Source organism: Dermacentor albipictus, chromosome 2, assembly GCF_038994185.2.
Source record: "Dermacentor albipictus isolate Rhodes 1998 colony chromosome 2, USDA_Dalb.pri_finalv2, whole genome shotgun sequence".
Classification (NCBI taxonomy): Eukaryota; Metazoa; Arthropoda; class Arachnida; order Ixodida; family Ixodidae; genus Dermacentor; species Dermacentor albipictus.
The window spans coordinates 121,508,320-121,652,498 of NC_091822.1; the positions used below are offsets into that span (position 1 = coordinate 121,508,320).

General features: G+C 45.2%; 3 long non-coding RNA genes across 5 annotated transcripts; 1 reads left to right on the top strand and 2 right to left on the bottom strand.

Moving 5' to 3' along the window:
* The first annotated feature begins 19,138 nt into the window (after positions 1-19,138).
* LOC139056079 (uncharacterized) lies at positions 19,139-109,765 on the top strand. Of its 3 annotated transcripts, none has more exons than XR_011512141.1 (3): positions 19,139-19,460; positions 107,426-107,558; positions 109,341-109,765. It is a non-coding gene; the product is annotated as an uncharacterized lncRNA (long non-coding RNA). The 3 variants fall into 3 exon arrangements; XR_011512143.1 differs by lacking the exon at positions 19,139-19,460 and adding an exon at positions 55,203-55,297; XR_011512142.1 differs by lacking the exon at positions 19,139-19,460 and adding an exon at positions 93,246-93,378.
* On the bottom strand, positions 84,551-88,579 carry LOC139055532 (uncharacterized). Its single transcript, XR_011511836.1, has 3 exons — positions 88,259-88,579; positions 87,401-87,487; positions 84,551-84,745 (listed from the first exon to the last, which is right to left on the bottom strand). It is a non-coding gene; the product is annotated as an uncharacterized lncRNA (long non-coding RNA).
* Positions 97,337-101,309, bottom strand: LOC139055533 (uncharacterized). Its single transcript, XR_011511837.1, has 4 exons — positions 101,174-101,309; positions 99,518-99,652; positions 98,893-99,045; positions 97,337-98,636 (listed from the first exon to the last, which is right to left on the bottom strand). It is a non-coding gene; the product is annotated as an uncharacterized lncRNA (long non-coding RNA).
* Positions 109,766-144,179: the final 34,414 nt, after the last annotated feature.

Below are 144,179 nucleotides of genomic sequence, written 5' to 3' on the forward strand. Positions count from 1 at the left end.
CAGCTGCGTTGCAAGTAGTAGTATGTTCAGCGTGCTTGGGTTCATAACATCGATAGCCAGGATATGCCAAGTGTTTATCCTGACATCCTTGATCACGGTCGGCATGGTGTTTTCTACATTCACGGAGAGTGCTTGCCTATTTAGGATGCGTAGGGTGTCAGTAGCGTTCTGTGGCACAAAGAGGATGGATTGAGGCTATCGTTGAGGTGCAGTTCTCACGGTGTTCGAGCTGGACGCCGAAGAACTGTTGAGAATTCTTCGTTTGGCCTTGCGGTACTTGACAAGTCGAAAGCTGTCTTCCGAGGACTTGTCACCTGATGCGGGGTACAGCTCTGTGTCCTCGCTATCACTCAATGTATTTCCTCGCTTCCTCGAACTGATGTCCGCGGGTTAACGGGCACCGTGAGAGTCCTCGTGGTGCTGTACATCCATCACCGTGATGTAGGGGGCGGTAGAGCCCACAAGTGCAGTGAGAAGTCCAGAAAAGCACAGAGACGGGCGAGATGTGTTCCACAAGAGAAGCGCTTCGTCTTCCTCCCTGAGTAGGCATAATTAGTATGCAGTTCTACTCTGGCAAAGGCGCTAAAGAAAATTTTTAATTATATGCGTGAGAAGCGAGAAATTCCTGACCAATGGGCAGCCCTTCACTCACTCACTCACTCACTCACTCACTCACTCACTCACTCACTCACTCACTCACTCACTCACTCACTCACTCACTCACTCACTCACTCACTCACTCACTCACTCACTCACTCATTCACTCACTCACTCACTCACTCACTCACTCACTCACTCACTCACTCACTCACTCACTCACTCACTCACTCACTCACTCACTCAGTCTCTAGCTCATTGACTTTTTCAGGCAATATGGTCAGAGGAGTGATTTGGCAAAGGTAAATATGCGAGCTAATTAGGCTGCAGTGTCGAAAGGTGTAGCACTGCATAGAACCTTGGGTTCTTGCATCCGAAAGACACCATTTGGGAGTTCGTTGAAAGCACCGACTCACGAGTAGTTTGCCGGCGAAATCCTTTGCGGAACACAGCTGCTTTGGTACAGTCAGCACTTGCTAAATCGCTCCCAATGGAGGGCTTGTCCGCTAAGTCGTGTGGTTGCGGACAGTCTCCCGCGGTGACTAATCCGTGCTGCAATGTGAGGGCAAGGCTGCAAGAGCTTGTCTAGCGCGAAATCCGGATAATGGAGTTCCTCATTACGTAGCTCAGATGTTGGCGCATGGGATTAAGCTTAATTACAGGGCATTCGCTGTTATGCGTATTCCGCTTCCCCCTGCTACCGATGCCGAAAATGCCGGCGCGAAATTGGGCACTATCTCAGATTATCTGTAGGGAAAATAGCTATATTGGGATTCTCGCAAGACAAACAAAAATACTTGAATTTATTTATTTATTTATACATTTTAAATATCCTTACAGGCCTCATGTGAGCCATTGGGTTAGGGGGGCGTTACAGAAGGACTAAAAGAGTATATATATTGGGCATATAACAAAGCGTAAGGTACATACATTATAAATAGACAGTATAAAAATACACTTCTTATATAAACATTAAAGCATTGAACAAAAATTGTCGAACTAAAAAGACACACAATGTGCCGTTTTTTACTGCGAGTAAATTTCAAAGTAATCCTTTCATTTTTTATAAATTGAGTGAAATGCTTCTATGGCATCCTGCTCAAGCTACGCAATCTGTTATATGAGTGTTCAGTTAGGGATCAATACACTAAAACTGCTACGAACGGTTTGAAGCAATCCGCAAAAAAAGGAGCTGTTAGATTTATTTTGAAGAAATTCTGAAAATCTGATTCTCCCTCCGAAATATGCAAATAAACGATATCGCACAGCCAGAGCTTAGAATACACAAAGAGTCTTCAATTCCTTAACCTACTTTAAAACAGTTTTACTCTAGACTGTTCTTCATATTAACTTAGTTATCGACCAGTCCAGCGTTTGTCAAAATATTGCAGTATGTGAGCCCTGCTCCTAGTAGCAAGACTACCATGGCCTGCCATTTTTATCAGCGTCCTGAAAGTTTTCTTTTTTTCAATGACACAGATACATTTATATTTTCATTTATTTAAGATATATTCAAACAGCAGTAAGTGTTACCGAAAATACTTAGTGATGTTTTTAACGAGCACGGATTTATTGGCATATTTTATTGCAAAGGATGTATTTACTCTCCTGATTCAAGCAAATCAATACATTTCAAAGAGATCAATTTGTCCCTACAGCCAGCATTTCGGCAACTGACAATGAACGTAAAATTACTGCGCTTGAAACAGAACTTCCATGCCGTACCACCGTCACTCATGCTCAACCATATCAGCTTCAACTCATTAGTGCCATTTCGGGGAGACCACTTTGGCCGTGGTTGGGACGCTGTGTTCGCTGGAGATTTCTGTGCAGTGACCAAAATGCTAGATCGCCGTTTCTGTCACACTTTCGCGGTCCATCTTGTGTCCTAAACTCATATTACACTCTGCATAATAAGTACCGTTCAGCAGTGAAACACACAAAAGTATGTATGCTTATGTTACTCTGAAGAAAACAGTATTGAAAGAGAATTGGGCACCGAGACTGAAAGTCTGTCTGTGTTCCAGCGAGCGGAATGTTCGCACAGCTGGAGCCTCCGTGGCCACCTGGAAAAGGCTCATCACCCATTGAAGGGTCATGATTAGCAGTTTGCGAAACACTATACTAAACTAACTTATCACTGCAGGCGGCACGCGTTAACACAGTGTTTTGAACGAACTAACTCACCAAGGAACTTTTGTTCTGGTACTATAATAGAATGAAAACTGCCTAATTGAATTCCGCACCTAATATTATAGTAAGAACTGCCTATTCTTCATTGTTGTAATATGCTTCTTGGTCTCGTTGTTCGCCATTGTATGTAGTGTTGCCCTTGCTGCTGGGATCGTGTGTCTGAAATAAACAATTTTCATAAGAGGGCAAGGCTAACTTTTGCTAACTTTCATTCAAATATGCAATTCCTTATCAGTATGCAAATAAGCCACTTCACCTTCAATATAGTAGCGGAGCTGGTGTAATATTAAGACCGATATTCCGTCGTTGCTATTTTATTCTTGTTATCAGCCGTCAATGGTCGATCGATCTCGGTCATCAAGTGCGCAGACCACCAATCGCTTCACTGGTGAAGCACGAAGAATGACACAATTGGAATGGACTCGTTACATCATCCCTCCAAACACAAGTTATAATGAGTGCTACATCAATGCGCGAAGGTCGAATAATTTATTTTCAAGGCATCGGAGCCTGAGTTTAAAGAATGTGAAGCTGGCATAGATGATCCTGTCTGTATATTTTAATGAGTAGTCGTAACTACAGCAAATAATTAAATCTACTCAGTAGTGACACGTGTTGCTTTCTTCATGGAAATATTTTAACCACCGGCTTGTGATGGATGCAGTACTGGCTGTAGGCACCATGACGCAGCTGAAAGCAATCCATCGGCAATTGCTGACAGCAAGCGGAAGATACAAGATTGTATTAAACGTGGTAGTGCCTTGAGTAAGGTACTTGTAAATAGTAATATACCGGCACATTGAGATCAAATGAAATCAGAGTAAGTAAACATAGGGCTCAATTAACCTGCGGAGCGAAGTCTGTGATTTCGTGCTTTGCTGAACACAAGTGGAACCGTGTAACGTACAATCCCATTCTGGTTTTGTTCCAACCTCCTCACGTCAAATTTACGTAACCACCAGTGAAAGCATCGGATGCTGAACTGCGGATTCATTTCATTTGCCCAACCAAGCGCTCTACTCGTTTGTAAGAGGTCAGTTTTTTTTGCTTCGGAAGTAAATACCATTGCGAACCATCACAGGTCATTCCTATCTAATTGGCTGACAAGTGGCGAGGAGCGTGCTGAAGTGGAGAGAGCTAGCGTAGTAAAAGTAGATATCCGGACGAGGAGAGTGGTGGCAGCGTTCGCGATTGGTCCACTTTCCCTTTGCTAGTTGGCTGTAACTGTCGAGGCGGCATGCAGCTGAAGGTTAGATATACCGCTCAAACGGATCCTCAGAGAAGAACACTTGTTAAGCGATGTCGCATACTTGCCGGAAAGGCTCGACAACGTTACACTGCAATACAAAAATATTTATTATACGCATATAAATTCATTCTCCTCTGAAGATCCGAGTAGCCAGGACCAGAGCGATTGGCAGGCAGTCATCGTTTGTTTCTTTCTAAACGGGGCAGACTCCGGCTGAAAAAAAAATCTGTTTTGTTTCGCATATTCATTCATATTTAGTACGTGCACGACACATTGAGGTGGCGAGTTTTCTTAGTTTTTTGACCTGATGTGGCCGACGGGCGAAGTGGGCACAACTCCGGAAATTCTGGCCAGTAGCTAAGGGCAAGTGGCGAGAAAAGTGTAGAGTCAAAATTTTTGAATATTTTATTAACGGCCTAATCATGCATTATATGTAAGTGCACGTCATGTCAGATTTTTGCGGTCTTCATTACTTCACGCGGATGAAAGGCGAAATGGAGCTGGCCCCCAAAGGCTTGACCAAACGTGGAGAAATGAAATAGACACATACTGCAATTGTAGTGCCTCTGGCAAAAACAAGTCGTATGTTCGAATGGAAACACACCTAATGAGAATGTTAAACCGGTCATGGGCCAGCTGATCTTGCTCATTTCTTTTCTCGGTGACTATCTGGTTCTCAAAGTTCTTTTTCGACATTAAAACGGGCTGTATGACCGCTGATCCTCCTTTTAAACACCCCGGTTTTATTAAATACGCTGAATCACCAAGTTTTAGACAAGCGTTCTAAAACAAGGCAGGAATTAGGCGAATGCAGTTGATACGCCAGCCCAAACATAATGACGCTTTCTTCAACATGATGCTCATAGGAGTTTTCGAATACACACACGCACACACACACACACACACACACACACACACACACGCACATATATATATATATATATATATATATATATATATATATATATATATGTATATATATATTGTGATGTTATTGGGCCGGATCACTCCAGAAAAAGGGAGAAGCAGCACGCCAAAGCAAAAACACACATCAGACATGTATTGACGTACACAACACAGATAACGGCACACACACGTGACAATGTCCCAAAATGCCTCATAGGCGACATGCACTATATCTATGGAACGGTGGATTATGTTTGGCCTACAGTTCCGGCGTAAGCGTGTGTCGCCGTGTCTGAGTCCTCGTTGAACTGGTACCGGCCAGCGGGGTCGGACAACAGTGTCGGCCGGCGGGTCGGACAACCGTGACCAGCGGGGTCGGACAACAGTGCCGGCCGGCGGGTCGGACAGCCGTGACCAGCGGGGTCGGGCAGCTGGGTCGGACGGCCGGGACGGTCGGCTGGGTCGGACAGCCGGGTTGGACGGCCGGGTCGGACCACCTCGCGGCGCTCAGGTAGCCGGCCGCAGTCACCGGGTCGCGTCCACAGCTGGCGGGGTAGCCCTGTGGCCGCTCACCCGAACGCTCGAGCGCCCCGGTTCCGGACCGCCAGCCCTCCTGGACCAGTGCCCAGCGGAAGAGCGGGGCGAGGGGACCTCCCAGCGGGCGACAGTGTTGTTTCGGGTGTGGCGTATTGGCGCGGTCGGCGATAGCTCCTATGGGCCAGACGCCCATCGAGGAAGCTGTTTTCCGTCGACCGCCGAACCTCGCGCACCGCTCACGCCACGGGCCTCACTCTCGCGCCACGCTTTTTGAGGCGCCACTGCCGACGCTTCCAAGCCGGCGTCGATGATGATGATGATGACTCTCTTGCGGGTATTTGCCAAGATTCACTGTCCTCTTCGCCCCCGCACGGCGCACTGTCTTCGTATGTTTATGTTTTCACTTCCGCGTACCATATATTATGACAATACCCCCCTTTTCGAGAAAGTTGTTTACAACTATTCTAACTCATGGACGTGGGATGAAAAAAAAGAAAAAGGAAAATTGTCATGCACGTTTGTCCGATTTCTCATATGAGCACATTACACACTGTTCACAGGGCGTTGGGCCCAGTTAAAGTACTAACACACAAGTCTGAACGTTTTCACATAAACACTAAGCGCTTCAGTGGTCGCATTGTCTAATCACATTTTCATATACGAACAGGTGACCACGTGTGACTCTACTCAAGTAGTCAGCTCCGGCATTGTTACAGTCTTTTATATAGTTAATAGTAAAAGAAGACTCCTGCAAAAGGAGACTCCAACGCAACACTCTGTTGCTGACGTTCTTGGCGTGCTCCTCTGTGGGCTTGGTTTCGCTGGCCTGGTCTCCGGTGCTTTTTCAACTTCGGCGGCCTTTGTGTCGGCGTTTTTAAAACTTCAGGACCGAACGAACTTGTCGCATTCTTGCACGCACACGCAAGCACACATTGACGAGGAAGTGGAGCGGCCTGTACTTTCCCTTTAGCTGTTGTCCTTTGGCACTTGTCGCACGACTTCACAAAGCGTTTTACGTCTCTGTGTAAATCTGGCCAATAATATTCTTGTAGGATACGATTGGTTGTTCTCCTGATACCTTTATGCCCTTCTATGATGTTTTCATGTGCCCCTTCTAATATGCCAGATCTAAATGCTTTTGGTATGACCACCTGCTTAAAGGTTCTGCCAGTGGCCCGGTGGTAAAGGCGATACAACAATCCTTTTTCTTCCACGAACTCGTAGCTGTGGCCCTTTCCTAAGTTAAACGACTTGCTTACTTTCGCAAAAATATGTTTCAGCGTCCGGTCTTTCCGCTGTTCTTCAGTGAGTTGTCCTTTTGTCACGTCACGTAAGACGATTGACGGAACGCACAAGGGACGAACCTTGCCTTGTTCTTCAGTTCTGGCTTCAGCCACGCTCGATACATGCTGCGGCTTCCTAGGCGCCTTATTCAGCTTCATTTCTATCGGCGACGACTCAGCGTTGGGAGCAGTGGGATGCTTCCAGTCAGAGTCCGGATCGTATGGTCCTCTGACGCCTGGAAGATTTCCCAGAACAAGGTCGTAGAGGGGCTCGTCCATACATGCCACTGTTAACTTGCCTGTAAAATACGGCGTGTTCACTGGCACGACAGCTTCAGGCAGGTAGCTTGTTGAGCCGTCCAGAAGAACAACGTTCCTCTTTCTTCCCGTCATATACACCTCTGGAACAAGTTCCCGTCTGACAATTGCTGTATTACAACCGGTGTCTCGCAATACACGAACACTTCTTCCCAGCAGCCGGCCTTCAACCACTGGCATCCCGTCGAAGGGGAAAGTTACAGCAGTCCCAGGGTTCTTGCTGTCGCTGTCACTTGATCGGCGAGTCTTCTTGCCTGGACGCTTTGATTCGTTCACTGGACGAGTCCGGACTGGTTGAGATTCGGTGAATGCACATGCAGAACTTGGTTTGTTGTCCCCGTACCGAGTTCGGCAATTTTCAGCTGTGTGTCCCGTTCTGTCGCATAACTCACACTTCAGCATACGCTTAGGTGGGGCACGGCAGTCAGGAGCCAAATGTCCAAACCGATGACAAAGGGTGCACATCAGTTGCGGTTTCCTGGGAGCTTCAATGTTTTTTCCACCAGAATCCTTTGTGTTATCGGGACCCTTTCCTAGGTTTGTCCAGTTCTGCGCTTCAAGAAAGCGATCCGTCAAGCTAGCAAGTTCGTCAAGGGATTTGCACTCTCGCTCCTTCAAGAAAATGACTAGCTTTGGCTCACAACAACGCAGAAACTGTTCAGAGATCATGTGATCTCGTAGATCTTCATATGTTTTAGGCACATTAGCCATCTCAATCCAATGGTCAAAATAGGCTGAAATTCTTGCTGCTAACTGTCTTCCAGTTTCGCCTTCTACTGCTCGTGCTTTACGAAACTTCTCTTGGTAGCCTTGAGCCGTGAATTGAAACCTTTGTAGCAAAGCTTTCTTTACCTTTGGGTAATCTAATGAATCGGTGGCAGTCATCCGACCGATCACAGTTAACGCTTCCCCAGACAGACACATGCTCAAAGCAAGAGCCCATTTTTCTTGTGTCCAGTCCTGCCCTGTTGCTACGCGCTCAAATCGCTGTATATACGCGTGTAAGTCATCGCGTTTCTCGTCGAACAAAGGAAGTAACTTCTGTGGATTGAGGGATGATGAGGAGGTGCTGGGAGCAGTCAAAAGTTCAGAAGCCGCTGCCGGCACATTCCGAGCTCCTTCCTGAAGCTGCAGCTTTAGCTGGAGGATCTCACGCTGCCTCTCGTCAGCTAAGCGCGCTAATTCAGCAGCTTCCTTCGCTGCCTCTCGCTCCGCGGCTCTCTCGGCCCTTTGTTTAGCCTGTTCGGCCTCAATCCATCTGCGAAGTTCTGCGCCTGACAATCCTATTTGGAGTCCTATAGCCGTGATTTTCTCTAAATCCATGGTGCCGTCTACTAATGTGTGTCTGCGCTCAAGCGAAACTGCCCCCTTTCACTGTATTTACGAGTGAATCCTGGCAAGCTCGCCAGTTTGTGATGTTATTGGGCCGGATCACTCCAGAAAAAGGGAGAAGCAGCACGCCAAAGCAAAAACACACATCAGACATGTATTGACGTACACAACACAGATAACGGCACACACACGTGACAATGTCCCAAAATGCCTCATAGGCGACATGCACTATATCTATGGAACGGTGGATTATGTTTGGCCTACAGTTCCGGCGTAAGCGTGTGTCGCCGTGTCTGAGTCCTCGTTGAACTGGTACCGGCCAGCGGGGTCGGACAACAGTGTCGGCCGGCGGGTCGGACAACCGTGACCAGCGGGGTCGGACAACAGTGCCGGCCGGCGGGTCGGACAGCCGTGACCAGCGGGGTCGGGCAGCTGGGTCGGACGGCCGGGACGGTCGGCTGGGTCGGACAGCCGGGTTGGACGGCCGGGTCGGACCACCTCGCGGCGCTCAGGTAGCCGGCCGCAGTCACCGGGTCGCGTCCACAGCTGGCGGGGTAGCCCTGTGGCCGCTCACCCGAACGCTCGAGCGCCCCGGTTCCGGACCGCCAGCCCTCCTGGACCAGTGCCCAGCGGAAGAGCGGGGCGAGGGGACCTCCCAGCGGGCGACAGTGTTGTTTCGGGTGTGGCGTATTGGCGCGGTCGGCGATAGCTCCTATGGGCCAGACGCCCAGCGAGGAAGCTGTTTTCCGTCGACCGCCGAACCTCGCGCACCGCTCACGCCACGGGCCTCACTCTCGCGCCACGCTTTTTGAGGCGCCACTGCCGACGCTTCCAAGCCGGCGTCGATGATGATGATGATGACTCTCTTGCGGGTATTTGCCAAGATTCACTGTCCTCTTCGCCCCCGCACGGCGCACTGTCTTCGTATGTTTATGTTTTCACTTCCGCGTACCATATATTATGACATATATATATATATATATATATATATATATATATATATATATATCATAGGAAGGCAACAAACACACCAAGGCCATCATAGTGGAAATTACTCGTACTTGCTAACTGAATTAAAGAAACGATAAATAATGGCAATGGAAGTGGATGCCAAATCAACTTGCCTCAGGTGTGAAACGATCCCACGTCTTCACATGAAGACCCGCGGTGTTAGCTTAGTGGCTATGGTTTTGGGCTTCTGAGCACGAGGTAGCGGGATCGAATCTCGGCCACGGCGGCACATATCGATGTGGGCGAAATGCGAAAACACCTGTGTACTTATATTTAGGAGCACGTCAAAGAACCCCAGGTGGTCCAAATTTCCTAAGTCCTCCATTACGGCGTGCATCATAATTAGAAAGTGGTTTTGGCATGTAAAACCCCATATTATAATTTAATATTTTTTTTGCATGATGCGTGCGAAACTCTAACCAATTGAACTACCGCGGCGACGTTTTCCCGTCCACTTTCTTGGGTATATATGTTTTACTACTAGAACGAATCTTGGGCGTGTTAGCCAGCGCGACAACTCACAAACCTTGGCGGCGGATGTGGATCCTCTCGGCTGAGGCGTCACGAGTACGTGGATGGGAAAGAACCACCGTGGTAGCCCAATTGCTTATAGCAGCGCACGCGTAATGTGACGACGTGGGGTCGTTCCACACCTGAGACAAGTTGATTCTTCGTCCACTTCTATAGCCATTAATTTGTCATCTGATATATATATATATATATATATATATATATATATATATATATATATATATATATATATATTGCTACACAATACAAGGAAACAAGGCAGATAAGTCCATGTGTTATCACCAATGAACTTGTTCAGTTCGAACAAGGGCCCCCTAATTAATCTCTCTGCCCCCTCACGCGCTAGTCTGCTCGTTCCCCACTTCTACAACTGTTCAATATGCGCCCTTTCGTTACACGACACACGTCCAGACGATAATCGTGCTCATTTCGTAAATATTGTAGCATAGTCCAGTCAATTGTCCGCATTGCAGGACTGACGCGTTCTTTGAACTCGACTAAGGAATGCTGTAGTGGGGACGCATTAAGGACCTTGTATAGTACGTGCCCCCACCCCCGCAATCCTTAGTCGAGCTCAAAGAACGCATCAGTGCTGCCGTGCAGACAATTGACAGGACTATGCTACAAGAAGTATGGAACGAGATCGATTATCGCCTGAACGTGTGTTGTGTCACGAAAGGGGCACATATTGAACATTTTCAGTAGATGTGTAAACTTGGTAGGTTTGTGGTTCTTTTCGTATATTTTTCATGTGTGCACGTGTAATACTTTTGAAAATATAGCTTTTTCAAAACGAATGAATCATTTATGCTAGCTCTTAGAATGGAAGATAGCGAAAAGTGAGATAAAAGTACTGAGAGGGTAACGAAACCCAACGCTCAATGGACAAAGGGGGTTAGAAACAGCAACGGCTACCGTTACTGCCTGAAGCGGGTATGCAGGTCAGACGCCTCCATGTCGATCTACGGCCTTCTTTGAACACTTCGTAATCATAGGCGCGCATTCTTGGAAGCAAGGATAGATTAGCACGCACTGAAGCACAAAAGGTTGCTCGCGCTTACTGACAAAGATACAATTTAGTTTTTCTTAATTAACGAGGTTTGATGCATACTACATTCGTAGCAGCGTAATTCTTTGTACCAGCTGCGGGTACCTTGCTGCTATGGCTGGCCGTTCACTGTGATCTACCTCATCACTTTATGCTCTCCTTCTGTAGTCACTATGAGGCTTTTACAATGCTTAAACACATACAGAGACACAGTTAAGCCAGCAGTGATTTAGGCAGACAGTGCTGCCTAAATTGTATGTCACAGTATGGGTGTAGTGAGTCCTATCGTGGTAGTTGGCACGCATCTTCCGACAGTTCATTTGACAGCTTCTGAACCGACTGCAACAGCTTTTGCCTGACATAACATCCCTCCATGATAATGCGATAATATTCTGAAGGCGTCGTCTTAAAGAAAGAACAGAAAATGCAGGTAAATGTCCCAAGCCAGTAGCAGTAGGTTTATGCCCACAGTGGCAGTGCCGGCTCGGTGAATTATTACCTACTTTAAAAACGAGCTCAAAACAATACGACCTAATACTGCTCAAATACGGAAAAGCGAAGAAGCTATTTTCCCAGCCTAAAATGGCTACCTTGTGGCTAGAAGTTAACGCTAGCAACGAGAAAGCTTCGTAGCACTGCAGAATCATTTATTCAGAGTAAAACAAAGCATGTGGCGTACAAACAACGAGTGTTACAATAGCGTCAAAAATACTTTGTTATAAAAGGTAGACCACCCTTCAAGTCGCAATTCCATTTTTTAGCAAATCAGTCAATTACACGCACGCAGATTACATTTCGTGGTAAACGGTCGAGTTACAGGGCGTGCCGTAAGCTGCATCTCTTCTTTCCTGTCACTCTGCATGCGATGCTTGAGCTGGCTGCTTCAATGCCGTAAAGTGTACTTAAACGCTTCTATATGCCCTCCTCCAGGCTAAAGTGTGAAGGAGACGCATATTCTCTCCGCTGAAAAACACGACCATCTTACACACGCGCCGAACATAACGTCATATTCTGATGCCGCAAATTCTACACACGGTTTCAGACGCCAGACAGATAGAGAGATTCCGTTTGCAAGAAAGGCAGAGCGCTCGACCTGAGCTGGTGCGCTCTAGCCTGCTATTCAGTTAACGCGCAGATGGAAGCTAATATGCCTCCAGCCACAGTTCTCTACAGTAAGCTAGAGGCGACCAGAGACACACCGAGAACCCACCGAACCATGCCGACGTGCTCGTATTCTCCGACATATATATTACACTGTACTACAAAAGAATAATCAATATTCCAATTGCAGCTATATTTAACTATATTTACCGTGTCGGTTAAATACAATCTCAGAAAAATGACCCTTGCAGTTATAGAGTGCTCTAGACAAAAGCGTCAAAAGGTTTGCATATACGCAGCCACATATTTCTATAATACGTACCAAGCGTACGACATTAATTGAGGTTGGCTTGACGCGTGGTACCAATAAAGCATGTCATAAACAGGTAAGAATACAAATGTGCTACATTGGAAGGAGTGTAAAGCAAATAGTCTGTTGGGCCAGTCACGTGGAGAACGCAATATCACGCGGGCGCTTGTTGTACGTTGTTCGCGAATACGCAACGAGAACACTAAGAGAAATGTTGTCGGTGGAATTCAAGCTGGAGCTGTGGCGTGAAGTACGAAATGAGTGTGGGAAGATGACTACGGAAGTGCAGTACCACAAAATAACTTGTCATCACAGCCGGCACACGTGCGACATATAATACCTCGACATATCCCGCCAGAGTACACTAATAACGACGGCTAGCGAGACGTTCAGGCGTGATGTCAAGGCTTGAGGAGAGTGGAAGAAAGGCAAAGCATTATGAGCAAGCGACATCGTCAGGGTAATATTGCACCGTCTTTCAGTTTTATTGCTCACTGCAACAGGTGCGCACTCAATTTTCGTAATATATTTTTATTTTGCCGCATGAGCGCGCAAGAAGGCACCAAGCTTAGTACTCTTACTATTTGCAACATTTCCTATGGTCTCGATAGATTTCTCCCTGGGGATAAGCAAAGCTCTGTGCTCTTTTTCCTATGTTTTGTCGTACTTGAATTCGATACGCCAGCCATAGGAGGTTGTCTCTACCAACGCACATGGGAACAAAAGAAAAAGCGAGACGGTAACAATATTCAAGTCACTCGTGCGAAGCAATGCTTCCGTATAAAGCAGGCGTGGTGCGAAAACTGTCTGCACGTGCATGTGAGTGACGTTAGCGTAACGAAGTAGTAAGTCAGTGAGCTATAGAATAACTACTGCCGACGACATCTGCAACCGCTTTCTGCGCATAGGATTTGTTTGCGAATTGGAGCATAGGGCAGATGTGCTGCGTTAGTAAGGTATCGCGGCACAAGTTAGTGTGTCTGTCAGGTTGAGGCACCTGCACAACGTTCGAGAATGCGCCGCTGTGTAGGCCAAACATTACAATATATATATATATATATATATATATATATATATATATATATATATATATATATATATATATATATATATATATATAGAGAGAGAGAGAGAGAGAGAGAGAGAAATTGTCGCAGGGCTTGTTAGTGGGCCCCTTGGTGCTCATTGTCGCGGTTGTGGCTTTCTGTGGGCCTTTTACCTCACGTGCGTAGTCGCGAAGATAAAACACACACTTACCTAAGTAACTATATCAATCCTCAATAAATTTTCAAGGGGGTTGCAGGTGTCTATGGCCTAAGTGATCTTATGAAATGGGGAGTGCAATTTTTTTTATTGAATCAGGGACAGTTGCGACGGCACGCACCTGCAGATTGCATTTTCGCGGTTTCACCCAGTTCCCATCATTTTTTTTCTATTTTTAATGTGGTTACCCCTCTTCGCCTACTTCAAGCGTTTTCAGCCTGCCTGCCCGTTTGCCTGCCCGCCCGCACGCCCGCCCGCCCGCCCGCTTGCCAGTCTGCCAGCCGCCTGCCTGCTTGCCCGCCCGCCCGCCCGCTTGTCTTCTTAAAGGGATACTGAACGAATGTTTGTCGCCGATAGTGAAATCTGCTTGGATGCTGAAAGTGCTTGACGAAACCATGTTTTCAGGCAGAAACTAACGCAAAATAATGAATGGAACGCATTTTCGGCAAGAAACCGCGTCTATCAGTCGCGCCATGTACTAGAAGATGTGACGTGTCTGTGACGTTTTCTGTGCCGGAAACCAGCTTGCCAATCATCACGCGCGTCTGTCCACTCGCATAGACGGGGACGGATGGCAGTGAACGACGTCTCAACTACGCAGTTACTCGCGGCCGCATAATTGCTTCGGCAACCGAAGCTTGTGCCGACGTCTTCAATATAGCCGTTTGTATTGTGTGCTGCTTTGTATCATAGTTAGGGAAGCACCAGACACAACGCAGGAGAATGCCACTATGTTGCTGTGCGCAAGGGTGTGAAAAAAGTGTCGTCGGGCGAGACAAGCCCTGTCATACCTTCCCGGCAGAGCCGAAGTTTCAAACGATATGGCATAATAGTTCTGCGAAAATCCGCAAGGTGGAGAGAAGTAATTATTGAAGGGAAAAATCAGGCATCCACCTTGCGGGTCAAACTCTTGCCTTTACTTCGTGTTGTCGACAAATTCGACTTCGCCCTGCCATCTCCTAGCCGCCTAGTTAGCTGAGATGGTAGAGCGGCTGCCCCGGAAAGGCGGTGGTCCTTGGTTCGAGTCCCGGACCAGGACGAATTTTTCTTCAACTGTGAGGCTTTTCTTTCGAAGAACCCGTATGGGTTTCCTTTGTAGAAATGGTTACAAATGGGTGGGTGTCTGAATTTTCCCTTCAATAATTACTTCTCTCCACCTTCTGGGTTTCCGCAGAACTATTACGTAAAACTCTTGTCTTTGCTTCGTGTTGTCTACAAATTCGACTTCGCCCTGCCATATCCTAGCCGCCTGGTTGGCTGAGATGGTAGAGCGGCTGCCCCGGAAAGGCGGTGGTCCTTGGTTCGAGTCCCGGACCAGGACGAATTTTTCTTCAACTGTGAGGCTTTTCTTTCGAGGAACCCGTATGGGTTTCCTTTGTAGAAATTGCTACGAATGGGTGGGTGTCTGACTTTTCCCTTCAATAATTACTTCTCTCCACCTTGTGGGTTTCTGTAGAACTATTACGTGAAACTCTTGTCTTTGCTTCGTGTTGTCTACAAATTCGACTTCGCCCTGCCATCTCCTAGCCGCCTGGTTAGCTCAGATGGTAGAGCCGGCTGCCCCGGAAAGGCGGTAGCCCTGGGTTAGAGTCGCGGACGAATTTTTCTTCAACTATGAGGCTTTTCTTTCGAGGAGCTCGTATGGGTTTCCTTTGTAGCAATGGCTACGAAGGGGTGGATGTCTGATTTTTTCTTTCAATAAAGGATATGGGTTCACGCGGCGCGCCCATCGCAGCCAACATGGGTACCATCGAAGCGTGGCTTTCTATGCGCCGAAAACTTTGAGGCCAGTGGCTATCAGACTATCCCTGCTTTGCTGCAGAGCTGCGGCGTGTCAGCGAAAGGACGTTGCGGTATCGCAGTATAGCTTTGTCTTTCAATACTTTTCATCTGGTCAGATAGTTGGTGATATAAAGAAGGGAAAGACGCTTGATTCTGCAGCCCCTAAAAGAGCGCAGCCATCTGGTCATAGCGGAAAGCTACGGGAGAGCTTCATATATCGTCCGCAGAGAACGCACCATAGCGCTGGCACAAGTAGAAGGTAGACTAGAACAGACGACAAACGGACGCCGCAGGCGTTCTGTGCGTACGCTCCCGGTGGTGCAATGGTCGTGTGCCAGTATCGGCGTGTGAATGTTGTCGACACAATGTGCAAAGCACCGCCCTGGTACTGTATAGTGTTCAGAAACTTAAGGGCGAACAATTTCGAAACAGCTTCAACGCTTTGTTACAACAACGCCTGCTGCTGCTGCTGTTGCTGCAAGCCAGCACAAATGGCGTCACGATGGTCGGCGCGCAGCCCCGAGCGTACCAGAATGCAGCCGCCGGGTGCTCGCAATCCTCCAAAAATAAGGCCATGCGCTGAAAAAAATTTGAAAACGCACTGCGTATCGGAACATTGCCGCCTTCCGAGTAGAATTTAGATGCTTCGTTCATTTTTTCACCATTTTTGTTCAGTATCTTTCACCCTTTAACTGACAGCGTAACGATATTGTTGACCTTACAAAATTATCTCCAAACACTACACAAAACACATATTTTAGTCTGTGCCTTTCAATTTACCTTAATTCATGTATCTGTTCAACACTGGTAGTCACAAAAATGTTGACCGTGCTAAGCAGCAGATGTTTTGGTGAAGAAACTCGAAAACTTCGTCAGTATCGTCTTAGCGGACGTGGTGGTCATATTATCGCTAATGCGAAATGTTTTAAAGCGAAAGCTTTACTGGCGGCAAACTTGCGATTTCGCCGTGGTCGAGCTCCGAGGAGGCACATGACGTCACAGCACGTTCCTCGTTGTTGCGTTCGCCTCCACTCCCTTTGCTAACTGCGTCGCATGCCTGATAACATGTCGGATGATTGAAAAGGAGAGCTCGCGTGTGCCGCAACCACTGTTGAGGCGGCAGTATGGATGGCGACAATTCTGGTAAGCAGGAGGAGGCCTGGAATCGACATCGGAACAAGATGTAGACAAAACGAATTGCCCAGGAAACAGACGAACAGCGCACCGAACGACTGGCTAAACGCCGCAACATACCTAGACAACCAGACCAACCTGGACTTGCAACCAAGATTAACCAAGGCTAACCATCCTATGCCTTAGCTTTCGCTACGTATATCCTCGCATAGCCGAGCTAAGCCACTGCCATTTTTTTCCATTGTATAGGAAAGCTACTATTCTTTGTTATTCATCGAGGTGCATACCAAACACACACTTACCCTGTCAAACCGAGTACCAAACACGAGTTCTGGACCATACATTTGCGCCTAACCAGCTGGTCAACAATATTTTCGACCCACTGTATCTCACTTTTCAGACAAACCCTTTCATATTTTATTTGGTTTGTATTTGAAGAATATCAAGAAGAAATAGAGCAATGAAAACATTCAAGGTCAGGTCTTTCTTATCATGCCAGTTAAAAGGCTAAGCTAACAGACAGATCAAACCTGTCTCTCCGCTAAGGTGACTGGGCAAGTGATCATGCACAGGATGCCATCGTAGTCGTTCTATAGCCATCATTCCAGATTTGTCATCTGACTGTCGTCATGCCCACCGTCGTCACGCCTACAGCGCCGAAGTGACCTAGGTTTCGTAATGGCTCAGGTCCCTACGTATGTCCTCGTGGGCGGGGTGTCGCCATGGTCGTTATATGGTCATCATTGCAGATTTTTTATCCGGCTATCGTCCTGCCATCGTCATCATACCATCGCTGCCATTGCGTTGTCGTCATTCGTTCGTTGTCATACCATCTTCGTAATGCTATTCTGGTCATTTCATCATCGCCATTCTAGCTTCGTCATCCGTCTCTCGTCAAGCTGTCGTCATTAGGCCATCATCGTCGTCATACCGTTCTCATCATAATAATAGTTCGGATACCGCCGTAGCCATTCCATCATCGTCGTAACAGCTTTTTAATTCCAATCTTGTCATGCCGCCGTCATCACACCTTCCACCCCTACACAATTGTCTAAGACGCCTAATAGCTTGGGCCACAGGCACTGTGCTCATGGTCGTGATTGCGTCGTAGTCGACGCATGTCATCTTCATTCCAGCTTTGTCATTTGTCTATTTGACTCGCGTCGTGCCGTCGTTGTCATACAGTGTACATGTATTTGTTGGCATAACATGATCGGGATGCGATTGTGGTCGTTCGATCGTCACCCCTCCAGCTTCTTCATTCGACTCTCGTCATTCGGTCATAATGACGCCATCGTTGTCAGCCCATGGTCGTCATACAGTCATACACTCTAAACACAGTAACCTATAATGTAACTTTTGGGCGCGAGTAACTTATGAAAAAAAGGTTACAAGTAGTTTGTTTTCTTGTTTTTTATACTTTTGTGTCTTCTAAAGGTTACAACATCCAACATGCAAGCAATCTATAGGTTACCATCACGAACCTTTGCGCCCTAACCTATGAGTAGCGCGGTAACTTATGTTTCTAGAAGCAAGCAGCTGCGCATACTGTAGAGAGGACGTTCCTTGCTTGAAGTGCGCAAATATATTTATTTCAGAGGCAGCGTGGGTGTGGTTTTGGCCACAACATAAGTGTTATTACTACAAACTACATACACTTACAATAAAAACACTACAAACACTTTGTGAAAGCCTGCCGCATGAACTCAGTACTGTCGTTTTGGATGGCAGTTACAAGCAGACTTGCGCGTGATTAAAAGTCTGGCTTCTGCGTCGAAAGAAGCTGTCACATTCAACGAAATGGTAGTATTTTGCGGCTCAGTATGCTACAGCACAGCTTGATTATTCGGTCCATAAGTGAGTTACAAAACGAGGTCCATGTGATATTTATTCTAAGCCCGCTCTTACGGCGGGTCGAGATGATTTACCTCTCAAATAAATTTCATTTTTGCAGGAAGAAAAACTAGCGCAGAGGGCAGACACTAGATACATAGGACTACGAGAAAAACCGTCGTTCTCTGTTTTGCTATACTGTGTCTCCATCCTCTGCGCTGGTTTATATTCCTACAAATATGCACCAACTCGTACAGCTCTCCACTTTAAGTGACGTAACATCGCAATTCGTTCAATACACACGTAATATCTAGGCATGATACAATACAGCTTTTGTGTCTTCTTCGCCATGTAAGCCAAAATGCGTTAAACACCGTCGCAGTTAATGTTCTAATAGCACAGACAGAGAAGGGCAGCACCTGAGAGGGCGGCAGAAAATGTAACCGGATGTGCGAGGCCGAGTGCGCAACTCGACGAGCTGTTTTGTTACATTCCGCCGGGCCTTCGAATATTTCAGTCGACAAAGCGAGTCGGAATTAAACTAAAATGAGAACAACAAGCATGCGAGAAGCGGGTAACTGTAAGGAGAGGTGCTCAAAATATCGCACGACGGTCGCTCCGATACGCGCTAGACGCGCATGCGCAAAGAAACCACGGAAGTCTAGACTGCGGGAAGGCGCCACGGCGCAGGCGCCGCCCGGGCTGCTTCGTACGCGTCGTTTGAACCGTTCAAACCGCTCGGCTGTGCCGTCTTCATTCTATGGCGGAGCCGAGCCGCTTTCTGGCGGCGTTTCTTCTCTGCTTTGTTCGGCATTTTGAAGTCTTTTGCTTTGTGTGTGCGCGCGACAAAATCTGTAATGGCGCTAAGCAGCAGGGACTTGTGGAATGTACTGCCCGGCAGCTGCAACGAACCTTTTTGCGACTGTCGGCGGCACATCGTTGTGTGTTCGTCGGAGGACACAGCAGAGAACGCAAGCCGTTCCGACTATTGAAATCACTGTCCACGTGCCCATGGCAGATATACAGAGTTGGGTAAGTGCCCTTTGTTTCAGAGCCGCATTTACGGCGTGCAAGGTCTTCGTTGGCTTAATGCTTCTCAAATCGAGTGCATGCGTTGCTTTCCAAAGCGGGCTTGTTTGCAGAGCTCTTTTCGCACTGCAAATCGTTATATAATATGAGCTCAGACTTATAGTGCATTATGTGCAGCACTTATTGTGATAGATATTTGCTCTATAGTACATGTACACTAAATAAAAAAAACTACTTTACAAATATAGTGCCTTGACCATATAGCCATACACATCACCTGTATAACGTAAGTTTTTTTTAGTATTGCCTAGACTCAGGAAGTCAGGCTACATTGTCTAATGGTAAGCGTCGTTGTGGGAGGTATGCGTTGGTATTGTGGTTAAGGTAAATTATGTATTTATGTCTCTTGTCAGTGATATTAAAGGCGGCGAGCATTTTTGTATATCTTTGTTTGTCTTGTCTGTTGACCTCTCTTTTCGATGGGTATTATTCGTGCACGTCAAATGCGGAGTCCACGCGAGTCCTGTATTTCGTGACCCTGAACAAAAACCAAGGACATTTTTAATAAGGGATTTTACCAAAAGCATTGCGCGCCGTCCAAAGGTTACAGGTGCTCTAGCAAGTAACCTATGTTTTTCTGAAGGTTTTATTCCTTCGTAAAGGTTACATTAAAAAAAAAGCATGTAACCTATATAAAAAAGTAACCTTTTCATTTGTAACCTTTCCAAAGGTTAAAAACTTAAAGGTTACATTGTTGTAACTTTTATGTTAAAGGTGCACAAGAATGTGAAAATGTGCACCTTTGCAAAGCTTACTACTGTGTTTAGAGTGTAGTCACGCATTCATTCTCACAGAGTCGTCGTGAAGCAGTAATGGTCTTTGCATCAGTGTCATTGTAGCGTCGTAATCGAACTCTCGTCGAGTCGTCGTTTCACTCAAGCATCGTCACAGAGTCGTTGTCATGCCATTGTCTTCATGCTTCGTCATTAACCCATTGCCACCATGCTGTCGTCATTATACTGCCTGCTTCGTTTGATTGACGTCATAACACCTTCGCAATTCTATCGTAATCATGCTTTAGTCACTTAATCGTGACTAGGTGGAAGTTTTCATGTCATCGACATCATTGCGTCATCACCAGACAGCCGCTTTCATGCACCCGTTGTCGTGCAGTTATCATATCATTCCGCCATGCTTGTGCCGCCGTCGCTGTAACAACTTTTTTATACGGTTGTCATCATACCGTCGCCGTCACGCTCTTGTCGTCATAAATTCGTCATTATACCATTGTCTTTATGCCGGTGTTGTCAAGCTGTCCTCTTTGCACCATTGGGATCATTTAATTGTCTTTGTTTTGTTGTCATCACGTCGTCATTGAATACCACATTTGGGTTTCCATCGACGTCATTCCATTTTCGTTATTCCGTCGTCAGAACTGCGCAGTCGTCATGAAATTTTCCTCTCTTGGTCACGCTCATTGGCGCCTCTCGTAAAACGAATGTCACTGTAGGCTGGACTGATAACGGATCAAGTGTTTATAGTATACAGCTGAACAAATACCTGGGCACTGCAATATTCCTGGCAATACTGCAGCGGACGCAGCTGCGAATCGAGCGCACAATATCGCAGAGACCACCAATCTTCCCCTGTTGCGTAGTGAAGTCCGTCTGATCCTGCGACAGATTTCTTGTCGTCTCAGCAAAACTACCTGGTTTGACCAGCAAACTAAAAACTCATACTCATTAGACCCATGTATAAACTTATCAATGCCGGAAACTCTAAGAAACAACAGAAAATTTGAAACTTTGGTACACCGGCTGCGTCTTGGTACTGCATTTACGAGACACTTCTTGTACAGAATAAAACGTGTCTCTAGTCCGCAGTGTTCTTGTGGCCATCCAGACGAAGATGTGCACCATCTTCTTCTCGAGTGCTCGAAATACGATACACAAAGAACGGTACTGCAAGCTAATTTGTTTATATTAGACAGAAGACCATTCACTCTAAAAAAGATACTTGGCCCATGGCCAACTGCGGGCCTTCAAAAAAGAGCGCTTCTTGCTCTGAAAAAGTTTTTAGAGGACACCAACATTTTGGGTAAATATTAAGTATTGGATAATCCGAATACGCTAAATGAGTTTCATAAACGTTGTTCGTGGTGCATAGTTGGTTTACGTGGTGATCGCAACTTTTACGCAATACGTATAATTCTGTCCTGTGCTTGGAGTGTATTACAAGTGTTGTTTTGTGTTTTGGCTGTTCAAAACATCGGACTTCATATATGCGTACGTGGACTGAACTCATGCACAGAACTTTGGGACTCATGTACTGTAATTTGCGACTCATGGACTGTATATTTTTTATTGATCCGGTGTTCTACTGAGTGTTATATTCAGTGTCGCTATTCTCCCTTTTTGCTTAAATTTGTTTCGTCAGCCAAGTGACAAGTAGTAGCCGGTGCCACCACATAAAGGCGCCAACCTCTCCTAACATTCACTTCAATAAAAAAAAAAGTGGGTCTCAGAATGACTATTACTAGAAAACCAGAAATACATAAGCATTACTTAGAGGCCGACTTCGATAACCGAAGGCATTTGCTATGGATCCCGGCACACACTGGATCGAGCACCCCCAACGAAGCGGCTCACCGCGTTGCTCGAGGCCTCACTCACCGAGCATCATTGGAGGAAGATCCCCCGCAGGGTACTGCGAACGTCTGGGCGTGGGAAGATCGTATGAACAGGTTCCACGACATCACGACACACTATCAGTTACAAAGATGCGTATACCTATTCCGTCACGCTAGTTTAGACAGGACGCAAGCAGTACACTTCAGATAATTACGAACGGATTCCTACAGAAACCCCAGACTCATGCACGCCATGTATCCAGACATGTACACTACAAACATATGCACATCATGTGGCGAGGTTGCCACACTTAATCACATGTTATGGGATTGTCAGCACTTAACAAACGAGTCGGGTAGTGCCGACCCATTCGTCTCTTCTACCGCCAGCCACCGCTCGGGCTGGAAGGCCGCACTGCTCAGCTCGAACCTGACAGCACAACTCTGGGCCGTCCAGCAAGCCGAGGGAGCCGCTTCGAGACAGGTCTTGGAATCGCGTACGCGGCGGGTGCCCAGACCCACCAAAAGGATGCCGGACTCAAATCTTACTGATTTGAAAATAAAGTTTACGCGCTCTCTCTCTCTATCTCTCTCTCAACAATATCGTGTGCTAGAATGATTGAATGTAAATCGCATTACCTTCGATAGTCATCGTGAGAGGGGTACTGCCGAATTTTTTTCCTAATGCGAAATGTTTTTATTGTGCAGAAATATTCTGCAGATCCAAGTCACGCGTTGGAATTGACAGGAAACGAAGCTTTCGTGAAAAGGTTAATAAAACACCCGAAATTTGCCCTTTTGGTTCCTTTGATTTTGGCACAAAGACACCCAGACGTGTCCAAAACCTTCCGAGAGGTCGGACGCTGCCAGGGCACATCGCCTACTTGCACGCAAAACGTCACAAGATCTCTGGAGTTCAGGTGCCTTCAATTGCCGGTTGCATAAACTGCACCCCAAGATACGGCTACAACTGCCACTCTAGCCTTTTTCGGGCGAAACAGCCTTGCTTGGGCCGCTTGTGGCCAGGCGTGGCGTTCACGAATGCCTACTCTAATCGTACGCAAATGGCCGAGAGCCCGGTGTGTGACTGGTGTGGGTGCGAGGAAACCATTGAACACCTTTTGTGTACCTGCCCTCGCTACGATTTACAACGCTTCTCTCTGCGGGCAGCATTTAACCAACTGGACTCAAGACCGTTGTCCGAGTCAAAGATACTCGCACCGTGGCCACACGCGTCACTGGCACGAAAAGCGATTCGTGCACTAGTACAATACTTGAAGTGCACCGGCTTAAAAGACCGCTCGTAATGTCGCTGTGCACCCACCCACACGCACTCAGTGCTTACTCTCTCCCTTGTTTCCTCTTTTTTTTTATCTTCTCATTTCCCCCACCCCCAGTGTAGGGTAGGTAACCGGGTGCTGGTCTGGTTGACCTCCCTGCCTTCCCTGTCCTTTCTCTCTCTCTCTCTTGGCGTAAAGGAATCTGCCGCGCAATTAGCTATTTCTCACCGGTGCAATGCAATGTAATAAATCTTATGTTACCTTGAATTACTTCCCTTCTTCCCATTTATATTATATTTACGGGGTGCTTCTTGGTCGACTGTTCGTTGCGGGTATCTGGCATATAGTATGAAAATTATAATCTATCAACAAGCGGCGATCATATCAACGTGAGTGCTAATTCGCTATGGGAGAAATTGTTCATCGGACATGATATACTTTTGGTGAGTGGAAATGGCGGCTCTTTTTTTTCCAATCGTGCTGTTAAAAACGGCTATTGTTACAAGCCGCTCGTATTTCGAATGTGTAGTTTCGCATGAAAGCTCTTTTGTATCCACATTAAATTGAATAGGCTTCTTCAGAATTATGTATATGTTTCAAGTACCTTGAACTTTTCCAAACGGAACCAGAGAGAGAGAGGAGTATAGGAAGGCAGAGATTTTAACCATTCAAGAGTCTAGTTGGCTACCCTACTCTAGGGGAAAGGAGCAAGGGAAGAGAGATCAGGGAAAGAGAAGGTGTGGAGACGTGTACGGACAGTACTTCAGTTAAAGCCACTCGCCCAAACTAGACGTTCTGAGAAAGCACAAAAGTGCCTTCGCTGCCTTCTGAGCCGACGATCGGTGGGGAGGCAGAAAGGGCGGGACGGCGGGACGAAGAGCCACTAACTACACCTTTAATCAACTACATCAAACCTGTTCTATGCGAGAAAGAAGAAATTCACACATGGCGTCCTCAGTAAGCATTTGCGGTCGCGTGGAACTCGGTCTGGTCGCTTTCACCGGATCCTAGCACCTACCAGTCTCACATGTAGTGCAATTTGCACTAAATTACAGCGCCTAAGAGAGAGAGAAAATGATAAAAGAAAGGCAGGGAGGTTAACCAGGACTGAGCCCGGTTGGCTACCCTACACTGGGGAAAGGGAAAGGGGGACGGAAAGATAAAAGAAGAGAAAGTCCACTGGAGATATCAGTCGGTCACTCAGTCCAAATCACAGGCGCTCACTCAATCCGGTCGCTTTCAAATATCGCAGCAGCGCTTTTGTGGCCTTTTGTAGCTGCGATATGCGAGGCCATGGTCCCAGGATCTTCTTCAAGGTGAACGGCTTCCCATCTAGCTGATTGAGAGCTGTGCAGAGGTCTTGCCTTGCGTTTTCATAAGATGGGCAGTAGCACAGTAGGTGTTCTATGGTTTCCTCGACACCGCAGGCATTGCACTCGGCGCTATCAGCCATTCCAATCAGAAATGCATAAGCATTTGTGAATGCGACTCCCAAACGTAAGCGGCACAGCACTGTTTCCTCATTTCGCCGAAGACCTGGTAACAGCCGCAGTTGCATAGAGGGATCGAGGGAATGCAAGCGATGGTGAGTGAATTCAGATGTGTGCCACTTCTCCATTGTCAAAGAGTGCGCTAACTTGCCTAAGTGTTGGGCTGCGTCGGTCCGCGATAAAGGTATTGAAACAAGGGTTGCTGCCTCGTGTGCTTTTCTAGCAGCTTCGTCAGCGAGGTCGTTGCCGGAGATACCGCAATGACCAGGCAGCCACTGAAACACGACGTCGCGTCCTTTCGCGATCATGAGATGGTGCATTTCTCGTATCTCCGACACGAGTTGTTCACATGACCCGCGACGAAGAGATGCCAGAAGACATTGTAAGGCCACCTTGGAATCGCAGAATATAGCCCACCGATTAGCCGGTTGGTTATTAATATAATCAACGGCACCTCGGAGGGCAACAAGCTCCGAACCAGTCGATGTTGTCAAATGAGAAATCTTGTATCGGATGCTTAGTGATCGTGATGGTATAACCACTGCACTGGTGGAGCTGGTCTGAGTGCAAGAGCCATCCGTATATATATGTATTCGATCAAAGTAGAAAGTCTGCAAACAATCCAGAGTTGCTTGCTTCAAGGCCAAGGTAGGCAGGTCGGTCTTCTTTCTTATTCCTGGAACCGTAAGACGCACTTGAGGTTGTTTTAAACACCATAAAGCTGAGGTTGAACGTGCAGAGGGTGTGAAACCCGATGGTAAGGAGGCACGATGGATGCTGACCTTGTTGGAGAAGGACGCCTGTGGTCGTCGTTCCGGCAGGCACGCAAGAGAGCTTGACTGCATCCGTGAAACATGACGAACATGGGCTCTAAGCGTTTCGGTACTAATGTAAGTCGTGATCGGATGGTCTTGAGCCATTATAATGGTTCCAGCTGTTGAGGCGCTGCGCGGAAAGCCTAGGCAAACACGTAGTGCCTGCGCCTGCACGCTCTGAAGTTCTCGAAGATTTGACTTGCATGTTTTAGCAAGCACGGGAGAACTGTAGCGTAGGAATCCGATGAACAGCGATCCATATAACTGTAGCATGGAGCCCACTGATGATCCCCATGTTTTGCCGGCGATGAACTTGAAGACGTGAACAATAGATGTGAGCTTCTTCTTTAAGTGGGCAACATGAGGGCTCCAAGTGAGGTCTCGGTCTACAATGACGCCCAAAAACCGGTGATTTCTCTTGTAGGAGATAGGCTGACCATTGATGCATACCGGATAAGGAGTCATCGCTTTTCGTGTAAAAGCGACTGACGCACATTTTTCTGTTGAGATGGTAAGGCCTTGTGCGTGAAGGTAGTCAGATGCCTGTGTTGCCGCTTTCTGTAGCCGTGCGCGAACCTGCAGGCGAGTGACCGCTGATGTCCAGATGCAGATGTCGTCGGCGTAGATGGAAACACTCACTGTTTCCGGTAGGGATTCGGCCAGCCCAAGAAGCGCTGCTATTGAAGAGAACAGCAATTTACAATAGGCAGCGAGGCACTGGAAGTCGTAAGGGAATACACCTACTTGGGGCAGGTAGTGACGGCGGATCCGGATCATGAGACGGAAATAATCAGGAGAATAAGAATGGGCTGGGGTGCGTTTGGAAGGCATTCTCAGATCATGAACAGCAGGTTGCCATTATCCCTCAAGAGAAAAGTATATAATAGCTGTGTCTTACCAGTACTCACCTATGGGGCAGAAACCTGGAGGCTTACGAAAAGAGTTCTACTCAAATTGAGGACGACGCAACGAGCTATGGAAAGAAGAATGATAGGTGTAACGTTAAGGGATAAGAAAAGAGCAGATTGGGTCAGGGAACAAACGCGAGTTAATGACATCTTAGTTGAAATCAAGAAAAAGAAATGGGCATGGGCAGGGCATGTAATGAGGAGGGAAGATAACCGATGGTCATTAAGGGTTACGGACTGGATCCCAAGGGAAGGGAAGCGTAGCAGGGGGCGGCAGAAAGTTAGGTGGGCGGATGAGATTAAGAAGTTTGCAGGGACGGCGTGGCCACAATTAGTACATGACCGGGGTTGTTGGAGAAATATGGGAGAGGCCTTTGCCCTGCAGTGGGCGTAACCAGGCTGAAGATGATGATGATGAAGAAGCGCGAGGTTGAAAAGAATAGGGCTTAGAACACCGCCTTGGGGAACGCCTCGGCATGTGTAGTGGTCGCTAGTTGGACCATCTTCTGTTCGTACGAACAAGGACCTTTGTGTCAAGTAGTTACTGACCCATCGATATACTCGTCCTCCTAGTTCAATTGTCAAAAGTGCGTCTAGAATGGTTTGATGGAAAACGTTGTCGTAAGCGCCTTTCACGTCAAGAAAGAGTGCTACTGATAATCGCTTCCGATATTTTTGTTGTTCCACAGATGTTACTAGATCGATGACATTGTCAATCGATGAACGACCCCGTCGAAATCCCGCCATAGAGTCAGGGTATATCTTGTGGTGTTCAAGGTACCATTCGAGACGCATGAGGATCATACGTTCCATGAGTTTCCCGACGCAGCTGGCAAGAGCTATAGGCCGATATGATGCCAGTTCGAGCGGTGATTTTCCTGCTTTTAGAAGCGGTACCAGGCGGCTGCGTTTCCATTCCTGTGGGACGACACCATCTTGCCATGAACTATTAAAAACGCTGAGGAGTTCTCTTCGTGCTTCTCTGCCTAGGTGGCGCAAAGCAGTATATGTTATGCCATCGGGCCCTGGTGAAGACGAACACTTACAGAGCGCCATAGCAGCTTCTAGCTCTTCCATAGAGAATGGAGCGTCCATACTTGCATCTCGTGGACAGGGGATGTTGCCTAGAGCCATGTCAGGGACTAAAACTGTGCCGCCGGCGACGTTCGCACAAAATTCCTCTGCGACGTCTATCTCACAGCGGTTTTGATAGAGAGCAAGGGCGTTGAATGGGTGTCGTTGCTGGGGACTTGAGCAAAGACCCCGTAGGGTACGCCATACACAGGACAATGGCTTGCGGGGGTCTAGTGAGTCGCAAAAACATTTCCATCTTTGATCCGCTAGCTTATCCATGCGGCGTTTGATCTTCTTTTGCATGCGCCGAGCTTCTCTGAGGTCAAGAATTGACTTCGTGCGCCTGTATCTCCTTTCAGCTCGGCGACGTAGTGCACGAAGCCTTTCCAATTCAATGTCATTCTCTGTACGCTTTGATGGATGTGTGAAGCAGCGTGTACAATCTTGCATAGCGTCCGCAATTGTGTCTTCTGATCTGCGTGCAATATGTGTCTTGCATGTGTCTTCTACGCGATCTTGAAAGACTGACCAGTCGATTTGGCGAGAAACAACCGGTAATGTGGCGTCTAGTCCATCAATTCTCACATAGGTCGGGATATGATCACTTCCATGGGTTTCAATATCAGTAAACCACTGCACGCTCAAAGTCAGGCAACGTGACACCAAAGTCAGGTCAAGGCAGCTACTGTACGTAGTTCCTCGCAGAAAAGTCGGGCTTCCGTCATTTAGAAGACACAGGTTGTGGCCTGATGCAAAGGATACTAGTGACCTGCCCCTCGAATTTATCCTGGAGCTTCCCCATATATGGTGGTGAGCGTTGAAGTCCCCTGTTATTATCCAAGGACCGGGAGTAGCAGCCAAAATATATTCCAGTCTTTTTCTATCAAACTGACTTGTTGGGGAAAGGTAGACGCCAATAAGAGTAAAAGACAGCTTCTTCTTTTAGAGCGCAGCTCTTTGGCATCCGTTCCTGGGTTTCGCGTCGTCGTCGTCGTCGGCGTCGTCGTCGGCGTTGTCGTCGTCGTCGTCGGCGTCGACCTCGTAACCAGCTCGCCGACGAATCTGCTGCTCCGCCGCCGCGCATGCGCGGCGGCGGAGCAGCAGATTCGTCGGCGAGCTGAGGATGATGATGATGGCGAGCTGAGGATGATGACATTCGAGGATGATGGAAGGGAGGAGGAGAGACTGTCGAGGAGGACTGGCTACACAAATGGCTCTTTGGCGACCGTTCCTGGGTTTCGCGTCGTCGTCGGCCTCGTAACCAGCTCGCCGACGAATCTGCTTCGCCGCCGCGCATGCGCGCTGTCGGCTCTCCGGGCGAGGGAGGATGATGGAAGGGAGAAGGAGAGACTGTGGAGGTGGGCTGGCTACACAAATGGCTCTTTGGCGTCCGTTCCTGGGTTTCGCGTCGTCGTTGGCGTTATCGTCGGCCTCGTAACCAGCTCCGCCCCCCTTTCATCCCCCCAGCGCTAGCAGCGACCGACTGATACCGCTTTCGTGAGTCCGCTACCGCACTCACGAAAGACGTCGTGCGCTTCCTGCAACTCGCATTAACCGTCCATCGATCCACACCGATGTTAGTAGTGGGGGACTTTAATGTTGACATAAAGACAAACAGCAATTTCCTAACACTTATGCGGGAGAACATCCCGTTCCTCTCACTCGTAACGCGTCCCACGGCTGTGACAACCTCGCGAGGCACTTGTATAGATCTCGTCTTTGAGAATCAAGCATTGGTGTACCAAGTCGAACATATATCAGTCTATTTCTCCGACCACAAAGCTTCCTTCATGACTGTCAAGAACTTTTAGTGGAGTCTTTGTTAAAGGAATACGTGTGAAAAATAAAAAAAAATTCTGTGATAGCGCATACATGTGTTGCTCTATTTCTTTGCCTCAATCTATCGAAAAGGTGAAACAGCTTATTTGCTGCGCTCAAATTTCGCATTAGGAAGTAACGTAATCGTCGGTAATTTTTTCACAGTAACACAGACGTATTGGTTACCATCGTGTGGCGCTACTTGTTGGGAAAAGTACGTAAGGTCCTTGCGAATGCAGACCAGAACCTTACTGCTACGGACACACGTGTTGGAAACAAAAGATTCATATCCCGATAGTCTTATGGAGGCTGATAAGTTCGGTTCACAGATGACCAGTATAGGGAAATGGTTTGCAAATACGAACTGTCGAAAATCCGAAATACGGGACCTCAGGCCTCTCGCATTCCATTGGAATATGGAGGCACTTCTCACATCATCCCGGAACGATCGTTTTTGTTGTCGATGAGCCATGTTTCTGCTGTAGATGTTCTCAAGCACTGGACTTCTGAAGGCTCGCCAGAACCGGACTGATGGCATCCAGCACTTGCAATGCACTTCGAGCTGTTGGTGTCTGTAGCTTGTCCAGAAGAACACGAATAGCACTGACCAGAGAGCTGATCATAACAACAATTTGTTGATCTTGGTCCGCCAATTTATCAGGAACAGACGAAGTGTCCCCTGCTGTAGAAGTATCACTTCGCTCAGTAGGAACATGTAGCTTCGGGAGTGCAGGCCACGCGTCAGCAGCCGTGCTGTTCGATGCACCCTTGTCCTTTGAGCTGACGGCGTTTGGCCTGGGCGGAAGAGTGGGTGGTGATATACGTGTGTGGCGTTCTGCAGAGGCTTTGGAGGCTCTTGATCGACGTCGGCGACGTGATCGTCGTCGCTTAATAGATGCTGCTGCTTCTCGGTGAGACGAGTGGTCTCTAACCATTTTCTTCAATATTTGCATTTCCTTTCGAATCAAACGGCATTCCTTCGAAGATGCATCGTGAGGGCCGCTGCAGTTTGTACACTTCAGCACACTGGCCTCGCACGTGTTTGTGGTGTGGGGCCCAGTGCAGCGAGAACAGACGGTAGTGTTATTGCACACACTACTGACATGGCCAAGCTTCATGCACTTCCAGCACTGCAGTGGTTTTCGTGTAAAGGGGCGAACTGCGTGTCGGAAGTGGCCCACTTTTACATGCGATGGGAGGGATTCGCCCTTAAATATGACCTTCACACACCGTGACGTGCCGAGACGAAACGCGTTTGTGATGATGGTGTTCTCTGTCGCTGGCTTGATTAAGATTGACAGATCGGAGTCGACAATGGTCTCGTCAACATCGTAAATTACGCCAGTACGGACTTGTTTGCCCAGCGGAATATAAGGGCGGACTTTCATCCCGCCAAGTTCCGTGATCTTGCGCAAGGAATCCAACGCAGCCGCGTGTTCTACGTCAATCGCTAGCACGTTCTTACGGGTGTTCACTCTGATGTCTTTGATTTCGTTTGGAACCAGCGCCTCTAGATGAGAAGACACGGCTTGCCTGTTGAGGCGTCTCAGGTTGTCAGTGGCGAGAACTGGCGAGAACAGGATGGTGAGCTCCTCGGTGTCCCGCGAAGATCTCACGGTGGACTCACTCGAATTCGATGATGCGCTGAGAAATCTTCGCTTTGCTTTACGACTTCGCACCAGCTCGAAGGCGTCGTCACAAGAATCTTCACCGCTGATATAGGACTGCATGGTGTCGTCGCTGTCCGTGTCGCTCTCGGTGCCGTTGCGCTTCCTTGTCGGCAGTGCCGCCGCGGGCACTGCCGAGTCCGGCGGACGCGCGTGAGGCTCCATCTCCATCGCAGTTAAGGAGGAAATAGCAGTCCACTAGCAAAGTCTAGAAAATTCACAAAATGAGCAGAGCTGGAAGAGCCGGCGTTCTGCCTGAAAGACACTTCGTCGTCCTAAGAGAATGCCCACTAAAATAATAGCCTGAATCACAGTAAAAAGTCGTGAACGCTGCGTAAAAAAGTAGGAATGGCTACCAGGGAGAAATATTGCCGAGCACTCAACAATGCGATTGCCATTCTTTCGTTTCTTTTTCTAGAACATTTGTACACTGCACATTCGAGCTCGTTCAGTCATGGAAATTGGCGGAGAGCGTTCAGACAATAGAGCTCCTGCTCGAAAAGAGACAGTGCGCTGTGATGTATAAGTTGCACGGGCAAACAATTGTTCACAGATGCTGTGCACGTGCTCTAGTTTTCTTCATGCGTTCACATTCAAATATTTATTGAAATATTTTGTTGTTTCCTAGGACAACCTGGAGTACAAGCAGTCTCGACATGCCTTCACTAAAACGTCGACATTGCTTGTAGTGGCAGCAAGCCGGCCTAAATTAGACATGATAATATTAAGCTGCTTATGATTAAACCTTAATAAATTCAGGATCTCCCGTTTGAAAACAGCAGTCAGTTTTTACTTTTTTTGTTTGTGAATAAAACTACAAATGTTGCGTTATAACTAAGCGACGCGCCCAAATGTGATGTCATTAAGACTTTCTTCTGTAAAATCTGACATCAGATTTCCTGACGTAAAATTCTGGTTCCTTCTTTGCTGGCTTTAGTGATAAGATGCGCAGGCCCCTCCTTCCTTTCCCCGTGTCATTTGTGGATGGCTCATCATGTGCACGGTTTAAAACGCTTTTACATTTGATGCCTAGGGCTGGGCATGTTGCTTTTTATATTGTGGGACGTGGAGAATACTCATTGCATAGGAATGCATGTGTCTTTTCTATAGGTGATGAAGCACTGGGAAATGTTTTTAAGAGGAGAAAGCTCAGCAGAAAATAAAAAAAAATCTTAGTGGGAAATATTGTCATGTTGTAATTGCATGTTATTAAACGAATAGCTTTCTTTTGTTCATGTTATTATTGTGCCAAGAAAAACGGGGACAATGGAGGCAGTCCACAACACATGCTCATATTCCTAACTGGTTTAACATGACAGATGCTACAAGGAAATAGCTGACCGAGGTACAGTTATCATCGAATATAACGTGGAGTGAACGGGGAAACAATAAGTAAAGGTTACAAAACACTGTATTCCGTGTTTCAGCATTCAACGTACCATGTTACACAAATAGAAAAACTCGTGATCTGTGAGGGCTATTGATGGATGGCTTATGCATTCGTTTTCTAGTTTTGTAATATAACACACTTGCAGTATATCGAGGTTTAATTGTTAGCTTCCCCTTGTGAGGGTCTGTGCACTTGAAAACGCTGCGGTGCGTTTGAACTCTGGTCAATGAATAGCCAGGCACGAAAGGGCTGAGTTTTATAGTGACAGTTCGTGTTCCTGAAGGCATGCGCTGACGCACCTTCAAGTGTGTTCCACTTATTATTTTACGCACGACAATGGTATCTGGTCAACAATTCCTGCATTACAAGGAACATTGGAATAAGTGTGCTGCCTTTAGCATCCACCTGCACGTGCGGAACAAAACTTTCAGGAGCCTGCACCCAGGTGGCAAGAAGTTCCCTCCCTTGTCTGCGTTTTTCACGGCACACTTATAACATGAATTCGAACCTGCTTGCCCGACTTTCCATGATTGTTTTATGTTTGCCGTTTCGGTTGTTTTCCTGAATGGCGGGTCCGTCGATTGGTCGATGGCTAGTGCTCGGCTGTCGTACTCGGCAAGGAAAACGTTCATTCTCTCACTCCTTTGCTCTCGGTTGCTCATTTTGGTTCATTCGCTCATCATTTTTCGTTCGGGCTATCCGCTCACATTGACAATCATCCAAAGGCTACTGAACAATTTTTGACAAAAAAGTGCTCAACTTACTGTACACTATAGCCTCCTTCAATAATTCTAGTTAAGCATGAGGCCACCAAGTAACAATAATGCCTAAAAACATGAAAGCAAACACTCTTCACGAATAGTCGAGTCTTTTTATTAGAACTGACTTAAAAGTTTCCTAAAGAATGCGTCGATCTTTAGCAAATCTCGAATTCGAGATACCCACTGTGGTTACTTAGCGGGTGTGGTGTTGAGCTGCTAAGCACAAGGTCGCGGCATCGAAACCCGGCCACGGCGGCCTCATTTAGATGGGGGCAATAACACCCATGTACCTAAATTTAGACGCACGTTAAAGCGCCACAAGTGGTCAAAATTTATGGAGTCCTGCGGCGTGCTTCATAATCAGATCGTGGTTTCGGCACATAGAACCCAATAATTCAATTTTTTGTCGTGTTCCGGGATTGTTCATAACTCAAAAAAGCTACCTCCCTAAAATAGGCCCGAAACACCTTTTCTGTAAACCTCATCAACAGGCTTGAACAAGTGAGATGCCTTTCAAGGAGTATGTTTTCAAATTTATTTCTAAATGTCCATAGCATTAGCCAACATATAAAGATGGTAATATTCACTCCCACATAGCTCATCAGTTCCTCTCAACTGGTGATGCACAAATAGCTAAATGCACAAATGTCTAGCGTATCTCTAGTTCTCCACTTTACCCGTTAGGATTTTGCTTATAGGTTAACGGCGGGCTGACGTTTTGAGGTTACATAGACCGGAGGCATCGGGCAGCGACAAAAAAGCGGTGAGAGAATCGGCTAGACTCATGGACAATCATCCCTTCCCTCTATTTATATTCCGGCAAGGCATACATCTGCGCGAGAGCAAGATGGCCCGTAATTCATTGCCAGAAACAATCGCGCAATACCAGGTGTACAGGCCGTTGCCGCTATTTTAACGTCATCGATGACGCCACATACATTATCAGGTGCATGTGCCTCGTAAGCTACCGGAGCGAGTCTGCAATCTATTGTGAACTTTTGTGTTCTTCTCGTGCTTCATTTCCCTTTTTCACAGTCCAGGGTTGCCCAACGGGATCAGCCTGGTTAATCTTTTCGTGCTTTTTTTCTCTCTATAATCTATTTGGCTAAATTGTAGAATACATCTGCATACAGTCCAGTAATGTTTGGCACGCGATGCTATATGCAGCAGTATTTCCCACCGTGTTTAAAACGTGTTTCATGAACTTTTATGAATAATGTTTCAGGCCCGAAGCAAAATTATTTTTTTGTTACTTTTGACGGGAAAGTGTCACTAAAAGTGTCACTAAAGGAGGATTGTAGAAAGAACGCAGCAGACACAGAACATTCACAATAGCTTTTAGGGACGAGCGTCCGGCGCTATACAGAAAGCTGCAAATTGAGTTGGCATAATAATATGCATATTTCAGGGTCTCATTGCAGCTCAACGTGTAAAGAATTGACAATACTTACACAATAACTACAGCTGTGCTCGCCAACAAGTTTCATTTCAGGCTTCTTGAAAGCGCAAGGAAGATCTCAGTTGCTTAGATAAAATCCTAAAGTATAGATCGTCTGGTTTTGCAAATTGACATCATTTTTGTGCGATTATTTCTGTTTAAAAGAAGCTGCCTACCTTTTGATTTCTTGTGGAAATGCAGAAGCAAAGGACATTTTTAATTATTTCTGCCACAACACTCTTTGTGGCAATGGTGGTTGCCGAAAGAAGTGAGTATATTATTGTGGAATTTGCTGATAATTAAAAAAATTTAAGCTGCTGCATAAGGTTCCTAAAATGCAAGTTTTTGATGAACAGAAGCATTCATGCCCGCTCGCCAACGAGTAACGTGTTCTATTAGCATTGCTGTGCTCGCTGTAGCACAATGCACTCTATTTTGTCCTTCTCCTAATTAGGCCTCTGGAGTGGTATGTGCTATTTGTTTGTATACTGTCTTCTGCGGTGTAAGTATTGTCAGTAATACGCAAGGAGAATGGCCTACTGTCAGTACCTACGTTTCAAGGGGCTGAACCGCAGAGATAAACCTAAACATATAGTGTAAATGGCAGCCGTAATATATTAAGTACTGGCAAGATCTGATACTGCACTTTAAAATTATACAAAACAATAATAACAACCAAGTCGACATTCCAGTTCTTAAATTTTGTTTAATTTACTTGCTGGTTCTTGCAGCATTATTTCCTCAATGCGTGTTGTTTTTCTCACCTGTGTATGCCATGTTTCTTTTTGTTTCCGCCTTGGTGTTTTTCCATTATATATATATATATATGTATGAATACTAACCTTGGTAGTGTTCCCCAGCGCCACCACTCAAAAACCTTGGTGGCGGATGTGGAATATCCTTTCTGCCACCGGCGTCTTGAGTACGTTATCGTTCAATAAACCCACAATTGCTACCTGAAGCCATCTATGTTGCCGGATTCGACACCCTCGTTATGTAAGAGCGAGAAGAAAGGGGGTTAACCAAGGGGCCTGATTTTTATTACTCATATCATGAGAAACCAACAAAAACACCAAGGGCAACATAGGGGAAATTACTGGTACTTGCTAAGTGAATTAAGCAAATGATAAATTTGGCAATGAAAGTGGATGAAAAAACAACTTTCTGCAGGTGGGGAATGATCCCACGTCTTCGCATTACGCGTGCGATGCTCTAACCAATTTAGCTACCACGGGGCCGTATTTTTATTCACTTTCTTGGGTAATTATGTTTTACTACTAGAACTAACCTTGGGGGTACTAGCCAGCCCCATAACTGAATCCTTAGCGGCGGATATGAAACATCCTTTCTGTCGCAGCCGTACTCGTGACGTACTCGTGACGTACTCGTGACGAGTACGTGTTGGCTGGTGGATGCAGTAAATGCTGGGGGTAGCAGGTGGATGTCGCCTTTCAGGTTTGTGAAACTGATGTTCGATGAAGCATAACATCACCTGCAGCTGTTTTTTGCCTATGGCATACAGCTCAAGCTTCGCTGAATACTGTTCATGTGCTTATCCCTTCTGATGTCTTTGCTTTTTAATCTGAACGATTAGTAGATGGCATATATGCGCTTTGTCTGATGCGCGTGTCGCACAAATAATAATACCATCCAGTCTTTGGTAGATGGCTCTCACTAGCTTTGATTTACATGCACAACTTAAGCGCTTTCTTAGTCTAATGAGTGTGATATCTGTCGTGAACGGCAATGGGCTACGATCGCAATTTCATTTGCGGCATGCAGGAATCCTGCGTAAATATTGCAGACAATGAGCAAGCCTAATTACAGCAGTCAAGTGGCACAAAGAGGGAGAGCGGGACGTAAACTTCGCTTTGCGAATACATACTATGGACACAGGCCACCATTCCACTATGCAAGCTTTGTGGTTGGGATGGCGACGTGTCCTTCGAGCATGATCTGAAGTGAAGGCGCTAAAATGACGGAGGACAAAGAGGAAACACACACACACACAGGGCGCCACTTCCAACAATGTTTGAACGCGAATGCGCCCTGAGAAACTGTGATTGCGCTCCTAGTATAAATCAGTGGCGTTTTTTTCCTGATTAAACATTGTTGGAAGTAACGCCCTGTGTGTGTGTGTGTTTCTTCTTTGTCCGCCGTCATTTTAGCGCCTTCAGTTCCTATCTTGCTCAACCAACACGCCCAACTATCCATCCTTATGTCCTTCGAGAATTCGCTACCTCGTAGGCTGCCCCAATGGATTTGCTGAGTTGTGATTGGGTGGCCGCGAGTGGCTACGAGCATACGGCGGCAGTCAGGAGAATGAGTTCCGACCATGGTGATTTTAGGTGAAACCTCGGAATACCTCGGACAGTCCCCCGCAGCTGGATCACATAACTGCGACGGGTCCATCTGTGGGAGCTGGTCAAAGCGAAAGCCGGGGACTGTTTGCTGACACTCTGGGACGGCATAATCAAAGAAGCTTATTGAGCTCGTACAGAATGAATTTAAAACAATCGTCCAGCAACGCTTTTTCCGTTCTCATGGCCATAGTTAAGCCCCTATAGAAAGATGTACCTCAACTCGCACCTGTAAAGTTAAGACGTAATTAATTAGACCTTTTCTCCTTCTGTAAGTTTGTTCAAGGTACGATACATTGCCTAAAGCTCGTTGATCGTGTACAACTTTGCGTATCACAAATCTATACCAAGCAACATTCCACGTCGTCTGCAAGGCCTTGTTGCCTTAGATGCTCCTGTTGCTACCGATACCAGAGAATATTTAATAAGTATTGTGCTTGTACTGAGATATTCTTGACTTCATTCCGTGTGTTCTGTTAGGTGCAAATAACTTTACTGTATGATTAGCTCTTTTAATAATTAATTAATTATTAATTAAGTAAGAATTAAGTAATGCCAGTTTCATCTTGTAATTTAGCTCAATGGTTAGAACTATTCTATCTGCCGTATGTAAGTTTTAAATATTTGGGGCGCCTAAAAAAAAAAATACCATTTCCACGTATCCCCACCAGGTGTAAGTGGACGTCCACTTAAGCTAGTGGAAGCCACCACTACAACTGCAGAGGGGTTATGCAATGCTTGATTGCTGTAGAGTACTGGTAGTCATGGTAATTTAGAGTAATTGGACTAATGGTAATTTTGATAGCATGTCACCCCCTTATCGTATTGCCTTTTCTTTTCCCTTTCCCGCTCCTCGTATCACGCGCTGCTCCTACGGAGTCCTAACAATGCGTCACCTACACATAGCGGTACTGCAACAACCATGAAATCAGTTGCTGATTTGATTCTTTTATACATTCATCACCGCACCAGCTTATGCATATTTGGCACGAAACGTATGCGGGGAGCGCTATGTTTTCGTATTGTTAGCAGGAGCACCTTGTCATCATTGATTTGGTTTGGATGCTTGTTTTGTGCTTGCTCTTTATTGAAACGAATGCTATGTTGTATGTTGTATGCGTGGTAACAAAATATGTATACCTTTTTCGCCTCGATCGCGGAAGGTGTTTTGTAATCGCTTAATATATATTTTTTTTTTCCGTGAGGACGCGCCGCGAGAAATCCCGACCAACTAGACGCTACCTGGTATTATACAATGACCGCCTCGCTGACAGTGCAACTATACTTCTTCCTAGCACTCTTAATATATTGTCGCTATGGTGACTTCTTTGCTGGGGTAATGGTGTTTAGTGTTTCTATTCAAGCTCCTTCAAGGTAATTTTCCCTCCTCGAACAACTCTGTGGTGTCGTGATTTGGGTTCCGATTCAAAGCACCGGCTAGCCCGGAAAATTTTGCGTTCTTGCCTGTCATATAGCCAACACTCAGGTCTGCATAAGATACAAAATATTTATAACCTTTGATTTTGTTTCTCGTGAAATTGCTCAAATTTCTTTGTTATAGTTTTGTTGCAGGTCTCGCATTTTCTTCCTTGCCTTATATTCATACATTGTAGGAAGCTTTTTTTCTTTATTTTTATTGGAAACGTATTTCCCTTTTGTTACAATGTTAAATGTTGCGTCTGATAATGGTCGACTTTTTATTATGATTGCATTGTATTATGCCAAAAAGTTATGTTATTTGTCTGATTCTGTTTTTTTTCGTTTGTTTTTATTTACAGTCTGTTAGTGGTGCTTATGCCTCATTTTTACGTTACTGCACGTGCATTTCAGTATTTAGACCTTAGGATTCTTCTTGGAAATCCTAAATGAACGATTGATTAATTGATTGATTGATTCCATAAATATGTATTTAGCGGGTTTCTTCTCGAACTTTCTATGGAATGCGATTACGCTATTCCCGTTATTGACAAAAAAAAAATAGACGATAAAGGGAGAAGACCTTGAAATTCATCAGGAAAATAAACATGTTTACTTCGTCAGCGTCGTGGCTAGGTTCAACTAAGGCTTCAATCAACTACGTTTGGGAGCACTTATTCTAGCGTTCGCTTGCCGAGTAGGCTTACTGATAAGCGAATAAATTTTCTAGAAACCGGTTATACAACACGTTCCTTTTTTTTCTCAGGTTCTGAAAGCGAAGAAAAGTGTCCGGAACACGAAGAACTTAAATTAAAACACATCAACTGTGGCGAGTGCCTCTGCTCCGTCTTAAGAATTCGGGACAGTGGTATTCCCAACCGGTGTAGCCATGATTTAGAACAGAGGTGCTGGTGCATCAACGGCTATTGTCGCACCTCAAACGGCATATGCGTCCTCAAAGGAGACTGTCCATCAAACTGTAACCATACGGAATCTCATTCATCTCGGTTCACAAAATAAAGTCTATGAGGCTCAGTATCTGTGATCTGCGTACATACCTTGGTTGAACATGATTGCTGCACTGGTAAGATCTGTTTACTTAGCAGTTCATTGCTGGTGGTTCTGTCATACTATTCGTTTCTTGAAGTATTTTGTTATATCCGCGTTCGCAGATAGCTAACTACCCCAGAGCTACTGTGATGCATATCAGTCGCTACCATTAACAATTGGGCCATATACGACAGATAGCATACGAGTGTAAATGCTTTATATTAATTGCTAGAAATTGCAATTTGTTTCTTTCATGTGTGATTGCAAGAAGTTGCACCAAAACAGCACTTGCGATTCCGTGGGCGTTCCATATTTCCAAAAAAACCTTTATAATTTATTTCTTATATTTCTGTTGTTTATTACAGATAGAGATTCGTTTGCTCGTAAGTTCTTCTGTTTTACTTCTACGAACGTGAATCCATGCTCTTTATATTTATTCTTTGCTGTCCTCAATACTATCGCTAGCAATCAGCCGGCTGTGTTTATTTCTTGTGCTGCCTTCTTTTGTCCGAAGCTCTGGGTAAATGAAATGAAATTTTAGCGCATTGTGCAGTGGCCATTTGCCGGCAATGAAGGCGTAGGTAATAAAATGTTCAGGAAACAACTCCTTTCAACGTTGCACGTATAAATGGATGCGTTAGACCTCAAAGAAGCAGCCGATGCCATCCTCACACATGCTTATTTCCATTGCAGCATGAGGCTCGTCACTCATAGTTTCCAGGACGACCATAAAAAAGTTAGGGCTATGAACGCCACCGTAAGGAACACCAGAAACAATGTAGCCATCCACCGCAGATATTGGGTCTATTTAGCTGGTGATGTAAGGTACAATCCACATCTGAAGGTAGCTGCCGACGTCCGAAGTGTCAGCACCATCAAGCCTATAGCGTCGAGGAAGAGGTTGTCACAGGCGCCTTTGACATGGCCAATTATTAATTAATTAAGTAATTCTAAGTACACGGGTGTTTTCGCATTTCGCCCCTACCGAAATGCGGCCGCCGTGGCCGGGATTCGATTCCGCGACCTCGTGCTCAGCAGCCCAACACCATAGCCACTGAGCAACCACGGCGGGTATTCCTTCATGTTAATACACATGAAAGCTTCATTCCCTGAGTACCATCAAACTGGCCACTGTCAGGCCTTACATGAGCTGACTTTAAAGTTGGACTAAGCGAATTGATCATGTACCATATTCGCTCTGTGGACGAGAACGATGCGAATAAACGATACCGAGTCCTACATCGGTGTAGCTTATCCACGATACGCGCCTTTGCGCATCGAATCGGTGATCAAGTCTTTCGCGTACATCCATACTAATTGGTGAATAGGAGCGCTATAACGTACAAATATTCCACACTTTCCTACTGCAATGCTGCAATCAGCCCTCCGCAATGGGTCAAAGAGTTTATTAGACCACCCCCCCCCCCCCTTCACCTGTGCGTCACGCGAAGTCATAAAACGGCGATAGCTCCCCATGTGACATGACGTTTACACCCTCATTATGTGTGATTTGAACAAAGAAGAGAAAAATACTTCTTACTGACTCAACGCCTTTACGCCGTTGGCACTCGGCTATAGGTCAAAAGTTTTCGGGCTGCACCCACTTCGCCTATCGGTTACACGAAGTCACAAAACCGTAATAACTCACCGCGTCGAGGTTACGTGTACGCGTTAAAGACGCAATAATATGCGGAACAAAAGTAAATTTTTTCGGAATAACTGCAGGCTGCCCGTTCCGAAAGGAATAAAAGATGGTTGCCGCCGATCACTCAGGCACTGGCTACTCGCACGGGCCGGAAAGCATGGGTTTGTTTGCATATAATAAAACTTTTTGCGTGGCCGTGTAAGTTTTCGACCATTTTCGGCACGTTTATGACCTCGCTCTGCCAACTATTCTTTGCTGAGCATCCATTTTAGCGTCACTCTTAAAGCTTCCGTTGCATACCGCCGCGATTTTTAACCAGCCACGCAAGCTAAGTAAAGGAAAGTGGACGAATCTCAGACGCCGACACCAGCCTCTTTATCCGGTTATCAATTTTCAGTGCAGTGGCTCGGCCCCACCGAATCCCTCTCCACTAGAGCGTGCTCCTCGTCTCTCGTCAACCAATTAGATAAGACAAGCCGCTCAGTGTAGGCAATTTTATTCTTTTTTCAAGCAAACAAAAGTGACCTCGCATGAACGAGGAGAGCGTTTGATTGGCCCGTTCAGACAAACCTGCGGATGAGCGCCCGATGCTTGCGCCGGCGGTTCCGCCAATTTGGCGTCAGGAGATCGGAATAAGAACATGTTGGAGCAGTTTTACGTTATCGGGTCCTTGGACGCGGCAAGTCTATACAGAAACGAATAATAGGACAAGGATTAGCATAATTATTCTTGAACAGTAGGCCGTTAAATGAGTTGTGACAATTCTCACCCATCAATATCCGACATCTATTTTTTTTTAAGCTGGTAATTTGCCTCGGGGCTCACAACACTCCGTTTACGTTTAAAACAGATATGGTAAGTTTGAAATTTTAGAAAAAGCAATATATCAGTGAACGTGTCACAGTAAGAGAAAGAAGAAAAAAAAACGAAGAGAAGTCGTAAGTATCTAGTGGCGAAACCAACGATCAGCCTGCACACTCAGTCGCGATGTCGCTTTTGCAACGGCCACGGCACTGCGACGCACTAGCGATTATGTTTTGCTCTCGTAGATACCAAGACAAGCTGATGTCTTCGCGTAGTTCCCCTCGACTTATGAAGCCTGCAACCGGTAATGGCTCCTCCGTAATGATAGAGTGCGGCAGATCCTGCTCAAGCAGAAAAAAGGAATATGTAATAAAACACCGAGAAATATAAATGAGACTTGCTTTACATTCTCTCGAGCCAATCCATATCATTTTCGTCTCAATAACGCGCAAAGTAGTTTGAGAGAAGATGAAAAATGAAGTGGTGCTCGCAGCATGTAAGGCGCACTGAAAACGTTCATATTGTGTGTATAGAGTAAAGAATACGAAACTGGATGAACGTATTAAAGCTTGCAAAAAAATAAAAATAAAAAGGGAGAAGTGATTTCTCATGGAGATGTTCCGTGAGTCATGCCATGAAGACTCACACTTCCATGATGCAAGCGCCGCCTGATTTAGCCTACATTGGGGCACGATTTTTGCTCCGTGAAGTGGAAATATGTATCTGCAAAACGTGGCTATACACATCAAAGAAATGGCTAGATATTTTTTTTCAGGAATCGCTGGCGGTGCTCCTCGGTGTCTGTTATCCCATTTAGTAGATACCATGTCGGTTAAGTGCACCGGTTACAGATTGTGACAAAAACAATTGAGTTTCTTTGATTGGCGGGAAAAAATTTGCCACGCATTTTATGATTGTGATTATGATTCCTTGTCTAGTAAAGGCATTATGAATCACTCTATCCATTTATCCATTTAGTCATCTGTAAATCTATTTACCTGTCTATCCTCCTGCGCCATCGTAATGGCGTTGTAGTCGCTTCTTCAAATGGACATATATCAGAATGGCCATGACATGAATGACATGACATGATAAGCAATTACATGTATGTGATATCATCACATGAATTGCATAACCGATGAGACATGCCAGACATGATATTACAAGAATCGCAAAATGCCATGACATGACACTGATGGATTACATGACGTGAATGACATGCCATGCTTGGCATAGTGAATGAGACCTACCTGCTCACCAGGAATTTTGTAGGCTGCTTAAACTATGCAGTGAATTAGCTTACCATATGTCGTCAACGTTTTGAAATGTTGCAGATGAGTATTGCAGAAAAAGCTTTTTTGTATTGAATGACGAAAAAAGCACGGTTTTGGGCTTGCCTCTTTGCCTCTCGAAGCAGCTGGAAGGCAGATATTCGATTATTTGTGATGGAAATAATGTTACCAAGAGTATTTTTCACGTTTTTACGTAGATAAGAATTCCCTTGTCTCACAAACAGTCTCTACCGTCAGCAACACACAAACGCGCGCACACACACACACACGCACACTGAGGTTAGAATTTTTCGTAACAGAGATTCCGGCCAATCCTGATACTAGACCATTTATTAGCAAAGACAGGCGGCCTTTGAAATAAAGCCTCACGAACGGAAAGCTTCGTGAATTCCGTCTCTAGCTCGAGCGCAATTTCGCTTTGCCCGCGGACGTCGCGTGGGCATCTAGCATTCGCGACGCCATTCATCGGCGCCATAGTGGATCTTCTAGATATGCGGTGTTGCGCGATGTGCAGCACGGGTCGTTTTGGAGGTAGCGTCAGAGCTCAAATCAAAAGAGTTGTTCGAAAATACGGTTTCAAACGAGCGTTCTGCTTCATCATTGGGCCACCCCTAAACACGTGTTGTGCTCCCGTCACTCACTTTAGTGAAAGTTTCTGTGACCTATATCCTTCCGCACGCACTCAGCGCTTACTCTCTCCCTTTTTTCCTCTTTCTGTTCCCCAGTGTAGAGTAGCAAACCGGGTGCTTGTCTGCTTGACCTCCCTGCCTTTGACGTCCTTGCCCTCGCTTTCTCTCTATCTATCTCTATCTCTCTCTCTAACTTCAGTTCAGTTCAGTTCAGTTTATTTCTTTAATAAGGAGGAGACATACATGTTTACATAAGTATACAGAAGGAGGTCCCAGAGCATGTGGCTGAAAGGGGACCTCCTGACAGAAAATATATACATTAAAGAAAATACAAGGCATAAAACAGCAATACAGTAGTCACAATGATGAAGAATATTCAAAGTATAAGTACAAACTGTAAAGTAATATGAAGTCAATAGCTAGTCCTACAAATAAAACAGTAGTTTAGGGCATTCGCAACATAACAAACCAAAATACTTATAAAGGCTATAAATGAGAGAATAAGAAAACTAAAGAAAAAAGAAAAAAAACGGCAAGGAAATGAGCAGGAGTGAGGTGAATAGCTTAGATATGTGGATTATTTTGGCTATCTAGTAGGAAAGTGAATAATGTTTTCTTGAAGGCACTCAAAGAAGAAGAGTCCTTGACATTTAATGGGAGGCTGTTCCAAGTGGATACTGCTGCGAAGTATCCAGATTGTTTTCCATAATTAGTATGTATTAGTGGTAATAAGAAATTGTTGTTAGCTGCAAACCTTGTGCGGTTCAAGTTAACCAAAGTAGCCGTAGAAAATATATTTACTGGAGAAGGATTACGTATTACCTTAAATAACGTTATGGCTAATTTATATTTAACAATATGTTTCACTGAAAGTATTCTGTGGTTGAAAAGCATATCAGAAGCACTGCAGTTGAATGAGCTGAATGACAATATCCGGATGGCTTGATTCTGCAAATGCTGTAGTGGTGCTATATGAGTTGGATATGTGTTACCCCATGCTGTAATGCAATAATTAAGATGGCTGTGAATAAAAGAATAATACAAGGTCAGCAATGTTGGTTTGCTAAAATAATATCTAGATTTAAGTAAAATTCTAATACCGGGAGAAATTTTGCGCTTTAAATAGGCGATATGCTTCGTAAATTTTAAGTTTGAGTCAAGAATTATTCCAAGAAATGAGCATTCATTAACTGCACTGATGTTAAGAGAGTTTAGGTTGACAGTGGGAATGAATTCTGGTGTCCTGTGATTCGAATGAAAAAGCATAAAAGACGTTTTGGTAGGATTTTTGCTTAGCGAGTTAAGCTGGCACCACGTTAAAATATTTTTCAGATCAGTGTTTAGCTTAGTAGTCAGGGAAGTTAGTGAACGATCGGTAGCAAGTAATGTAGTGTCATCGGCGTAAAGAAAGGCCTCAGTTTTTGTTAAACAACCGGGTAAATCATTTATATAAAGCAGGAATAGTAGCGGGCCAAGTACAGACCCCTGCGGAACCCCTTTATTGGTTATTCTGAAATGAGAAAGTGAGGAACTAAAATACACAGCTTGTTGTCTATCTGTTAGGTAACTTTTTATAAGTGCTAATGCTGGGCCATCGATGCCTACTGCTCGTAGTTTAGTAAGTAAGATGACGTGGTTTATTGATTCAAATGCTTTGGATAAGTCGATAAAAATTGATCCTGCGTAGAAACCGGCATCTATAGCGCCTTTTATTTTATCCGTGAAAGAAAGTATAGCACAATCAGTCGAGGATCCTACCCTGAAGCCGAATTGATTTGGCGAAAGAATGTTAAATTTTGAGAAGTACTTAGTTAAGCGTTTTTCAAGACCTTTTTCGATAATCTTGCTACAGAAAGGAAGAATTGCAATAGGGCGATAATTAGAAATGTAGGAGCGGTCACCCTTTTTAAATACTGGAATATTTTTTGCTTTTTTCAGTTGACTAGGAAATACTCCAGTCTTAAAGATTAAATTGATAACATGTGATAACGGGCGAGCGATAAGATGAGCTACTAATTTAATATTAATAGAACTGATTTACTTATAACTCAAAAACACAATTGAAGGAATGAAAATATCAAATACAATGCAGCATTCTATTCCGATTCCGCGCCATCGTTTTCATTCTCATGGCATAAAGTTGCCCTTGAATCGCTAACACACACTATAGCAAACACATCTCCATTTACATGGCCTTGTAGAGTGCTGCTGACTTGCCGCAGACTTGCCCGGCCAGCGGAACCCAATATAACCTATGCGATCCAAGACAGTGCTAGCTCTATACACACCTCTAGCAAGATACCCGATCTAGTCTCGCCTACTACAGACGGTCACAGCTTCATTCCTTTGCACGTCCTTATGGAAGGGCGTCGGGGCGCACAAAAATGATTGTTATTTGCCAGTCGCTACGTGGCCAACGTGTCCGAAAGACGCATACACGTCATAAACTTCATCCTGCAACTTCAGATTATGACGGAGGGGAAAACAGCGTGTTCACCTATACAATATCATGGCTGCACGGTCGTCCTTTCTGGGCTCTTTCAGAAGTGTCGTTGTTCTTTCTTGCTCCCGTGTTTGACATTAAAAGGTTGCGCCGAAATAAAAGTGCTGGAAAGAGAAAATTGGCCCACACACTGAAACGCCAACAGACAGAAGCGAGGCAGTGAAATTGCATCGGCGTTGGAATGAACACCTGTGAGCAAAACCAGGGTACACTGAAGAAATGGACAACAAAGAAAAGACGGCGGAGAGATTCACGCCACCAGTGGACCCCTTCTGTATAGGTTTCGCGGGGCGGAAATGGGACAATGGTGGGTTTGCTTTTGCACGACGGTGCGTTTTCCTTCAATATTCCGGGCCAGATGATGCGCGTTACTGCTTCTTCTTTTTCGTCGGCGTTACCTTTCGGTTTTCTTAGCACGCTGCTTCACGTCTCACATTTTTTTTTACAATCTCTCTGTACATAGCACAATTGTTCGCACACAGAATCATATTTTATGATAACTTCTGTTTGCGCTATTGAGTGCTACGCTGGGGAATCGATTCCGCAAGAAAAACGCAAACACAGAGTACACTGACAGTGCATTTCATGTGTTGGTGGTTCATAGGATGAAGTCTTTCTGGTTGTATTGCAATGTCTGCTGATTTTTTCTTTCCGTGCCATTTCTATTGATGGACTTTTCGAATTATGCTTTTTTTTCTTTTGTGGTGGCGGCGGTTTATTCATTATTTGGGAAGGAAACATTCGCGATACCTTTCGTAGCTACCTACGCTTCTCCGATGTACCCGTGTCTCGTCGGTTCCAGCGTTGCATTTTATGACTTTCGAGAGCGGGCAGGGCGCTTGCCATGACGCCACATGCACGATGCACGTCCGCCACGCCATGCGTTGCACTCTTTTGCAGACTTGCCGCAAGACGATTCTCTTTACTACAAAAAGGGAAGACGAAAGCTGCGCATACGGTAGAGGCGGCCTCTAGGCTGATTCGAAAGTGGCTTCAAATTCTCTGCTGATTCTCTTTTATTCATCCGCGTTTCAGCCCACCCTCTCCTCCTCCACCATCCCACTTTCACCCCCTCCACTTCTCGCCGGCATTGAACGGCCGTCTGTGCAGTCTTCAGCTCGTCTTACCGCTTAAAGAAAATTCACGCGATATCAATGAAATAGTAAATAAATTAGGCAAATGTGAGGATGGTGTCAATCACTTAGGCAGTGTTAAAGGGCGATTACACCCTCCACCAGGCATCTTCCTTCTTCTGTATTTGAGTTTTGCATTTACTATCTATGTTTTTGTCGAGTACTAAGTAAGCTTTTTTGGCGTTTGGTATTTTAGCGTGCCCCCATCTCTCTTTTGAGATGCCCGTGTAAGCGCAGCAAATGCCTTTTTTGCTTCACTACTTCACTGAAGCTTCCGGTTCTTAAGCGCTTTGAGTATGCAATTTCGTGGGCCGATTTCTCATCGAGATGCTTCCGGTGCTCTCAGGCATGTCTCATCGCGTCCATAAGTGTTGCTAATCCACTCTTTTTGTATACATTATTTTTTTTCACCCACTGTTCTCTTTGGTCGGTCGTTTTGTGCCAAGCTTCCCAACGCTAAGTCAAAGCATGTCTCTGCAGGCAACTTTGTTCCACCGCAGCCTTTGCCGATTCCCGAAAGAAAGGTTCACCATCTGCGTTTAAACTGAATCACAATTTGCGACTGCTTATAGTGCGCAAATATTTTGTTTCTAGCAAGAGTCCCGGGAAATTTCATGAGCCGCTGCTTGTGTAGAATGTTTATCTTGGCCGCGAGCTCCCTTGCCTTGGAACGAGTTAGGGCTTGTACTATTCCCCCACTAAACTCAATTCCCCTGCGTCGCAGCAAATCTTCGCATTTGTATCTAATCGGTATCTCACATCGTAAGGCAAGTGGCATGGTACGATGCTAGTGGTGATGATTATTTATTGGCGCTCCCTTTGAAACGCGGCGGTCACATACTCACATACTCACCTAGCCAGCTTGATTTGACAAGTGGCATGATACGATACTAACTATGGCTACGAATATGACTTACTGGCGTCCCCTTTGAAACCCGGTGGTGAAGTGAGTCACGATGCCTGCTTGATTTATTCAGTTACGCAATATACATTTTTTTAGCATTGTTTTATAAATCTCCTTAAACTTCTTTTTCTTTCTCAAACATTCTTGAACTGCGTTGCACAGCTAGCTACCTGTGCATCTGCTAGATGGCATTCGACCTAATGCAATAATAAGCAACTGCAACGCAAAATGTGCACGTATCGACGCTACGCGGCACACATGTCACATCGCGTGTCTTCTTGCATTCAATGACGCGCTCATTGGTTATTTTCCCACTGCGTGCTAGCAAGCGCTTGCGTGACTCAGTTAAATGATAGCTGACACCCATGCATCAGGCATGGACTCGATCACGGCGGTGAACTAGGCATTTCTTTTTCTCATTCCCGGTGATAGCTGCCACAGCCACCAGACACAACCGGCGGAGGCGGCGGCGGCGACGATGGCGGACACAATCACCAGCCGAAACGGGGATTGGAAAGAGCCCACACCAGCTTGCACTGTAAAACCTTCATGGCCTAGACAAAAAAGCTCGTTTATACAGTTCGTACTTTATGCGAAATACGAAATACGATATGCAGCTTCGAAATTGGTGAAGGAGGCACCGATTAAAGCTAGTTTTCTCTCTTTTGTTTTTCTTTATTTATATATTTCTCGCTTACTATCGCGGTCGCATTTCGATGGGGGCGAAATGCTAAAACACCCGTGTACTTAGATTTAGGTGCACGTTAAAGAATCCTAGGTGGTCCAAATGTACGGAGTCCCCCCACTACGGCCTGCCTCATAATCAGAAAGTGTTTTTCGCACGTAAAACCTCATAATTTATTTTAGTTCTCTCACTATATCTCTCTCACTTAACAGTCTATACTTCGCAAACTGGATATTTATGTTCTGGTTATCCACTCCACCTTAAGCGTATGATTTGATTTCTCCTTTTTTTTTCTCTGTTCTAATCAATTCATATAGGAGCCCCGAGTTTAAGGGGAACACGCAAGCGCTCGGTGTTAACCAGTTTACCACGGTAGTATTTTGACGAAGCGCTAGCCTTTGCCGTGCGCAATGTTCAACAGAGGTTGCGGTTACTCTATACTCGCCTGCGTAGCACGTGGCTCCTGCTTGCACTGGCACCCTTATGTATATCACAGCCAAAATATCATGTGAGGACTCAGTGTATCAGTCATTCATGCGCACTATACCTACAGTTTCTACAAGTGCTTTATTCATTCATAAAAACCTCAAGCTGGGCAATGTTTCGCAATAGAAGCGTAATATTTAGAACCACCTAATTGTGACGACTTTCCACCCCACAGTTTGTGTGTTTCTACAGAATATATCATTTCTTTCAAGCTTCTAGCGCTTCACGTTGCTAGGCGATTCGGCATCACAATATCATCACCTCTCCTGGTGGTCAGCTCGCACAATAGAGCGACCCCCCAATAGGCAACTACGGCTAGTCGAATCACCAGATTGCGACGTCTTTCTCTTCAACTCTAAATCCGATTTCGCCAACTATTCCACTTCTGGCTTTAATGTATCACAACTAAACAAACAATAAGCGTGTCAGTTATCTAATGCCACATTGCCAAAAAAAGAAGGCTGAACTGCTCACTATTGTATGTGGAATTACCTTCTTAACTTGCGCGCTATAGTCGCCAAAAGTGGGTAATTTTTACTCCCAGGAGGTACTCACATCTTTTTTGTAGCAAGAATATGACAGCGATTAATGTTGTAAGAGCCTATGAGACACTGAAACAGGTCTTAAAGGCAAACCAAGTGCAGCACGCAGTGGTTATTGAGTAGATTCTGAGACAATGTATTATTTCAGGCAATACTGTAGCCGATTCGGCAGCACAAGTACATGGCATAGGTTACATGATTTTCCTCGCACTATAAGGAAGTGGAATACCGTGGGCTCGAAACGCCACAATATTTCAAATATCTAGAGAAACATTGTTTAACCAGAATTGAAAGGCTTCCCACCTGTTTTATATTAGTCCACTAAATAAATACTGTGCTTTGCTAACTTCAGATAGAAAAATAGAAACGCGCATCTTTATGGAAATAGAGAACACTTCCCGAACAGGCCCTGAAATTTCACGCTATGAATGTGGCGTTGTTTTTGTAGACAAATAATACTTTTGCTTTGTGCTTGTGCACCTGTGATATGCACGCAAAAGTACACTTTGATAGTATAAGAAAATGTCTTGAAGACAGCAGCATTGCTCGGAATAATTAGAGCAAGTAATTTTTTCACCGTGGAGCGTTCATTTGTACTATCACTGTGTACGATATGTCCTGTTGTTCTTCTCATTAGTTTGCGAGTTGATTTGGATGTTGCTGTGTTATGTGATATTGTTGTTAGAATTTATCGCTTCGAGAGTCGGTTTACAATGTACCGGTGTTCTCGTGACTGCTATGAAACAATGTCGTTGTGTGCGAATTAGCTGTTCCTCCTTGAACTCTATGTGGAACACTTTACAAAACAATAGACGTAAATATGGCACCTTTTTAAGATAAAAGGAATAGATGATGCCATATTTGCGTGCCAGCAGATCATTCCATCACCTGAAGGAGAAAAAAAAAGGCCTGATAAGTTTCCGTTTTGGCAATGCTGACACAAATCTCTCCCCGGCATGCAATTGGCCGGATGAATGCCAGTTTATGCTTACATGCACTCGCACTCGTAATAAACCTCATTTGGTTAGGTTCACTCTTATTTGTCATCGTCGCACTGAAAACGCGAATTACAACGGCCCCATTATGAGATTGGGTGCCATCCCGACTTCCAGACCAAGCAGCAAATGTAGCAACGAAAACACCGCACAAATACTCGTCTGACACAACAAAAGACGAAAACAAGCATAAACCCACAATGAATTGATAGGTACAGCAATCCTGCCGTCAGCAGGACGTGTCAAGGATCTGATTAAAAAATAACTACACTGAGTGGTTCTCTCTCATTTTTTTTTCACGCTTCCCCTCATACTTGCGCTCATTTGTAGCGAATGCCAGAACAGCTGCTGTGAGTTCTCTAAGGAAATCGTAGAGAGTTCCTAACAATCGAGCCCTCCAAGACTCCGGCCTTAGATGTTTATTATTTTTTATTTTTTTCTATCGCATAATAAAAGATAGAGAGCGAAAATGCAGAAACTGGTAGCCGCTGTGGTTGAGCGGATCCGCACTGGTTTCACCGCAATGTTCCCATCGCACTTCTTTCTTCTTTTCTTGCTGTCGCGGTTACAACAAAAGGAAATAGGGAACTAGAAAAACTTCCAGACGAAAGCCACTCCGATCTCTAACAAGCCAGACGCACATCGTGCCATTACTGTAGCTGCTCTTTTCCTGCGTCCCTCCAGAAATCCTGTACAGAAAAGATATGCCCTGGCGGAGCAGTGTTTTCCTTTCTTATTGCTTTCTGACATTATTTTTCTGCCAGATCTGACTCGTCGACTAACTTTTCAAAGGCGGGCAGAGGCCAACGACTTATTTTCTTGTTTTCCTACAGAATTTAGCGTCCAGCAGTAGCAAGCTTCTCCGGGGATTTGGCTGATTACGGCTACGAAGCGCTACCGCTGAAGACATTTACTGCCAGGGAAAAACAAACCACATTCGATGCTCTAAGTGTGTTGAAAATTTAGGTGGCGTAATTTTTCCAAAAGATACTCGTCGAAATTATCGCAATTTGTGGTGGTTTGAGGGCACTTTTCGTGATGCCACTCATATCTCACTTGCAAGAGTTGTCCTCAATTGTGTAAATTAGTATTATTGAAGACCTAAATACATCAACGGTAAAAGGATGCGCCCTGTTTTGTTCTAGAAGCGTTTTCATAGTTTCAATGAATCCAGTACTGTAGATTTTTTTTATTATTACTCCACAATTCCTTTAACCTGACCGTCATACTTTATCGTTGTCCGAATGTTACTGTTGGCATCCTTGTCATGTATTACTTTCTTCAGGTTCAACAAATTTTTATACTCTTCTGCCATTGGGCTTTCTTTATTCCTTAATATTTCTCTGTATGTCTTCCCACCACAACCCTCCTCTTTGCTAAACGAATGTCTTAAGGCCAGTCACCGAGCTCTTTGAAATCATTGAGTTTGTTTTGCCACAGATAGGCATTTATGACAGTGGTGCACGCTTTACAATAGAAGTCCTAATGAGAATTAAATTCATGCTTCAAAATATTTTCGTTTCATACTTCATTCGTCATACGCGCAATTTTATGGCAGTAACTAATTGCTACATCTGTTCTCGAAACCCTACAGCTACTGGCTCTCATGATAAGCTTATGCATGATACCAGGAATGGCGTGTTAAAAGAATGTATTTCCTACCTGCCAAGCCGGCTCATTGGCCGCGATATTTTCCTGCTGAGTCGCGGCTTCGATACCACCAGTCGTACTCCATTGGGGAAGATTGCAAAGACACTTGTGAGCCTATGTCCTTTTACAGAATAATCTGTTTACGTAACCACTATGAAATTTCGTAGTGGTTACGTATAGCATACGATTTATCCTATTATGCAGCTTTCAAGTGCTCGTGATTATTATTTGCAGCGTTGAGTAGTATCCATAGCTCATTTGATATTTTATATCGCCATAAAGAAAGAATTACCAAAGGAATTACTCCGCACTCTACGGACTTTACTATGAACCTGACTACAGAATGTTACGTAATACCACTAGCTAAAGCATTCAGTAGCCCCTATATTGTGTAGCAGATAGAACAGAGCATTTTAATGCGAAAGCATTAGATTCCTCACGAAGCAGAAAATCCGGCGCCCGTCTGGCGTCCGGAATTAATATCGTATGTTACGAAAACCGAGGTGAGCAAGTGAAAACTTCAGTTTTCCGGCGCTAGACTTTCTGCGGCTCGCACTGGGAAACCCTACTACGAAAAGCCATGGCGTCGGACTGACGCCGTGGCCCAAACCTAAAGAAACCAGCCTGGCCCACTTCCAAAATGGAACTCAGGTGGAACGAGGTAGATTAAGGTGAATTAGGATGAATTAAGGTGGATTAGAGTAAGTCAGGGTTGGGTACAAATTAGAGCAAGGTGGATTACAGTGGGTAAAGGTAGCTTTTATTTAAGGTGATAACTTATACTACTCATTATGTTTCCGCGTTCGAATCACGTAAACATGCTTAAGCGACTGCTAATGTTTCTTTGTACCAAAAGCTTTTAAGCCAAAGTAAAAAGATTAGGAGCGACATTGATTCACCATGAACTTTACTTGGCCTTAAAATGACTCCTCCGGTGGACATGTTAAAACTGCCACTCTCGGTTTTAGTCATAGGTAAGTTTACGAAGCCGTCCTCGATTTGCTAAACGACACCAAATGAATAGCATACTAATTTTTTTCGTTCCTCGAATTGAGTTTTTGCTTGAGAGCTATTTCCCTTGAATTTATCATTATTATTTGCATGTATGTATTGGCTTATGCATAATTTCAAAACTTCGTGTTAAAATCTTTGCATCTTCTTCATAGTGTATGTATTTTAGATGCTACCTGCAAAATTGTGATAAATAACAAAATGCCCTTACAGCTTGTCTCAACGGTTTGTTATGTTGCTTCCTCATATTTTATCACGTTGTCTAAGATCAGATATTCAACTTTTGCGAAAAAGTGTCGCTTAAGAATTGTTGAACATTGTACGATGAATCGCTTTTTCCATAGAACTTTACCGAACCCTGCATTGAAAGTTTATAAATAAAGCCTCCCAATGCGATGTCCCTCGTTGTGAGTTTGTCACCTGCCATCGTAACACATCGCAATTTGCACGTCTTACAAGTTCCAACTGTGGAGTAGCGCTGCACTTTCCAGCAGGTAGCCATTCCTACGGAATTAGAATCGCACGAGCCACATAGGCAAAGGAGAGTGGTTATAGTGAAGCCGATTTCAGTAGAGCAGAAATTTCGGTTAGCATACATTCTGTTTTAAAGTGGAAAATACTGGCGCCCTCTTTCTTCTTTGAGCGGCAGTGCTCAATTGCAATAATTTTTTTTCGCCTAAACAAAACTGCAAGCAATTATGCAACAATTGATCTTCCCCTATGAGAGGGCGGTGGCTTGCAAGTAGCGGCAGCCACCTATGGAATTCGGCTGGCGCCTATAGGTCGCGAGAGAAAGAACATCAGCTGCATTCTATAACGGCCTTTATCACTGAGCAATCGCTACTGGTTAAAGCAAAATGGTCAAATAGCCATGCAACTACGCAACACCACGGCTGTGTTCGCAGGCCATTTGCGTTTACGCACTGAAGCAGTGCCCCAGAACTTCCGTTCTCGGCGTTCGCGAATGTGTGCCCAAAATAGACGACGTTCTCTCTCCGTAAGCGGGTACTTAAAAAAACGCCACGCCTCGCCGTCGGGCCACCTGCCGAGCTCACTGTCTCCTTATTCGCCAGAAGTCAGAGGCGATTAAGACTGCAATCGCGAACTGTAGCGAAATTTAGGCACCATGCAGCAGCGCGAGGGATTAAGGCACCTTAACGTGCTCCCTCTGTTGCTCTGTTAAGATCGCCCTCTGTTAAGAGCTCCCTCTGTTACTCCATGCAGCGCGTCTTGGGGGCTCAGAGGACGTTTGAATGGGCAATTCGTTACCTCCGCAGTTTGCGCAAGTGTTGGCAAATCGCGCCTGCTTCATGCCGATACTGCAAGGTTGCCAGCGTCCTACATGATGAGCTTTCTTATTTGACCAAGCTATTTGCGACGACGAAATTTCGTAGTGCCATTCTGGGCCAGCATTCCCGTATACTTGAGCAAATGCTCGTCACGCACCATAATGTGTTATTGCACGGTGAGATAATGTACGTTCTTTCTTTGTGTTCGCTTTCGCGACAATAGCGGGCAATATTTAGTTGGAAGTGCATAGGTGGAATGCGCTATTGCGTCTGATTTACGGATTAGGGCAGCGTTCACGCTTTATTAGGTATTCGCTCCTACACTGTATGCAACGACACACAGACCGTTCACTCTTATATGGTAATGTGATGCACTTAGATGATGAATGAACAATGATTTGAAACGTTCAACCCAGCTTGTCATCCTCAACATACCGAATTTGTCTAAGAACGTCTCAAACGTGTGCTCGTACAAATGCTTTTCATGTACGTCTTTAATAATGATAGGAAACGGGACTCTGCATCTCCGTTCGTTACGTTCACCAGCAACACCTCGTGGCCTATACCACTGTCAGCAATTTTCCAAACATTGTACATAATAATTAAATAAATAAATGAATAATTCCCTCGGTGGACTGCTAACTCTCATTTATCCTCTCTCCTAGTGGTGTTTCGAGTAGTGTCTGTACACTGAGTAGCCTGTGCTGACGCCCCTTGAATGATTGCCCCAGATCTTGCGAGGGCTTGCGAAGTTTCTCAGAAGGCCAGTTACGACCACCGCCAGCGGGATTCCCAATGTACGCCTCAATATTCCGTCTTGTACTAAGCACATTTACATTGTCTGCCTACGTGTGCCGAAAGCTCCTCTCGTCCGTGCCATGGTCCATTGCCCAGTTGGTGCCAAGCCGCAGATGTTACATAGGCTTTAGCGGTACAACCTAAAGATGCTTTTCACTCGAACCCACTCCCTTCTTATCAACCAGCGCTTACGTCCAGACAATTCCGGAAATAACGGGAAATTAACGGGAAATAACGGAAATAATTATTCGAATAATTTCATTTGAATGTAATCAGTAGAATATATCGGCTGTGTGTTCCATAACTGACTAGTGATTCTCTACTCAACGTGCGAGGAAAATTGTGAACTTAGTTATTATATTTATTTACGCACTTTGAGGCCCATGGGCGTCATAAAAAGAGTGGTTAATAGGGACCAGAATGGCAATCAGGACAAAGAGTAACAGCATGTGAGCGAAAAAACACGGCACACTTTCTCATTTACGCAACGTGACTTAATGTGCTTTTGAATTGATGGTCAATATGTTTCTCGTCTGGAGCTCTGTTATTTCGCTGTTTAATGTCCTCCTTGAGATGCACGGCGACGACGCTTCGGCCGATGGCCAATTTGCACGACAATAAAAATGAAGACAACGGAACAGTTGCCACTCCGTGGTACTGCTCACCTGAGTCCTAGCTGCTGTGCCTGCCCATCCTTGTATATAAGATAGTCACAACTTCAATTTCTATTTCTTAACGTCAAACTAGAAGAATACACAGGGAAGTGGCTTATATATCAACGCAACAAAATTTTAAATGAAGATTCGATAAAAAAATACAGTCATTAAACATTTTAAGGTCCATATTTAGAATATATATTGGAAAGAGAAATATAGTATGATAAAGAAGCTAGCTCACTAGGCTATTCTGCATAGTACGAGTGCATACCTTCACATCTTGCATTTTGTGGCTCCGGTCATGGCAAGGCTTTCTTAATTACTGCGTCTTTTCTTTTTCGTCTTGCGTACATTGTGTTGCACCCAAGATGAGGTCGCTGAAATTGCAGCATCCTTCACGGAATCCTGCTGCGGTACGCATTCTTTATAAACAATATCGTAGCGAAATGGGTTTTGGTCTGTCAAACTTTCATTTTCTCCATTCGCACGCTGGAACATTAAGCAGTTTATTAACAACAACGCTTACATTTATCGTTACTGCGACTATCCTTCAAGCATTTCCCAAGGTTCCTTCAGTACTTTTATTTTGGCCACGAAACATTCATACATGTTTCTCAAAAGGACACAAGATCGCACGAGAAGTAATGGCGTAGGTGTATATGCAAGGGCGCCAAGCTGCCACGCTTTGATGGCCGGACTGCGCGTTCACGCGAATCTTTCACCAGGAAAGTTACCTTACCGACGTTTATTTCAGCGTTTTTGCTGACTCAACATGCAAAGCAAACCTTATGCAAAATAATTTAAAGTGCGCTGTATTTGTCCTTAATTTGTAGGCCACGTCGTTATGCCACAGACTTGGTCCACCGAGTTGCACTGCTCGATCAAAAAGTTCCGGTAAGCCTTGCCATGCGATACCAGTCCGCCGCACCTTTCTTCCCAAGTTTACCTTTAATATAGTGCGTTCCATAGAGGTGAAAGCCAAATAACCCGAAGATTGATCTACCTTTGCATAAGTAGGGAGTGACATGTAAATAGCGCGTGTTCTCTCCAAACTACGTATTCATAGCTTCCACAAAAAGAATTATCGCTTTCAGTCGAAATTAACACTTACGCGCGTTCATTTATTGATGGTGTTTACCATCCTAATATACGGCAATAATAGGCTGCCCTAGGGGAGGAATTGTGAACCGGGCCCTATTTGCTTATGAGCAGAATGGAATCAGCACTGAGCCATGAAGGAGAACAAAACAACTTTGGATTAGTAAACTGGATGAAGCTGACAGCTAAAAGTGAATAAGCCTTAGTTGACTCTTTTTGTTTTAGGTTGGTCACTCATGTGCGGTAGGAAAATTTAGTTTTGAACTTCCTTGGGTAGGGACTATTATCTCTGCCAGCTACGCATCTTCTCGTAGGACGGTCTGTTTGCTTAACAAGAAGGCCGAATGGTTTGCATCATAAAGCGCTTGTTAGACGCTACCTGCAAATTACTGTGCTGTCAGTGGATGGTATATTCTTGTCCCTGTAAAGGGCTCAATACGTGTGATTGTAAAATATTCAAGCGAGGAAAATATTGAATGACCCTCATTTATTCAATGCTTAAAGAGCCAGCAAGCAATCCTCGTAAGATGTCATTGTTCGTCTTGATTGTGTTTGCAGGATCCTTTCATGCTTTGAAAAACTCTTTTATGTAGCACGTATTGAGAAACAGGAAGCGGCATCGCGATTTTGTTTTCATGCTGCTCTACAATTTTCTCATAAATGGTTTCGTCTACTTACAATATTTCAAAAACTGAATAAATAATTAGGCCTAAATATGTAATTAGGCGGAGTGCAAAAAATCATCTGTGTATCTCCAGGTGACAGCAAACGACATTACCTTGGTTCTGTCCAGCTACGTGGCGTTTGCATATTTTTAAATCCTGCTTCATTATAGTTGGGACACCCTGTGTATGGAAACCATGGCGTAAGCATTTAGAGACATGTTTGCGCGTAGGCGTGCTCCATTATGGAAGTTTGTAATGGCCTCAATGTCAGAACTCTATCACGCAGGATCGATCATAGACGCTGTTTCGTACATCGGAATATTAGTACATTGCCTGAACGCTGCTTGAAGAGAAGTGCGCTGTTTATCTACGCCACTGATTGCGTGGCTTCTTTTAGTGTATTTCCAGACGTAGACGCGGCGCGAAGGCTTCAACAGGCCTGTGCTGTGGCTACGTTGCTAACGAACGCGATGAGTTTCTCGCAAATATTAAAGCACTGCCGAGCTGCCGTAAAAAAAAGAGTCATGAATTCTACTGGCCTGCGTAATAAACGAGTGAAATATCCTTGGCGTTATTGTTCTGATAAATTCACTCCCTAAATCTGCTTATATCTGTAGCCTAGAACGAGTCCATTGGAACGTGCTTGGCAAACGCAGTAGAGAGCAAGCAAGCAGGGAAAACCCAAATATCTGATACCCGATGAAGCAGAGAAAAGTGCTCTCCAGCTTGGATATATGGCTTATGACACCTTTCCAAATATGTCAGATGTGGTGGCAACGGTGCAAACATAACTTCAGAGCCAATCACTCGACGTCGTTTTGCGAGATGCCCGGGTATAAAGAGTGTAAGGATATGTCTGTCCATCCTATACGAAATCTTCAAAAATTCGTACATCCGGCCGCTAAATATTACGGGCCATAAAATCTGAGAAAAACTCGATATCTCCGCAACCTCACAATACAGACTTCGATTTGCATTTCGGGCCTCGACTAGAATGTGCTAAGAACATTGTCGTATACGGTTTTTCTGGGTACAGGCGGCTCGGGAATTGCACGTTTTCTGACATCCCGTGGTCCGTAAGCTTTTGTCGCCGGGTTTGCATGCATATTTAACTTGTCCCTGGAGCATAAATTAAACGCAACAGTTGTGCTTTTATTCACCCTTGTTTGTCTATGACGACGCCAGAAAAAAAAATTCTAAGTAAGCTCTCGACTGCAGGGTATGTGCGCGCGCTTCTAGCTGGAGTGTGGCCTCACCCTCAGAACTCGTTTTCGTGTTAGCTGGGCAAAGCGTATGCAAGCTTACCCCTCCGATGTCATGTTGACCGTAATTTTATTTTTGTATCTTCTATCTGTTAATTCAGGGGAGCTAATTAAGACAGGATCTCCACGAAACAGCACACGGTGACAGGCAAGAGCCAAGACATGGGACACACACACACAAAAAGAATGCGATTGAGTTTCGTATTCTTGCAAGAGAAAACTTGAGCTTTAAGTTTCCCTGAGGAAGTGTCATGGCCTTCCCGTGTCTCAAATAAAAGTATGATACAGAAGGCCGAAGTGAGATAGAGTGATGGAAAGATGCAGCTTTAGTGCTTACGCTCAGCTCCTGCAATTTTTCGACCGCCCGCTCTCACATTCATGTTTTCGTTTTTTGTCTTTCACCTTCGTGCATACTTTCACATTTTGTTCTCACTTTTCCTATTCCCTTATTTCTCGGAAAGATGGTATTCACAAGGTTTAGTGATCGATGACCTTCCGGTATTGCGCGCTTTGTTTACAGCCCATTTTCCCTCTTTGCACCCACGTGCTTTCAGGACGTGAAATGCGCTTTAAAGTGGAAATTTCAAGGTTCCCCTTGAAAGAAACCTTTGAGGAAGGTCTCCTGCACTCTGGTTTGCGCGTTTCGGGCAGAGCGCGCCTAATTACCGTACAGGCCCTTCCTATTGAATGTATTATAATACACTCCACTTGAGGGCTTGCATGGCAGCACTTAGGCACGCGAAGATGTTAAGCACTAGCGAGAAATTTTGGTTTAATTTCGTTTCACATTTATAGAAATGGCGACGTACCGTACTTATTCGTATGTACGTCTGCCCCCTACCCCCCCCCCCTTTCCTTTTTTGAAAATGCTACCGAAAAAAACTTATCGACCTATATTCACTATCAAAAAATGTCGACATATATTCGTGAACGAACTTAGCAATACTACGGAGCTAACAGAGTTCCTTGGTCGCGCACACCGTAATGTCAATCTGGAGATTATCTAGATTGACTTTAAGACATGGTGCCTGCACAATGCACTATACATCAACAAGGAACAACACGGGCTCAGTTGTTTTGGGGTGCCGTGGAAGCTTCTATAGTAATTCTGATGAGGAGACAACTTGTGGCGCCGACTAGCCAGATTTAGTAGCCGAGCTTACGGTAAATAACGTTATGCCATGTTCGAAGTTTCTCGTGTTTTTTTCTCGTGTTCGAAGTTTCTCGTGTTTTCTCTTCGAACGCCGCCACGACACCTCAGCACTTCACTCAACTCCTCGCAATAGAACGCAAGAAGCGTAAAGTGAAGGAGCAGGAGAATGAAGTGGAAGCGGTGCTTGTATGAAAAAAAAAAAAAAACACGCGAGGGCCAAAGTGAACGCACAGTCTACAGCACTTCTTCGAGCTCTTCTGTTCAGTGCAGTGTTCCCGGGTGTCTAGTAGCTTGTCCCTGAATATTCAAGTAAATGGCGTTCCTCTCCAAGAGAAACTTCAAGCATGCTGCGAAGGAATTAAAGCACGGTTGATAAGCGTTCGTGACGCAATTTCTGTTTTCATCTTCTCAAACACATATTTTATGCACATTGCATGGCAGCCCTAATAGAATCAATTAAAAAACTGTGGAAGGACTCATTTCCCACTGACGGTCAACGGCAATGCGGACAGCAGCTGGAAGTATTCCTGACGTCGCGCTTACTCAACACGCGTAGTCACAATTCTGCAATTTTCGTTGCTTGAGCTGTGTGTCCCATAATCCGATATTTTTCTACCTTGATATGGCACTCGTTTGTCAAGGTCGCCCATGAAGATGGAGGCATGACGACGACTGTATAATGCCGACACAGTGACGATGAAATGACAAAGATGGAATGATATCGAAGGAACAACATAAGCGTATACAATGACGACGACATGAAGACAAATAAATGTCGATTGTTAAATTAGGATGGTGCTATAACGCCAGAAACGTCACAACGATGACATGAAGACAATGAGATCAAGGCGACTGCACGACGATGACGCTGCGACGACGACACCATGGGGACAGCTGGATGAAAAAGAGGGAATGACGATGATGGCACGACCAAGATGGATTAACTAAGTCGGTATAAGAATGGATGCATGACAGCGTCTGTTTGACGACAACGCAATGACGACGATGTCATTACAACGGTGACATAATCACGACTGCATGGCGATCACATGGTTACGATAGAATCAAGAACAAATAATGCCGTACATTGAATAAATAAGCTGATATGACGACGGATGGGTTTGTGGGTGGATAAGTGTGCTTGTGAGTGGGTAGGTAGGTGGGTGGCTAGAGGATGGATGGATGGATGGATGGATGGATTGATGGATGGATGGATGGATGGATGGATGGATGGATGGATGGATGGATGGATGGATGGATGGATGGATGGATGGATGGATGGATGGATGGATGGATGGATGGATGGATGGATGGACGGATGGACGGATGGATGGATGGATGGATGGACGGACGGACGGACGGACGGACGGACGGACGGACGGACGGACGGACGGACGGACGGACGGGCGGACGGACGGACGGACGGACGGGCGGACGGACGATAGATAGATAGATAGATAGATAGATAGATAGATAGATAGATAGATAGATAGATAGATAGATAGATAGATAGATGGATAGATGGATAGATGGATAGATGGATAGATAGATAGATAGATAGATAGATAGATAGATAGATAGATAGATAGATAGATAGATAGATAGATAGATAGATAGATAGATAGATATAGTCATGACGTTGATTATGCCTTTCGTCGTTATAGAGCGTCTGGTTACGTTGTACATTAAAACTTCATGTCCATCTTTGGATAGGGCCTTGTCGAAATATCTGATACGGTAGTAACCTAAACAAAAAATACCAGCAAGCAAATGCTGTGTTTTGCCATTTGCCCATATAATGCTTAAGATCTCGACAATGTTTTGCATGCTTTAGGTTCCCTCCTTCTGGAGCCCTTTATGCCGTATATGTGCAAGAGCCTCGAGGAATTTTTATGGCACCGTTTCCTTCTCCAACTTATTGAGCTGTGTCAATTACAGTGCATGCTGTTTCTTAGAAGCTGGTCTCCTTCATTCACCTTAACATTTCCCTAACTATCTTTTTACGCACAGGAGCATCAGCCAAATCGATATTACGTCGACCAATGAACAAACTAGGATCCTTGGAGCACATATTTCTAACTTCAAGAGCCCCACGCATTGTACTCGCATGCTGAAAGCGAAAACGGAGACCGCTGTTGCACATGGTTCAACGAGTATCAAACTGGTATGTTGGAGCGTGTCAGAAAGCATGCCAAATGTTTGCAAAAAGCAGTCGCGGTTTGAAGGACTCCTTACGGGCACGCACGCACGATATCTTTGAATGAGGCCTCGGCAAGATCGAAAAGTTACACGGGGAACTGTTCGCACGGCTACCGAAGCACAAGAGAAATGAGGACGTGCTCATACCACATAATAAAATAAGCATGGATTTGAATGCGATCACGCTTCGAAAACATGACTCATTGAAAACAGATCATGGCAGGGGATAAACAAGTCCTCGCTAGGCCGCTACCCGCGGAAGCCACCACAACGCCACCAAGCGAAGCATCACTGGTCATACGGAGGCAACGAACGTCCTATCGCCGCATGAAATACGGAAGCTTGAAAAGTATTTGAAAGGACATTCGAACTACGAAGGCGCTGCACACCATTGACCTCTACAAGTATTCTGCAATCAGGAACAAAATATCTAGTATGGCCTGGGTTTGCACAACTTCGCCCCACCACAATAGCTATCACACATATCCGCTTCCCGGAGGTGCAACCTTACCCGTTGCATCCCATTAGCCATATGGGGGGTGGTGAAATCCATTCCCATTTCCGTGGGAAACATTGCAGAGCAGAGTATGCGAAATATATATCGGATTCTTACTTACCAGTACGAAGCAATAGCCCAATTAACGGCGCCTATGACAGTTGATATTGTGGCCAACGACACTAGAAGAAAGCTAAAGAGAATACAGGACAATGGGACAAACGTTGGCATGTTATTGACACCAGGCCACACCGGCATGGATGAGGGAAACGCAGCCGCTCACGCAGTTGCTACGCAAGCCGGTGGGCGTGATTAGACGCACGGCAGCCCACCCCCCATTTCCTCGCCGAACCCCACCGAAAAAATCCCTGCCTAAAGGTATGGGCTTAAGGCTTTACCAGAAGAGCACTTATGCATTGCATTCGCACCAAAATAAACGCGAACAGTGAGCGCAGGCAATTAGAAGCTACACCAGTGCTCGTGTTTGACAACAAGGACGGGCTTACTCATGCGCAAGAGTTTTTTTTAACAATATCATGACCAACGTTGCATGCCCGCCACACATGCTTGACAAGTGACACCAGCTGACCAGACAAGCTACGGCTGCGAACACTTATACATATTGAGAGGTGTCGTGCAGCAAAGACTTGCAACACCTCATTTGTATTGGCGCAGGTTTTTCGCAAGGGAGGTTCAAAGTTGAACACTTAGAGCACGGACAATCCAGAACCACAGGGAATACAAACTAACCGTGAAACAGAGAAACTCATCGTCTAATAGCGCAGACAAAGTGGCTTGTTCCGAGTGGTGTAGGAGAGGTTGGCACGCTCGTGCTGGAGCGACAGAACTGACCATACCCCTAGAAATACCAAAGTCTGCATAACGCGGAAGACCAAAGATTTATATGAAGATGAAGCTCAGCCAACAATACAGGAACCTAGATTCCTTTCCCTACTAATCCCCAAAAGCGGCTGAGCGCCGTTCCCTTCCTGAAAGTATAGATTTCATTCATTCACAGAAGGACCATAAATTACCTCTGTAGTTCGATGAGTTAATATCGTGATTTCTGCCTCTCTACCTGATTACCTCGCTAAATCTATGTGTCCCTAGCATTCTTCATGTTATTCACGCTTTGGCTATCTTGGTGTGAAATCAAGTGCGCACGAGTTCTAAGCTTTGACTATCGGTGAGCCTATAAGTCTACGGGGTGGCATACGGAAGATGAATAGACTGATCACGTGAACAAAAAAAGATGTGCTCCTTCTTTGCACGAGACAGCCTGCCAATGTAAAGACGCAGCTTATAAGAGAGCCACTTGTGCGACGGAAAATTTATTTTAATAAGCACAGTCTCAGTGCTTTTCACATTGTTACCGCCAATTATTTTTGTACTCTATAATCTTTTCTTTATAAATGGTTTTTCAACCACCGCTGTACCTCACTGATAATGGCTTAGCGCTGCTTAGCTCGAGGTCGTGAGTTTGATCATAGGCATGTCTGCTTGCATTTCGATAGGACGAAACCGAACCGCTCGCGTACTTAGATTCCGGTGCGCATAAAAGCACTGCAGGTGATCAATATTCTTCCGCAAGTCCCCACTATGGTGTGGCTCATAATGCAGATGGCAAAATAGATCTTCTTTATTGCGGTGACCACGGGTCATTTTCAAGGCCAGCGCACAACGTGCGGAAGGCTTTTGTGTTTCCACTCCTTCAGTTTCAACGTCATTGAGCGATTGAAAAAAAGAAAAAAAAACTACATTATAAAACACTCAGATTTTCAAGTTTCCTCGCCACACTAAGTCATACACTTTGTTTCTTACATTTTTTTTTCATTTTGTGGCAGCGCAGTTGGAGGACCTTGAGCTGTTCAAGCTTGCTTGAAAGAGGAGAATGAGCGTTTGCCGAGGCTCAAGCATTCATCTTCTAAGTTTTTCTGAAAACTAGAGTGGGCACTCACTATTAGAAGCAACCTGCGGCGGATGGGTGGCGTCAAAATGAATGCCAGTCAACTGATAAATTCGTTGCAGTGCATTTAAAGTCAGTGCATTCAGGTACTAAAGCAACTATGCTTTTCTGAGCAATTATTACATCGTAGTTGGCGTGACTAAGGCCGACAGCCTAATAATCGCTGCTACAACAGGATGCTACACTCTAGGCAACGTAAAGAAAAGAAGTAATCGGAGAAGCGCTAACTCAGCAACCTACAATAGTGAATACAAACGAACGCAATTGAAATGGTCAGGACCATCACGACGTATCATTAATTACACCGAAGCGGTAATTTCGTTTGGAGTTTTTGTTTTCGCTGTCGTTGGTGTCGCGAGCAGATCCGTTCTTTATGCGTGATGGAAAAACAATTGGCAAAGTACCAATGGCAAAGTACCAATGGTATCAAGTCGTTTGCTTTCCGCATTGGATGGGAGGATAGTGCTGCGTGTGACCAATACGGCGATGAAGAAGCCATCGAACACTACCTTTGTCACTGTACCCGATACAGCGCACGTAGGCAGTCACATGCGAGCATGCTGGCACGTCTTGACGACAGGCCGCTTTCGAAGCAGACAGCCTTGGAACGCTGACCTATAGAGTCGTACCACCACCAGAAAGTGAAGGTACTTTTCAAGTTTTTATGTTCTAGTGACATATTAGAGAGAATTCAGTTCTCATGGACGTTCATGATCTTCCTCATCCTCTTTTATTTATTTTTTTTCGTTTCTTTGCTTTTTCTCTCCACAGTTCTTTCCGTCTTACGTTTCCTCGCAGCCTTCCCCCAGTGCAGGGTATAATAAACAAGGATTTTATCAAATGAACCTCTCAGCCTTTCACATCGCGTTTATCTCTCGACAAAAACACGCAAGAGGAGAGTAAGCACGTCTTTTTTTACTTCGAAATAGAGGCTCACTTCAGTGGCTTTGCCTCCAGTTAGGTTGCCCTCTAGAACCGATTCACCGCGAACTTTGACACCTGGTGTGCCCTTGATCCACCCCACTAGTCATTGTCAAGTGCCTCTCTCCGAGGAGTTGCTTGTTTTGAGGGAAGACCTTGCACTACAGTGCATGCTGTAACGCTCTTTGTAATGTTCGCGTCCTTGCGCGCCGAAGTGTGGACGACGAAGTGTGGCGACGGGTCGGATGGGCTCCACATCTGCTCCGCAGAGAAGCTACATTTTCGGCGAAATCACCTCCGCATCCAGATTCTACGTAATCATCGTGTGCCTGAAGTCAGCCCGAGCACGTCAACACCAAACTTGAGGGTGTAAGTGCTATATTTTGCATTTTACGGCCACATCAAGTTTCGAAGCGGGGCCGCCCCGCTAAACCTACTTCGCTAGTGGCGAGGCCTAGCAAAGGCTTCGGCAGCCGCACCGCTGCAGATGGCGAACGCGCTGCTCAATGCCGACGCCGACAAAGCCCACCAATCGTCTACCGGGGCCCCGGAGGACGAGGACATGGAAATTCGCCAATCCCAAGGACTTCTTCCGGCCGCTGAGGAGAACAAAGAAGACAATGAGCCTTGGATCAATGTTACCAGTCGTGCCCGTCGCCGCCGGCTGCAGACACGCTCGACCACGCCCCAACTTTCCCGAACGCCACCGAAGCCCGTTCTCTGCCACAGCCGACCGGCGATGCGCAAGCCCCGACAACCCCCCCTTCCTGCCGATGATTACAAGTTGGCGGTTCGTCCACGGAACGGCCTGCAGCTCAACAAGGTGAGCCCAGGGAAGTTGGTGGACGCCATCACAAATGCCGCAAAGCTGCAAATCGGCTCCACCGGATTCAAAGTACGCATCGACGAAGACCAAAACATCCTTGTTCTGAGCACTGCCTCAGAAGCTACGGCCTCGGCACTAAGCAAGATGCAAAAAATTACAATTGATGCAACAACATATGATATTGCATCATACGGAATTTCCCCCGATAACTCTTGCAAAGGGGTAATACACAACATCGATCACGACACCACGCCCGAAATGTTACTTAAACGCATTGAATCTCCCGGATACGAGGCTCTAACATGTAGAAGACTGGGAAACACAACCACCATGGTGATCACATTCTTGGGAAAAACAGTGCCATATTACATCGAATTTTCCGGCCTTCTTCTGCGGTGCTACCTCTACAAGAGAACCGTGCCACATTGCCGAACCTGCAACGAGACAGGCCACAGAGAGGACGTCTGCCCGCGGCCCCCCGCCACACCCAAGTGCAGAGAGTGCGGCACTTCGCTAGCAACGGAGCAGCACGAGTGCCACCCTCGGTGCTCTCTGTGCGGCGGGGATCACCCGACAGCAGCGAAAGCCTGCCCCAACAGGTTCCTGCCGCCCGTCAACCGCCGGAAACCGCAGCAGACCCCGAGAGCAGGCTCCTCGTCTCCGAGGCCGCGTGGCGAGCACTCAGCATCCCGCAAGTCGCGGTCCCCGAAACGACGCGGAGCTGTCCAGGGGAGGAGCAGTTCCAGGCCGCGTTCCGGTTCCAGGCGTAGGACCTCATCGCGACGACGGACGCCATCCCATGGCAGGACCTCGAGCCGTGGTCGTTCCGCAAGTGGCAGGAGGGGAAGCAAGGGAGCAGCGCAGGTCACGCAGCAGGTGAGCTGGGCACAGGTTGTTTCTCCCAAAGCTCGTACCCCCCCCTGTTGACACAGAGCTGGCACAGGCACATGCCCAGATTAGGCGTCTCACTGAAGAAAACGCAAAACTCAAATCAGAAATCACTAGCGTACACGCAGAATTCGTAGCACTTAAAGATGAATTACTTGGAAGAAATAGCACTACCCATACACAAAACACTTCAACCCCACCCCCGGAGAAGCGGAAACGGGAAGAACAGCCAGCTCAAAAAGTCACTTCAAATCCGACACCGCAACGAGCAACCGCGCAGCCCACTGCACCGCAGGGAGTCATACCCGTCCAATATGCCACTCTCCAGAAGGTAGAAGAGGTAGTAGCAAAAGCTATTCAGAGCCTTCAGACATCCCTACAAGCTACCATGCAGCAACAACTCACAGCTATACAACAGTCAGCGGCACAACAACAACAATACGCAACTCAACAACAACACTCTAACACTCAGTTGGCGGAACGCATCATGAGGCTAGAGGAACGCATACTAGCACTGGAAGCTCGTCAGAGCCGGCGCCCCAAGAAAACAGCTCATCAGACCCTACCAGAATTGCCAGATTCTCTGGGCTCCCCAGAACCCCATCTTGTACACGCATCACCACCCCTTGATAACCAAGATGGCTCCGCCTCAACATATATGCAGTAAGCGCGGGGGCTCCTCAGGCGAAACCACGGTGTGGCAGTGGAATTGCCGGGGCTACAAGAACAAGTATGGATCACTGATACAATACATCGCTACATCAACAAGACCACCCGAAATCATCGCACTGCAAGAAACGAACACACACGTCCGCCTACCCGGATACGTCACTTATGGCACCGATACAGGCAGCAGCCTTCACACCCTGGTCAGTAAGAAGCTAGTGGCCGTTCAACACCATCTCCAGCAATCCGACCCGCTTGCCATTCTGCTCGAAATTATCCCACAGGCAACAAAGAAGAAGAGTCCCATGTTTGTTCTAAACGTCTACTGTCGGCCGAAAAGCGCGCCATCGGTCCTCAAACTGGTTTTGGAGCAAGCCACGCACGCAGCACGCAACCATCCGCTTCTAATTGTGGGCGACTTCAATGCAGCCCACCCCCTCTGGGGTTATACGTACACCAACCCCAGGGGAAACATGCTTCACAAAGTTATTGAGGACATGGATCTCACACTCGTCACCGATCCAAAGAATAGCACGAGGCTCGGCACAAGTGTTCAAAGAGACACGAACCCCGACTTAACCCTCACCAGAAATATCCCCCAAGCTTGCTGGACCAATCTGGAGGAGTGCCTAGGCAGCGACCACGCGCTGCTAGCCACCACTCTCCATGGGCTCGAATACAAAGCCAGGATAGGCACGGCTCACCTCACGGATTGGACCAAGCTGCGGGAGATAAGAGAAGAAAGAGCTGCGAACGAACAGAGCCAACAGCTTCAGTCAATTAAGGACTGGATCACTCAGCTTCAGAAGGATGTGAAGGCGCACACCAAAATGCTTGAAACATCCACCACCACTCCAAGCATCGACGCTCTCTTGCTCCACATGTGGGAAGCCCGGCGTAGCCTGCTGAAGCGTTGGAAAAGGCAAAGATTAAATCGCAAGCTCAAGAGGCGAATAGCACTACTCACACAAGAGGCTGCAGAATACGCTACCACACTATGCCGAGAGAATTGGCTATCCCTCTGCGACAGCTTGAGAGGAAGACTGAGTACTTCCAAGACGTGGAAGTTATTGAGGTATTTAATCAACCCGGCCAGCAGCAAAACGGAATCCCACCACAATATGGCCCGAGTAATTCACCAATTTCCTGGAAATGAGGCGGACCTCCTTTTGGCTCTCAAAGCCCAGTACTTCCCCACACAGTCATCGGAGCCTCTGCCACCCTACACCGGCACCCCTAACGAGCTCCTAGATGAGGACATTCATCTACATGAGGTAACAGCGGCGATAATGGGCTTGAGACGCCACACAGCCCCGGGAATGGACCAAATTACCAATAAGGCACTCGTAAATCTTGACAGCCCCTCGCTACTAGAGCTTACCGCTCATCTTAATGAAGTATGGAGGAAAGGAAACCTTCCCGAGGACTGGAAAATAGCCGAGGTTCGTCTGATACCGAAGCCCGGCAAGCCACCAGCCATTGAGAACCTACGACCGATCTCCCTCACTTCGTGTGTAGGAAAGCTCCTAGAGCACATCGTTCTCAATCGGTTACAACCATTCCTGGAGGACTCGGGGAAACTTCCAACAACGATGATAGGATTCCGTCCACACCTCTCAACTCAAGACATCCTACTTCAGCTGAAAGAGGAGGTGATTGTACCAGCGACACGCAACTCCCCCACGGCTATCCTCGCCTTAGATCTTAAAGGGGCGTTCGATAACGTCAAGCACACAGCAATCTTACAGAGGCTAAACGCGCTGGGCTGTGGGGCCAGGACGTACTCCTATATCAGAGATTTCCTCTCAGATAGAAAAGCCATCCTAAAGGTCGGGGACAAAGCCACAAACCCCTTCCTACTGGGCGGGCGCGGCACACCACAGGGCGCAGTGTTATCCCCTCTCCTTTTCAATATCGCCCTAATAGGCCTACCGCCGCTCCTCGATAACATCCCAGGGATCCGGCATGGCCTATATGCTGACGACATTACCATCTGGTCGTCCACAGGGTCCATCGGGGAAATGGAGAACCGCTTGCAGGAAGCTGCAGACGTGGTGAGCGACTATGCTAAGTCATGCGGGCTCAGCTGCGCCCCCCAAAAGTCGGAGCTACTCCTGGTCTCACCGCGAAAGAAGCACAGATGCGACTCGCCCACTATCAACATACAGCTGGAGGGACGCACCATCGTTCCGTCTCGGAGCGTAAAGATATTGGGAATGGTTTTCAAGTCGGATCGCACCAATACAATATTAATTCAAAAGCTTAAGACTACAACAGCCCAAGTTACGCACATGATCCGGCGAATAACAACCAAGACAAGAGGCATGGGGGAGGCGGACACGCTTCGGCTTGTCCAAGCCTTCATCGTGTCTCGAATAACTTACGCTATTCCGTACGCACTACTCAACGAGACGGAACTCAAGAAAATCAACACAATGATCAGAAAGGCATATAAGCAGGCGATGGGTCTGCCAATCAGTACGTCCACAGAACGCCTACTACGACTAGGTGTGCACAACACGGCCGAGGAGCTGATCGAGGCACATTTATCCAGTCAGCGAACAAGGCTGGCGATTACGGAAGCAGGGAGGTCCATTCTCTTACGCCTGGGGCTCTCTGCCCCTATGAGCCATCCGACGCCTCAGACTGTGAGCTTACCCCATGCCATCCGGAGAAAAATCACCGTACGTCCTCTGCCTCGCAACATGCACCCAGTGCACCACGCAGAGCGAAGGGATGCCCGCGCCCTGGCCATACACAAGCGATACGGAACTTTACCCTCTACAGCCTACACTGACGCGGCTTCTTACTCCAGACGCGCAGCCACAACAGCCACCGTAGTCGTCAACACAGAACATCGGAGCAGCATTTCGCTCACACGAAACAATCCCCTCCAGGCCGAGGAAGCGGCCATAGCCCTCGCTCTCTCCCAAACAGAGGTTGAAGTCATAGTGACCGACTCCCAACAGGCGTGCCGCAACTTTGCTAGCGGCAGAATTCATGCCACTACACTCCGGATCATCAATCAAAAGCCGCCAACGAGATCAGTCATGATCATCTGGGCGCCAGCTCATCAAGGCATTCCTGGCAACGAGGTCGCCAACCACGTGGCTCGAGATCTGACCCACCTAGCCGACGCCGAGGAATCTGAACCCGAGCGCATGCACGCTCTAGTCTCTTACCAAGACATCACACAACACTACAAGCTAACCCGCAGAACATATGCACCCCCACACAAGTCACTACCTAGAGAGCAGGAGCGATTCCTCCGGGCTCTACAGGTCAATACATTCCCCCACCCAACCAGGAATCACCTCATAGACCCTACAAAATTCTCTCCGCAATGTCGCTTCTGCGCAGAGCCCGGGTCCCTCAGGCACATAGTAGGAGGTTGCAGAGCGGCACCATTAAATCATCCGAACCCTTACCCCACTAACGAGCTTTGGGAGAGAGCCTTGGCCAGCTCCGACCTCGAGGATCAGCAACGGCTGATTGCGAGGGCCCAGGACGCGGCCCGAGCTCAAGGCATTCTGGACTGAGGACGCCTCTCCCTAGCTGCTTCACCTAATAAAAATGTTTATTCTCTCTCTCTCTCCTTGCGCGCCTCATCGCTGGGAACCTAGCAGGAGTCTAACGTTCCAAATTCCATATATATATATATATATATATATATATATATATATGTATATATATATATATATATTAGTCATTTATTATATATTAGTCATATTAGTCATATATATATATATATATAAACGAGAAGAAAGGGGGTTAACCGAGGGACCCGATAATTATTAGTCATATAATGAGATGCCAACCAACACTGACACCAAGTACAACATAGGGGAAATTGCATGTGCTTAATAAATGAAATAAAGTAATGATAAATAAATGCAAATTAAAGTGGATGAAAAAACAACTTGCCGCAGGTGGGAACCGAACCCACAACCTTCGCATGTCGCGTGCGATGCTCTACCAATTGAGCTACCGCGGCGGCGTTTCCCCATCCACTTTCTTGGGTATTTATGTGTACTAGCAGAACCCTGGGAGTGTTAGCCAGCGCCCCCACTCACAGACCTTGGCGGCGGACGTGGAACGTCTTTTTTGCCGCAGGCGTCACGAGAACGTGATCTTTTCGGGTGAAGGCAACTGGTCAATAAACCCACATATGCTACCTGAAGGCGTCAATGTTACCGGATTCGAGACCCTCGTTATGTAATAAACGAGTAGAAAGGGGGTTAACCGAGGGACCCGATAATTATTAGTCATATAATGAGATGCCAACAAACACTGACACCAAGTACAACATAGGGGAAATTGCATGTGCTTAATAAATGAAATAAAGTAATGATAAATTAATGGAAATTAAAGTGGATGAAAAAACAACTTGCCGCAGGTGGGAACCGAACCCACAACCTTCGCATGTCGCGTGCGATGCTCTACCAATTGAGCTACCGCGGCGGCGCTTCCCCATCCACTTTCTTGGGTATTTATGTGTACTAGCAGAACCCTGGGAGTGTTAGCCAGCGCCCCCACTCACAGACCTTCCACGTCCGCCGCCAAGGTCTGTGAGTGGGGGCGCTGGCTAACACTCCCAGGGTTCTGCTAGTACACATAAATACCCAATAAAGTGGATGGGGAAACGCCGCCGCGGTAGCTCAATTGGTAGAGCATCGCACGCGACATGCGAAGGTTGTGGGTTCGGTTCCCACCTGCGGCAAGTTGTTTTTTCATCCACTTTAATTTCCATTTATTTATCATTAATTTATTTCATTTATTAAGCACATGCAATTTCCCCTATGTTGTACTTGGTGTCAGTGTTGGTTGGCATCTCATTATATGACTAATAATTATCGGGTCCCTCGGTTAACCCCCTTTCTCCTCGTTTATATATATATATATATATATATATATATATATATATATATATATATATATATATATATGGAATTTGGAACGTTAGACTCCTGCTAGGTTCCCAGCGATGAGGCGCGCAAGGACGCGAACATTACAAAGAGCGTTACAGCATGCACTGTAGTGCAAGGTCTTCCCTCAAAACAAGCAACTCCTCGGAGAGAGGCACTTGACAATGACTAGTGCGGTGGATCAAGGGCACACCAGGTGTCAAAGTTCGCGGTGAATCGGTTCTAGAGGGCAACCTAACTGGAGGCAAAGCCACTGAAGTGAGCCTCTATTTCGAAGTAAAAAAAGACGTGCTTACTCTCCTCTTGCGTGTTTTTTGTCGAGAGATAAACGCGATGTGAAAGGCTGAGAGGTTCATTTGATAAAATCCTTGTTTATTATACCCTGCACTGGGGGAAGGCTGCGAGGAAACGTAAGACGGAAAGAACTGTGGAGAGAAAAAGCAAAGAAACGAAATAAAATAAATAAAAGAGGATGAGGAAGATCATGAACGTCCATGAGAACTGAATTCTCTCTAATATGTCACTAGAACATAAAAACTTGAAAAGTACCTTCACTGTCTGGTGGTGGTACGACTCTATAGGTCAGCGTTCCAAGGCTGTCTGCTTCGAAAGCGGCCTGTCGTCAAGACGTGCCAGCATGCTCGCATGTGACTGCCTACGTGCGCTGTATCGGGTACAGTGACAAAGGTAGTGTTCGATGGCTTCTTCATCGCCGTATTGGTCACACGCAGCACTATCCTCCCATCCAATGCGGAAAGCAAACGACTTGATACCATTGGTACTTTGCCATTGGTACTTTGCCAATTGTTTTTCCATCACGCATAAAGAACGGATCTGCTCGCGACACCAACGACAGCGAAAACAAAAACTCCAAACGAAATTACCGCTTCGGTGTAATTAATGATACGTCGTGATGGTCCTGACCATTTCAATTGCGTTCGTTTGTATTCACTATTGTAGGTTGCTGAGTTAGCGCTTCTCCGATTACTTCTTTTCTTTACGTTGCCTAGCGTGTAGCATCCTGTTGTAGCAGCGATTATTAGGCTGTCGGCCTTAGTCACGCCAACTACGATGTAATAATTGCTCAGAAAAGTATAGTTGCTTTAGTACCTGAATGCACTGACTTTAAATGCACTGCAACGAATTTATCAGTTCACTGGCATTCATTTTGACGCCACCCGTCCGCCGCAGGTTGCTTCTAATAGTGGGTGCCCACTCTAGTTTTAAGAAAAACATAGAAGATGAATGCTTGAGCCTCGGCAAACGCTCATTCTCCTCTTTCAAGCAAGCTTGAACAGCTCAAGGTCCTCCAACTGCGCTGCCACAAAATGAAAAAAAAAATTTAAGAAACAAAGTGTATGACTTAGTGTGGCGAGGAAACTTGAAAATCTGAGTGTTTTATAATGTAGTTTTTTTTTCTTTTTTTCAATCGCTCAATGACGTTGAAACTGAAGGAGTGGAAACACAAAAGCCTTCCGCACGTTGTGCGCTGGCCTTGAAAATGACCCGTGGTCACCGCAATAAAGAAGATCTATTTTGCCATCTGCATTATGAGCCACACCATAGTGGGGACTTGCGGAAGAATATTGATCACCTGCAGTGCTTTTATGCGCACCGGAATCTAAGTACGCGAGCGGTTCGGTTTCGTCCTATCGAAATGCAAGCAGACATGCCTATGATCAAACTCACGACCTCGAGCTAAGCAGCGCTAAGCCATTATCAGTGAGGTACAGCGGTGGTTGAAAAACCATTTATAAAGAAAATATTATAGAGTACAAAAATAATTGGCGGTAACAATGTGAAAAGCACTGAGACTGTGCTTATTAAAATAAATTTTCCGTCGCACAAGTGGCTCTCTTATAAGCTGCGTCTTTACATTGGCAGGCTGTCTCGTGCAAAGAAGGAGCACATCTTTTTTGTTCACGTGATCAGTCTATTCATCTTCCGTATGCCACCCCGTAGACTTATAGGCTCACCGATAGTCAAAGCTTAGAACTCGTGCGCACTTGATTTCACACCAAGATAGCCAAAGCGTGAATAACATGAAGAATGCTAGGGACACATAGATTTAGCGAGGTAATCAGGTAGAGAGGCAGAAATCACGATATTAACTCATCGAACTACAGAGGTAATTTATGGTCCTTCTGTGAATTAATGAAATCTATACTTTCAGGAAGGGAACGGCGCTCAGCCGCTTTTGGGGATTAGTAGGGAAAGGAATCTAGGTTCCTGTATTGTTGGCTGAGCTTCATCTTCATATAAATCTTTGGTCTTCCGCGTTATGCAGACTTTGGTATTTCTAGGGGTATGGTCAGTTCTGTCGCTCCAGCACGAGCGTGCCAACCTCTCCTACACCACTCGGAACAAGCCACTTTGTCTGCGCTATTAGACGATGAGTTTCTCTGTTTCACGGTTAGTTTGTATTCCCTGTGGTTCTGGATTGTCCGTGCTCTAAGTGTTCAACTTTGAACCTCCCTTGCGAAAAACCTGCGCCAATACAAATGAGGTGTTGCAAGTCTTTGCTGCACGACTCCTCTCAATATGTATGTGTTCGCAGCCGTAGCTTGTCTGGTCAGCTGGTGTCACTTGTCAAGCATGTGTGGTGGGCATGCAACGTTGGTCATGATATTGTTAAAAAAAACTCTTGCGCATGAGTAAGCCCGTCCTTGTTGTCAAACACGAGCACTGGTGTAGCTTCTAATTGCCTGCGCTCACTGTTCGCGTTTATTTTGGTGCGAATGCAATGCATAAGTGCTCTTCTGGTAAAGCCTTAAGCCCATACCTTTAGGCAGGGATCTTTTCGGTGGGGTTCGGCGAGGAAATGGGGGGTGGGCTGCCGTGCGTCTAATCACGCCCACCGGCTTGCGTAGCAACTGCGTGAGCGGCTGCGTTTCCCTCATCCATGCCGGTGTGCCCTGGTGTCAATAACATGTCAACGTTTGTCCCATTGTCCTGTATTCTCTTTAGCTTTCTTCTAGTGTCGTTGGCCACAATATCAACTGTCATAGGCGCCGTTAATTGGGCTATTGCTTCGTACTGGTAAGTAAGAATCCGATATATATTTCGCATACTCTGCTCTGCAATGTTTCCCACGGAAATGGGAATGGATTTCACCACTCCCCATATGGCTAATGGGATGCAACGGGTAAGGTTGCACCTCCGGGAAGCGGATATGTGTGATAGCTATTGTGGTGGGGCGAAGTTGTGCAAACCCAGGCCATACTAGATATTTTGTTCCTGATTGCAGAATACTTGTAGAGGTCCATGGTGTGCAGCGCCTTCGTAGTTCGAATCTCCTTCCAAATACTTTTCAAGCTTCCGTATTTCATGCGGCGATAGGACGTTCGTTGCCTCCGTATGACCAGTGATGCTTCGCTTGGTGGCGTTGTGGTGGCTTCCGCGGGTAGCGGCCTAGCGAGGACTTGTTTATCCCCTGCCATGATCTGTTTTCAATGAGTCATGTTTTCGAAGCGTGATCGCATTCAAATCCATGCTTATTTTATTATGTGGTATGAGCACGTCCTCATTTCTCTTGTGCTTCGGTCACCATGCGAACAGTTCCCCGTGTAACTTTTCGATCTTGCCGAGGCCTCATTCAAAGATATCGTACGCCGGTGCTCGTAAGGTATCCTTCAAACCGCGACTGCTTTTTGCGAACATTTGGCACGCTTTCTGACACGCTCCAACATACCAATTCGATACTCGTTGAACCATGTGCCACAGCGGTCTCCGTTTTCGCTTTCAGCACGCGAGTACAATGCGTGGGGCTCTTGAAGTTGAAAATATGTGTTCCAAGGATCCTAGTTTGTTCATTGGATGACGTAATATCGATTTGGCTGATGCTCCTGTGCGTAAAAAGATACTTAGGTAAATGTTAAGGTGAATGAAGGAGACCAGCTTCTAAGAAACAGATGCACTGTAACTGACACAGCTCAATAAGTTGGAGAAGGAAACGGTGCCATAAACATTCCTCGAGGCTCTTGCACATATATGGCACAAAGGGCTCCAGAAGGAGGGAACCTAAAGCATGCAAAACATTGTCGAGATCTTGAGCATTATATGGGCAAATGGCAAAACACAGTGTTTGCTTGCTGGTATTTTTTGTTTAGGTTATTACCGTATCAGATATTTCGACAAGGCCCTACCCAAACATGGACATGAAGTTTTAATGTACAACGTAAGCACACGCTCTATAACGACGACAGTCATAATCAACGTCGTGAATCTATCTATCTATCTATCTATCTATCTATCTATCTATCTATCTATCTATCTATCTATCTATCTATCTATCTATCTATCTATCTATCTATCTATCTATCTATCTATCTATCTATCTATCTATCTATCTATCTATCTATCTATCTATCTATCATCCGTCTGTCCGCACGTCTCTTCGCCCGTCCGTCAGACTGTCCATCCATCCATCCATCCATCCATCCATCCATCCATCCATCCATCCATCCATCCATCCATCCATCCATCCATCCAGCCATCCAGCCATCCTCTCACCACCCACCTACCTACCCACTCACAAGCCCACTCATCCACCCACAAACCCATCCGTCGTCATATCAGCTTATTTAATCAATGTACGGCATTACTTGTTCTTGGTTCTATGGTAACCATGTGATCGCCGTGCAGTCGTGGGTATGCCACCATTGTAATGACATCGTAGTCATTGCGCTGTTGTCAAAGAGACGCTATCATGCATCCATTCTTATACCGACTTATTTAATCCGTCTTGGTCGTGCCATCATCGCCATTCCCTCTTTTTCATCCAGCTGTTCCCATGGTGTCGTCGTCGCAGCGTCGTCTTCGTGCAGTCGCCTTGATCTCATTGTCTTCATGTCATCGCTGTGACGTTTCTGGCGTTATAGCACCATCCTAATTTAACAATCGACATTTATTTGTCTTCATGTCGTCGTCATTGTATACGCTTATGTTGTTCCTTCGATATCATTCCATCTTTGTCATTTCATCGTCACTGTGTCGGCATTATACAGTCGTCGTCATGCCTCCATCTTCATGGGCGACCTTGACAAACGAGTGCCATATCAAGGTAGAAAAATATCGAATTATGGGACACACAGCTCAAGCAACGAAAATTGCAGAATTGTTACTACGCGTGTTGAGTAAGCGCGACGTCAGGAATGCTTCCTGCTGCTGTCCGCATTACCGTTGACCGTCAGTGGTAAATGAGTCCTTCCGCAGTTTTTTAATTGATTCTATTAGGGCTGCCATGTAATGTGCATAAAATACGTGTTTGAGAAGTTGAAAACCGAGATCCCGTCACGAACGCTTATCAACCATGCTTAAATTCCTTCGCAGCATGCTTGAAGTTTCTGTTGAAGAGGAACGCCATTTACTTGAATATTCAGGGAAAAGCTACCAGAAACTCGGGAACACTGCACTGAACGGAAGAGCTCGAAGAAGTGCTGTAGACTGTGCGTTCACTTTGGCCCTCGCGTGTTTTTTTTTTTTTCATACAAGCACCGCTTCCACTTCATTCTCCTGCTCCTTCACTTTACGCTTCTTGCGTTCTATTGCGAGGAGTTGAGTGAAGTGCTGAGGTGTCGTGGCGGCGTTCCAAGAGAATCCCTCGGGCGTGCGACGACCTCTTCACAAAATTTCACCCCTCCGTGCACTTTCTGACTTGAAGCTCGAGTTTCCGCGAGAACGCTTTGTTGTCAGCGCTACCGGCACCCAACTCCTTCCTGACACTCTTGACGCGCTCTGTTTTCGTTCGCGTGCCTCGTAGCTCCCTATAATGCGCTGACTGTATCACGTAATTACCAGTTTTTTTAGTTATTTTTTTTTTCTTTCAGGGGGCGGGGCCAGGATTGTGGCGGCGGAGACGAATAGACACTATTTCGGCAGCCTTACCTCGCATTCCTATCTCTCCGCTTTTCTCTCTTTCTGTCTCGTATCTTGCTCCGATTATTTGTGATATTTATTGTACGGTATTAGTATTACATCTTTCCCGGAAATGATATGTGCACCCCGTCTTGGTCTTTGGCTGAAACACGCTTACCCTGAGCACAAGGAATAAAGCTTACATACACGAAAAACAGAGAAAACACTATTTAAGCAAAGGCAAGGTTTGTGCCAGAATAAATGGAATTACAGGACATAGGCAGCTCGAGCGTATGGTATAAGTAAAAACAAACTGGAAGTAAACTAAACTTAAAAAGGCACACAAATGTCGGGTAATATATGTTTACGCTTAACATGTCGAGAGAACAGCTGTCTTTATAGTGCCTTATTGGTGCTATTCCGGCTTTCCCCTCGCGCCTTCAAACAGCGCCCACCCATGCCCACCTCTCCATTCAGTCTCTGCGAGGGACACGCGTAGCCTTCTCCACTGAAAGGAAGAAACAAGTATTATGTTGAATTCACTGAGCCATCGTTGTTTTCTGTACTGTCGTAGACCAAATTATCACTAAACCTGCACTAAGGTGAGAATAGGTAAGCGGTATTGACAGCTGTTGGCTATAACCATGTATTTTCTGGAAGCTGTGGATATCAAACCAAACATTACTGCGAAATACGCATGGAAATTAGCAGATCGTGTGCATCCGCTCGTTTTTTTATAAGCTAGTTCGTCACGCATTCGTTCAGTCGTGGGAGGACGTAACGTTAAAAGAATTGGCTGAGCTAAATAAATGCAACGTTAAAAATATTGTTCAATAATAATGGCGATCGCAAGGCAAACTGTTACATCTGTTGAATGCTAAAGAAACGTACCACTAAGAACTATAAGTGTCTCGAATTCTTTTTAAGAAGTTCCAGCATTAGCGATAGTCGTCTCTTTTTTGTGCTGAAAGCCTCCACTCATGAGAAGAGACCTAGGAAAAGTATAGAACGACGAGCTTTAGTTTCACCCGATACAAAGGAACATGTTTAGCGCTGTACACGAATGGCCAATGAGAAGAAGCGAAAGGAATATAGAAAACCAGTTTCTGCTTCACCACCTCAAAAGAATGAGGTCTAAGAAAGGTGTAACACTAAGAAGTTTAGTACGGTAAGTCACGGTAACTAGCTGAATGTCGCAAAAAAGAAAGGGTGGCGCTTTTTGACTTTTGAGTAACTAGGGAGATGCTTAAAACAAGCAAACCCATTGCCACCATCTGATCAATTCTAAAGTGGTGCTAGCGTTTCAGTTGTCTTGCTTTCTTTCTTAGTGTGCCCTATATACATCTTTCTATAAATAATGGATGCCCACTATCTCGTATTGAGAAAACGGTCAAATAAAAGAGTGGGACGAGCTATGGGACATGAAACGGATAAAAATAAATTATGTGAGAACGTAGCAGCAGTGAATACGATAGAGTCTCACGTCAGCCACTGAAACATTGGCCTGAGGACCAAGAACAAAGGACTACGTTGTGACGGTGGAGTGTCCTTCCTGCAGGGCCATGAAGGAAGCGCAAGCCTCGACTCGGCCACAATTTTTAGGGTGGCTATATAGACCGCGGAGTAAAAAAAAATTAGAACGACGAGCACTGAGCTGCGACCCACTCGAAAGCGAGTGAGCTCAAGTATAGTTGTGCACTAGCAACGCATACAAAATTCAGACGCATATCATCCTTATAGCTTCGACTTGACATTTTGCGAAAGGCAGGTCCATGTTGTATGCGTCCGTAAAATTGTTGGTGGTTTTTTACACATGCGCTCACTGTCCATGGCTCAATATAGCGAGGAGAGGAGCTCGCATGTTATTTTCTTGCACGTGAGCGGATGGAAGAATGTCTATGACTGACATAAAATATGAAAGTAGTCTGAGAGAAGGGAAAGCGGTGAAATACCTACTTGTTGAGCTCTTGGATGACCATTCTCAGCGGGGGCCGCGAACTGGTCGCCCGAATATGCGAACCACATGTTCTGCAGCCGTGGCGAAGCGAGGAATTGCAGGAGCGGTTGGCTCCCCACTACAAGCGCTCCTCATCAAGCCAGCATTGTAACAACGCGTGCTCCCAGACATTGAGAGAGGAATTTCGAGAAATTATCAGGCTCTACGTGAGATATTCTTGGCCTTAATAAGGTTAGCAGAACTGTTGAGGCTTACACAGTGCTTGCTAATGACCACGTCTTGTGTTGCAGAGGTCTTCCGGGTAAGAGAGAATACGCGGACATACGGGGACACACACGGTGAGAGAATTCGTCAGGACATAGCGGACAACGTCGATGAATTCTACAGCAGCAATGAAAGCGTATAAGCCTTCGTAATAAAGCTAAATGGGAGATATAGAATAAGTGTAGTCCAAGATTGAGCTCAAACGTCCAGTCATGATGAGGAGAAAATAAAACAGTTCTGCGAGAATGTTGAATTAGCAGCGAGAAAGCTGCGTACTCAGTATACAGGATGAGTCTAGATTGGAAGAGAGAAAGTACCAAATTAATAAAGAGGAAACAGGCCAACATAGACGCAGTCAGGGTAAAATGAGACAAGTATAGGGTTGAGCTCGTCAACAAAGATCGAGCTTTAGAACATGAATATCAGCAACGAAACCATTACAAGGCTGATTCCAGGAGGAGCAGTTGAAGCGGGAGTTACGGCACCAAGGCAGCAAATAGGTAAGCTTTCCCAAGTACTAAAGCGTCTAATAAGAAAACGAGAAAAAATGGCGTGGCTCAACAGATAAGATAAATGAGATAACTGAGGGGCCCGATTTTTATTATTCATATATTAAGAAGCCAAGAAACACTGACACCAAGGGCAACATAGGGGGAATCACAATATCGTAAATGATAGTGGATGAAAAAACAACTTGCCGCAGGAAGGGAACGATCCCACAACCTTCGCATTTACTTCATTTATTCGGCACAAGTAATTTCTCCTATATTGTCTTTGGTGTTAGCGTTTGTTAGCTTCTTATGATGTAACACAAGACGTAATTAACTAAACTGTCGAAGCTGATCAATGAGAAGAATATGACTGATATTTGCAGCTGTAACATCGGAAATATTCAGGAAGCAGTAAAATATTGGGGCAGCATGTAATGAGTGAGAAGAAAACGTGGCATAAGAAAAAGCAAGATGTATGCAGTCAAATATAAGCCAGGTAACGTCAGTAAAACCAGCATAGGATTTCTATTCCAATCTCTGTACCACTCTGGGCCCCCACGCTAAATTGATGGGCAGTAGTGATGAACAGGATGCAGGACTTCCATATGTAGCTAGGGATGAGTTTAGAAGGGCTTTGCAAGGCATCTTACGATGAAAAGTTGCAAACGAACACAGAATGACAGTTAATTTAGTCAAGCATACATTGGAGATTATGCTTGAAAAGCTTGCGATGCTTTGTACGCAATGCCTCATGACTTCAGGTGAACCTCATAGTTGGAAGAATGCCAACATTCTACTAATCCATAAGGAGAGAGAGTCATACAACTGAAGCATTGTAGTTTGAATATCCTACTTTGCGCATTGTACAATTTATTCGTTCAGATCTGAAGTGCCTGCTGTTTCATTTGTATTGTTCACTAGGTCTCTACGGTTACTGTACATGAATTGCCAAATAAATTGTCGTGAATGACTTATGAGTGCATGTCTTATGGGTCCAGTCTACTCAAAGAGGGAATCTGTCAAAGGTATTTGCCAGCACGACCAACACGTTTCCGGCAACTCAATCTGTGTTATCGGAAACACAGTCGGGATCTTGTAGAGATGAAATATTAACTTGCAATGAGTATTACAACTAGATCATGTACTCCATCTGCATGTAGCGAAAGGCAAGGTAAATGCGCCAATATTGCGAATCTACAAGCTCAAGAGCATTAATTGAAGACCGTCTTCTATAATAGGTTTCTTCGCTGCCATTCTTCGCGACCATCCATCATGGATGGTCGCGAAAAACAATTTGACAGATAAAGAATAACATCTGTCAAATTGTTGTTCTACAAGGTTTTTTTTGTTTATCAGTCAGCCGCTATTTGGAGTTCGCATTCACACTTTCCCTTCTTTATCTACCCTTCTGATGTTTTCAAGCACTTCGAAAGGCTTTTTCGCACAGAGTTTTTAATAGCTCGCAGACTGGTTTGCGCCGCTTTTGCGCCGAATAAGAACAAAATAAATTACTACGAACCAAACTAGTCGGTTTTCTTTGCACCTTTTGCGCATTTGCTAGCAGCTGCAACGGATTTGTGATGTCGGTTACGAGGTGACTTATCAAGGCTATACACGGAGCACGACAGGCTTTCTTTATTTCTTCTTGAGCACGGGTGATCTGCTGTATTGAAAGCACGCGTGAAAGAACCAAGTTTTCTCAAGTTCAGATTCGTGCTGCAAAGGTGGAGGAAGAGACAATGGTGGCTTACCGAGCAGTGCCAACCGGTTCCTATTTAAGTCGGTTTCTGCTTCCGAGGGAACCGAGCTGTGAGAGCCTGGACGGATCATAGTTTATGTAACCCGCCCTTATGAAAATATGAGATGAGTTTCACATGAAAGTCTGACGAGTTTTGACATCACAGCCATTAGACTTTCTGATGAGTTTCTTTGGAATTTTCTGATGTATTCCTAATGTCATTCTATAACATATTGGCCACCGTCTTTCTGTAGAACTCTTGACAAGTGCTTTTCTTGTGAGCATGAAATGTCTTCCTAATGTGCGCTCCAAAGCAGTTTTCTTGTGACTTTCTCACGTCTTCCTAGCGAATCTCTAATGAGCTTATACATTAGACTGCCGGTGCTCGTATTACTCCTATAACAAAATTGGCCACCACGTGTGGTAACATTTTCTCATGTGTCCCAATGGCAGTCAGACCTTATTTAAATATGTTACCTGTGCGTGACTATCTTTGGTGCTATATATATGCAGCCTGTATGCATGTATGTCCAGTGAAGATGCAGCACTTCTGACATGTACATGGGCCCTACATATGCTGCATGTTAGACATTACTCAACGAAAGAAATTTAACAAAAACATTTATTGGGCATATCAATGCTTCCTTAAATGCAGAAGGAGGTTAAATGAAAGGAAAACACAGTATCAGCCTGGTTACGGATGTGATATCTCCCTTTCATTTAATCTCGCTACTTATCACTGAGGAGAGGCTGTTCTTGAGGTGGAGTGTCGTCATCTTGAAGTAAGTGCATGTGTACCCTGCATGGTAGAAAGGACAGATAATTAACAAAACTTGGCAATGAACCACAGAAATACACGCTGTATCACTTGCTGCAGAACGGTCTGGAGACGTTATAGCTAGTTCTGCGAAAAATTTATGTGGTGTCGGTTCACACAAAGTTGAGGAACCACTGTGTGGCCTTTGGGTGCAGCAGTTACTACAGTAAGCAGAAATTGCTCTTGGCTGAACAAATGTGCAACATGGATCAGCTGTGGCGTGTGTACATGTCGTGAACTACTTCAGCTATATCGGTTTCCACTTGACAAAGGACAGCAGTGTCTGTGGATTGCTAGCGTGAATGAGAAATTCTCACTAATTACTTGGCATGGAAATGAGCGTAGGAGTGTTTGTGTATGGGCAACCCAATGCATCCCAGAGACATCCAAGTGCCAGTCGTTATAGAATATTTGCATCAGCTACGGGCACAGTTCTCATACATTCCAAGCCTACTATGTCATGCATGTGTTGGCCTCCTGAATGATGGCATATATCCCATTCAAGAAACACACCACACCATGTCTGGGGTTTTTTATCATTTACACCCGAGCACTGCTTTCAGAGGGAGGGCACAAGTTGAAAAACAAATGCGTAGAAGCATGACAAACAAACTTGCATAAAAATAATTTAATAAATAAGCATGGTGGTTGCTATGCCACGTCATTAGAGAGTATTCCTCTTTGTCATGCAATCATAATGAGCGTAGACTGACACACGTCCCATTTTTGGCTGTGGTATTCTTCACTGATTTTGTTGTATCAGTCGGTTGCCATAGGCGAACGAAACAGATAAACAAGCTAAATCCAGTGCACAGCTTGTCGTGTCAATGCATGGTCAAATAAGATGAGCACACTGGTCCTTTGAGTGAATTATGGTGCTCTCCTAGGCGCATGCTGAGGCACCGGCTAGTCAGCGTGCCCGATGTACATTGGACCAAATATGCACGTGATCAAAAGAGTAGCCTACATTAACCCTGAAAGATACGAGACAAATTTTGGGTATTTTTAACTAAGCAAGCCTCCAATGCCTGGGTGCCTTTGTCAATTCACTTGTGGACTGCAATGCACGTATATTTTCAGCAAAAATAAATTAGGCAGCATATGCACAACAGTCATGTTGTATGGTCTCCCTTCCCTCGCTGCGCAAATTTTGTCCTGAAAAGTTACATGAACTGATTGAATTGAAAATTGAATCGAGAAACGCAAGGAGGCAAGCGAGGCTTGCTTGGTTAAAGGTAGCACCAAATTTGTCCAGTGCGTGTCAGAGGCACTGTGCTGTATTCCTTTCACATGTGGTCAAATGTACATAGCGCAGACTGGCTGGTGCCTAAATATGTACCTGTGAGATCACCATATTTCATTCAAAAGACCAGTATGCTCGTCCGACTTGGCCACACATATCTGCAATGGGGCTTCAGGCCAGATTAGGATTGTTTATCTGTTTTCACCCTTGGCTGAAAATTGGCAAGAGAAATCAGTCAGGCGCACCACATAAATAACAATAAGTGTGAGCCAGCCCCCATTATCAATGCATGAAGAAAGGCATCCTTTGTAGATTACAAGGGATAGAAATTAGTCTGTGCCTATTTACTTCTTTTTATGCAGACACCATTTACCATGATTTTATGCCTTTGAATTATAACTTCTGCCATCCCTCTCAAATTAACTGGTGCACAACACAAGTGCACATCCAGTGCTATTTTTGTTAGTCCTTCCAACAACTTCAACAGTCAGTTGTTAGCCAAGGTCATGTTGCATAGTCTCCCTTCTCTCACTGCGTAAATTTTGTCCTGAAATGTTACATGAACTGATTGGTAAATTCAAATGGACACTACAAGTTTCGCCGAGTGGACACAGCTGGTTCTCAGAAATGCACAAAAACAGTGATGGGTATCTGTTGGCATCCTGTAGTGTGTGCAAACTAGCTGTGCCATTGCTGCTGTAAACACACTCACAACTGCTACAATGCCTACCAGCATGAATAAGGGCAGCTTGCAAAGAAAAGAATACGAAGAAAGTGAGAGAAAAAATAGAAAGCTTACCAGAAAACACCTCACTACTTAAGTAACTGCAGCACAATGAATACTGGCCTTCCTATTTCATTTCAAGAAATTCTAGTTCATCAAATGTGTATTTGCCAGTGACAGTTATTCTGAGAACAAGACAGACATGATTGTAAATATCAATGTTAAACAATGGTAGGCACACTGCGTGCTTAGACCTGTGACATATATGGCACACTACACTTCGAATTCTTACATGGACAAAAACAGCACATGTGTGTATCATAAGCAGAAAGGAAAACAGGGAAATATGGGCTACAGCATAAGAAACAGTTCCAAACAAATAAAACCAAGATAAAAAGAAACATACTGTGTAATAGGCAAAAATAAAATGGACTTGCAGCCAAGCAATTGATGCGAGAAAAATACTAAACGTCAGGACATGCGACGTGTAGTTTTAACAGAACAAGATAATGTGTGCATAATATCTACAAACACAAATAAGCAGCAAGTGGAATGATGTTGCAGAAATATTTAGCCTATTTAGCAAGATGCATTAAGTAATATGTCGATACACTTATCCACTAATGATACCGAGATCCTACTTTTGTGAACACGTACACTTAAAGCATACCTGACATATCCATCCAGATTACACGCCGTGTTGCTGCAGCCATGGCCACGGGTTATGTGGACACTGTTGTGGGTCACGGCTTCACCACTACAAAGAGAATTCTGTGTTAACTTATAGCTGTGGCACAGTAAGAATATCACATAGTGAACACATGCAAGGAGCATGTAAAAACAGTCATGAAAACAAGGCCTGCACTGGTGCAGGGTGGCAACAGAGCACAAAGTCAAAGTTACTGATGAATGTCACGATAACAGGGACCCCTTCAACAAGGCAAAATTTCACACGCAGGAGCAGCAGCGCATTACATGAATGTTTGTTTACATAACGATTCTAGAGTTTCTTTCATAACTTTAAGTAACTATCCCTTGTAATGTTTACTTACGTCGAAGTTATGGCAACACCCCTTCAAAACAAACCTGTACTAGTAGCACGCTGTGATTGCTTACATTTTTTTTCCCCCTATACTGCTCGTAAATCGAAAACCTTGTAAGCAGAGATTATCTACAACGTCGAATCATTTATAAGCGAGGAAACGTCATAGCAGTAAGAATCGGTCAAGAGGTAGATGAGTCGTTATCATGCGACTTCAGCAGAAAAACGGGAGCTCACGCACAAGCGCGCATGATGAACACGATTATTTCTGAACGTAATCTTTCTCATCAGAAGAAAACGCTTATCAAGATTTTCAATTCTGCATTATGGCAATTAATTCGCGCAACTAAACTCTGACAGCCAGCAAGCATCGGCATAGGTTTCACTGTTGTCGTGGGAGTTCTCTTTCCTACGTTCGCAAGGCACCCTATGCCCATACGAGAAGCACGCATAACACGTGTGTAGTTAGCAAGCACGGTTACTCACCTTTTGAACGGCCCGACGCGGTCGAAAAGCGCCCTCCAAGTTGCCAGTGCTTCGATGCTACTCCCAGCAGACATACCGGTGCATAGTGGACGAGCAGTGGCACGCTAACAACACGCATTATTTCTTCGCGACGTCCACCCAACTTTCCACGACAACCAGAGACAAAGGGAACGCACTCCACAGCATGAACATCGTTGGTCCACATTTCGCTGGCGCGCCACGCACACGGCGAGTTTGCAGCGAGACACAAGCTGTCTGTGGCGCTTATGCGCACGCGAACTAAGTCACATTTGGTTACAGCAAACACAAAAACACACGTTCTAACAAGCACATCGTTGCAGCTCGCACACCCGACCGACTCGAAAACAGAGCGACAGGCTGATTGGATTGGACTGGATAGGAAACGGGACGGTAGGTGGCGCCACGAACAGGTCGGTTGGGGCCAGCCAATGTCTCGTCTAGCGTCATCTGAGGATTTGTGCGGCTGCCTAATTGCGCATAGCTGTTGCAAGACAAAGAGAACCAAAGATAAGTCTATATTGTAAGCTATAGCTTGGCATAGAAAGAAATTCTATAACGCATTTACAATTTGAATCGCTTCGGCTATCTGCAGCCAGCAAAAGCATGGCCTTCGAGATCTGAAAATGTTAACCCTATAGAAAGCCGTTGCGGTGACGCTATTCGAACGATTTTCACTTCAGTTACCTCTCATAAAAACCGTGAATTACGCATTTCGCTGCTCCCCGTGCTACCTGCGCCGTCACTTCAATTTAAATAACTTCCTGCTGTCGTTCACATCAACTATATAGCCTCAGACATCGTTGACGCGATCTCCGAGCGACACATGTGCAGTGTGCGATGTTTTAGTGCCCGTTGCAACAGTGTCAGTCGGAAATCATCAAATCTGCTCGTGTGGCGCATCTTACACCCCTGTCGTCCGTATCTTGCTTTCGTGTTGGCGTGTTTAACGTGCGCGGGTTGCACTCCTGTCGCTCGTGCCTTCTGTGTTGATCGTGCTACCCACGAAGATTCCTCGAAAAACCCACATGTCTCGGCAGCGTGCATTTGTCCTATGTGGTATATGCCAGAAGTGTGCGCTGGCGTACGATGTGCGTGCAACCAAGTACTACAGTGCGTTCCAGCAAATAGACGCTGCCGCTTACGCGCAGTTTCTTTTTCTTTTCTTTTTTTCCCCGTCGTGGTTGCTCAGTGGCTATGGTGGTGTTGGGCTGCTGAGCACGAGGTCGCGGGATCGAATCCCGGCTTCGGCGGCCGCATTTCAATGGGGGCGAAATGCGAAAACACCCGTGTACTTAGATTTAGGTGCACGTTAAGAACCCCAGGTGGTCGAAATTTCTGGAGTCCTCCACTACGGCGTGCCTCATAATCAGAAAGTGATTTTGGCACGTAAAACCCCATAATTTTTTACGCGCAGTTTTCCATGTCATGATCATGTCAATCTGCAGAATTGTCGGTTTGCTACTTAAAGACTAGTAACACATCCGAGTAATCAAACTGCCCAGAACAAGGCATACGCTATAGTTTGGCACTGTTTACCAAATGTGATAACGGGGTAACACAATCTTACAGTGCTCTTTAAAAAGGAAAGAAAATGACGTCGTTGTTTTGTGCCTAGCCCTGATATATCGGAAGCGTTTCCAGAGTACGCGGCGCTCACGCTGTGTTATATCGTTTTCTTCATTTTTGTCTCTTAGACTGCCCCCAACGATGAATCAAAACCACCCCCAGCAAAGGCCAAGGGTCCGAGTGTCTTAATTAACTGTATCCTAATTAACGGTACCTTACTTAACATCGTCTTCATTAACACCAATGGTCATGAGTTCGACTCCCACCAATAGTCATGGGTCCGAGTGCTTTCATCAACTATATCTTAATTAGCTGTACATTAATTAGCATCGCCTTCATTAACGACAACGTTAGTGGGCACAACTCCTACACAAGATCATGGGTTCGAGTGTTTTCATTAACTATATATTAATTAAACATGCCTTAATTAACATAAACTTTACCAACTAAGGCCGTGGGATCGAGTGCCTTAAGTGACTATATTAATTAACAGTACCTTAATTAACATCGCCTTCATTAACAACAAAGGTCGTGGGTTCAATTCCCACCCAAGGTACTGGGTGCGAGTGACTTGACTGTTAGATCTTAATTAACAGTGCATTAATTAGCACCATCATCATTAACAAAAGTCGTGGGTTCGAGTGCCTCAAAAACTGTATCTTAACTGTGCTCAATTAACACCGCCTTCATTAACACCGAAGATCGTGGGTTCGAGTGTCTTAATTGACTATATATTAATTAACATTACCTCAATTAATATCGCCTTCATTAACAACAATGTTCGTGGGTTCGATTCCCACACAAGGTAATGAGTTCGAGTGACTTAATTCCTAGGTCGTAATTAACTGCGCCTTAATTAGCATCGTCATCATTAACCAAGGTCGTGGGTTCGAGTGCCTCAAATAACTGTATCTTAACTACGCCTTAATTAACAGCGCCTTCATTAACACCAAAGGTCGTGGGTACGATTGTCTTAATTAACGACATAATAATCAGGTGCACATTAATTAACATATTAATTAACATGCTTCGACTTCCACTAAGGGTGGTACGTGTGATCGAGTGCATTAATTAACTATATCTTCAATAACTGTCTTAATTAACGGTATCTTAATCAACACCAAAGGTCGTGGGTTCGTAGCCTTAATTACCGCTAAAGGTAGTTGGTTTAACTCCCATGAAAGGTTGAGAGTTTGTAACCTCTTTGTACATCGAGTGCTCAGGCCGACAATGCCGGATTTTCCGGCTCATGAGCCATTTAATGCTATCGCATTACAAAGAATTTTTCACGACTTGGCATCGTACACATTCATACGTGATGTACTTTGACATTAGCAATAACACAAAAAAGCTGTATACTCCTCTCATCAGAAATCTTAAGGTGCATTGTCATTTGAGTCTCTGATGTAGTTGTGATGCCAAAAAACATTAGACGATGCATTTCTTATGCATGTCTGATGTCACCTTAGGAACACATCACGTCCTCTACAGAAACTCATGGTTCATTTTCATAAGGGCGCGCGGCACGAACACGAAGCCATGTCAGACCGATCCCTGCTCTGCCCCTACTGGTAATACTGCTTCCAATTTTTAATGTCTTTTCTTCCTATATAACTCTGATACCTGCATTGTGCGTTGGATGTCTGGATTACGTAATAAATGCTCCGTGCGCGTCAGCATGATGATAATTCAGTGGGATAGCTGACGTCGTGTCCGCCAGGCGAAGCGAAGTGAGAACGCGTTCGGTTATGTACAGGAAATGAAGCAGAGCTGAGCTTCATTGGCGGCATAGGGCATAGTTGCCCGTTGGAGGATCCGGCGACACTCCGTCCGTCGGCTGCAGGAACGGGGGAACAGTGTCCCGAGATGAAGGAGATGAACGATGATAAAAAGTCCCCTTTCGCTATCTTGAGAGACGCACGAAGGAAGATTAATGAATTATGACGCTTAGGGCCAGGGGCCGGCAGAAAGAAAAAAACGATAAACGAAAGCCCGGGTCCTTGTCCTTTTGTTGCAATCACAAAGGGACTCGTGGTTGGCTAGGAAGGGTAGTCGGCAGGCTCGAGAGAATCGCCAGACCCTTTTGGAAAGAACAGCACCTGTCACTCTTGTTACGAGACAGCACCGATAGAGCGGGGAGGCGGAAGTATCCTCTTAGGTCGGCAGTAATCCTTTGCCTGAAAGCATGGCTTGAAAACTTGCATCTCCAATTGAATTAGTTTGAGCTTATCAGAGTGCCTTCGGCAATACTCGTGGCATAGCTGAGGAATTTCAGCCATACGTGACACAGTATGTTGTTTGTCTCCTTCACTGAGATGCCAAAATTCTGGTGAATTTCGCTCAGCGCTCCTGAACTCGAGTACACGTACTATCAGCGTCAAATGAAACTTGAACAGCGGAGTGCGTGGCCCAAGCATAAGTGACGATATAGTGCGCGCCGTCCAGTCCTCACAATTGACAGGCGCGCACATCCGGTTTGGCCGCACTGCGCGATCCCCCTCTAGTGAGATCATTTTGCTTCTGGTTCTTACAATTGAAAGTGAGAAAATGAAAAACAAGAATGAAGCTAAAATATTGCAGTGTATGGCGAGTCTTGTCGCACAGATCGCCGAAACCGCAAGTGCTGTCGGCGCGAACAGCAATGCGTTGGGTGCAGTTTGCATCGTCATCGCCCGTGCCGCGCTGGCGAATCTACCTTGCGATGATGATGCGAACTGCACCACGCGCACCGCTGTTTCGCGCCGACAGCACTTGTGGTATCGGCGATCTGTGCGACAAGACTCGCCGTAAACTGCAATATTTTAGCTTCATTCTTGTTTTTCATTTTCTCACTTTCAATTGTAAGAACCAGAAGCAAAATGATCTCACTAGAGGGGGATCGCGCAGTGCGGCCAAACACGATATGCGCGCCTTTCAATGGTGATGACTGGATGGTGTGCACAATATCTTCACTTATGCTTGGGCCACGCACTCCGCTGTTCAAGTTTCATTTGACGCTGATGGTACCGCCACAAGACATGTCTGAACTTTTCAAACGCTACAATCAATCTACAAAGTGCATGGCAGCGTGCCACAGTGTGATCATAGAGAAAGGAATAGAACAAGAGCAGACACTCGGCAAAAATTGAAAACAGGAAACACGTCATGCTATAGTATTAACATCGACGAATTGGGGCCGCGAACTTCGAAAATATGAAGAATGAGAAATGAAATTAACAGAAATTCTCTTATTTTTATTCTTTCCCGAAAAAATTAAAAATATCTGCGTATAAATTAAATTAAACATTGCGGCTTACTTCCGTTGCCTCGTGACAGGCGAACCGGCGAATGACGAGCCAGATGTTTGCGTCATTCGTCAGACACACCGCCGAAGCGAGGGAGACCGGCCGCGCATCTGAGCGTTGGACTCTTCGGGCACCCGTCTGCCTGTTTTTCTATTTTGGGATTTAGCCTTGTTTGGTTGCCTCCCGGCGAATTATTGCGTTCATTCGGAACTTCGACATGGCAGCACTGCACTATTGGACTACGGCAAGGTGAGAAACTTTGTTCGATAGTCTGCGACGCACTTCAAGCGATTAGGCTTACTGCCCCGCACCCAGGCTAGACCTGTGACGCAGTTAACGAAAAACAGCGTGGCCGTCGTGCAGCAGTTAATTTGAAATAAAGAATCGCACTCGGAGAAGTTTACGATGCTTCCTATAAGCCCCAATACTATTTCAACTAATTTCGGTAGTTTTTGGGCCCGCTAGTCGCACAGGGTGCTGTGACGCAGTTTCGCGTGTACTGAATTTTACTGCGACAAGTTTTCGCGCTTTCTCTGACTGCCAACATTACTGAAACTAATTTCATTACTTTTTGGGCTACCTTTCGAGCGCAGTGGGTGCGCCTGGTGCTGTGACTCGGTTAGCGAAAATCAGCTCGGCCGTGGTGCGCGGTTTCGCGCTTTAATGCACTGGCAAGTTCATGGCGCTTTTCTTTCTCTGACGCCCAACATTGTTGAAAATTATTTTCGATACTTTTATGTTATGAGGCCCGCTCGCCCCGCCTGTTGTGAGGCAGCGAAAAGCAGCTCGGCCGTGGTGACAAAGTTAGTTTGGCGCGTACTGAATCTTATTCCGACAAATTTGTCGCAATTTTTATGTCCCCGCAACAATTTAAGCCTTCTTTCGGTACCCACGCTTGTCGAAAACGCGACGAGCAATCGTCAAGACTGATAACACGGGAGTGCGTTGCTTGCGCCTGCAGAACGCGCAAGAGATAAGCCAAGGAGCTCAAACGCCAGGAACTAGTAATTTGCAAATTCTGACGTCTGAACGGCACCCACGCATTTTGTCTTGAGTGCCAGTAGAAGGAATTCTGCGAGCGTCCAGCATGCTCGGATTGAGAGCCTGTGTTGTGGCCACCTCAGTGTATTCATAGCGTACTATCGCGTAAGTTGTAGCCAAGTTCGCGAAACGCGCCGTTGCCCGCGCATTCGTGCTATTAAAGTGCAGGAAATAAGTATTGGGAAGAGGGGAATGCTTGTAATTAGAATGTGCTTGTGGTATGTACGGTATTGCTTGGGATGAGTCGGGTATTTTCTACGCCGTGTGCATAAATACGAACTGCTTTTGTTTGTAATGCCCCCCCACTCACCACTTTCGCACGCTTCGCCTCTACAGGCATTATTCTTACTTGTTAATACCAAAATAACGCTTTCAATTTTTTCCGCTCACGTCGTCTGGTGGAGCTTCCTGCGGAAACTACTGCTGCTTACCTGGGGCCGCAACGCTGGATGAATGCACAAAAAGCACGCGACGAGCATTTACAAAGAATAAAATAAACGTTAATTTTGCCTCATGTCACAATTTCACAATGTCTTGCGTCTTTATGAAATTGCACGTGGCACATATTCAATGGAGCGTTGTGAAGATCTTTCGCAATCAATTTTACTTAATAAAATGATTTCCAAATAGGTATTGAATAAATAAAAAAAATATGTATAAATTAATATTTGCTGCAAAAGCAAAAAAAAAAAACGGAGCCGGCGTGACGCGCACCAGATAGAATTCAAAACGCGCGCGCACAAAACCGAAACCGGAAGTGTGCTTCAGGTTTTAACATCCACGGCTTGGTGCGCGCTGCCGTCAATTCGGCCGCTGGGCTCTATGGGAGTGTTCGCTCTTGTTGGATTCCTTTCTCTATGGTGTGATTCCCTTCTCTTTCGTCTGAGTCTGCCAGCTGTGAACGCAGAAGCGTAACGTCACGTGCCACCTGTATTCCTATTGGCTGCTAAGTTGTGCCGTCACACCACCCTTTCCCTCCTTCACACACCCTTATTCACATGTTCTTCATTTGTTTGTTTGTCCTCTCCACTTGTGACGTTGCGTATTTCTATCCTCCTATCCACTATTTCCTCTTCTCATACGCCACGACATAACTGACAGGCGCCACCGGATTTTCGTTCGCCAATGAATTTCCGTCAGATCAATGAATCGATAATCCATTCTTATGAGTACCATCCTTCGTTCATTTCGCGCTGTTTGAATTCGATGATAACCACCTGTTAAAAAGCAGCCTTGTGTTGCCTTTCTTTTATGCGAAGAATATTACGAGAGCTCAACCCAGCTCCTCAGGCGCGGCGGTGTCGCCTTCAATACCACGTGACACCGTGACGTCACGACAGAGGAGAAACGGGGCTCCAACTCGCGCCGTCGCTCGCGGCGTCGCCCCCCGCATCGGACGCGGTGAGCGTCGAGCAACGCAGCGTTTGGCGCGACAACGAAATGTGCGCCTGAGCAAGCGCCGCACGCCTGAGCCGACGCCGACGACACCGGCTTTTCTGCGACACGAGCTCCTTAACGCTGTCGATTTAAAATAAAGGCTAGTATGCTTCGCATCCTGGGCTTAATCTTAGCTAAGCCACAGCCATTTTTTTCGAACAGCTATTATTGTCGTTATAGTAGGACGCACGTGTGATGGATAAAAATTAAAATTAGGAAACAACATATTGCTACTTCAGGTTATTCTTTGTCTAATTCAGTCAAGTCTCAAGCTGCTAAACTTTCACTACACTCTTAATCTGGTTACACATAGGTTCCTCTTAGTAAGGGCAACTTTTTTGCAAAAAAGTTCCCCTTATATATGAGTAACACGGCAGCTGGATAAATTTTAAATATGAAGAACATTGTTGCTCTTAAGTTTACAATGATGTAAGAGAAACCACGTTCCACACACTAATGTGTGGAACAATGTTCTTCTTCAGTGAAGAATGGTATAAGTAAAACCATGTTCCACATATTTATTCCTGGAGTGCCGTTTTGTATAAATTGACTGCTATTTTTCCTGAACAATACCACATATATATAATATCTGCAACACTATTTCAGCTAGCAAGGTCATCTATGTAGTAATAAATGGCAGGAAGTAACCCTGTAAAGAATTCTGCTAGAAGTCTTGCCGGAAAATGGTGCCAAAAACAGTCCTGCTGTTTTAAAATGGAAATACACTTATTCATTAGTACGAAACACTACTGTAATAATTACACAGATGCTCTTTTTGATATTTTATTACATAAAAACTTTTACATAATCATTCAGAACCGCAACAACGCAAAAACATCATTGCAAACTAAACAATCAAGAGACCCATACTGCACAGCAATAAACAATGAAGCCTACTGCATGCCATCAGTACAATGTGGAATCATTAAAAAGAACGCTAAATAATAAAAAGCAGAGTTCTTCCTGTGCATTAAAAACGATAATAGCATATATAATAATCAAAGTCACGCCCAACAAAAAGTAACATTCTGATAATACAAGACATTCAAACACATCTAGATCTATTAGCACCACTACTACAACAAGGTAGTGCTAAAGAAATAGATAACTCATAAAGCATTAAAAGGACACAGCTTCCTCCAAATAGGACTTTTCTGCCCGGCTAGATAAGACGAAACTATAAGGCAGCTTGTGGTCTGAAAAACAGGTACATACATTGCTTCAAACTAAATGTGCAGGCAGGCATAAACCTTGCGGCATTAGCTATTAGTTATAACCGATTACAATTCACCGCTACTCAGCATTTCCTGCTGTATCATGAATTTTATCAAAACCACTAAAGCAAGCAAGGTAGCTTGCTAAATTGCTATAACACCGCTCACCAGAGCCAAGCAAGCACAAGCACTAAACAGCTATTCCACTGCATCGAACACAGAGAACAAGGAGTAATTCAGAAGGCTACAAAGAGGAAACAATGTGTTACAACAAGATGTGTTGCCACTAAAATGAAGGCTGACAGGAATGCTTCATTTAAGAGGTCAAAATTCTTTTTTAACCATTACATGCTTAGAAGGGAAGGGCTGCCCCTGCATCTAAAGCTGTTATACAGCAAGAAAACATTCAAAACAGCCTATAGAAACACTAACTTTCAGCAATCACAAAATACTACTCTCATGTTGCAAGCCCTGTATATGAGGACACACTTTTCCTCCAAAAAGCATTTCTCTGACTACAGATAAGACAACTTGCAAGTCATTCACAACTTGTAAACTGAAGGGCAGGTACAGACCTTGCTAAAAAAAACAAAAAACTGCCTACTAGCCTCATGTAGCATTTGACAATGCTTAATTTTTATGCAGGATGTCATATCAAAAAGGTTTGAAATTAAAAACAGCCTTTCGTAGTTTAAAAAAAGAAATGGCATTTCACTAATGTCAGTTTTCCTGACACCTTAATAATAAGCTCCATTCACAAATTGCCTTGTTCATTTATATTTGTAGCACATATACACTAATAAAAACTGCAGTTTAACACAATTTCTCGTAGACACAATATTAAGTCTTTATAATCAGAATATCCTGGAGCTGTGACACAAGACTTGGTTATTCTAGTTCACCCAACAAATGTGTTATTGGTCGAAATTTGGGCTCGAATGTTCAGGACCAATGTTTGAGAACAGCGGGTTTGGCAATTCCTAATAAGTGGAAAAGTCATAATTGGTGGATGGCTGCAATTTTGCCATTACAACGTACGCAAAACAAATAACTGCGAATATCAATGTTTAGCTACGAGCTTGGAAAATGACACTTACTGCAAATTTGCTGATATGACAGCTATTTTCTTTTTTAATCTAGAAAGAGTAATGTATTTAATGCGAGCCTCATAAGTGTTGTTATGCCTCACTGTAGCAACACGCATTTTTCTACAAAGTGCAACAGTATCGCTTTGAGTATGCCGCATACACTTGCAAAAAATCACACCTATCATTTGTCGCCCAAAGTCAAAAAAGAAAATAGACCAATAAACAGTTGCCCTAAATGTGGTGACAATGCGTGTACATGCTTAAAGCAAAGCTGTTATGACTGGCCACAACTTTAAGCAATGCGTTTTTAGAACTACCAAACCCAAAAGCTGTCCTTTATTTTGTAGGTTTGTGTGAGTCACTGCTACCTCTTTGCATTGTTTGTGCTCAAAGACAAAAGGAGATCTTACATACAGCATCTCATCAGCTAACGAGTTCTTGCAGGATGTTTCAACTGTTTTAAACACAGCGTAAGTTTGTGTGACATCAAGCAGCGTGGAAAAGGCTCCCTCTTAGCTAATGCTGTCTGGACCAAACCCAAAGTTTGACCAAATGCATTTGGGTACGTGATATCCAAGATAAAATAAAGTGTTACGCAAATGATTAGAGCATGCTCCAGTAATGATCCCGCAGCCAGATCAATGGTGTGGCCCTTGCAGACGACTTTGTGTCCATCTTGGGCGATGATACAAGGGCCAGGAATAGGCACACCTCGTTCATGTGTCTCCTTGAAAAGAAACTTTGGTTCACTGCACTGCAGCAAAATGCCCTCTAGCATTTGCCAGAACTGGTAGCTACTCAATTCCTTAAATAGCTATCTACAACTTCAGCAAAACTAAACAAAATGGCATCTAAGTTGCAAACTATTTTTTGCCAAAGCATAAATGTGACTAGATCAATGACTGATTTTTACAAATGTGCTAAAGTATGGACTAGCACGTGAGCGAAGGCGTGTTAGCACGTTGAGCATAAAGAATGCTTACCAATGAGATCAGGGCAAATTCAGCTTTCTTTGGCCGAAGGTACTCGTCAATCTCGATGAAGCTCGTTCGACCCAGCATCTTTCGAATATGTTGAAGCTTGGCTAGCATGTCTTCATAAGAAGCTTCAAACCTCAGTTCGGCCTTAAGTGCAAGCTGCAATAATGTACACAGAGTGCTCAGTATACCTAGGAGGCAAGACACAGTGACAAGGCTGAATCTCTGGAACTACACATTTCAATTGTGGTGTTCTTAGGTTTAAAAAAAATGGTGTCACAGAAAGCTAACACAGCACTAGTTTTGTATATAAAACATGAATCACATTTCAGAAACAAAAACTGCAATTCCACAATGCTTGCATCTTTGGACAGAAATGTGCACATTAAAGAAATGTTCCTGCCGTGTAGCAATGTTCATAGTACTATTTTTTCCAACTGTAACAAATTTTACCAAATCAACTAGAAGACATGGTGGACAAGACACCTAATGTGTGCACTACATGCACCACTCTAGTGTCATCTGGTGTATCTACTTTGGGATCCAACATCACCACCATTTCTTAAATAAGCGAAAACTGTCATAACGTTTGTGTGAAATGGAAAAGTCAAGAATTTAAAGGTGGTCGTACCACGTCTGGGTTTAGAAAGTGCACAGGAAGTTCATTCTCCGGGCTTTTCCGCCGAGCTTCCAGCGTTGCCTCCAGCAAGACTTTTATTCTGCTGACATCCAAATTTGCTGGGTCTGAAATGGCGTCCCTGATTGTCTGAAAGTAAGCGACATTTTTACAATATATTTCACACTAAGCATTCATTGAATAAATCTTTACCAATCTCAACTACTATGACGAGTTTTAGAGCTGCTGATAAACTGCATCCAATGATAAATATGAGGGTCGAACACGATGAACCAAACGGATCCGAATAAAAATCGAAACGATACGAAAAATCCGCACTTTTCAAAACAGTAACGATGCAGCATGCGAACGAACAATGAGCTGGAAGTGATTTTTCTCGACAATCGTTTACTACACCAGACAGACCCTGCCCGCCAGCGGGGAATCGGACACGTCACGCTCCGAACTTCAGTTAGTGCCTCGTCATGTCCCCAGCGGCAGCGATGACAGCGCTCATGCTGGAAGGCAGTGCAGTGTAGAGTGACTTGATCAGCGATGTGTTCATTCGCAGCACATCTCCGTCGCTGACGATGGTGGATCGAAGCCTATCCTCGGGCGACTGATAGAGGGAATGGTGCGCCAGCGATACTTTCAACGAGCCCCAGACATATTAAATGATGTTGGCGCCCGGAGATTGGGGCGGCCACTCCAAGAGAGTAACGGCGCGCTCTCCCAGCAGTTCTTGCACAACACGAGCAGTGTGGATCGGCGGCCATCGTGTTAGAATATATAGTCGCGTTCCAGGAATGAGCCGTCAAGAATGTATGGAATCAGTACGTCGTCTATGACTGTCCTGCACCTTTCAGCGATGAACTTACTATCGAGGCGCATCAGGGGGCGTGGCATAACGCTTAGTAAAGAATACCGGCTCATTTCACGCAGTAATGATGACATCGGCGCACTGCCCCTGACAGTAGCACGCTTCCTGACAATGCGGCCAGCGCGCGTCGCCGTAGCAGACGACGCCGCTCAAGACCCCGCCACTCGAGCACCTACGCCTGCGCGCGCTGCTGCCGTCGCCTGACTCAAGCGCTCGCCGCATCGCGATGCAAGGCGCTGCGAGTTTTCCCCTACGTGCGAAACAGATTGTACACCGGAAACAACAAAAGAGCCGGGCATGCGCGAAGATACTGCTCCAAGAGAGCAAGCCCGGTCTCTACTAGGCCCCCACTGTTCCCTCGGGAAAATCAGTGATATTATTATTTGAAGGTAGAGCGCCGTAAGGCGCGAGAACTAATACGTCACGACTGACTCAGCACGAGCGCAGCATACGCGAGAAAGTCTCTCCGACGTACACCCAGCAACACACAAAAAAAGAAAAAAAAAAAGCGCCCCGCGACTTCTACAACAGCAGTCAGAATATAAGCCACGCACGACGGAGTGCCGTGCTTGAGCGAGAAAACGCAGCGTATGTGTGTAATTACTTTGCTGTCATTCCAGCTAACAGCTCAATAGAAGCTGCGGCGGTGCGGTAACGTTTCGTAAGAACTTCACTTGTTACTTGTTACGCGAGCAGATTTCGTGTGCTTGACAATGGCGCGAAAACGTGAGCGCCGTTGGTTTGCAGCAAAATTGACATATACAATGACAGTAATAAGTAAAAGCGCTTACCTCTTTGTGAAGTCCGTGACGGATGCTAAAGCCAGGTCTGCTGTGACATCGAAATTTCTCAAACCGAAGAAAAAATCCGCACTTTTCAAAACAGTAACAATGCAGCATGCGAACGAACAAAAACTTGGCCTCTTCGCAGTTGGCGCGGCTCCGCTGGCGCGACGGCGTCCAATTTCGTCGCTTCCCAAGTTTGGCGCTGCGTTCGACAGTGATAAATTCAACATCGGTTGTTGCGGATGATTTCAACTTGTCATACCCCGAATATACTATAGTTATCAGAGACACTGCCACGTCATATGACTTTTGGACAGTTTGTCCTTTGAAGGCGGTGTGTGAAGAGTTCTCTTTCATTTAGCGTGCTACTCACGATAGAAAACATAAGTGGCGCTGAAAGCTCTAGCGACAAATTCTATTTTTGCTTGAGCAATCCGTAAACTTTGTGTCTTGAAAGATTGAAATTCTACGACGTTCATTGCTCACTAGCTTGGGACTTGATTTTTTTTTTACCCACAGTTGCAGGTATAAACAAACGATGCCGTCGTATACCAGCGTAGCCGCCGAGCCATCATTCTCGTTCTCGAGAACCACGAAGGCTGGCGATCAGACGAAAAATTGCTGCAAATGTCTCATTCATTTCATATTTACCGCCAACGCACAAACCATTTTTCCCCTCTCGCCTGCTCAGATCCCACACTTCGCTTACGATAAATTCTTTGTTCAGTAAACATGGACGCGGCGCAAGGCGATTTTGTATGCGTTTCTTTTCAGCCACGCTTTGTGGCATACGGCGTAAAACTGATGTGTCTCCGATTGTTAAAAAAGAAAAGGGGGGAAAAAAGCTACCGGGCAGCGTAGCAATGCTATGCCAAGATACTCATATTCGCCCACTTAGAAGCGTCGACACGGTGGCATAGGGACATATGTCATTCGCTCGCGTTTTTCTGAGAGCATTGAATTCTCCTTATTTATCTATGTTTTCAGTGTCAGTCTACCCGGACCGCTGGCGCTAGCTTGTATGGGTGTTGTTGCCTTGAACGGTTCAATTCCACACAATTTCAAATATTGTGTGCCTCGTGTGTTGAAGCGTTCTTTCCTGACGAACTAACCACTTTGAGTCGCTCGCTCCTTCTTGCTCGAACCTGGTGATGTTTCTTTTTATAGGTCGATTTTAGTGTGAACGGGCTCGGCAAGTTTCTCGTGGTTTAAGCGCTAGAACAAAATAAATGTGAAGAAGTAGAAAAAGGAAACGACGCTTTCACAAATAGACTTGTGGTGTTGTAAAAAAACGTAGACGTTTGCAAGGATCATCCAAATTGCGGCCCCTGTGCCATTCCTTTACACTTTGGAGGCTAAAGGGCAGTTGGCCACGAAACATAGCACAGATGAAATCAAACCATAAATTGTTGCTCATGCGCGGCCTCAAAGCACAAATAAGCGAATTTATTATTATACGACGGATCTTTTGAAGAAAAGGGTAGGTGAGTTTTTTGTTTCCCAGTTTGCCACGCGGAATAAGTTGTGCGGCCACGCTTGGTCGCTATATAGTTATAACTTTGACACCATAATGTAGCATTTTCGTACTTCGAAATTATTGAGCAGATCGTCATTGTCTCACCATCGCGGGATAACTTCGCCAGTTCTTTCATGGCGAATTATTCCAATCGCATCGTCCTCGAATATTGCCTGTACGTGTCACACCACTAACAATAATTGCAATCATTGTGAACAAATTAAAATTTTCAGAGACTATATTGCTCTCTGCTTGCTGCGCTATTTTTGGCGAGGTCGAGAGTTACCCTCTCCGCTTCATGCAATAGCAGGCACCAAATACGATACGAAAATTGATTTAAAAATTAGAAACAAGGACTTGCGCTTTGAAAAAAAGGTTGTGGTGTAATTCATATCCATTGCAAGACGAATTGTAGATGTAATCTTGTCTACTGCCTTTCTTTGTCCTGTGACAAGGTATACATTGGGTACGATGGGAGCTGCCTGAATGTGCGCCTTCGAGAACACCACAGCGCGCTGAAGTCTGCGCCGGGGTTGTATATGTCTGCTCATTGTGCAAAATGTGGCTGCGCTTCAAAATTTCCGCACACTTAAGTTGTGCATCGTAATCATGACGCGAAAACTAGGGATATAGATGGTGAGTTCACAGTCTACATCACTGTTAAATTGTGAAATTTCATTTCTAGACGGCACTTGAACTTAGTTGACTTTGTTTCTCTCGGCTACTTTCCCCTTTTATTCATACTTTCCCTCGTATACTTATAGCTTGTGCGGATAAATTTGTTTCACTCTGCGCCACTTGTGTCTCGCTCTGCACTGTTGGGTTTGCGTTTCCAGATGAAACCATAAGCCCAATACCCCTTCCGCTTTTCGAAACAGTGCTAATCGACATACTAAGCAAGTAACTGTCGTGAGCTTTGTGCTCCAGCGTAACTTCACGTCGGCGTTTTAATGAAGCAAAAAGTACGGTTAGCAAGACGATTTGGTCTTTAAGTTCGAAATATTTATGCTTTCCTTTTATTCATGGTGACTGCCCGCTGCGATTGCTTGAGTAAAAGAGGGGGATCCGAAGAAAACGTAAGTCGTCACTTAGCTTCTTCGCCACTTGCTTCACTGCAATGCATATGTTTTCAAGTGGAACAGCAGAAAAAAGAAGTATCTCGCTCACAAGGTGTAAGTGGAACGGGAAAATAGTAAGGGCAACAGAGTAAGTGGAACAATTCGTTGATCCACATAACGTTTGCATGTTCCCCTTAGATGAAGAAAAAATAAAGAAAGAATTTAGAGGTTGCAATTCCTGATACCCATATTAATCGCGAGAACAGCCGGATCCACATAAATATGAGGTTCGTTCCAGTAAAAATATGTGGAACGTTACTTTTAAATGGAACCTATGTGTAACCGGATTAAGAGTGTAGGCTTATTGACAATGTAAAAATAAATGTTGCAGAACACACAGCAAAACATATGAAACGTTCACATTAGGATCAAATTACGACAATACTTATGACGATTATACTCTTCATAAGCGTGCGTACAAGCTTCGCTGTTCGCTATGTCGAGGTGATATGATTAACACTTCGAGCGATCTGTGAGTGCAGCTTTCAGCTTTCACGACTCTCGTTTATTTACGTTTAACTTATGTTAACTTTTAGGTCGTATATACGAAGAAAAGCATTACCATTAACATCAAGCAATGACATTTTAGGCGCACGTTAAAAGGAAGCTTGATTTGCCTTTAACATGTGCGACTATGTACAGTTTTGTTTTGCGTACCGGTGTACAAGCTTCAAATGGAAGCAACAAAAAAGTGGAAAAATAAATGGAAGAAGCATTTGCTTTAATTTTAGGTCTTGTGTTAGGACGTGATAGCTTCGACACATATTTAAGGCGTTTGCTGAAGAGACCGAATTTTTTTATGCTTTCTAACACCAGTTTCTTGCATTCTGGCACTTCTGCGGCAAAACGACATAATACACGGGGCAGATAGTACCGGAAATTTCTAATAAACCGGCCCAATCAATCATCGTGGCTACTTCCGCGTCAGGCGTCATTACCGCGCCGACCACCACACGGTGGTTGCTAAGCGACTGTTGCCACCGCGACTCACCAGGCACCTGGGTACACATCTTGCGCCCGCTCGTAATCAGATCCAAGTTTCTTTTTCTCGGGGAGCTCAACGACCTCGTTAAATGGCAAAACTGGGCATGGTATCCTTTCTGTTTAGTGTGAGATGGCCTTGACTTGAAAGGACCAGGTCCTACGAATATGGCTATAGTAAAAAGAGTATAAAGAAAGTTACCTGTCCCGGACACTGCGAGGATCGACAAATTGGGAGCCCTTTCTTGATGCAGTGTATGGCCGTTGTAAGTCGCGGAAACGATTTTCCTGGTTAATTCCCCATCACGAACGAGACCCTAGCATATTAAATAGTAGCGGCATTTCCTGAATCTTGCACCCATCTCAGGGCGACAAGCGGCGCGTAGCCGCACGAAACACAACAATAACAAGTCTGTGATGGCCTGAGATGTCCGAGGCCGCAGGTGTGGCACTTAAAAAGGCCACGACGCCACATTTTCCGGATTATATTACGAACTGCATGCTAAACTTTTCGTGTCCCACATCAATTATAACCTGCAATCCAACATCAATTATATCAACCTGCACTGTGATCTAGAAAGGGTATTAGAATGTTGCAGTAAATGGCTCATGACACTTAAATAAATGTAAAAGCATGCAAGTTTCTCGCCACAGCACTGATGGTTGTCGGCGTACTTACTCCCTCAATGATATTTTATTACCATCTACTGACTGTTATAGGTACCTTGGTGCTCACATTTCTTCTAATCTTTCGTGGAATACGCATGTTGAATATGTAACTAACAATGCGAATCGCATGCTTGGTTATCTGCGTCAAAACTTTTTTGGTGCTCTATCGTCCCTGAAGTTAACACTTAGGCAAACCTTAGTACGTTCTAAATTAGAGTACGCATGCACTACATGGGATTCTACTCAGACTATACACTCATTCAAACTCTTGAAGCCATTCGGAAACGCGCTGCGCGTTTCATCTTATTGAATTATTGACGTCATTCCAGTGCGACATCTATGAAGAGACCCGTGAACTTGCCTGACCTTTCGTTGCTTTGAAAGTATTCTCGCCTTAATCTTTTTCATAAAATCTATTATTGTTACAACGATTTGAAGGACGTTCTCTTGCATTCACCTCATTATATATCTTCAAGCACCGATCATCGCTTCAAGGTTGGTCTACCGTCTTGTCGAGCAAAATTGTGCAATCCAGGGAAAACAAGGGGAAGTCGGGAGATAGAAATTCAAGACGATGAGCAAAACGAGAACTAGGTGAAAGGAGGCGCCAACGTTTCGACAAGTAGACTTGTCTTGAAGAAGAGAAGTCCACTTATGGAAATGTTCGCTCCTGCTTTCACCTAGTTCTCGCTTTACTCATCGTCTAAAATTGTGTAATGGCTCTATTGTTCCTAGAACGACTGTCGCATGGAGTCAGGTTCCCTCCACAATCACCGACATAACTGATGACCAAGAGTTAAAGATCGCTTTACAAGATGCCTTGTAAAATATATTTTTTTAGCTGCATGTCTTGACATTTTCCTTGCACTCCTTTCTGTAGTGCTTTTGAACCCTGAACGTATTTTTAACAAAGAAATAACTACATAAATAAATAAATAAATAAATAAATAAATAAATAAATAAATAAATAAATAAATAGAGAAATATGCCAAAATTTTGGTGCATTAGGTGCGGGAGGGAATTGTATCGGAATTTTTAATGTAGCAGTTGAACCCGTAAAGCAGTCTGGCGACACTGAGTCGTGACGAAATGAGTGGGCACCCACGGAAACGGCGCCCGCGTATACCAGAAGCTGATCTCGAAGGCCATGTTTTTGTTTACTACAAACACCGGTAGTGTTTGCAGGAGCTGAACAGCGTGGACGATGCAGAAAGACTGCCAAGCTCAAGAAAATCAAGAGTAATTCTGCGGCTTCAGAAACGTCACGCAAAGTATCAGCTTTTGACAATTAATGACCAATGAGCAGTATGAAGAATTCTGTCAGCGAGTACTGGTGTAGCGACGGTGTGTCCACGCACGACGATTCGGCCGCAATATTTTCGGCAACCTGTTGAACTGGCGTGTTAAGCGACTGCTCTTGGTTTGTTCAAAATATCGACATTGTTTCTGAGTAGCATCAGCCGGGGTACACTACCGGAAGACCAGGAAATCGCAAACGTTGCCCTCAATGCGCCAATGGGTACGTGTCAGGCTTTGTGATTTTGTTAACCATGCTGAAGAGAGTCAGTACTTCGTGTATATCATACCTCGAGCTGCGTCGATGTCGGGAAAAGAGACGCAAGTTGCCACTACCCGCCATCTGATGCCCAGTTCTCGCTTGTAAGGTATGAAAATTACAGCGATAGCTGTTCTGGACCATAAAGGTTTCATTATTTTGCGAGTAAGGCTACCTTTTACATGATTTCAATCAAATTAACTTTAACAAACCAGGACTTACACGTGACCACGATGCAAAAAGAAGTGTTCGTACGTTTGGCACTCATTTCTATCACTGTTCCATAGCACTGTTATATTACTGTTCCACTGTCACTATCACTAGCACTGTCACTGTTCCGATAAGTACTGTTCCATAGCACGTGCGCAAGACATGTTCAGTGATTGTAATACACATCTTTGTCCTGTTCGGCACCACAGGCCCTGTTCGGCACCACAGGCACCACAGGCCCGTTATGGCAAGACCGCGGCGAGATTTCTACGCTGTCATCCACGGCCTGTTGTCCACAGTCCATGGCTGCCCATAAACGGACTCTCTTCGTTCACACGTGCGGTGAGCAATGCAGCTTTCGCATGGCTACCAGCACAGACTCGTCACGAGGGTGCCTGATTCGGGCAGCGGGACAGCAGGCTGTGGAAAAGGGCACAGCCCATGTGTGTGAAGCTCGGTTGGCGGGAGTATAGCGGAGCCGCCTCTTGCCGTCCCAGCCTCCGTTGTCACTGAACTTCGTAGCACGCACGGATTTCACACGCCGCACTACGAGGCGCCAGTGATTTATAATTTTTACTGTCGCGGAGCATTTAAAGAGCACGGGAAACTCAAAATTTCATCGTGCGGTAACGCACACTTGTCGCAATAATGCAGTGCATTTTCCAAGGAATTTCTGCGAAGCCAGTGGTAAGCTGCGAAAGGCAAGATAGCTAAGAGAAAAAAAACAGAAGCCTTGTCTCAGCACCTTTCGACCGCCATGGAGTGCCATTTCAACAATCGAAGACGTGTCGAGCAATTTTTGACAAGTAGAAGTCTGTCATTTATTGAAGGCTCGCCCACGTGTGCGAATGTTTGGTCCAACCAACATCACCAAAACAGTGCCAGAATTATGGCGTACAATATCCTGCCAACCTGTCTCTGCTCTACATTAGAGTCAAAACTGTATTTTTTACTCATAGTATAAGCACACAAGGGGACATAATCAGGCCGAAAAATTATAGGGACATCACGTAGAAGGACACATAGAAGGAAAGATTAAGCTGCGTATGCCTATGGCAATAAAATAAAACATCACATCACACATGCGCCCATACTTACGCTAAAGGTGCCTTACACATTGCTTTTTTTTCTTTTTTTCAATACATGTTTCTCACTGATTATTGTTTCGTCAATACTATACTTATAAAAAAGTAAGGACAAGTTTCTTAATCCTTAAAAAGCTTCTGCGTATTGCTTCTAAAGTACAGAGAATGTTTACGATCTCCGGAAACCATTTCAAGTATTACGCTCTGAATTATGCAACCCTGCACTCTTCGAGCGCTCGTTCTATAATTCAAATGCACCTGGTGTTTTAGTCACTGCGTGGTAGACACCAAACATTACTTAGAATACGAAATACCTGCGACAGAGCTTGTTGCAACTGCACGAGTTGGTCTACGAGTAATAAAGAGCCGTAGTCGGAATGGGCAAAGTCGCGTATGACCAGCATAATCTTTTAAAATGCTGCGTATACCATCAGGTACACGTGCAACGTTGCACTGTAATGTTTAGTTTATATACCCAGGAAGTCGCAAGGTGTGATCAATAAAGTATGTGCAGAAGCTTTCATAACGCTTCCTGCAGCCTGGTTATACTTCCGAAGCGGCAGCAATGTGAACACTGAATGACTGCACAAGAGAAACAGCGAGACAGGCACTCAGTGCTCTCTTGAGTTTTCTATTCACGCTTTGTGTATTTTTATTTCTTTTACTTTCTATACGTGCCTACAATAACGGCCGTGATCTACGTAATATTACTCAACTATTATTTTTACGTTGCATGCAGCTAACCAAACTTGCCCGCATCACGGCGTTTGTAGAATAAAAAAAAAATTCTTGAGAAACTGCCTGACAAACACGGCAAAAACCGCAGTGCAGTTAAGTTTCGCACCATTTCCAGAATCACAAATACAGATTTTACTTAAATGGAAGGGTAGCGAGGGGTGGATGCGGAAAGATTGCACAGAGACATGATGTATACAGCTCTCGGCGCCTAGAGCAGCTGAGAGCAGTCATCGTTGATCAATCGTCAGCGGCAAAGCAAGTGCAAGTACGAATGAAATAACAGGACGTCTCTGACGTGCAGGTCGGGTTTCTCCACAAAGAAGGCCAAGGGAAATTGACACAACGGCAGGCCGATGTTCACGACGCGCTCAGCGTCCCACCATCAACGCTCTCGTATTGAAGCTGTGGGAATACTACGCTCTCGGGAGGAGAACTCACACGCTCACAACTCTCGTGAACTGCTTTGGCAGCCCGCTGCTCATAGTCTTGTTCACGCAATGGAAACTGTCATTATTCTGCGCACTCTTTCAGTGGCAACGTTACCTTCTCCCAACATGCACAAACGTTCAGGGTAAGCATTTCGGGAGCAGTTATATTTCACATTAAGAAAAATTTAGACGTATGTATATCTGGGTTTCTGGGGGCAAAATTTTACCTTCCAAGATTTTTTGTAGTTTCGTAAAGGTTAACATAATTCACAAATAAAGTGTCTTTTTGTATTTCCTACCAAGAATGAACTCAAACAGTTCAGAGGGTCACTTTTGCCCAATTCACGTTAACCACTGCAGAACGTCGTGGTGATATGTGGATAGCCGATAGACTGTTTGCTTTTGTCAAACGTTTCTGGTAGCGAGAAAAGTGTGCCAGTTTACAAAGAACACTCTCTTGGGGCTGCTGTACGTGACACCATAAAGATTGAGCGCTTGAGTCATCCGTCAGTGTACGACGCTTGGTGCCGGCGATGCTTCTGCAGTGACAGCAGCTTGTTCGGATACAGTACGCAGAATGAAGCTTGTGGACGGTGAAGTGGTTTGATCTCCAAATGTATGTAGCTCATTTATTGGTGATGAAATTGGCTAGTCTTCATGAAGGTACATACTCTGATACTGGTTCTTGTTTGTCATTTTGTCTTCGTGGTAAGCAATTAGTCGTGGCTTCGTCAGAACAAACATATGCGGTTTTACATTGCTTCTTCTTGCTGGCATAGAGGTTTAGTTCCATGCAATTTGGTTGATCGCTGGACATTGCAGCGGCGGCGGAGGTTAAGTGTGTGCCGGGTGCCTTTCCTAATTTTTTTTTCTATCACCAACGTATCTGTGAGGAGGCGCGCATGAATAACTCAATGAACTCAGTGGCATCGTGTCGGCCATTCGCTGGTCCAGAACAGAGTGCTTCCGGTAGATGTTGCCTTTTTTCGGTTGTGGAGAGAGGTCCATGCGGTGCAGTACGACCATGTGTGCAGCATAATATGTTCGGCTGTCTCTGTTTGCCTCGTCATGAGTATTTCACGAATATTTCACCAGTAAAATCCCTAGCGTGAGCTAGAGAACTTGGTTGCCGAGATGAAACTTCTTCCCAAGATTATGGAACTATACGAAAAAGAAAACTCCAAGGTCACTACAATGCTAAAGTTTGCGGAATTTTTCAATAAGCTTAAGAAGAGTTCCACGAGTGTTACAAATTTTGTGTCATAGCCTATACAATCGCATGCTCCATCCGAGAGTAAATTATCGTGCATAGGCCGCTTGAGGACGTAATACTCGCGAATCAAAATGTTCCACGAAAGGCTGAAAAACCTGGAGGCTCTCGCCGAGGAATAAAGCCGCAGCAGCATCTATGGACCTGAGTGACATCGTACACGAGTTTGACGCTAGGCATCAAAACATGCGAATGCATTGAACGCGAGCGCACCTTGCGACTCAAAGTGCACGTGCACATTTGAATGACCAATTTGATGTAGATAAAATAACAAGCCGCTGTACTTCTGGGCACGTTGTCAGTTAAGTGAAAAATCAGTGAAAAATCAAGTATTGATGGCTATTTATCTACTGAGTGATGTGGCTGAAAGCAACTATCAACCATCAGTCTCCAATGTTTAACAATGCTCAAATCTCGTCATAATCAATATGTTATTGCGCTTGCTACTTTGAAATTTTGCTATGCCTCCATAGCGCACACCCCCTTAAAAATTTGTGGACCCACCCGCCATGTGAAGGTGGTTGACCAGCGAAACTGCTATAGTAGTAATATTATTGTTGGTGTAGAGCGTTGCGTCCATGCAACTATACATATAATTATGTATATGTCCATTCATGCGAAATGCAAAAGAAATATCAAGTTCGCGCTACGTCAAGCACTACGTCACACATACAGAGTAGGGCTGTGCGAATATTGAAATTTTCGGATGCGAATCGAATACGAACAAGGCGAAAAAACTGTCTTCGAATATTTAACTCAATGTGGAATGTATGTGTAGCATTAAAAGGTTGCAAAAAGAGGTGACAATAACTTCAGTACCATTAAAATACATAATATTGCATTTTACAAGGCTACTGCAGATTAGGTATATCCACACAGACTGCTCTACTGGACATAAAAGATCGCCTTCTTTCTAACTTCGAACAAGAGCTTTTCACCATCGGAATATTTCTAGACTCTCGCAAAGCTTTTGATTCAATTAAACACGATATTTTATCACTGACGCTAGAAAAATATGGAATTCGCGGTATTGCACACAAATTCTTGGAAAGTTATCTTACAGGACGGAGGCAGTCTACATGGCTACAGGAACTTAAATCCGACACAGGTATATTAAAATTCGGTGTACCGCGAGGCTCTATCCACGGCCCTCTACTTTTCATTTTATATATTAATGATATAGTAAATATACACTCAACTTCAAATATAGTCCTCTACGCTGATGACACCAATGTCTTCTTTCCCGGTCCCAACCTTAGCTTGAATATCGATCCAATACTTGGCTCAATGAACTGCGGACATGGCTTGTTGCCAATAAGCTTGAACTAAACATAAAAAAGCTATATATATATGCTTTTCCGCGCTAAAAATAAGCCTCTTGATCATAATATCCGACTATATTTTAATAACACAGAAATTGAGCAGGTGTATTCTCATAAGTTTCTAGGAGTTTGTTTCCGAAGTGACTTGGGCTGCACCGATCACGTCAACAGTCTGCGGATACGAATATCAAGATGAATTGGGATACTTCAACGACTTCGTTATCTTCTTCCATTCCATGTAAAAAACAGTTGTATTTTTCCCTTGTTCATTCTCATATTGTTTATAGTATCTTAGTGTGGGGAACATGTAATAAAACTGACTCGGATAGGTTGTTCTCTCTACAAAAAAGAGCCTTGCGCATTTTGGGCAGATATCCTGTTAGTACTAATGGCATGTTTACCTCTTGCAAGGTGTTACCTTTATTTCTATGCTACAAACACTACTTAACACTCCTAATCTACCAAAAAATAAAACATGACTTTGAATCTTTTTCTCGTTCTTATTTAAATATAGAAATCACGCATAACTTGCACACAATTTCTTTGATTGGTTCTAGGCCTCGCATTAATAATGGCACCCAGACTACAGAACACCAAATAACAATTTTATGCAACACATATCCAACAATAATTGATTGTGCCCAGGAGAGTGTCAACATTAATCAATTCAAGAAGAAAATGAGCCACCTTTTGAACACCCCCGTGTGAAATTTTGTTATGCATACCTGCTGCATTTCATTGTTATTCCTACTGCTCTGTGCGAATGTATTTCTTTTTTCCTTTCTACACCACTTACTATCGCTCAATGTTGATGACTTTTTCAGTATTATTTTCTGCCGGGCCAGTGTTTGTATAATTGCTTATGTTGAATTCTTGTCTCGCTGTGTTTGATGTACCACTGTTCTCACTGATATGTTACTCCGCACCATCTGCACCGACGTGTAATGCAGTTGTTAGGCCTTGTCAGGAGACATCTTACTCTCCCCGCGGACACCGTGTATTGTTGTCCAAAATAAAATAAATAAATAAAGTAATCAATAAAGAGACACTCATTACCGGTAATGCACTCAGGTAATGTTAGGTAATGCTCTCAGTCAGGGAATAGACTTATTGCAGGTTATCATGAAGGAAATTCAGCTGCTTAGCATGTTCAGACAGCAAACGCTCTCTCTCTCTCTCTCTCTCTCTCTTGAAGCGGTATGAGCCTTGGAATAGAAGATGAAGAAGCGCAGGAGTCTGGGTTCAGGAGAAGAGAAGAAGGAAGTGAGAATAAAATGTAGACAAGATTTAGTTAAATGTAGACAATTTTAGTTCCTGGTTGATTGGCATTCCTTGCGTCAGCCGTCTTGAGCTGATGTCGACCAGTTCTCCTGGCCAGGCGCGATCCGCCTGGTCAGCATCCCTGCCACCTAATGAATTGCCCATAGATTTATTTTTTCGCAGTGGCGTCAGCACCATTCCTGTGGCGCTTGTGCCTACCAATGGAGGCTCCATCAGGATCACGAATCCACAGGCTGTCCAGAAGGCACTGAAGGCCACGTCTAACCACTTCCAGACCATCACTGATGTGCGAGCGTTCGGACGGGGAGGTATAGTGTGTCGTTCACCCGACCAGACCTGTGTAGAAGACCTCTTGAAATGCACTTCATTCGCATCCACCCCGGTGAGTGCTTTTATTCCGCCTCACCTTGCGTGCACCAAGGGTCTTGTACGGGGCGTAGACTCCCGATTAAGTCCTACTGAAACCCTGGACAAGCTATCCTCAGCAGGCGTCATTGCCATCTACCGTTGCAATCGACTAGCCAATAACGAGAGGGTTCCGACAGAATCTGTCATTGCAACGTTTGTGGGCACATCATGTCCATCTGAAATAAAGGTGTGGCCTCTTGTGTTCCGTGTGGAGCCGCTTGCGTCACGTCCAATCCAGTGTAAGAATTGTTGGAGATTCGGGCACAGTGCAGGAGGATGTAAGTCTAGCTTGCGTTGCCGCACCTGTGGGGATGGTCATTCTTCAAGTGACTGCTCTACTCAATCTCAAAAGTGCTGCCTCTGTGGGGGAGAACACCCAGCAGACTATTCGAACTGCTCAGCTCGCGCTCAAGAAATACAAATTCTTGAAATAATCGACCGCCGTCGTTGCTCCCGAAGAGATGCAATTTCAGTTATCAAAGACAGGGCCTTCGGATACTCTGGTGTTACAGCGCGCAACACTCCGAGCATGGATCTCAACCTCTCAGAAGCAATTGACTCTGCTGTGGAAAAAGCAATGGCTAAAGCTATGGATAAATTGATATCAAGTCTTTCTGATTGCTTAGCGCAAATCATTTCCAGTCAAATGATGCAAATAATGCAGCCAACTAGGACACCAATGCAGTGCCCAGTATCTAAAGCCACACCTCGAACGCCTAGCAACGAGGTAGAGACGCCTTCCACAGTTGCAGATTATTCCACAGACACTACTTCGCTAGTCCAAACACGTGAGGATGAGCCCTCTTATTCAGACACTGTTATTGTCACAGACATGGAACTTGACACTCGAGCTCCCAAACGTATGGGGTCCCCAATTTCAAAAACGATGAAACCAAAATCAAAAAAGAGTCAACCAACTCCTGTGCTTACAGAAAGTATTCTAAAGGCGGCAGTTGCCGCTGCTGTGCGTTCAACACCATTGGACAGTTGAAAGTGCTGCAGTGGAACTGTCGTTCTATATTTTCAGCTTCAACAGATTTATATTGCCTATCTATTCAATTCAATCCAGATATCTTACTTCTTCAAGAAACGTGGCTTTCACCAGAGAAAAATTTTCATTTAAAAGGTTTTCGGTCCTTCCGATTAGATAGAGACTCGCGAGGTGGAGGATTAATGATACTTGTTTCCAGCAAGATTTGTCACAAGGCAAAAATTTCTTTTCAAATCATGGACTGTGACTGTGAAATTTTGGCCATAGATTTATGTCTCCCAGGATACCATCCATTTTCAATTATAAATGCTTATTTCCCCAGCGGTGTGCAAAGTACGCGTCAACTTGATAGGGCTGTGGCTGCATGTAGAAAAGAAATTTTGTTTGTAGGGGATTTTAATTCACATCACGTGTCGTGGGGACAAAAAACAGATTTGTGTGGTAAGCGACTTTGGGAGTGGACCATTGATAGTCACCTTTCATGTCAGAACACAGGACAGGTAACGTTTGTTAGAGGACCCTTCCGTTCAGTGTTAGATTTGACATTTTGTAGCGCTGGCATCAAGGTTTTGTCGTGGGTAGCGGTTGAATCAGCAACCAACAGCGATCATCTTCCTGTGTCATTTGAAATCAATTGTCAAATACAATCTTTAGATTACCAGGCATGCACATTTATGGACCATACAAAATTTAAGACTTTCTTGCGTTCTGCCGTTTCGAAACTTGCCAATGCCAATGATAAGGAAATCGCTTCAACCATTTGCTCAATTCTAGAGGATTCCCGGAAGCAAGCTGAATTTGTCATCCCTTCGGCTAAAGGCACAGCTTGTCGCTGGTGGAATAATGAGTGCACGCGGGACTATAGAAAAAGAAAGGCCGCTTGGAAAATCCTTCTGCATAATCAGTGCCCGACCAATTGGAAAAATTATCAGTTTTATGCTGGTGTATTTAAGCGTACTGTTAATCGAGCCAAAGAGGAATACGATATTAGACATTACGATTATCTATCTAATTCAAAAAATAAGCGTGCTTTATTTTCATTCCTTCGTGCTAGAAAGGTGCTACCAACACCCTTAACATTAGATTCAATTGTTTTGACCCCGCAGGAACTGAGCGCCTCCCTAGAAGGGATTGCCGAAGGCTTAGAAAATCGATTTACGGCCAGGCTTCCGGCTATTCATTCTACATTTGGTCCTTGGGATGACTTTACTCCAATTTCCTTAGCTGAACTACATGAGACTTCACTACGTTTACCGAATTCAGCCCCTGGCCCTGATGGCGTCACAAATACAATGTTAAAAATACTGTTACAGGAATCGCCTAGCGTTCTTTTAGACCTGGTGAATTATTCAATTAAATATGCATGGATTCCGTTGCACTGGAAGCTTGCCAAGGTAATATTGATGCTTAAGAAACAAGAAGGAAGGTATGTATTAGAGAACATTAGGCCCATTGCGCTTACATCAAACGTAGTAAAATTCATTGAGAGGCTTCTTCACCGTCGCATCATGAAATTTATTAATGATAATTCCCTTCTTAGTCCCTGTCAGATTGGTTTCAGGGCTGGCTGCTCCATCTGGCATGCCCACGTCGACTTAGAAAGCCGAATACAACTCGCTCGACGTCATAAGCAATACGCTGCCTTAGTGACGCTCGATATTGCTAAAGCATACGACACTGTGGAGCACACAATATTGATCAATCGGTTAACTTCCTGTGGTGTTCCTGGGTATATAGTAGCGTGGATTCGGTCATTCTTAGGTGAAAGAGAATTCTATTGCTACGAAAGCGGCGTTTCTTCTTCTAGACACAAACAAACGAGAGGCGTACCGCAAGGCTCAGTTCTTTCCCCGGTACTTTTTAATATTCTCATGAGCACACTACCTTGTCATCAAGAAATAACTACTTATGTTTATGCAGATGATATTGCGTTTTTTGCATCTGCAAACGACATCCACACGCTATACCAACGACTGCAAACTTACCTTTATGATCTGGAGAGGTGGTTAGATGCTAGTCACTTCACCCTAATGCCAGCAAATGTGCTGTTCTCGTATTTCCGATACGTGACATAGTGCACATTTCATTGTCCTACCACCTTCAAGACATACCACAGGTGGAATCTGTTAAATACCTCGGAATTATTTATAACGCCTCTCTCAACTGGCGCTCACACATAGCTCATTTGACTGGGAAAGGTACCCGTGCAATTGGCATATTGCGTAGGCTGAGCAGTCGTCGAATAGGATTGAGAAGAGATACACTCCTAATGATATATCGCATGTACGTTCGCCCTGTATTAGAATTTGGTTGCGTGCTCTTCTCTGGAGCTCCAGCCTACATGTCCCATCCTCTAATCCTCTTAGAAAGAGAAGCATTACGTCTGTGTTTAGGTCTTCCTAAATTTGTTGCAAATTCTATTCTTTATCTAGAATCCCGTGTTCCGCCACTTTCGTGCAGGTTCCGGCTTTTGACGGTGCAGACGTTCTTAAGGATTTACGAATCACCACTGCGCCATCCCCAAATAGTCTTTATTTCACAACCTGCGTTGTTTTTCGGTGTCATCTGGCCGCGACTACATAATCCGCAAATTATATTTGTGCAAAAATTACTTGACTCTTTGGGCGTGCGCATATGCGATGTTCTTCCTATTACCGACAGAGCTGTTGCCACGGATATTCAATTTGATGACATCTTTCCTAATAATGCAAAATTACTTCCACACCGTATTCTAGACGGTATATTACAAGATCACCTGAAAAACCTTCAAACAAACGTTATAATTGCTACAGATGCTTCACAATGTGAAGAAAAGTCAGGTGTAGGAATTTTTTCCCCGATTCTCGATTGGACATTTTCTCTTCGGCTGCCAGATTTCATACCGATTTTTTTAGCCGAATTTATGGCCGTGGTGCTGGCATTACGCAAATTAGGACCAACAATTACGTCAGCCGTGATAGTCACTGATTCTTTATCATTGTGCTCATCCCTTACTGATTCTAGTGATTCTCGCGTGATGAGGACATTTCAATCATTGGTACCTGGTTACTTGAGAAGCGTGCGTTTGATTTGGGTGCCTGGCCATATAGGACTAATCATTAATGAAATTGCAGACTCTCTAGCCAAGGCATCGATAAGTGGCCCGATTCTTCCTTGCTGCCCTTTGACTGCTTATGTTACTGCAGCTAGATTTCGCAGGAGTATCATTATACAGTCAGTATCAGGCTCCGCAATTACTAACTCTGCGGATTACGGACATCTCCTGCACCCTTGGAACAGAGATTTTTGCCGAACACGGAAAATTGAAGTGGCCATCACGAAGCTGCGCTGCCGTATACCTGCATTGAACTTCTACCTCCACAGGTCTGGTCTGGTCCCCTCACCATTATGCTCATTCTGTGGCGAAGCGGAGACAATCGACCATTTCTTGTTGTCTTGCAGACGTTTTTCTATTATAAGAAAACGACTACTCGAAATCCCGCTTCGCTCTATTGGTCTAACTTTATCAGTGCCTGTGATCCTATCTTTTGGAGCCTCCATTGTTGGGTTCAGCAACAGAAATGTTTGCTTGGCGATGCAAAATTACCTCATTGAAACCAATCGATTTCCATGTTAGATTGATCGTTCTCCCTCCCAACCATAGCTTTTTTTTCTTATCTTTTATTAATTATTATTGTTATTATTATTATTATTATCTTATACCCGGTTTTCATCTGATTATTTCCTTTTTTCTCCAAACACAAAACGTTTACTTTTAAACTCACACGCCCAAATTGTTAACTCCCTTGTTTCCATTATTATTTTTAGGCACCTAATTAAACCGCCCGATTCTTGGCCAATCCCCCACTGTGGGTATGTGCCACGGCCACTAAGGACAACAACAACAACAAGATGGACGCCAGTTCCACAGCAATGCTTTACGTTTACTGTGTCCTTTAAGTAGGAACGCTACATTATTTTGGCGCAGCCGACAGCGAACTCCAACATGTGGGTGAGATTTTTCCTTGAGGAGACCTCCGCGGACAAGATCATCTTTTCGAGATACCAAGCTGAAGATGAACCAGCGGTGGAACTACCTCGCGAACTCAACTCGGCAGAACTCATGAACCTGGTTTTAGAGAAGGCTTCCATGGACCCTGATGAACTACGTCGGAACGGTGCTGTGAACGTGAACTTGCCTCTGGTGATCTTCGACGAATTAGTTCTTCAACCGATGCGTCGGAAGGACTCTGGATCACAGTCGTCGACGGAAGTGGTGAGCATCGTTTGGAAAGCACTTCGGCTACAACAAGAACAGATTTCGCAACAAAACCAGCTGGTGACATCGCTTATAAGCTCTTTAAACGCTGAGAAGCCAGTGACTAAATTTGTAGAACCTGATGCATTCGACGGCATGTCATCAAGTCCAGAAGGTTGGCTTGAATTCTATGAATATGCCGCTGGAAAGAACAACTGGCACTCTAATGAGGACAAGATTACTAACATGCGTAGTTACTTAAGCGGTGTTGCACGGAAGTGGTATGATTTGCACATTATTGAAGAGGCTGGCAACTCTTGGAATCAGTGGAAAGAAAAATTCTTGACGACATTCCGAAGCAACCCAGTGCAAAGGTGGGACGCCGCGCTTAATTTCAAATTCAAGCAAGGCTCCCTCGTAGAGTATTTCTTTGACAAATGCCGCCTTTTAAAGCTGGCCGAGCCTATGCTTCCTCCGTCTGCCGTAGTAGCACTAATAATGCACGGACTGCACGCGCAAGTCCTGAAGCAAGTGCAACTACGGTCACCTAAAACTATGGACGGGCTCCTGGAGTGCCTTCACGACATATCATTTACTTCAGAAGAAAATATAAACGCTAGCTCAAGCGGTCACTTCACACGGTCCGGCACGGATTGGTCAAGCCGTAATCAGCGAGAACCGCGCCGCCTTGCAGGCGGCACAGAGAGCTTGGGTTGGCGCGCTCCCAGAGCTCGGGTGCATAACATCGACAGCGACCCTGTTCCCCTACTTTCGGACGCTGAAGAGGCTCCGACGACAAAAAACTGATAAACAAGGGTGATCAGTCCGACCCGATGACCACAACTGAGACTGTTTATTTAACTTGCTCTAGCGTACTTCACATCCCTGTGAAAGTGGGAAACAGACACATGATGGCTTTGGTTGACAGCGGTGCTTCTGTGTCTATAATAAATGCCAAGCTGGTAGATGCAAGTCACCTGCATAGTGGAAGAGTACTACGGGTGCAAGGCTATGATGGACAAGTGACAATGCATAATCAGTGGGCCTCAGTAAACATCGAGTTCCAAGGTCATGAAATAGCGAGTGAAGTACTGGTGATTGAGGGGGTGACGTATGACTTTCTGCTATCCAGACCAGATATAAAGAAACTAAAAATCAACGTATACTGGGACGATGCGGTTTTAGTGGAAGGACTATCAAGGCAAGAGACACAGCCGGATAGAAAGGATAACCTGCGAGTTGTCAATTGCGCGGAGGATATTGCAACGACCTCTCCTGAACTAGTATGCATAGGAAGCTATCCACCGGCGATGACGTCACACAAGGTGCCTTTCGAACTCACCGACAAGACCGTCATCCGAAAATCACCTTACAACATGTCAAGAGAGCGCAAGATATGGTTGAAGAAGGAATTGCAGGAGATGCTAGACGCCAATATAATCCGGCCTTCGGTGTCACCCTTCGCCTCTCCCATAACTATTGCGCCGAAAGAAGATGGAACTTTCAGACTGTGCACAGATTACAGGGTTCTCAATCGACAGACAGAACTTATACCATTTCCCATGCCGAAGATAGACACGATTATAGATGAGACAGGTGGTTGCCGATGTTTTTCACGTATTGACTTGTGCAAAGGTTTCTGGCAGATCCCGCTAACCGAAGAAACAAAAATGTACACTGCTTTTATCACGCCCTTCGACCTGTACGAGTATAACCGGCTTTCTTTCGGCTGGAAAAACTCACCAGCATGGTTCCAGAAGATTATGAACGAAGTCCTGAAGCCTTTCCTAGGTGTCTTTTGTAACGTGTACATAGACGATATTATCGTCTTCTCCAAAACAGAGACGGAGCATCAGGCACACCTGTCCCAGGTATTAAATGCCTTGAGCTTGGCACACCTCAAGGTTAATTTTAAGAAAAGTGCGTTCTTTCAAAGAAAAGTGGTGTTTCTTGGAAGAGTCTTTGATGGGACTACCAAAAGCACGAAACAAGAGTCCGTCGAGAGGATATCTCAACTGGTAAAACCATATGACGTACACTCATTGCGTGTATTTTTGGGATTAGCAGGACATTTCAGGCCCTTCATAAAAGACTTTGCCATCAAAACAAGATGCCTCACGCGCCTAACACAGAAAGAAGTTCCATTTGAGTGGAATGAGGAATGTGAGAGAGTCTACCGTGATCTGGTGCACAGAATATCTGCTGACCCTATTCTACGCATACCAGATTTCACTTTACCCTTTGAACTGAATACCGATGCCTCACACTATGGGACAGGTGCAGTCTTGTACCAGAAATGTCCAGAGGCATCCGGCCGAGAAAAGCGACACGTAGTAGGTTACTACAGCTACACCCTCAAGCCACCTGAAGTCAACTACACCACTACTGAAAAGGAAGCTCTTGCAGTCCTCAAAGCAATTCAGTACTTCCGTACGTACCTAGAAGGTGCGAAGTTTACTTTGTTCACCGATCACCAAGCCCTCACTCATCTCTTGAATATGACCCAACCTAAGGGACGTATCGCCAGATGGGTGAACTATTTGCAGCAGTTCGATTTCACCATCTCCCACAGACCTGGATCCCTTTTGACTGATGCAGATGCATTGTCTAGACTGATGATACAGGCCAACAACGAACAATCGGCAGAAATCAATGAAATTAAATTGTGGGAAGGCACTGAACAATTGATTTTTAGGGAAGGTCGCTATCAAGTCCCGCCAACGCTGGTTTCCAGGGTGCTTTATTTGTACCGCGATAGCCCAGAATCTGGAGGACACGACGGATTTTGGCGCACCTACAACAAGCTAGTCAAGAGATTTACGTGGCCTCACATGAAAGACGACGTCAATCGATACGTTCGTTCATGCCACATTTGTCAAATCAACAAAGTGAAATATAAGCAGCCTACGGACGCCACGATAATACCTTGCCACTCAAACGTGCCTTTTGAAGTTATACACCTGGATTTCGCCGAGCTAAATAAGAAACGAGAAGGAGTCCGAAAAACGCAAGCTTTTCTTCTGGCCATAGATGAATGCACCAGGATGGTCGCGGCACGGGCAGGAAAAGAAGATGCGAATAGTGTCATCGCCCTTCTCGAACGGGATATGTTTAGGACAACCAAGACAATTGTATGTGACAACGGTCCAGCGTTCAAGAGCGAAAAGCTAGCAAGATGGGCTCGAGACCATAATATATCAATCCAGTTCTGTGCGCCATACCATCCCGCAGCGAATGGGCTTGCAGAGCGTGCTATACGAGATGTTAAACAATACATCAGGATGTACGATAGTTTCCCTGGTGGTTGGAAATGCTCTTTAGAAGCAGCTGTAAGACATCACAATCGCTCCTACACCAGCGGCTTGGGATGCAGCCCGCAATTCGCTTCTTCAGGAGAAGCCCCTATTCTTCAGGCGGACCGTGAACTTGGGCTGTTAGAAAATCTCCAGATCGTCGAGGAAAGGAAACAGAAATCGCAGGAGGAGAGGTACCGTAAACGAATGAAAAAAAATTTTGACAAGAGACATTGCTCAGATATTCCAGACATTCAAGTTACCGACCTCATTCTAGTTAGGAAAGGAGTAAGAGAATCCAATGCCAAATTTTATGGTCCTTACTCTGTGACAAAGACGGCCACTCAGAAAGGAATATTGAAGACTGTGTGGTACATTGGCGAACGTGGCTCAGTTGAATGTGCTTCGATTGGAAACGTTTTCAAGTATTACCCCAGGAGGGGTTAGCAAAAGAAACCTGGAAGGGTGAAGCGGTATGAGCCTTGGAATAGAAGATGAAGAAGCGCAGGAGTCTGGGTTCAGGAGAAGAGAAGAAGGAAGTGAGAATAAAATGTAGACAAGATGGACGCCAGTTCCACAGCAATGCTTTACGTTTACTGTGTCCTTTAAGTAGGAACGCTACATCTCTCTCTCTCTCTCTCTCTCTCTATATATATATATATATATATATATATATATATATATATATATATATATATATATATATATGCAGTGTTACAACATTTCCGCCGGTAGAAAAGGTGGTGGTAACAACTTTATTGAGATTCTGCTCAGTTATCCGACAGGCCCGAGTCCTAGGATCGCCTCTCACGAGGAGCGACCCTTTCGGCCCAGGCAACGAGGGCTTTTTGTAGTTTTAACGCGATAGCGTTAAGGAGCTCGTGTCGCAGAAAAGTCGGTGTCGTCGGCGTCGGTGTCGGCGTTTGCGGCGTTGACCGTGAGCGATAAATCACGGCAGGCGCTTCATAAATAAAAAGCAACTTCCAAGATTGGCCCGGTGGGAATCGAACCAGGGTCTCCGGAGTGTGAGACGGAGACGCTACCACTCGGCCACGAGTTCGATGCTTCCAAGCGGTGCAAACGCGCCTCTAGTGAATGCGGTGTTGCCTTCGAAACGAGCCGTGGAAAGTTATACTGCGGTGTATATCGGTAATTATGAACATGTAACGTACAGAAGTCACAATTACACGAGTTGCGAAGTGCGTTTCCGCTGCATTTCTTCTGCGCTTTCCGCACACGCAGAGCCATCTTGCGGCAAACACAGAAGACCCCCTCCTCTCAATGTACGGCGCTGCCCCGACAGGAGGCGCACCGCGCGCGCATTGGGACCGCTGCCAGGCGCGTCGCGGGACTCCCTCTCCCCTGACGACGCTTCGCCGTGCTCCCGGTCCTTTCTTTAGATTACTATCTATCTCTCTGCCCGTGCCGATCGCGACGTTTGGCTGGCGTAGATCGTTTCCCCTCCGAGACACCGAGTTCTTTGGTTCGTTCCGTTCGCTCAGGCGCACGTTTCGTTGCCGCGCCGAACGCTGCGTTGCTCGACGCTCACCGCGTGATAGGTGGGCGCTAAGTCCGATGCGGGGCGCATCGTAAGTGATCGCTGTGCCGTAGCGCATTGTCTTATACCCCTTGGCGGGTCCACGGGAACGCTGTCGCGTCCCACTCTTGAAGGCGAAGCTTAAGCGTCCTCCAATTTTTTTCATCCGGCGTTCTGAGCAGCTCCTCCCACGTCTGTTGTGAGGGAGCTGACAGGAGCGACCTGGGAGAGGGTAAGCCCTCGCATTCCCAAAGAATGTGATTTTGGGCAGCCAATGTTTGATTTGTGCAGTTTTGACATATTGGGTTCCATTGCCCGTTAGTAATTATGGCCAGCGAATGTGGGCTCGGACCATGGATCGGATCCATGGATCAGACTCGGATCCCATACATGCGGCACCGACGACTACTACTACAACAAAAAGGTGAATCTACCCGCGTCCAAACGCAATCCTCACCCGAGCGCAAGCCTCAATCCTGCGTCGAATCCAAACTAAGTCGTTCGCCGGTAGAAAAGACTCTTTTACTAGGAACTGAGGTGGCAGGAATGGCCAAGTACTTCTGGGTACTTGAAGCAAGTACTTGAAGCTGCCAATGGACTGCCACCCCACACAAGGATTCAGCGTATACGGAAATGACACGTGAGGCTTATAAAGCCCCCATTTGGCACGCGACGTCCAGATATCGCTCGTAAAAGCGAGAGTTCTTCCGTATTCAAGTGCTTTTCACAGCTCGCATCGTACATTTGCTCTTATGTCGTAGTGTAGGCACGGGACGAGCACACGCGACAAGTTTGTTCGAGATAGCAGACTTGAGCACGGTGCAGCTGCTTTTATGAGTTCTTTGAACTCCCAGTTTTCTGCAAGCTGTAAGGGAGAAGATCTAAAGCATCCTTTTCTGCCACTTTCTGGTGAAATGCGTTTTCTTTCTTCTGCGAGAATGGCTGCTGTCTCTTCTGAAGTACGTCCCCAGTGTCCGTTGATACTTTAACGGCGCGTTTTCGGCGTCGTTCAAGGGTGCTGTTTCATGTGACTTGAATTCGAAGAGTAGTCGTTGTTCCCGTAGGCGTTTGATGAGCACGTTCGCATGACTTGCACCGAGCTGTCGACGGCGGCAGTCTTGTGTAGCACCGCCGAGAAAACTTCTTCCGACTTTCTTTTCTTGCTGGCTCGGTGGCCTGTCATCCGCAAGAGAACACACTTGAGCGAGGGCTGTATCAGCACTGAGGTAGTTGCACACATTGCAGCGGCGAAGTTAACTTGGTTTACGTTTGCCTCATAAAGCAGCAGCACGCAGCAAAGAGCAGGCGACCATCTCAGAAAAGCGCGATCACAAGGCGGGAGTTGTCGATGGGGATGCAATGTTCTCCTTGGACACATATTTTTTTCTTTTTAAATTAAAAACATCTAAAAATAGGGCAGGTAACATTCTCGAGATACATATTTTTTTTGCACATACATAGAGAGCCCGAAAGTTCATCATACATCGTTATGAAGGAGCCACAGAATAAAGCTTGGTAAAAAAAAAAGAAACCGAAACTGTTCATGCCTCACGGGCGTGATGCGAACTTCACGCTGAACTGACTAATGAACTTGATTATTGATTAGCCAAAATAACTCGGCGTAATGATATAGTCCTCTTAGCGGCCAATTGCTGCATGATTTTTTACAAGATGCCTGCGTTAGATTAAGAGCTACAGAGCATTCGCGAGAAGGTTGGCTTTCCCGCAAGACCTTTCTGTTCGCCTCCACCACTTTTCCGCAAGGCAGCCACAGACAGCTTCACTGTAAAATATACTGGCGCCGTCTTTGAGTGCAATGCACAATTTACTAGACACGTTAGTGGTAATACAGGCAGAAACAGACTACCTGGTAGGAGAAGTTGTGCATCATTCTCCACAAATGAATTGAACAACTCATGCTAATGTGTGCATGAAGATTGAATGCAAGGCTGAGGTTGAAAATCTGGCAGGTTGTGGAAGCGGTGCATCGACTATGCCTTTGATGGTTTCCAGGCGAAAATATAACACCAAAGCATGCATACGAGGATCGCGAGAGTCGGAACTATCCGTAAGTATAGAACAGTGGGGAGAGAAAGTGCGAATGGCCTCTTGGAGGACGGGAAACCTAATACAATGCCGCACGTGTGTTCTGTTTCCCTTCCAGCTTTCTTCTTTGACGCCCACATGCCTAGCCAACGTCAGTATTGGTGTGCACTCTCAAGGTGATTGCGGGAACATTGGGAGACTGCGTTCTTTCTTGTCTGATTAGGTGAGATCTTTCGTGGATACTTCTCTTTTGTTTCACGATCGCCAAAACTAATTACAAGCAGCCGATAAGAATTGATGTAGGCTTCTGCTTTGTTTCTCTTCGTGCACTTATATTTACTGCCAGAAAAACAGAGGCCGAGAAAAATACGACGTTTAATGTCTTGTATCCAAGACCACAAGGCGCTGAGACTGCTCGTCCAGCCATGCATTCAATTAGATCGAGAGACCATGGTGATCCATGATTTTCGTTCACTTTGGTGCTTGCGAGAGAGGCCAGCCCGATGGTATACAAATGGGGGGTCTACTGCTTTTCTACGTGGCAGTTCAATTGATGTCATTAAATTAGCTGCTCCGCCATCCTGACTCTTCCAGAAGCGTCCGTGTTCAGGATAGTTGTAAGCGAGAGACGCGGTAAACACTCTCTGTGCTGTAGTTACGTTTCGTCAGCAGTGCTGTAGCACTGATAGTTATTACAGTTATTCACTTATGTGTTTTCATATTGAATCATAGCTACTAAATGTGTGTAGCTACTAAGTGTGTGTGTGTGTGTGTGTGTGCGTGTGTGTGTGCGTGTGTGTGTGTGTGTGCGCGCGTGTGTGTGTGTGTGCGTGTGTGTGTGCGCGTGTGTGTGCGTGCGTGTGTGTGTGCGCGCGCGCGCGTGTGTGTGTGTGTGTGTGTGTGCGTGTGTGTGTGTGTGTGTGTGTGTGTGTGTGTGTGTGTGTGTGTGTGTGTGTGTGTGTGTGTGTGTGTGTGTGTGTGTGTGTGTGTGTGTGTGTGTGTGTGTGTGTGTGTGTGTGTGTGTGTGTGTGTGTGTGTGTGTGTGTGTGTGTGTGTGTGCGCGCTTGCGCGCTCTTGCGCGTGTGAAATAGAGACTAATTTCAGCAACACTTCATTTGGGCCTAGTTGGCACATACTTCTGAACTAAACGTAACAGCACAAACATATAAGACGAGCCACAAAAAGAAAGACACGACACACACTCACACACGTTACGTTTAGTTCAGAAATAGAGACACAGGTCGATCCCACAGCGGTCTGACAGTGACTTTCGCATTACCAGAATTTCTTTATGATCCTTTTTAACTGTGCCAGCTGTGGGTTACGCTCACGCCTCAACAGAAGACACGCTGGTTTCCAGAAATACAGGTGGCATCTCAAGTGGCGCTAAGTTTCCGACCTAATGCTTTTTAAAAGCATATCGTCAAGAACAAAACACAAATAATGAATGAAAACATGCAACGCACAGGGCCAAATTAATTATTTAACTGTGCTGGAGCAACTACGAGGTTCCAAATAATCAAATATATCTCCGCGTCTGCAAGCCAGCAAGGCAAAGGGACCCTTTCGCTGGGGCACGTGCGGTGCCTTCTTCTACTTTTATTAAACAATTCAATCCAGCGATAACTTTCCTTTCTTTTGTCCAAGAAAGCACTCCCTTTAACTTTGTTGTTAACATCGTACCCATCCAACTTCTACGTCACATTCGATTTCGGCCTTGGCCTTTCTTATCCCGAAAGTTTCCTCCGGGCTCTCACTTGTCCCCTGAGAAATTCCGCACTTCCCTGCGGATGGATTGCGCAGCGTGTTAAGGCAACTGGCCACAACTTGAAGTAGTCGAAATGTTTCCAATTTTTTATGGCCAATTGTACATTCTGTTAAGTGGACTCTTCGCATAGAAACCCTTATATGTTATAAGACTCATCTCTTCCTTCATTTTTTTTTACTAAATGCAAGTGAATTCCGCAGGGTAACTGGTACAACAGATGTAGAAACCCATTATCTTCAATCTGTTACCCATTGAAGCGCAAAATTGCATTACGATGTAAAACTGTCCGAGTTGGTTGGGGTTCAGAAAAAAGGCAGAGCAAATGGGACGGTAATACGGAGAACAGAAACATACGGAACAAGCGCTCAACTAACAATTAACCGTTTATTGCCCCTTGAAAATAACAAGTACTAAATAAGCCCATCTTCATGTTTGCCCTCATACTATGGTATTGACCATATATTGAAAGAAAGATGATTTTGCATTCCAGCAAGTTCATAAAAGCAATGTAAATGCAAGCTTCATGACTTTTTTATGCGGCAGAGTATCAATAATTTCACTTGTTTTTGGCCTGTGTGCCTGATTATGACGTGTGTTCCCTCAAAACAACGATTACGACTACGTGGCCTAAGTGCAATGGCAGTTGCGATGAAGTAGTTCTAGTAGTTCCATTTAAATTTCTATTGTGCTGGTTCAACCTCTCATTGAGGCATGCGCCAGTATGAGCGATGGTCAGTTTTCCACATGAAAAGAGAATGTTGCACACTATATGCCACAAACAATGGGAACACAACAATGGCGCAGACCCGGCCGACTTTACTGCGAACTGAAAAAAAAAACAACGTCCAGATCAAAACCCTTCGCAATATCTTTAAACCAGTGCGACAACTAGCGAACATATGGTATTACTGCTACTTGTTTTGCCGGCTATGTGGGTTGTTACTTGAGCCCTGCGGAGATATTTAGGTGTGGAGCTAGAATGTTTTGTGCCGTCTGATAGAAAAGCACGATAAATGGTAATCAGTGAAGCTGCCCTCCTTTAGGCGAGACAGCCCATCTTGAAAACTGTTCCCCCGTTTTATGCCAGCAAAACTATGCTAAGGCAGAATTTAGGGAGTCGTATGCAATACCACTCTCAATTATATTGGAATGCCCTGAGCAGTAGATCAAAAGCGATTTCTTCGACCTCGGAGAAAAGCACAAACGAACATGTTCCGTCTCGAAAACAAAAGTAAATTCAAACACCGTGTCGATCCATCCTTCGGCTATTCAAACTTAAGTGGTCCTAGCTAACCAATGTGGCCCTTAGGCATAAACATAGTAGTTCCAAGAAGGCCTCAACTGTGGCCCCACACGTGTTCCTAAAGGAATCGTTACATCGTTACATTCGGTTACGTGCTATTTTGCAGACATTATAAACTTATAATGTCACAAAAAATAAAACCGAGGTGGAACGCATCTCACGGGGCTTGTAGACTTTAATGCTTAACGCATCATGGTCGACGTACAACTTATTATGCACAACGTAGCGTGCACAACGTATTGCCATCGTTGAAACGCGTTATGTATGAGGCGTCTAGTGCAACGAGATTCCACTTTTGCCAATGCCTAAGTACAGTTGGCGCCATCTAGTGCCGCCGCCACGAAGCTTGCGCGTGTCCTCAGAATTGCATGGAGCGCCGGTGCGTGCGAACGCTGAGAAACGCCTCTTGTGGAAATCGGGATCCTCTCTCGCGCTTCTTTCTGCAAACGCTGCGTCATCTGGTCACACTGCCGAGGAGTCCGCGCTTCGTTTCTGAGACGATAAGCACTGCGCGGCGGTACGTGCGAATGCCGAGAAGTGTTCCCTCGCGTGCCGCACACTCAATGGTACATTCTCAGTTACCCAAGTTGGCGAGAGGCTCATTGAAGAGCGGCACATACCAAGCGCATTCATTGCTCATCTCCCCAGAGCTTCGGTGTAAAACGCATTCAATAAAAGTGGTACATATCCAGTACATTTGTGCAGCAGCTTACTTATGCATCGGGTTGCTGTCCTCGCGAAGCATTGTGACATTTTGGTTCAATACTGCTCAGCGCCCGTTAAATTTAAAGGAATTTAAAGGTTCATACCTAGGCACCAGGTAGCAGGGGGCAGCAGAAAGTTAGGTGGGTGGATGAAAATCAAAACTTTGCAGGGACAACATGGCAACACTTAGTACATGACCGGGGTAGTTGGAGAAGTATGGGAGAGGCCCTTGCCCTGCAGTGGGCGTAACCAGGCTGATGATGCTGATTGTGAGGACCAAGGCACCAAAGTTGGCGTCAAAGCTGTTCATTGAAGACCAGAACACCTTCTTCTCCCTCTTCTCTCAGTACAGTAGCCTGATTTGCTACCCCTTCAACCAGGGAGTACCCGTGGCCCAGGTAGGCGGGAACACATACGTACATACATACATACATGCATACATACGTACATACACACATACATACATACATAGATACATACATACATACATACATACATACATACATACATACATACATACATACATACATACATACATACATACATACATGCATACATACGTACATACATGCATACATACGTACATACACATGCATACATACGTACATACACATGCATACATACGTACATACACATGCATACATACGTACATACACATACATACATACGTACATACACATACATACATACATACATACATACATACATACATACATACATACATACATACATACATACATACATACATACATACATACATACATACATACATACATACATACATACATACATACATACATACATACATACATACATACATACATACATACATACATACATACATACATACATACATACATACATACATAGCTCTCGAAAAGTGCGTGAAGTACCCTAAGAATGCTAACTCAATAAAACAGGACTTCTACGTCGAATTGTACTACGGAATAATAATTAAGGCTTGACAAAGTAGGTGATCAGTTACATGGCCAGAACGAGGAATAAAAAAGGGATCTTCTACACGCAAAGAAGAAAAGTGCTTAAGGAGTTAGCCAGATTTGAATTAGTTAGCCAGATATCTATGGCGCTAAGTGACAATGGACAGAAAAGGGATGCCCAATCCTATTGGTCATCATCAAGCTGGTCGTTTACGCTTTTTAGCACGAGCGGGATTTCTCCCGAGCAAAATTGCTTATAACGAAAATCGGCCTAATTCACCAGTCATGTTCTAGGATGAACGGAAGAGGAATTCTGCGTTAAAACTTGCATGTAACAAGGGCGAACTGACACAATGGCTGAGCCGTACGCGTGAATTCTCGCGTTTTAATTTTATTCTGTCTTTAAGCACGACTTGTTTTACAAACACGGGGTTGTAGTTTTGCGTAAGCATTCTAGCAAGCATAATTACTTGGTAATCACAAGAATTACAAATTTATACCTTCAGAAGTTTCTTTTAATTGTGTTCGATGGCTGTACTAGAAGTGATGCCGTCGATGTTCCGATGCCGCTAATGGTAGAATTTAAACTCTTTGCGCTGTTCTAAGCGCACCTAATCCTCTGTTCCTGTAATACTTTTTTTCAGAATGTTTGGCATAAAGATAATATCGTATGGTTTTCATAGAACCAAATATAGAGGTGTAAGTTACAGGTTAATCAAAGCGAAACGCGTTCTGGGTATTGTCAGTTTCTTACTGGCTGACATTGCAAAGCCTATACGGAAGCACATAATTGGTACACGTGGCCCCCATTTCCAACCCAATTATAAAAATTTGTTTAGCAGTTTCCACATACATTACAGAAGTAGGGGGCCACCATATTTCTTGTGACTAAAATGAATGTGCGCATAACAGTGTATCACGTAAGGTAACAAGGAAGGATGCGTTGTGTTGAGAAAAATCTTGAAGCTGGCTTCACCCCAAGTAAGGAATTCAACTTACTAGAATGCTTAATATGACTTTCGTAAATGTTGAATGCAAGTTGGAAGGTTTTGCTATTGTATTTTGCAATTTAAGAAATACGTACGCTGATTTTAGCGACTAGGTTGACAATCGCTTAACATGAAAATAAAAAGACATTGTACTTGAACATAATGTGTACCACAAAAGTGCGGCAAACTTAAAATTATCACATGCATTTAGTACGCCTTCCATTGAAGCTGCTCGTGGCCTTGGTTTTAAGGTGGTTCTCATAAAGTGAGTGCTCCATAAAGGACCCGTGCTAAGGAAACTACAAAAGTTCCTGAAGAGACTCAGAAGACTTAACAAAAGAAATGAGAGGTGGAGAGCGCGTTCAACGTTCCTGTGCTTCATAGCTTTCGTCAGATGACCATATTTCACTAACGCGATGAACGAAGATGAACAAGCAAGGGCAGATAGAGATTCACGAGTAAAATAAATTTTAAAAAATATCGTGAGACACCACTGTCAGGAAACTGGGCGAATAACGACTGTTCCAGTACGGCACTTGCTTGGGTTCACTCGTGGTTTCTTTTTTTTTTTTACAAGAATCTGCTCCGGGCTCTACTAACCCAACGACACCAAAAACATTGCCGGCCAGACCACTGACATAAAAGCACTAGTGTCTTTGGGGCAGCCTGAGTGCCATTTGATTCGCCCTCTTTGGATCCTTTTATTTTGGCTGTCTCGGCTCTTGGTCGTCGCCGAGTGCGGTTTGAAGAGTCGCTCTAATAATAGGCATTCGACGATAAACTGCGATGGAAATAAAAAGAGAAGAATTAGAGCGGTAAATAAAAGTATTCCGTTGAAGAGGAAGCGCATGGTGAAGGAAACCTTAAAATAAGTTCGACGGATATTCGGACGAGGCCGCGAATGCGACAACCGAGGTGCTCTAAAGCGAACGCTTTGGTGATCAAAACTGCATTGCGAAAACGATCCGCACTGGCTCCCTTCAGAGGTCGCCGAATTACTCAACCTGTGCCAAAAAACTGGAAGAGTGCACGTGAAGCGCCGACTAAACTACACAAAGCGCCCCCAGTTTACTCGTCTCTACCATGAGATCGTCACGAAATGGTATCCTGCAGGGAGACGCTCCATGTTACCAAAAGAAAAACAAATGTTTGGTCTAATTTTTTTGTAGTATACGCTGTTCTCTCAGCGACATGCTCAACTATTCCGCCTCCTTCTGCTAATCGGCCACCCCTGGAGTACCATACGTAGTTATAACTACTGCAATGGTGCGCCAGCAGAAATACAACAACACGCTCGTTGAATTCATGCACATCAAAAGCCTTCTAGCTCACATATAACAGGTGGTGAACATTGTCTTATGAGAATTTTCCATCGAGAAAAAAGAATGTAGAAAACAATTTTACTTGAATTTGACTAAGATGCAGGACGTATCACACACAAACACGCAAAAAAAAAAAATCGGTGATGAACGATGGTCGATCACCGAAGTCGTAGTGAGCCGGCGACCAAGTATTATTGATAGGGGTTTAAAAGAGACAACAGAATCAAAACAGTAAAAAGCGTTGCGAAAAATTAGGCTAACGCGATGTTTGCACAACTTTAATCAAGTGGGGCGAGCAGCCCCGCCTATTGTCAATTGTACTTTTTTCTTTGTATGAGCAGTAAGATAAGAAAAAGAAGAAGAAACGCACTACGAAAGACGCGTCCTTTAGAGAACATTTACGCGGTAAGACAAGGCAGTCCACTTCGTCCATGCGATAAGCATGGAAATGCTTTCTCGCAGAAGAGCGTGCACTCATTGTTTATCTAGTACGTTGCACATTAGTTCACGATACTACACGAAAAAAATCCATGAATACCAACACCATCAAGTAAAAGAATTAAATATTAAATCAATGGTGAGTAGCAGTGCAAAACTACGAGACTTTCCTTTTTGCTGTGTTCCGAAAGTAAAGTGTTTCAGGTGGTGGACATCCTCCGCTTTCTAAGCTTTGTGCTGTCACGTAAAGATTATTTTTCTCGCGCATATCAAACATGGAAATCAGAAAGAAGGAAATGGTCCCCATGTTCCATAACGTGCGACAAGAAAGAGAAGCCGTAAAAAAATCAACCTATATTTGAAAAATATATTCCTTCCAGCTGCTCACTCACGACAGGCGGCGTGCTGTTTTTGTCTTTTCCAGGAAGATTGTTCTTTAGCCTCAAGAATATCAAAAGCAAAGCAAAGCTCGGCCGAGGGCTCACACTAATGGCACTTACAAGTTACACAGACGCACGCTCAAAAGGTGCCGTTATCTTTAAATTGTGTTTCTGCAGAAAAAAAAATAGAATAGGAGGGTTTGGAAAACGTGTGATAGATTAGTGAGGCTCATATGCAGATAATAAAAACAACTGTTTTTAATGTTCGCTTTCTACTTGACGAGTATAATGAAGGGCCCTTTTTTTTTCTTTCACTTGGAGGTATTTGTAAGCGTTTGCTTCTGCTAAAACTTGCTTTATTCGTACTGTATTTGCTGGCGAACACATTGTTCTGTTTTGCTTGACTTCTTCAAGCACTTTACATATCCGCAAAATATCAGTGAGGTCATTGAACGTTCTACCTTCTGCCAGCTTACGTTTCAAAAAATTCAGCTTATCATAGGCTTGGCAGGCAAGGGATGGTCAGAACCGGTGTACTTGTGTTGTAATGAGATGTACAGCCTTTATAAAGGCGAATTTTCTCATTTACTGGATAATTAGTGGCATTCTTGTGGAACATATTGCATTGCGTTAGGCCCGTTGTTTTGACTTGCACCCTATATATATTCCCTAAACTAAAGTTAAGTTGATTCGTTTGGTTTATAGCCGTCGATAGATTTTTAAGCTGTTCTTTGGCAGAAAATCTACAGGCAATAGTCTATAAGAAATGTGAGGTCATACGTACCCAGGCAGGCGTAACAATCTATAGCAATAACAGAAAGATCTCTTTTATAAATTCTGCACATGACCAAAATAATTTTTTTGTGAGGGAGCAGAACTTGGCGGTACCAAAGCAGGCAGCGACTGGGATTGCTTGTGCTAAATCTTGAGTTATAGGTAGCCATTGGCAAGACGATGAAGTGCTTTGTTCGCTGGGCACGTCTTGGTCTGTCAGCTCTTATGGTTTTTTTTTGTTTTATTTTTGTTTTTAACTGCAGATGTGAGGAGTAGAGTTCGGTTTCGTGTAGCGATGAATTCGCAATCTTTAGTGGCCCTGCCTAGAGGAAGCCCTTTGCGGTGGCCATCTCGTTAAACCGGGGCAACGTTTCTTGTCACTGCGAGGACGCTTAGTTTCGCTTCTCTCAGGTGATGGTTATTAGAACGATAAACTCAGCTATGGTCAACCTCGAGACCAGAAAATCATTTTCGAGCACACTTTCCACGTGGATTGCTCTACATTGAAGCCAATGCGTGAATGCTGACTGCGACATTTCCGCCCAACATTTCCGCCAGCGACGACCATGTAACCAGTAGGTGATGTCTCTTTTTTTTTCTTTGAATAATATGGCGGGTAATAACATTAATGATTCAAAACTTAACACGATACGGAACATCATGGTCGTTGGCATCATCAACATAATACACTGAGTATTCTTTACAAAGGCATGCAGCTGGTCAACATAAATATTAGACGCCTGATGTACAAGCACAATGCCCTCACAGCCAATATTATATATGACAGGAATATACCAAGTATGAGCTTTTCGCTTCCGCCATCAAAGACCTCATTTGTATTTTTTTTTTGTAGAGGGTCAACATAACGTGACACAGGAACTTACCGACCTAAACTAATGTGCCTGAATTGACCCAGCCAAAGCTATGCATTTTACCAGGGTAGTTGCGCTTAAATTAAGGTGATGGCAGTTCCATCGTCGAATACATCAACACCAACAGTCTTTCCGTTTGTCTACGACTGCTATGATGTACACCTCTGTTTTTGCCATGATACCTGCTTTTTTAGCGCTACTCTCAGAAGACTCCAGCTTATGAGGGGCTGTTTCCAGATTGGCAAATCATGCAGGTGCGACGATCAATAATTAAAACATCAACAAATAAAGCTTTACGTCGGCTCAAATTGCTACACTTGTACTGGGCCTACTCTGTACACTGCTGTCGACCCTATAGAGCAAATCTCATTTCTACAGGCAACGAATATTTCCGAAACAAAGCCACCAATCACCAATACGACGTCGCTACAGTAATCAGCACAGAAGTAGCGGCTTCCTTCTAACAGCTGGCCTCTGCGAACATCTTGAAGCCCTGTTAGCCGGCAATGTCAACTGCCGTCGAATTCAGCGGTCCATAGGTCAATCAGATTTCATTAATGCGACACGGCTGCTCGAATGACACCTGAAGGGCAGTTGAGTTCAACTGACATTGGCGATCCCAGTCGAAGCAAGTCAGCTGCCAAGATGGTTGCGTGGCGTCGCAACTTTCTTCTCCTGTGCCTTCCAAGCGGTTTTATTTTTGTACATAGTCAATAATCAGCATACTCATCGGTGTCTCTGAAAAAGGTCACAGTGAGAGGTGCTGGGCGAAGCATAATGCTAACGTGCACGTTAGGTTACGTGCCAAGTGAAATTAAGACATCATCGGCGGCGGGATCTGCTGGGAATGCAGTCACAAAAGCCATGGGCTGTACTCAACTACTTCAGCACACACGTGCATGGGACGGCGTACCATCCACATCACAAAACGAAGGCACGCACTTCAAGAAAAAGAAGAAAAAAAGACACGTGAACACGGAAAGCGGTGGATAGGCTCGGATGCCTGAGCAATTTAGCTCTTTGGAAGTAAAAGAACAAAACAAAAAGAACAAAGCGCTGTCTCTAATCGCTACTGCTGGATAGCATACTGCCTACCTCATCATCTATGAGGTTTGCATTTCTCCCTCTTATCTGGTTGTTTTTTGAGGTTCTCTAGCGTAACCTAAGCGTGAAATGTTGATTAAAGGCCAACCACAAAGAAATTTTCGACCGCGTAAACAGCCTAGTTTCAAAAAGTTTAGACATGCAGTAGCTTCCGTGCAGAATCTTCCTCTTGGAATGCAGCTCAATCCATCGCAAAGAGACCGCAAAAAATCGATGTTTTTCATACCGAAACAGGAAGAAAAACGACGCCCTTATCACCTGGCGGAAGTGACGTACAGTGAAGAACGTGGAGAACCAGCGCCCGTGCTGTCCGCTTTTCTTGCTTGTATTATGTTCCGGTGTATCAGTGAACAGGTCCTGCACCTCTGCTAGACACAGAGTTGGTATGCTTTCTCAGGTGCTTTGTGCGCTGTGACGAGGCTATTGCGCGCCCGCGCGTCCGGGTCCAGTCGGTTTTCTCTATCTGGTTTTCTGCTTTCAACAGCAGGACCTCGATGCGTTCTGCCTCCGCTCGAAGAAGAGCATATTGTGGTAGCCAAGCTAAAAGTGTGGTATAGTCTGGCATAACGAGGGCGCGACCCAGGCGTGGTGCTGTTACGCCGATTCAGCGAAAAATTCGACGCTGTACAGTCTTATGTGGCTGGCGCAGGAATAGAACATGTCCTGTCACACGCCGCAGCAATCAGAACAGGGTGCATCGCGCGCTTTGTTGGCTAACCGTCAGCATGCTGTTCGGATTTACTGAAGCAGCCTGTTGCGTTTGGCCTTCAACAAACAAATAACCGCTCGCTCGCGGTGCGCTTTTCCGCTAGCGCTGCGGCAACACCTGATCGCCGTGCTGCTGCCGGTGGCGTTTAAATCGCAGGATAAAATTTCAGCGATTTTAACGTCTCTGGCATGACGCACCCAACTTCACTGGCCGCTGCCTAGCACGCTGGAAGCGTCAGAAGCGCTGGAGTCGACGACCGCTCAGATCGACCAGACAACTGCTGCCATCTGTAGTGAAAGGTGATAATTAGCTGAGGCTTGGCGCGACCGGGCTAGAGGGGCTCGGTGCTAAGTATGCATAAACTCACGGCCAGACAGGCCAGACTGCGGCCGTGATAAATATTCGCCCATTTCGCTGTGGCGGCATTGCATTCCTGCATGGCCTGTCGTCGCATGTACACCACCACCGCCGCGTCGCGTTTTCCTTCGTGACAAATGCAGCATGCGGTTCCTGCTCGTTTTTGGAACTGTGTCAGGAACGATTTCCTTCGTCTACTTCGACGCGTCCGATGTTGAGACGCGCGAAACATCTTGAACATGATGCGCTACTGCAATTGATCGCTCGAGGATATCGCCCTTCAATGACTGACCTCTGAACGTTACTTTTGTTCTCGGGCACCATCGCGGCATGTAGTACTTATATTCAACTCGAGAAAGCGTTTGCCAAGCAGGTATTGATGGGTAAAAGACCGTGCTGTTGAAGTGCAGCTTCGTCTACGGCAGTTTACATGCTTTGTGCGCGTTGGCTGGTCCGTGTCGCACTGGCCTGTCGCGCTGCAAAAAAGTAAAAAGAAAAGAATGCTTGCGCTCGGAAAGCTAGGACAGGAAATATGTATTTGCCCTTCCTCTACTCAGCCTTGTGTACTGCACAGCCATTGCTCGCACTCGAGTACGTATTCGAGCACCCGACGGGCACGCAACGAATCGGCATTCTGGCAACAACTCAAAGCACAAGCGCAACAGGGACAACGCACGCCGAGAGAGATGCCCGTCAACTCGCAAATCACGAGCGAGCAATGCGCCTGACTGCCTAGGCGCAACCTGGCGCAACTGAGAGATGAACAGTTGCGTACGGTTCATCAGTGTGCGCCATATCCGCATCGCTACCGCTTTGCCGCGAGGTGCACGCGGCAAAGCTTTTCAATAGGTGCTTTTCAATAGCTGCTAATAACAAAGTTAGGTGATCACCAGCCCTGTGGCTTTGACAAGATTACTTTGAGAGTATAAGCTAGGCGTTTATAGTCAATTTATCTAAAATGAAAATTCGTTGCATTTGGCTTTTAAAGTATGCGGTGTAATGTCCAGAAACTGCACAGTGCATTACTATGGAGGCCACAGCGTAAGAATGAGGATTATTAAGGGGGAGTTTTCACTCCCCCTTCCCCTCCCCACATGTAGGGTAGCAAACTGGACTCAGTCTGGTTAACCTCCCTGCCTTTCCGTCTTCCCTTCTCTCTCTCTCTCTCTCTTTGGTTAAGTTGATTTTCTAACTCGCGCCCGAAGCACAGTACCCGAGCGTTTTCGTCTTCCGCCCCCAACTTGCATTCCGTCCTCATCACATGAAGCTCTATTGGCACTAACCGTGTGTTTTGTCACATGCGCCTTCATTCAGGAGGGCGGCGTTGTGTCCGATTTATAACATCACTATGTCTCTGCTCAATGCTACAACGATCAGTGTTCGTCACAATATGTGGACTCTGCGCGCCACACTGGGCCGCGTTACTAAAGGAGCCTTCATTCAGTCTAGCATGTATTCAAGCATAAAAATATCTCACTAAACATTCTCCCTGATAACGCGCCGGAAGCGTCACTAGCGCGTCATGTGAAGTAGGATTAACAGGCTTTACCAACTTTTTCAGTTCTCATCAGAGTGCCTCGCACATGGTACGTCTACGAAGAAGCGCACATTTTTGGCGCTATATTCTTGTGACTTTCTTTCAAATGTGCGAAACAACGGGAAATGTGCTCGCACTCAATATTGCTTCTTTTACTGACGAACCATCGGCAGCCTTTATGCGTTGTTTCTTTTCCCTCCTAAATGCTTGTCGGCATTGCACTCTATGTTGAAGAACGCTGCTGAACAAAGGGTGTCTAACGTCGGGGCGCGCAGCCCGCGGCACAGGACTTCGTACAAAGGACGAGCCTTGCGTGCACAAAATCCCCCAGATGGCGCTTGCTGCGCTTCCCTGCTTTTCCTCGCTCCCAGCGGTGACAATCAAGGCAGAGGGCTTCGCCAAGTAGAGGCGCTTAGTAGAAGTGTTAAAAAAAGGAATGCGAACCATAAACGTGCCGAGCAGCGCTCTTCGCACAGGAAACGAAAATGCAACGGCAATCTTAGCTAAGGAAATTCAGCGTCGTTAACGCTTGGACTCGTTTCTAGCTGGCCTTGTTTTCGTTTCGTGACGAGTTGCGTTGGGCTGCGTTACTCGCTTTGCCGTTTCGTATCTCTCACATCGTCGCATTACAACGCGAGTTTTAGAGCTCTCGCATGACCGCGTACTTCTCGAGAGGGCTGCGATGGTGCAAGACTTGACAACGCCTGGCGCGGTAAGATAATATTCCGTTTCAGGCCAAGGATTTCGCCCAACCGTGCTCTCAATGATAAAGAAACCTGTCCCGTTCTGTTTAAACTTGGTCCTAAATGCCAAAGTGCGAAAAGAATAGAGAACAGAATACAGGAGACACATTTGCTCTGCGTATGAAGGGATAATGGGTGGCATTCCGAGTGTGCAGAGGTGCCCTCGTGCGTCTACTCTCGTGTGGAATTTTTCTTTTGCCTAAAACCAGCTATTTTATCCCCAAAAAGAGCTCTTCTATGGCCAGGTCCGCACAGTCATAGTCCGCTGCATACTAACGTTCTCGTCGGAATCGTACGCGAAACCGAGCGCAACGCGTAAGAAAATTGAAGCAAATGGGCCTAAATTGCTCCGTTCCGAGGAAAGCAGGTGGCAAATACATGCGCTGCTGCTACTTCATGCGATACCGCTATTACATCTTTTTCCTGTTTGTCTTACATACCTGCTCTGGCGTTTTGAGGATGGACTAAATTACAGACCACAGTTCCAGCGCCTGTGAAGAAGCACACATGGGCTTCTGTTGAGAGATTACCCCAACCATGACCTGTCATCTTTATTTTTCATTTTTTTTTAAAACTGGCTTGTTACTTAAGGGCATACTTTGTAACTTCTTCTTGGTGGGATCGGTTGTGGCTAGTTTCACAAATAAGGTAAAAATAACGTGGCTGGAGTGTCAACGACAGGATGCCACAGAAACATGGCGTTTTACGCGCCAAAATCACTTTCTGATTATGAGGCACACCGAGGACTCCGCAAATTTCGACCTCCTGGGGTTCTTAACGTGCACCTAAATCTAAGTATACGGGTGTTTTCGCATGTCGCCTCCATCGAAATGCGGCCGCCGTGGCCGGGATTCGATCCCGCAACCTTGTGCTCAGCAGCCTAACACCAGAGCCATTAAACAACCACGGCAGGCAGTGACACTAGTTACATCGAAACATCGCATACTCTATACCCTATTGGGAGCACCCTAACGTTGCGTTTTATTTTGTCTTGTGACTGGCCCAGCATGGCCTTAGTTGCCTTTGTGCCACTAAACCCAAACTAACTAAGTTATTGGGAGCACACCACAGGTGGGATTCACTATGCCTGGAATACTGTAATTTAAGTTCATTTGCGGAAATATGCCGCGTGGTGGCGCATGTTCCTTTGTCCTTCACACACCGACAGTGCAGGACTGAAACTGGCGAACGAGTGCGTAACGTGTCCGGTCGTACGGTGACGTCATCCCCGTAACTCTCCTTCACTAGCCCATGGTGCGCACCTCTAGGACAGAATGCGCTACGCGTATTACCAAGCAGCGTTTGGTGTCTTTGAGGTGCGTCGGGGAAAGCTCCCTTTGGTTGATTCAAATAAAGAAATATTCGGATATCGCGCATTGCAGACCCAATGTAAAGAAAGTATGGGGTGCGTATTCGCATTACCTACGCTCAGCCGGTAAATCACGTTGGGCAGTTTCAGTGACACAACGCACGTTATGTACGCCCTAGCGTATACGTTTTAAAATAGCGCAATGGAAATTCACGTGCGCAGAATACTATACTATGAAGTGTTCTGAGAATTACCTTATGCACTTTTGCATATAGCGTTGCAGGCTGTGGGCGGTATTGTGGCTAGTGTAACGACGGCGGCTCCTAGGCAATGCTCTCAACATGACAGCAAAACAGAAATGGTAACAGCCTTTTCGTTAAACGTTTCAGTTAAAATATATATGCTTTTACCGCATGCTCAACTTTTGCAATTGTACTGCTCGTGATTCCCTTGTATTTTAGCAAAAAAAATATGTACTTTTCTATTCTTCCGCAAATGTATGCCGCCATGAGATCATGTCTTTCCAGGGCTTTCTGACAGCTCACAGGTCACAGGTCTACAGGTCTACATTCATTCTCCTATGGTTTAGTTTAAATCTAATCAGTGAATCCCAATTTCCTGACGCATCGGGTTACATTTACCTATCCTTAGTAAATATTTTGTGTTTCGAATAGCCTACTAATTTTGTATAGGGCCCATCAGTGTTTACAAGCAAATTATTTACTTTATATCACGCATAGATTCAATTTGATTAACTCACATTTAATTAATTTCTGCTTCCTCTCTTGTATTTAGGGAAACCCAGGCGGTCAAGGTTAATGCGTAGTCCCCACTACAGCGTGTCTCATAGTAATATCGTGATTCTAACACGTTAAACCCCAAAATTTGATTTAATTATTAATCTTTCTACCTCGATAATCATGCCATTTGTAAACGACTCGTTAAAGCACGGATGCTCTTTAAGGTAAGCCAAGGAGCTGAAGATTGTTCGAGTGCCATCTGCCTATTATTGCGCCAATCAAAAAGATACCAAGCTTGCTCTGGAGCGGCTCTAAAAAGATCACGCATTCGAGACAAAAGAACCCAAAAAAAGTTATTGACCAAAAAACTTGCAACAAGGCAGCATGCCACCCTCATTAGTGGGGCATGGAACTAAAGGAAGCGGAAGTCTTTCTTAGAAAATCAATAAGCGAAAGTCTAGCAGAGGCTAATAAGGCTAAAAGACGCACGCTACAGACGGGAATATATGCCGTCGCTTATAATGCTTAACTTTCTTTTCTGATCGCCTACTTATAAACCCGTGCATATTCCATGACGTTCCGCGCGCACTAGTCGTTAGCGTGGTCTTTACAGCGTATTTACGAATCTCATCCCAAGCACAGTATGCCTACGGGTGCCCGTGTCTTTTTTATTTTTCCTTCAGTACACCCAGAGTTCATTATGGACTATCTGGAATGCACAACGCTCAGACAAGATTACAAGCAGTAGTGATGTCGAACGTGGCCTTAGCAAAGGCTGCCGTTCGTTACTAATCAGCATTTACGAAGAAAAAAGTATTGTGATTTCAGTTGCTGTTTGCTTGCACTTTTAGAACTCTTAAATTGCATTGCACAAATAAAGCGGCGCAGTGAGAGACGCCTGTCAACCTGAAGGGTCGCGATGCTTGTTTTAGGTAGCAGCATGACATTGCATAACATCTCTTCTATGACATCTCTCAGCGATACCATGCTCAGCGTCCGACTAAATGCTGGGTGCCTACTGTCGAGCATTGCAAAAATATATATCTTCAAATACAAAAAAATTTGGTCATTTCCTCCAACAGACCTTTATCGTACGCGACGAACTTTTTAGAGCACTTATTATTTGCAAGCAACTAGTGGTCATGGTATACTTAGTTCTATGACATATAAAACGTGACTGGTGTTTACCGAGACAAATTCGCTTTTCTTTTGAAAGGTTAAGGAATCTGCCAGGTGATACTAAAGGAGTCGTGAACAGCCTGCTTATCGAGACCACGCGTTTGCTTGACCACTCTTTCACCTTCATACTCGCCTTGTTGAGCTTCCGCCGCACCACCTATAGGTGCTGGAAAACGCAAATACTTCAGAGTTCATTTGGATATCTCACTTTCTTATGAACAAAAATGACATAGTAAAGGTGATGTACCTGTGTGAAATGCAGCGTTTTTATCACTGATGACGATCACACAGCTTGTCGTACTGGAATGAACCCTCTCGATATTCAGCGGGATACAGGAGGTAAAATAACGATAAAGACCCGCCTTCTTTTTTTATTAAAAAAACTTTACGGAAAAGCAGGGTGCATAAAGGGAGGGAGAAAAGGGGAAATACAGCTGTTTGAAAGATGCCTAGCTGCCGAAAGAAACGCCGCAAGAGTAAGCATTTCCTATAGGCTCAATCAGCGGCGACGTTTATGCATTCCATTCAGCGACTTGGGAAAGGCCAAGATCGATCACGATCGGGGGGCGCAGAGTTGCCGAGAGGTGGGATAGGGGGTGCGGGGTCCATACTTCATGCGACACTGCAATACGCTCACTGGCAGAGCCATCTTTGTGCTTGTCCTCGCTCTCAACCTCTGTCGAGGACAGCCGGGGGCGGATTGATGGATGCTCCATCTATGTACGGGCAGCCCAGGTCTTCGAAGATAGATGTAGGTCGCGGAGGTGCCCTTAGCGAGACAGTGGTCATTTATATATAGACCAAGGAAAAAAAAAGGAAAGGAAGGTTTGGCGGCACAGGCCATAGTGTACTGTGCTTCGTCTCCCTTCCTTAGGCGGGGGACACTGCGGGGTAAAGCCACAGAGTAGAATAGCTGTGCCTCGTATTTTGAAACTGATGATAGACGAGAAAAATGAGTCTGATAGAGCAAGACTTCCAGTGTAGGCAAACGAAAAAACGATACAGCGGCAACCGACATTAGCTTCGGGCTTCTGCTCTGATCACAAAAGCTGGTCGTGGCCATCTCGAGCGTTTCGTCAATAGGCAAAACAACAAGGGCCATGGCAACCTTCAAAAGGCTGCCGCTTGCCACTTTAGTATGGATTGTGCTGACAAGCGAA